The sequence below is a fragment of the Gracilinanus agilis genome, chromosome 4, assembly GCF_016433145.1.
Source record: "Gracilinanus agilis isolate LMUSP501 chromosome 4, AgileGrace, whole genome shotgun sequence".
In the NCBI taxonomy this organism is placed as follows: domain Eukaryota; kingdom Metazoa; phylum Chordata; class Mammalia; order Didelphimorphia; family Didelphidae; genus Gracilinanus; species Gracilinanus agilis.
Genome location: NC_058133.1, coordinates 67,849,616 through 67,973,945, shown reverse-complemented (window position 1 = coordinate 67,973,945; position 124,330 = coordinate 67,849,616). Strand labels below are relative to the sequence as shown.

Below are 124,330 nucleotides of genomic sequence, written 5' to 3'. Positions count from 1 at the left end.
CCGTGACGGCGGCGGCGGCGATGGCGGCCGCGGGGGCCCGGAGCTGAGAGGCGCTGCCGCTCGGACCGGCGCGGTGAGTGTGGAGGAGGTGGAGGCCGCCGCGGGCGAGGGAACAATGGGTACCGTGGCCGGCGAGCGCGGGGAGGCTCCTCTCTGGGCCTGGGCCTCCGCCGCTAGGCCTCAGGCCTCCGCCGGCCTCTAGTGGCTCCGCCGCCCAGGGAGGGAGGGAGGCCGCGGGCTGGGCCCCGCCCTACCCGCTGGCCGGGCGTCTGTGGGCCCACGGAGCCGAGGATGGAGTCCGGCACTCGACGGCTCCTTGACTGAATGACTGGTACTAAAAGAGAATGGGGGCTGCTCGGACCCGCTGGGGATGCCTGGCCCCCGAAATCCCCGCAGCCGCGGCGAATAGCCGTCGCCTCGCTCTGTCTGCGTTTGGCTCTCCCTCCTTCCCCGGGGTCCGCTGGAAGACCCCTGCTCCCCCACTCTCTCTCTCTCACACATATACATACATACATATTCGCTTCCCCGGCTTGAGCTTAGTTTGGGCCCGAAACTCGAAAGTATCGGATTGGGGAGACGGCGTTTTCTTTCACCGCATCCCCGCGTGGTGGAGAAGGGGATAGAGATTGGGGACGTCGGGCATCGCTGCTTTAGTTACATGCCTGAGTGCGGGCTCTCGGGGAGGTGACCGTGGCCTTGGGGGATCGGGCCCTCCTGGAGCCGCTCTACATTGTTTACGTCCTAAAATGACAGAGACCTGAAAGCAGCACGGTCACGTGTACAAAACAAAAAAGCCTTAGCCCCATTAAATACAATTTTTCATCTTTTAGATCCCTAATCACATGTGGCATAAGAAATGCTGTTAACCTCTGAAAAGAAAAAACAACAACCCTAATGAGTCTATTTCTCTAAGACACATGTGGTCTGATCCAAGAATACAACTGTTGCCCTCCTGGCTCCCAGTAGTCTGTTGTGATTTTGCTTTTCAGTACTTGGCCTAGAATTATTCAGTGCTGGCCTTTCTCTTACAGAGTTGATTTGAAATTTGACTGTTGGGTGGCTTGAGTAGGTAATTTTTTGTTTCTGACACAAAGGTATCATTATTAATTTCATTATCATTATTTGTAGTAATTTGCAAATAGAAAGGACAATATGACAGATTTTGCTCTATCAATCCTGAGGTGCTATTTTTCTAAAAATTCCATCTTACACCTGCCATTTCCACCACATCTATTTTTTTAGGGGCTCAGCCATTTTAATCTTTCTGGAGATAACAAAAAGGATCCTTCAGATAGTTCGTGCTTGGGGCTTGCTTGGGGCTTGCAAATGTAGGCAGTAATGTTAAAAAAAAGTATGAATTCATCAAAAAAAAAACATTAATCTAGCATTCTTCTACCCCCAGAGAGATGCTTGTTTCTGCCCTAAAAGCAAGATTTATATTGTTCTAACACCTTACTCATGTTGGATTTTATCTAACTTGGTTTGGACTCATGCCTCTTGTACACTAAAAAGTGGTAGCTAAAGGGCATTTTTAATTTTTTAAAGTAAAATCAGCATTTTAATTCCGTGTATATAGCATTTAGAAGAACTTAACGGTGAAGAATAATTCAATTTAGGTACTAGCATTTCAATTTTGGATTTAAAACTGAGCTTCCTAATTATGGTCTTGGGGGATTTAAAGTTGCCTTTTATTTTTTCATGGCCTAAATATTTCAATCAGTGCCTGTTAATGTTAGGTGGGTATTTTACATTTTCATTGAACATTTGTGTTTAGTTCCTGCTGTTATAAATAGGGTTTTCCATAGGAAATATATTCCTCTTTTTAAAAAGTGAGTATTTTCAATTTTCATTTCTAAATCTTATGTAGGCCAGTTTAAGGAGATTTAAAGGAAGTGGTAAGTTCTAATCAAATTTTCCACATAATCTATTTCAACTCAGTTGAAGTCTTAAAGACTGCATATGTGTCCATTTTCTTGTCATTTATTTTTTAGGTGAAGCTGGTGATTTAACTAGGTTTACAAATTTTGTCTACCCAGTCACAAAGAAGATTACAACTCCTTTGTAACTTCAAGTTTCAGTGACTTGGGATATTGAGAAATTAGGGTGCCATCTCTTGATGGGTGCCAGGCAGAACTTGAACTTGAACCCACATTTATCACTTGCAACAGCAACCAGTTAATTATCCACTATCTACTGTGGTGGCTCTCTGTTGTTAGAACAATTGTGTTTAGAAATATGCAAGATTAGTGTCATTTGGAAATAAAATTTTTAAAAATTGTGTTAATGGGATAATTTGCCTGATAAATAACAATGTTAGTCTATTATGGTAGGAATTTTATATTTCCCCTTAAATAAAAAAGTAATTATGACTAAAACTTTAGTACTACTGTCATATTGCCAATATATATACTAGTGCCAATAAACAAAAACATGATTTTTCTTAGCTAAATCAGATGAATTTAGACCTTTTAGAAGCCATAGGATACATCTATCTCAGTCCTATCTCCTCCAGTATTCTACAAGTCTGTTATTTGGAGGGGATGATGATTAAGAATTGTATTTCATGTATTTCAGTTCAGCTTTTACCCCTTCAAAGTGTTACATCCTAAAGTAATTAGAACATGGCTGGAAGGAACCCCAAAGGTCCTCTATGGGAAATTCATTTTAAAGATAAGGAAAACTGAGATACTGTGAGGTTATGTGATTTTCCCAAGGCTAATCATATAGCTTGTAAATATGTAAAGCAGGTATTCTGAATGATAGTCAAGCATCATAAAGGTATTCTTCTTTCCTATATTTTGTCTAGTTTCTTTTCTTCCACAATCTGTGGTCTACTTCTAGATTTTCTAATTTGGGACTAATTTTGTAGATAAACAAATCAAGAAAATACTTGATTTTTTTTGTGTCCACAAAAATGAAAGATGTGACCTCAATAAACAAATGTGATATCAATATATATTCTTATTATTGGGATTTTTCCAGTTTGCATTTTCTAATCACCAATAAACTTTCTCCATAGCTTAAATCAAATTTTCTTCTTTTCATGCTAATACTTCAGGTATTAGACACTTGTAGATGAAAATAATAGGAATAGGTTACCTGTACACAAGGTTATATTAGGGGCATATTCCTTGCTGAAAATTAATTTTGTAGGATTTGATAATTAAGTTTGCCAGTTCTTACCTGACTTTCCGAAGTGTCTAATCTATTGCTTTAAAGTTTTACTATGAAGTATTTTTGATAGATTTGCTAAAGTATATGGTATGTGTGTATTTAATATTTTTAAGCCTTTCAGGAAATGGAGTTTTGTAGTGAGACTCATATTTTACATATTTACTATAAAATTTACATGGTATTCATTTGTTATGTAGTTACTTGTGTGCTTTGGAAATGTTTAACTCTGCCATCAGGCTTTTTAAAAAGTTGTCGTAATCTCCAAGGTTGTTTGGGACTTCTAAAATGGAAGATGTGTAGCTCCCAAGATCTGCTTTTTCCTTAAGCTAATGGATTGTTCAAAAGGGTTTGTCTCATTTTTTATAAGATCCGTGAAGTTTAGTCACTTTTTAACAATTATGTTTGTGTCCCTTCCAAGTCGATGAGGGGGGTCCAACAAAATGATACTTTGACAAATGATAAGCCTCAGATCAGGGTACCATTTAACCAATCTGGTACTACATTCTGGTTTGCAAAGCCCTTTGCTTACAATGACTCTGTGAGGTCTTATCCCTATTTTACAGATGAAGAAGATGATGGGGGTTAAGTGATTATGAGCCATACTAAGTAACTGAGAGGTACATCATACTATATCATTCTGCCTCTAGTCAATGAAATGGGGCTTGTATCTTTAAGTTAGCTAATGTTGAATCAATTTAGGAGAAACTCTTAGAATAAGTCACTTCTTCAGTTTTTGTCTTACCCCTGTATCTGTACATGAGTTGACTTAACCCACAAGTATTTTAATTCTTGTAGGATTTCTAAGTATAATAATTTGTTAAAATAAGCTTTATCTAAAGTTTAGTTTCCTATCACCAATTATAGCATTTAGCTTTTATTATTTTAGTATATTCAAACCCAGGACTTAGGGTTTGAGTGTTTTGATTGCTCCCTAATTCACTCATGTCAATTTAGGTTTGATGTTTTACATTGTCTTTTTTTCCCTTGGTACATATGTTTGTTTTTTAAAGGCCTGGTCAAAAAATTGGTGAATGATAGAAGAAACCAAGAAATGGATTAGCTCCTATTTTCATTGTTTGATTAAAAAGGTCACATCTTTGTCATGTTAAAATAATTGTTTTGTATTATTCATTTTTAAAGGATGACTAACAAAAGTATTATAAAGTGACTAAACTTAGTAACATTCTTTTGATGTTTGTTAGCTTCTTAGCAATATATAGGTCTCATCAGTTTTGCCTGAAAGATTATTATCATCAGTATAAATATAATAATAATTTGAACTCCTGTGGTTTCTTTCATCTAAATATCTCAAAGTGCTAAACAAATAGCATTTCATTCTGATAGAATGAATATCTCTGAGACAAGAAGGACCCATTTAAAAATCTCTAGGTACCATCATTATGGAATTAGAGTAGAGACTGAAAGACTATTATTAGAACTGAAGAAAAAAATGCTGGTTTATAAGCATCTCAAAGACCACTTCAGAATTCTCTAGCCTCTTCTTTACTAGTGGTGTTAGGAGATAGACACTACTGTAGTATTCATTTTTTGTAGTAAAATTGTATTTTTTTTTTTTTCGGTTTTCTTATGGAACCAAGTTGAAACCTGTGGATAAAAAAAAAATTTTTTTTTTAATTTTATCTTAGTTTTTCCTAAAGAATCTCTTCAAATTTGGATCCTCGAACAGATTCATTGTTCTGTTTTGACATTTTTTAAGAAGTGGGGTGTTTAGTGCTTATTAAGTCTTCCTTTACCTACTTAGTGTTACAAAATACACTAGCACTATGCTTAATGAATAAGCAGCCAAGTGAGTCTTAGCTTGAAATTTATTTACTCTTTTTGTGACCTAGGGGGATAAGTTGCTTAATTTCAAGGCCTCGTGTTTCAACTGTAAAGAAAGGATTTGGATATAGTTTCCAAGGTCCCTTCCAATTCTTAACCTTAGTATTAACACTACTAACATTTATATGGCAATTTAAAGTTCCCAAAGCACTATACAAATATTTTCTTATTTAATCTTCACAACAACCCTGTGAGGTAAGTGCAGTTATTATCTTCAATTTACAATTGAGGAAACTAAGACACAGTTTAAATTGTAGCAGGGTCACACAGTTAAGGAGTGTCTAAGGTAGTCTTCGAACTCAGGTTTTCCTGACTATAGGCCCAGCACTGTGTGTATTGTGCTTCCTAGCTGCCTCATACTTTGTATATCATCTAAAGAAAAACAATGTGAATTTTGGTTCAAGATAACTTTCTGTTACCTGAAGATTATTTTTTTTTTAGCCCTTACCTTCCACTTTAGAATCAGTGCTGTATATTGGTTCCAAGGCAGAAGAGTGGTAAGGGCTAGGCACTAGGGGGTTCAGTTACTTGCCCAGGGTCACACAGATTTGAACCTGGGGCTTCCCATCTCTAGGGCCAGCTCTCAATGTACTGAGCTACCCAGCTGCCCCCCAAAGATATTTTTACAAGGTGTCTTAGTTACCACATCATCTTAGTCTTATGTTAATGTGTCATAGATTGTTAATAATAATAACTAGTATTTAAATAGCACTTTTAAGGTTTTTAAAGCACTTCATATATTCTCATTTGATTCTCATAACTCTGTGAAGATGGTACTATTTATAATTATCCTCTTTGAGAGAAGTTAAGTAACTTTCCTCCTGTTATACAATACAAATATCTGATGCAAGAGTTGAACTTGGGTCTTACCAACTCCAAATTCAGTGTGCCCTCAAAGAAATTTACTGCTAATAACTAGACTTTTTTTTTAAACCAGTGTATTTATGCCTTAAGGCTTCTTGTTTAGCAGAGACTTGTTCTTTAAGGATTGATTTTTTGAACTGAAATTTAAATTTTTTTTACTAACAAAATCATTTAAAAATTTCATTTTCAAATTCTCTCCCTCCCTCTAGTCTTTCCCCAACCCATTGAGAAATCAAGCAGTCCGATACATGTAAAGTCATAAAAAACGTTTCCATATTAGTCAGGTTGCCAAAAAAAAAAGGCAAGAAAAATAAAGTGAAAAAAATGTTTCAGTCTATGCTCGTAGTTCATCAGTTTTCTTTGGAGCTAGATAGCATTTTTCATCATGATGAAATTATCAAGTTGAACCTGTCTTATTGTTAGACTCCAGTTCACAGAAGTATCTAAGAAGTGTCTGTTTTGAATAAGGTAGTGAACACTGTGAGTCTTGTGCCTTCTGAGTGGAATAGTGAATGTAATCTATCACTTATCCCATCTAAAATCATATAAATCGGCTCTCATTAATATTAAGTTAAACTATGAACTCTTTCACCTCAGTAGTCTATTGTATTTTATAGTTTGGTTTTAAGCTACTTCCCCACCTTATTTCACATTACTTTCCTTCAGACACTTTCTATTCTAGCTGTACTGGAATACTTGTCTCATCTCCATCTTCCATGTTTCTTTTAGGTGGTACCTTTGGCTGGAATACATTCATTTCCTTCACACATGCTTTGAAGACAGTTCATGTGTCTCCCTGAAGCCTCTTCTAATTCTCATTCTGAAGGCAATTTGCTCTTTTTTCCCCCAATATTCTTAGTGTATTTTAAATGACTCTTTGCCCCTGCAATACCAAATAAGCTTCTTGAGGACTAGAACTGTTTGTTTGTTTTTTTGTTTTTGTATTCCCATTATTACTGTTTTCTACTATAGTACCTCACACATGGTTGGTGCTTGTTAAGTGCTTAAATTGAATTGGTGTTAGATTTATATTTATTTGTTAAGGACACCTAAGGAGCAATTTATTTTTGTCTAGTCCTATGATATCATTGTTTTAGGAAACTCTCAGTGATGAAACCATTTCTTTAATAGATTTTGCAGTTTGCAGTTTGAGAGAGTTGCCAGGGACATTGAATCCCAAAGTGACCTATCCAGAGTTAGCTAGTTTTTGAAAGAGATAGAACTTAAATCCTTGGCTTCCTGACTCAGAGGCCATCCCAAGTTGCCTTTGTAAGATTACATGAAATAAAAATTTTAATTCATGGTTCTGATAAAAGATTATCTTGTTTATTCATTTATTGTGGTGGTAATTTTTAAAATTTATTCTTTGACCCAGTTTTTGGAGACTCTAGATGGGTTGGGATCCTGTACCATTAGAGAAAGTCTGTCTATAGCAAATTAGATCTGTGATCTCATCAAATTATTGAAGCTTTGCAGTAATTAAAGAATGCTTCATTCAAATGGCTTCAATTCAGGAAACATTTATTAAGCATTCATTCTCCTTGGATTCTGGACTTTAAGGATATGAGACAAAAATGAAAGCATCTGCTCTCAATGAGCTTCCATTTTACCAGGCGGTGATAGTATATACAAAGATTCAAAGCATGTGCAAAGGAATTTCTGGGATTTGAAGGGGTGGGGTTAACTTCTAAGAGAATGAGAGAGACACATTTTAGGATTATCAATTTGGCAGCTTTGTGATCAGAGTACTCATCACATCTTTTTGATTTACCTCTTTCTTTTTTCTTTTTTTTTTTGTTTTTACTTCATTGAGTATTTATAAATGACTACTTTTACTCAAAAGTTAGCACACCAGATTCACATAATAGGGTTTAAAATAGGGTGATTGGATTTTCAGTTTTAAATAACCTTTCATTTAACTTGGAATAAAACCTCAAACCAGGAAATAAGGAGAAAAGGCTTTTAAATAGAGAGAATAGATGCTTTAAAAATATTTGAATTCAAGCTCATGTTAAAACTCACTGTAGAACCGTATTGGTATTTCCTCAGAGCTTATTTACCCATATGAATTACAAGTTTTTATCTGGTTCCTTAGCCCATCAAAGATTAGAGCAGCTGATTAGAAACCAGAACAGTGTACAATGATAGTTTATATTTCTGTAGTGAGTGCTTAAAGGTTACAAATCACTTTCATATTTCACCTGATGCTCACTGCTTTACACTAGAAAACTAAAAGTCACTTCTAAGCCATGATTTTACCATAGTCAAAGGTAGATTGTGGCAGAACCACTCCTCAAACCCAGATCTTGCTTATTCAAGTCAAGTGCTTTTGGGACATTGTATAATAGCAGTGTTTGTAGACTGTAAAATAATTGATATTAAAAAATACTCTTGTAAAGGAAAAGGTTCAGCCTTTTGTATTTCAGAAAGATAAGTATGTAATTCATGTTAGAAAGATTTCTACTTTAGTTGCTGATACCAGCTTTTAAAAAGTTTTAAAAATCAACCACACTACGGGAGGAGGGAGAAAGGAGGGGAGGGAAAGACTATGAATCATGTAATCTTGGAAAAATATTCTAAATTAATTAAATAAATTTAAAACAACAACAAAAAAAAATCAGCCACACTTATAACTTATTTGTTCTTTGGGGGATCTAAATAGCTGAGGCTTATACTGTACATATGTTTGCCTTTTTGTTAAAGAGTAATCTACTTCCACTCAATTTTTTGTCCCACCTCATAAACATTGAGACTTCTCTTGAAGTCTAATCTTTTGTACTCATCAATTCATATAGCTCAACTAACAAAACACTCAAATCAACAAGATATCCTCCTAAAATGTTACTCATTCTTTACCTTGCCTTTGTCACTTTGTAAAAATTTCCCCCCAGAAAATAAGCTTAGCAATTAGTAATACCTTTTTGTCAACTGAATTTGATATCCCATCAGTAGGCAATTGTTCAAGTTTAAGGCTGAATTTAAATCCTCTTTCAGACACTGTCACCTTGGACAAGTTGCTCTACCCTCAGTTTCCTCAACTGTAAAATATATATTAATAACACCTACCTTATAAGGTTGTTGTGAGGATCAAGAATCCTATTTAGTTATTATCATTATCGTTAGCCATATATTTTATTGGAGGAGTTATAAATTATTAGCACTTCATATAGGATAGCAAAAAAAATAGTAAACGTTTATTAAGTAATTGCTATGTGCCAGGCACGGCGATTTGCACTGGGTGTATAAAAAAGGCAAAAGACAGTACCAACCCTCAAGGAGCTTGCAATCAAAAGGAGATAGCATGTAAGCATATATACTAAGCAAACTATACACAGGTTAAATAGAAAGTAATGAAATAAGGCACTGATGTTATGAAGGGTATGGAGAAGGCTTCCTGTAAAAGATAAGAGTTTTAGTTTGGACTTAAAAGAAAAAAGCTAGGGAGTTCATGAGTTGGAATACAAGAGGGAGCATATTCTAGACATGGGCCCTGGCAACATGTAGATGCTTATTAATTTGGGAAGGGATAAAAAAAAGTAGTAGACAAAAGAGCAGTTATTAAATGTTTGCTGTGTGTTAGGGAACTGTGCTAAGCTCTGGATTTACTGATTCAAACCAGAAAGCTCCTGCCCTGAAGTATTTTACATTCTAATGGGGGAAAGAGGCTCCTTAAGAAGATGTGGGGAGGTTCACAGGAGCTAGACTCTGATAAGACAAAAGCTGTCAGAACTGAGGGACCTAGGACCAGAGTCCACGAAATAACTGAGGGGGTGGGGAGATCTTAATTCAGGAAGTAGTGACTGGAACCTTCTTGGGAACATTCATGTAATGGAGTCATTGGTGAATTTTAAGAACCAATGATCCTGAATACAGAGAAGCATAGGAAGATGTATTTATCAAGGTGAAGTAAGTAGAACCAAGAAGACAGTTTAATTGATTAAAATAATGTAAATAAAAGGAATAAAGAAGCAACTAAAACTGAATGCTATGAAATTATAAAGAGGAAGCTTGCTCTAAAGAAAAGCGGTGATGATACCTCCCAACGTCCTCTTTGTAGAGATGGATGACTTGAGAATGGAATATGCATATAATGTTAGACTTTTTCAGCATATTTATTAATCTTGCTGTACTAATGTTTTTTATAAGGGATTGTTATCTGGGATGTGGGGGAAAGGATGTAAAATTATATAAAATTTACTTTAAAATTTTTAGTAAAAAAAGATTCTTTCTGATTATATGCATCCATATTATTTCTTGTTCTCAGTCTACCACAAGTAATCTAAAGATGATAGATAATTTGTGTTTTATTAAATGTTAGGTCCTCCTGAAAATTATATTATTCTTGTATCCCTATTGCTGAGCAAAGGACCTGGCACATAATAGGAACTCAATACATGCTTGATCAATTAATTAATTAATCAATTAATTGTGGAATGATATTTTTCAACGTCTATGGATCTAATCATGTGCTTTTTTTTTATAGATTTTTATGTTGCTACTCTTTTGAAGAATTATTCTAGTATAACTACTGCTTGATCATGATGAATAATTCTCCCAATTAATTAATTAGTTGCATGCTACTAGCTAATATTTTATTTAGTGTTTTTGAATTTATTTATATTTATTATTGGAATTGGTCTGTTTCCATTTTACTGTTAATCTAATTTTAAAATCAATACTACCTTATTAAAAGGCATATACCCCCTTTTTTTAAAACTCTTTCTGTCTTAGTAACAACTTAGTAACAACTTTGATAAAAGTGAAGGGCTAGGCAAACAGGGTTTTTTGTCCAGGGTCCCACAGCTAGGAAATATTTGAGGGCAGATTTGAACCCAGGTCCTTCTGACTCCAGTCCTTGTCACTCTGTCCACTACTGTCATCAGAACGAATATATTCTGAATATGAGTATTTTCACAAAATCACACTTTTCATTCTAATAAAGATTTTTCTTATATTAGTTTTTGTAGATGGAAAATTATACTTATTCAGTATTAGAGATGAGTGGGATCTTAGATACGCTAGACAAACCCTTTCCTTCTTTAGTGTACAGTTAAATATTGCACACATTAGAGAATGAGTTTTTTCTTTCAAAGTTAAGTATCTGTCAGGTGAGAATAAAATTGGAATAATCTTTATAATATTTATGTTTTGTTACTTTTTTATTATTATTTTCTTATTCTTAACAGGACTTAAATGTTATTGTTTGGTCATTTTTTCATTGTGTCCAATTCTTCATGGACAATCCCAAAATCCATTTGGGATTTTCTTGGCAAAAATACTGGAGAGATTAATCATCTCCAGCTCATTTTATACATGAGGAAACCGATGACTTGCCCAGGGTCACAGAGAAGATAGTAAGTGTCTGAGGCCAAATTTAAACTTAGGAGTGTGAGTTTAGGCCCTCTACTGTGCTACCTTGCTGATCCCCACCTCTTACAGGAATTGATTCCTCCCCAATTGTTTATGTGATCTCTACATGCTGTTGTCTCCCCCTACCTCCACAAGCTACCAAAGGCCTTTTCTGTTTTGATCTTTCTGTTTCCAGGGCCTTTGCATAGTTAATTCTAAGAAAATAAAACAAATACTTGGCACATACCCCTCCCTAGAGTGCAGTTTGATACCCCGTTGTGCTTCATTGTTTACCAACTTATATTTGGGTTTTATTTAGGTATAGCATAAACTTTTGTCTTCATTTCCAAAGAAATTAGCACACAAATTAAGCCTTGTAGCATAGTTGCTTTGTGTTATTATTTTAAATATAAAGTGGGGGGGCGTGTCCTTTCAAGAGAAAATGTGAGATCTATTTTGGGGTCCTTAGGTTTCTGCTTAAATATGGCAATATTTTGGGTCCTAACTTGCTCTTAACGAAAGCATAGCTGACCCCAAAGCCAAAAAGGCCTGACTAGGTTCAAGTCCCATCGCTGATATATACTGTGTTCTTGGGCAAGTGGAGTAGCCTTGTAGTTCTTTAGGACAGAAATGTCAAACAGGCAATCTAGAGAGGGGCCTGATTAAAATGTTTTTGAGAAATATTTAACAAAACAAAATGTAACAAAATGTAGATGGTATTACATCTTAACATTTATGTCACTATGTGGTCTGTAGGAATCCTTATTTATGGATTAGTGAACCCCATTTTGATTTTACCTTGACATTCCTGCTGTAGTCCACTCTCTTAAAACTAGAAGTTACAGATTTCTCTCCATATAAATGCCAGCGATGATAAGAGGGCATTTTTTTTCTTGGAATTTCCTTATATTGGTGAAATCACAGATCTAGGCCTTAATCCCATTTTATAGTATATATGGGAATTTTGGGAGGGCATTGTGATATAAATTACATCAGGAATTTCATTTTCAGGGAAATTACCTCTTAATCTTAAAAGAATAGTAATATTTTTTAGAAATTTATATTTAAGTAGAGATTTATTTTTAACACATCTATTTGTGAGGTCAGATGCCAGATTGAAAAGGATTTAGAAGAGTAGAAGAGTGAGAGATGAATTGGAGGTACTTCATGTAGATAAATGACTTAAAGGAATTTATCTTGTAAAGACTGAAGAGATAGAGCAGTGATGGCAGACCTTTTAGAGACCGAGTATCCAAACTGCAGCCTACACGCCACATGTGAGCCACTCTCTTACTCCAGACAGGAGAGGGAAGAAGCACTCCCATTGGGCTGCTGGGGGAGGGAAGTGGGGAAGTGGGGCTGGTGATGGGAGAAATGTCCTCAGGTGCATGGAAAGGGGGAGGGAGCAGCCCCCTCTAGCACTTGTGCCATATAGGTTTACCAACACAGAAATCGAGTATGGTAGAAATAGAACACACTGTGCAGCATGTGATCTCACTATGTAGGACTAATCTACTTTCTTTTTTGATAATACCTTTCTTGAATCATATCTCTGCTGGTTCTTCTTTTACAGAGGTAATCGTTGGACATATGTGTTGCAGCCTATTTGTGCCCATCATGCCTTTTGGATCGTCTGCAACTTTGTGGTGTTGTAAAATTCATAATCATATAGCTTTACTGGGAAAACATGTATTAATGTTGAGTTTTGCACTTTAGGATTATAGAATTGGCACTGAAAGGGATCTTGAAAGTTTATCTGGACAATTTATTTTATAGTTGAACAAATCAAGAGACCTGAAATTTAAGCCACTTAAAATGGTAACTTAGTAGCAGAACCAGGAAGTTGGTCTCTGGTTCTCTGACTTTAGATCTTTGGCATTTGTAGCAAAACATTTCATCCTATAGCATTTTAACATTTACAGAAGGAGAAAACTCCTTGTGAAGTAGGTTGAAGAATTATGGTCTCTTATTTTACAAAATGAGAGTGAAAACTTTTCTGTTTCACCTTTCTTTTCATAAGACTTGGTTCTGTTCTTTAGGAACAAAAATTCATGTTTCTCAACATGTACAGTTTCTAGAATACCTGAGGAAGGACATGTTAAAATTTTTCTTGAGATTCTGGGATAATTTTATTAGCATTAGGAAAACATTTATTGATAATCAGATTAAAATTGAAAGTAATAGATCTATTATACAGTGAGGTAATAAATCATATAGGTTTTGCAGACATAGTTGCTTCTAGCCTAGCTATTTATTCCATGTCGAATTCCATCATGTGTTTAGTTACCTTTGATCACAAACTCCTTAGGTTCCTGGAAGGGCTGAAGTTACTTTTGAACTATTTGGATACAGTTCCAAAAACAGCAGAATACTTCCATGCCCTGAATACTCTAGAGAAGTATGTATACCACAGTTTGTTCTGTCATTACCTAGTCATTTCACCCACTTTTCTTTTTTAAAATTTATTTAGAATATTTTTCCATGGTTACATGATTCAGGATTTTTCCCACCCCTCTTCTCTCCCAGAGCTGACAAATAATTTTGCTGGGTTATACATGTATCATTGTTCAAAAACTATTTCCATGTTATTCATATTTGCAATAGAATGATCATTTAACATCAAAACCCCAATCACATCCCCATCAAACCACGTGATTGATCATGTTTTTCTTGTGTTTCTTCTCCCACAGTTCTTTCTCTGAATGTGGCTAGTTTTCTTTCTCATAGGTCCCTCAGAATTGTCTTGAGTCTTGCATTGCTGCTAGTACAGAATTCCATTACATTCAATTGTGCCACAGAGTATCAGTCTCTGTGTACAGTGTTCTTCTGGTTCTGCTCCTTTCACTCTGCATCAATTCTTGGAGGTCATTCCAGTTCACATGGAATTCCTGCAGTTTATTATTCCTTTCAGCACAGTAGTATTCCATCACCAGCAGATAGCACAATGTGTTCAGCCATTCCCCTCGTTTTCCAATTTTTTGTCACCACAAAGAGCACATCCACTTTTCTAACAGTTGTTTTCCAATTTTTAAAAAAAGCATTATTATGAAATTTTTTTTTTAATTTTTTTTTAAACCCTTGTACTTTTGGTGTATTGTCTCATAGGTGGAAGATTGGTAAGGGTGGGCAATGGGGGTCAAGTGACTTGCCCAGGGTCACACAGCTGGGAAGTGGCTGAGGCCGGATTTGAACCTAGGACCTCCTGTCTCTAGGCCTGACTCTCACTCCACTGAGCTACCCAGCTGCCCCCCTATTATGAAATTTTTATATGAGACCTTTTCCTCTATCATTAACCTCCATACATACACATACAAATACATTATGTCTAAAAATGATTGCTCTGGTCAGAACATATTTAGTTTAGTGACTTTTTTTTTGTTTAGGTTCAGAATTTAAAAACAATGTAAACACCATTCATATTTTCCTATATAGAGCAGAACATACAAAAATTGTATGTTGCTTTTTTTAAGTGTAAAATTACTTATGTTACCTTTTAAAACTTCCATGTTTTGTCTATACTGCATTTAAAAAAATTTAGTGACCTCTCCCCCCAGCATCTCCCTCTAGAACTTTCAAACTAAAAACCTACAGAAAGAAAGGGAAGGAACCAAGACCTTGTGACAAGTGATCATAGTTAAGCAAAAGCAGTCCACACAGTGGCCATGCCCAATATGTGTGTTTTTTTTGGCACTTGGGTCCATCACTCTGATGAGAGGTGGAGGAATATGGGTTTTCATAGTTCTCAGGAGACATGATTGTTTATTGCATTTGATAGAGGTGAAAGGGTTAGTTTTTTTGTTTTGCTTTTTACAATGTTGTCTTTGTACAAATTGTTTCTCTAATTTCCCTCACTTGATTCTGCATCAAATCAGTTAATATCCAGGATTCTGTGAGACTATTTCCTTCATCTTTTGTTATGGGGCAGTAATGTTTTATTACACTCATATACTCAATTTTGTCTAGTTATTTCCCAGTTGTCTAAGAGGTCGTCTAAAGCATTCTCTTAGATTCTAGTCCTTTAAGAAAAATTAAAAAGCCTTTTTATCTCCACTTTAAGTTTAGGAGGGTTTTTTGTTTTCATTGATGATTTATCTCCCTTTCCTTAGTCCCCTCCCCCCTTTAACTTTGTTTTCTGTGAGTTTTGATGTATTTCTATATTAAATTATGTAAGTGAGTTCAACCTTCCATTGTCTGTTTCAATTAAGAGGGCATTTCATCTGGTGTCAATGCCTCTCACTTCTCTCTTCATGTTAGAATGCTTTTTTTCATATACCCCAATTATGAGAAATAGTAAGTTCTACCTCCTTTCTATATGAGTGTATTCCTTTAATCTTCCCTTCTTTTTTTTCTTCATACAGCCCCTAACAATTGCTCAAATACTTTTTACCTTTCTAGGCTTCTTTGAATGTTAGTGTTTTTGTATTCCTACTTAGCACCATTCTTTTCATCAGAAATGCATGGAAGTCTTCTATTAAATGTTCAGTTTATTTCTTCTAAGATTATATTAGCCAGCGAAGGGTGAGTTATTCTTGATTGTGATCCTGTCTCTTGGATTATTATATTCCAAAATCTCTTGTGTTTTTTCTTAAATTTTTACCTTTTGTCTTAGAGTAAATACTGTGTATTGGTTCCAAGGCAGAAGAGTGGTAAGGGCTAGATACTTAGGGGTTCAGTGACTGGCTCAGCTAGGAAGTGTCTGAGGTCAGAGTCGAACCTAGGACCTCCCATCTCTAGGCCTGGCTCTCCACTGAGCCATCCAGCTGCCCCTCTCCCTCTCTCTCTCTCTCTCTCTCTCTCTCTCTTTTTCTCTCTCTTTTAAGTAGAAGTTGCCAGTTCTTGTGTAGTTGTAAATAGTTTCTTGGTACTTTAACTCTTTTTTTTAGATGCTTGCAACATTTTATTTTATGTGGGACCTTTATCAGAGTAGTTTGAAGGATGTCTTTTATTTTCAATGAATAGTTTCTCTTCTGACTTTGATTTTGTTCCAATCCAGTTTTACACAATTTAAAAAAGTTTGTTTTATCTTTTATGCTTACCTCTAACCCTCAATAAAGGGGGTTGGTTTACATGGTATTTGATGTCCTTTCCATCCCCAGATCCTTTGGATCTGTGGTATAGTCGAAATACTGGCAGAAACACTTGAAATATTTATTTAATTAAATAAAACAATCTTGGGTAGATGAGAATCCTGGTTTATTAAGCATTTTTGGTTCATTAAGATTTGTTCTTTGAGAAATTCCATGTGACCTGGAAAGTCCTCCAGGAATTGATGCAGAGTGAAAGGAGCAGAACCAGGAGAACATTGTACATAGAGACAGATACACTGGTAAAGTCGAATGTAATGGACTTCCGTACTAGCAGCAGTGCAATGATCCAGGACAATTCTGAGGGGCTTATGAGAAAGAACACTATCCACATCCAGAGAAAGAACTGTGGGAGCAGAAATGCAGAAGAAAAACATATGATCAAACATGTAGTTCGATAGGGATATGATTGGGGTTTTAATGTTAAAAGATCACTCTACTACAAATATGAACAATATAGAAATAGGTATTGAACAATGATACATGTATAACCCAATGGAGCTGCTTGTCAGCCCCGTGGGGGTGGTAAGGAGTGGGAAGGAATCATGAATCATGGAACCACAGAAAAACATTCTAAATAAATAAATAAAAAGGAAGTGGAAGATTTGACATGCTCTTTTCAAATGCTGATATTAATTAATCTATATTAAATCAAGAAGTTGGATTCCTTGCAAATTCTCTGTGTGAGAAGTAACTACAACCGACTTAACTATTCTAAACAATACAATGACCCAAGACATTTCTACAGGACTCACATAGAAAAATACTATCTATATACAGAGAATTCATGAACTAAGTGCAGATTGAAGCATACATTTTTCAGTTATTTTTCTTGGTTGGGCTCCCTCTCCCACCTTTTTTGGGGGGGCAATTTGGCTAATTCTGGAAACATGTTTTGAGTAACTTCACATAGATAAATAGTATATTTCTTGTTTCTCCACGGGGGTGGGGCAGGAGGGAAGGAAAGACTCAGAAACTCAAATTTTAAAAAAATAAAGCATAAATTAAAGTGATAACTGTGGCTATTAGTGTTTACAGCACCATAAAATGTATAAGCTTAAGTTAAAGATGATACCAGTTCTATGAAAGCTTCTTTATTGAGTGTCATTATCTCTGACTCAAAAGTTTATAATAGATAGCAGCAGAAAGCTTTTATGAGCACATGTATTGACTGAACTCTGGCTCTTTCCAGAAAGAAGGCTTAGACTTGAAGCTGAAATGGAAAAAAAAAAATTTATACTCTATAGCTAATAAAAATTTAAAAAATAAATCACATTGCTTACACATTTATCTGAGGGCACTCTTTGAATAATTTATTAGTTGATCCTATTCTGTGGTAGACTGGTTTGGGAATAGACAACTAAAGGATATTACTTTTTTCATGACAAAGTATTTTTAAATAGGTCACTTGGAGCTTATTTTTTAATTGTCTTATTTGCCTTTCATGGGGGATTTTTAGCTTTAATGAAACAAGGCAGTAATATGCCTGTATATTGTGTTGCACTATATAGTGTTGTACATTGTATATGTACCATATAGTGTTGCTAAAGAGAATGTATTTATTCTGACAAAATTTACTATTTAAGTTCCATTTTCTCACTGACATGAAAACCTATCTTTTGTATTAATAAAAACAAAAAATGAAAAACAGTAGTGGAAAGGATACAGACTGGGATTCAGGGAGCATAGGTTTTATAGAATCAAAGGACTGTCGACTACAGGTGGACATTTTAGACATTGTGTAGACCAGACCTTTCTTTTAAAGACACATTAAGAAATTTTTTGTCAGGCACTTGTTAAAGACATAGATATAGCTCAGAGTTTTGTTCTGAGACAGTACTGTAGAACATCATAGTGAATAATGAACATAGTCTGCTTCAGTGATGAGCATTTAAACATTTGGAGAACTGTTAAGTTAATAACTGGGGAAACTGGACTTTAGAGCTTATTTATTTATTTTATTTAGGCAAGTAAGATCAGGTCGTTTGTAGTAAAAACCCTATTGTTGAAACAAGAAAGATTAGGAAGAAGATTGAAAGGGGAAGAGAACAGGAAAAAAAAAAACCCAACAGGTTTCAGAACTGTGTCAAAGGAAGCCTGTAACATTTTCTGTGCTCACTTGTTGGGTATTGTTTGGCCTATGAGAGGCTGGACTGCTCTCTATTGCCACCTGCTGCTGAGAAGAATGAGGAGGAGAAACTACCCCCTCCCTTTGAATAATAAGGAGCCAAGAAATCAGGAAGAGGGCACCTCAAAGGGGCAGAGTTGTAAAGGCTTGTGCTAAGTCTAGGGTAAAGTCTGTTACTTTTTCCTAAAAGAATAATGCTACTTCAAGTGAAGGTGTGAAAGTAGAAAAGATGACTGTTGTTAGGGAATAATTTCAGCTAAAAAGAGAAGGAGATTCTCTGCCCAGTGAGGGTCACATTAGTCAGGGTTTCAACACAGAAGCTATGCCCAGTGAGGGACATTTATGGATGAAATTTCCTGTGACAGGAAGAGAGTTTTGAAGGCTATTGTTCAAGAGTTGTAAGTTTCCCTAGCTACATGTGTTCCCCATTTGTGCATTTATTAACCTAGAGCTTCCATGTATACCTTCTCTCCCCACTAATAGTGTTCATATAGTGAGAAAGTATAATTAAGGGCTATTGGTTGAATTTTATGTAATTTTTATACATTTACTTTGCATTACCAATAAACTAATTGGTTAAGTTTAATCAAGAATTAGTAGAGAAGCAGCTAGGTGGCTCAGTAGATAAAGAGCTAGGCCTAGAGATGGAAGGTCCTGGGTTCAAATCCAATCTCAGACATTTCCTGGCTGTATAACCCTGACAAAAATAGTTGCCTAGTCCTTATCATTCTTCTGCCTTGGAAGTAATACTTAATATAGAGTCTAAGACAGAAGATAACGTTTTGTTGTTTTTTTTTTAATAGTAGTTCATTTATAAATGGGAAATGTACCAGTGAGTCCTCAGGAGCTATAGTGTTGGTGAGAGTAACCACCAACAAAGATCCTAGGGTTCCCCCAGGACTCTGAGAATTAGAGTAGTATTGGCATGTGTACTGGGCCAACACCAATTGCTGCTCCATTCCTCCTCTTCCCAGTATCTCAGGACATTTTCCTCAAATCCCCCAGCATCACAAAGTGAGCACTTCCTCTCTCTGCTCTCTTGGCAGGGGGCTGGCTCCCAGGCAGCTTAAAGTTATACTTTGGGCACATGAACTTGAAAATATTCACCAATGCTGGTGTAGGGGATGTATTAAGATTGTAACAAGTTTTAGAAGCAAACGGTACCTATGTGGTTCTGATTCCAGGAATGGGGGTAGGTAGAGTGGCAGTAGTAATTCTTAATTTCTTTTTAATAATAAACAGCACTAAGTGCTTACTCCACCCTGCATTGTACTAAATGCTTTTGGGGACATGGTAGAGGAAGGCCTATATGGAGGGTCAGGTTCCATCTAGAGAGAAATGAAGAGATGAACCAAGGCAAATAGGCCCTTTTTCTTAAACTGGAAGTTCTGGGAGGAACAACTGGCTAATCAGAGGAAGTTGAACTAGATACGCCTCTTCTAGTTCTAAATCTATAATCCTAGGACCTAGCTTACCACCTTCTCAGATGATGCATCTCTGATTATATTTTACTCCTTTCACTGTTTTTGGTAAGATGTTTATTCAGTTTCCAAAATGTTTCTTATTTATTCTTTGAGTGATTCACAACCTGAACACTATGGAGATTGTGGTATATTATTTTGCCCCCTAGTGATAACAGCAACAGAATAATATTTTTTTTTTAAGCCTTCGCTCTTAAGAAAACTTTTGAAGTAATGAAAATAGCTGAGCAGTTTCCCAAATAGAACATTCAATCCTACCAGTTCTCTTGGCATCCATTTTGTATACGTGTGTTTCTTGAACATGCTATATATTTATGTATTTAAAATGTATATTTGTTGGAGGAACTGTGGTACCTCGACAAATCTGCTCTTTTTTGCTTTAAATAAATTTATTCAGTTTGATCTTTCATTTCTTGTTTATAGAACTAGTAGATTTATTAGAAATTAAAAAGTGTTGATTTGTCACATAGCAAAAATTTTCAATATGTTTGTTCTTTTAAGCCCTTACCTTCTTAGAATTAATACTATGTATTGATTCCAAGGCAGAAGAGAAGTAAGAGCTAAGCAATGGGAGTTAAGTGACTTGTCCAGGTTCACATAGCTAGAAAGTGTCTGAGGCCAGATTTGAACCTAGGACCTCTCGTCTCTAGGCCTGGCTCTCAATCCACTGACCCACCCAGCTATCCTCTCAATATATGTTTGAAGGGAAATTCCAAATCTTTTTCTTTCATGATTATTTGTCTTCTCATCTAGCATTGAAGCTTATCAAGGGAATTTTCTTTTGTATGCTTCCTTTGTAAGGATTATTGATTTTCTTTTGTATGTAGTATATTTAGTAAAGGTTTGTAACTTAGTCAAAATTAGGTAGGAAATTATGTTAGGCAACTCAGAGTTCACTTCTGAATTCTCGGTATTTCTTACTCATGTGCTTAAGTCTCTGTGAAACTAAGTTGAGATCTAAAGGTTAAGCTTTTGAATCTTAGCTCAATCTTCCCAAAGAAGCTATGTTCAAATTTAGTAATTCAAACTGATATATCTGTGTTTCCATTTGGTAGCTATGTGATGCAGGACCTAGAGTCAGAGGATGGCTTTGCATTCATATGTGGCCTCAAACACTGGCACCCTGATCAAGTCACTTAATCTCTCTGTGCCTCAGTTTCTTCATCTATTAAATGAAGATAATGAAAACTACTTATCTCTGAGTGTTCTTTTGAAGGTAAAATGAGATAATTATTAAGTGATAGTGATTTGCAAGTCTTCAATCATTATATAAATGCCACTTATATAAATGCCACATATAAATTGTTGTTCTTATTTCATATCCTCTCTTCAGCTTATTATAAAGTCTGTGACCTTAGACAAATCATATCATCTCTTTCCTCAGTTTCCTTGTCTATAAAATTAAGAGTTGAACCAGATGAACCTCTAAGGTCTCTTACAGTTCTAAATCAGTGACAAAAATGGTCATCATTGGTTTAACATTTAGGATTTTAAAAAAAATTATGCCTTTTATTTTTGCATCTCATTCATTATCTGAGTCAGTTCTCCTTTTCCCTACCCAGCACACCCTCCCATCTAACAGAGAGAGGAAAAAGGCAGTGAAACAGAGCCTTTTAAGTCAACATAAGTAGAATTAGCATCTAAATTTATCAACTCTTCAAGGGCAAGAACTTTGTATTTATTAATCTGTGTGGTATGTTTTTAGACAGTCTTGAGATAGCCATGCACCCCCATAGCTCTCTATCCTTAAACCATTTCCCCTCACTATGCCTTTTTACAGTAGTGCCGTGGGAAAAGTGATGATTGGGAGGAGATGACCTCAATTCAAATCCTTTAGCAAGTAAGTGACCATCTCTAAACCTTAGTTTCTTCATTTGTAAAAAAGGAGTTGGGACTAGATGGCTTCTAAGGCCCTTTCTACATCTAAAGTATTTATACTTTAGTCACATTACATTAAATGGCCCATCTTTCACCCTCTCCACTCATAGATTCCAGTATATCTTGTATTCCCATTCCCACCCCTGTAGTGCAAAAGTATATATGCTTATTATACCTCACCAGATGTACTTAGAATAACCTCTTAAGAGTTCTTTCCTAGGTTGTGTGGCTTCCCTCCTTGTTTCTAATTCTTCCTAATCCCACATTTTAAATTAATCTGAAGGCATATATCTAGTCACTTGATTAGAACCCTTCAGAATCTCCCAATTGCATACCACGTGAAGTTCAAAAGGCATGTGAAGTCCTGTTTTGTCTGCCTTTTCTCATAATATTCACCGTATGACTAAATTGGCCATTTGCTTCATCCCCAAATATGTCTTCTATTTTTTTGCCTCTGTGTTTTGGCTCATTCAGTTTTCCAGGCTTGGCATCCTCTTTCCTGGCATGTTTATTGAATAAATGGTAGATGATTCCATTTCCCCAGGTAATAATATTCAAATAAGGGTTGAAATGAAGATCGAAACTGGATTTCAGGGTTTGTTCTTTTTAAACAAAGCATATATTAAGTTTGACATGGTAGTAATAATTGCCATGTTTGTTTCATTTACTGAACTTCTGGGTATTTTTTAATATTTCATCAATCTCACTTTCCCTCCCCCATGGGAAGTTTTCCCTTGTAACAAGTCATCACTTAAAACAAATCAACATGTTACTGTTGCTGTATCTGAAAACCTGTTTCCTGTATGTGTGTGTTATATATACATGCAACCATATACATATATTATCACACACATCTACTATATGTCAAGTAGTATTCTAAGTATGTTACAGATATTTCACTTAATCCTCACAATAACTCTGAGAATTAGGTGCTGTTGAGGTTCTCATTTTATAGTTAAGAAAACTGAGGCAAGCAGAGGTTAAATGACTTGTCTAGGATCTCGCAGCTAGTAAGTGACTAGGTCTGAATTTGAAATCAGGTCCTCTTGACTCCAGATCCAGAGCACTTTATACCACTCACAACCTGGCTGTCTTTACCCAGAAGGCTTTGCATTGTCTTTTGAAGCTTGATGCAATCAGTATATTTTCTTTGACAAACATCTAGAGGACCGTTAACAAAGAAACTTCTAATTGTGCCTCCTCCTATCACAGGGATGTATATGAATACTTTCAGGGAGGTTAAGTCTAACTTTATGCTGGACAGGGTTATTTCTGTTGTTACATCTTCTGAGAACTCCTGAATGATCTTGATACTGTACTTGGAATGAAGCCACCTTTTTGTCAAAAAAGCCCAGATTCTATTAAGTTAAATAGTTTTTTTCACAATCAACAAAAAATAAACAATGAGATCTTATTCTATATCTTTTGGTTAGTTGTGAGATGATAAAGATGTAGTCCATTTTTAACCCTCCACTGCTTCTTCTTGTGCATAATGTTTATTATTTTATTCGAAGATATTTCATTTTCCCAATTACATGCAATGACAATTTTACTTATTTATTTTTATATAACAATGTTTATTTTGCCCACAATTTTCTTTTTTCTTTTAAATTTCTTTTATTTAATTAATTTTGATTATGTTTCCATGGTTACATGATTTCTGTTCTTTCCTTCTCCTCCCTCCCCCTTCCCATAGCCAATGTGCAATTCATTTGGGTTTTACATCGATCAAGGCCTATTTCCATATTAGTAATAACAATTTTAAACATAAATTTTCCAGACCCAAATTGTCTCTCTTCCTCCTTTCCCTCCCTCCTCTTGGAGATGGTAAGCAATTTGATCAGGGTTATAAATGTATTATCAGTGCATCATGATTATAAAAATGTATTTTCTTTATAAAATTTAAAGATTTGTCATTATTATATATAATCACAATTATCCATTTAATCTTTTCTGATCATCACTTTTTCTTGTATACATATATATGTGTACATTATATATGTATGTATATATGTTTATATACACACACACACATACATATACTATAATCCAAGTATCTTATTCCCTTCTCTAATTTGCTAAGTAAATAACCTTTTATTTTTAAGTCTGGTGTCCATTTGTGTCTTTCTGTGATACCTATCAATATCTATTCCTAAACCTAATTTCTTTCAGTTTGCTTTGCAGTTTTTTCAGTAGTTTTTGCCAACTTGAGAACTTCTTTCTCCAGTAGTTGAACAATGTGTTACTGTATTGAGTTTTCTTTTTGTTTTGTTTTGTTTATGTTCAACTTTTATAGTTAAGAAAACTGATCAACTTTTCTCATTTTTAACTAGTAATACAGTTTTGGTGATTAGTAATTTCTTCATAGTTTGGTATTATTAGTAACCTAAATCTGTAGCTTCCTTATTTTCCCATCACTACTATAAATATGTCCTTATTACTTCCTATTTGCATTCTAACCCAAATTTAAACCCATGTTGAACTATTTTATTCTTTTTATGTATCACTCTGTCATTCAAAAATCCCAAACAGTTTTTACCTGCAAATGATCTTTATTACTTAGATTGTTATTTAATATATTCGTGGTATTAGTTATAGTAGCCTGTGTATTATTAGATAAATACCCATTTTTTAGGATGTAGAACAGGAAAAATATACAATCTGAAAAATAAAAATATGAAACTATTTAAGTTTTAACCTTTGGTGTTAGGACTTATCTTAAAAAATAAAAATTTTTGACAGTTTTAGTGGATAGTATAACAGAACTCTTCCAAACTTTGCTATTAAATTTAGCTGTTTTGTTGTGTCCCTGGGGTCTATTTCCTTAAATGATGTGGTTAAAAAGGATGATCTTTTGAGTGTCTCTTCTTCAGTATTCTATGATTTTATGAAGGTACACATATATGAACAAGTTCAGACATGTATAAACATGATATAAAATACATAGACAAAATCCAGACTTCTAACGATGAAAATGGAATTTGTTGTTGAAATTTAAAAATACAGAACTGAAAAAAATTTGAGACTCAGTATAATCTTTTTTTTCCCTTTCCAGGTTATATTTCACACTATGTGCTGACTGTATTTACAGAAGATATTTAAAAAACAAACAAACTTTTTTTTTTTTGAAAGATTTTGATTCCAGTGGAATCTGTGCTTTAGATTTTTTGTGTTGTGAATTGTAACTACTTAAGCAATGCCTGTACAAGCTCCGCAATGGACGGATTTCCTCTCCTGCCCAATTTGCACTCAGACATTCGACGAAACGATCCGAAAGCCTATCAGCCTTGGCTGTGGCCACACTGTCTGCAAGATGTGCCTGAACAAGCTTCACCGCAAGGCGTGCCCCTTTGACCAGACCACTATTAACACCGACATAGAGCTCCTGCCTGTGAACTCGGCCTTGCTGCAATTAGTGGGTGCTCAGGTAAGAAGAGTCATTCATTGTTGTGGCATCCATTTCTTTCTCTGTGTTTTAAGGAAAAACTAGTGTATAAAAGTATACTTGAACAGGTACAGTTAAATTATGCACTGTACATTTGCTTTCATTTGAAGGATTAATCTTTAACATTATTCTATCCTAGTATTAATTTTTGTATAATAGTAACTACACACTGTAGAGTCCTTCTTCAGAGATCAGCCTCAGTCACTAAGATCACCAAGTCAGACCCAAAATAGACAAAGTTGTGTGCACTAGATGCAGTAGGAGAGTCAGTTGAATATAGGATGAAGTTTCAGAAGCAATAGCAACTGGTTGGTTACAGAAAAGAAAAGAACCCCCTAGAATCTTCTGCTTACAATGAGCAGCAAACCTCAGTTTGCAGCAGTTGAGACTCCTGGCTGACTTGGAGTCAGGAGCAATTGGGTTCACTTCCTAACTCAGATACTCATACATGTCCTGGGCAAGTTACTTCACTCCTCTGATCCTGAGGTTTCCTTAGATGAAAAATAGATTAATAGTACTTACCTTGGTATGAGCTTAAAATAATATGGAATGTAAGGCACTTAGCAACTAACATTTATAGAGCACTTTAAGATTTGCAATCATCATCATAGTTTATTTTTTTTTTAAATTTAGGGTCACCCAAAAGGCAGTGGGAGGAGAGGGGTATGTTTGAGTTGAGCAAGTTATATCACACCACAAGTCATGAAGAATTACACATCAAAATTGGGAAAAAGAATTATCAAAGAAATGTTTGTCACCCCAAAATCAAAGGATGGGCCATGCCTGTGCATAAGGGATAACAGTTAATCACTTGTATATATTGTCTACCATGCACCCGTCACTATGCAAGGCACTTGATACATGTAAGAATAAGTGATTCCTATTCTTAAGGACCTTATAGTTTAACTGGAGTGACAAATACACTAGTAAGCATGTACTGAATACATGTTAAAAAGGATTAGTAAATGTAATATAATTAATAAACATAAGCAGCTAGATGGCAGAGTAGATAGAGTACTGGATCTGGTATTAGGAAGACCTGAGTATGAATCCTGCCTCAGGCACTTAACTGTATTACTCTGGATAAGTCATTTAACCTTTATCTACCTCACTTTCCTCATTTGTAAAATGGAGATAATAAAAGCACCTGTGTCTCAGGTTGTTGTGAGGATAAAATGAGGTAGATGTAAAGCATTTTGCAAACCTTTGAGCATTCTATAAGTACTGATTTATCGTTTTAAATGCAAAAAAAAATGAAATGCCAACTATCCTGAGCTGCATTGAAAACATCCCATACCATTTATAATAAAAGTATTATAATGAAAATAAATGAGGTTTTACTTCACACTTATAAAATTGACAGAAATGATGAGAGGGATAGGAACTAGACCTAGAACATTGCAGAACCTGCTAAATGGAATCCATAATTACTATAAGAAGTTTAGCCAGTCTACACAAGAAAAAAACAAACGAGAACCTATTTTTCATATGGTTTGTAGTTGGATAAACAACCTTGCAAAACAGCAAAGTTCAAAGAGATCAAATAAAACTGGCAGGAATTTTTTTATACATTGAATAACGAAATTCTAATACCAGAAGATGGTGACAAGTTGGAATGATACACAAAATCTAAAAAGATGAAATTTAATAAAGTCCTATACTTTGTTTTAAAATTGCACAAGTCCCCTGAGAGCACAAAATTGTATAAGAGTTCAGAAGTTGGAGAAAGGGCTGGACACATCAAAGAAAATTTCATAAAGGAGACAACATTTGATCTGACCCTTGAATGCATGTTACAAATTTAAAAATCTGAGTTAAAGGGTATTTCATAAAGAAAGAAGAGTGAAAGTAGAGGGTTTATTTGGAGAAGGTAATGAGAAGCTGAAGTCAAAAAAAGAAACAGTTTTAAAAAGCTACTAACTTATTTACAAGGCATACTGTCAAGTAATAGCAATTTATAATAGTTGTTATCCTTATGGATGTTCACTTTGGAGAGGAAAAGAGTTACCTCAGAGAAATAAAAACAAGGCATATCCAGCTACAGTGAGTAGTTTGGGAAAGAAACATGAAAAAAAATGAAATATTTATGAGAAAGATACACTGGAAGAAAGTTAGTTTTAGAATAATGGAACCTCTCCAAAGGAAAAATGCTAGTATGAAAAAACTCTAAAAGAATATATTACCTCAAGAATATAAATTCTTATTCTTATTTAAGTGTCTATATAGCTCTGTTTTCCACCACACCTTCCATATAATGCATTCTTGATAAGTATTAATTATTAATTGGATAAATGTTACACAAGAGATGTCCTTTTTACCTTCTTTGTTTTAAATAAATTAGCACTATCAATGTTTAGCATTTATTTCTCCATGGAAGCAGGTGAGTGTTACCAACATCAGCAAGTGTGAAATTCACAGGATCAGATCAAGTCTGATGTCCTTGAAGTAGAATAGCAGTTCTAGAGCTCTATTGTTTTCTGGGCTTTTTGATGGGGAGAGGTTGAAGGGGTAAGGGAAAAGAAGAGAACAAACATTGATTAAGTGCCTGCTATGTGCCAGGCACTATATGAAGCCCTCTACAAATATGATCTCATTTGGTGAGACATATTTAAAATATAGATGCTGGTGGCAATATTCAGTAAAATAATTGACTTGAAAACAATGTGTAAATAAGAAAGATATAGGATAAATTGCAGATAATCATCAGCATTAAACAGTTTTTGGGAAATACTTAATTGTAAAAGGTAGAGCTTTAGCAGGGATTTGAAAAAAACCAGGAAGCAGATAGAAAATTTTAGTCATTAAAGATAATCTGTGGAAAATGCCTGGAGTTGGGAGATGAAATGTCTTGTTGCAATCAATAGAAAAAAATAATGGCAGGAGGCCAAGGTCACTGGCAGAAGTACATGGGGGTAGAGGGTGGTAAACTGTAAAAAGAATGGAAAGATAAAAAGGGACCGGGTATGAAGGGTTTTGAATGCTAGAGGAGAAAAGGAAATGAATCTGAGAGGTGTTAATGAAAGGTAAAATACATCTTGGCAACAGATTGGATATAGGGGTGAAAGAGTAGATTCAAGGATGGCACCTACGTTACCAGCCTAGATGACTAGGAAGAATGGTAGTGCCTTCCATAGTAATAGGGAAGGTAAGAGGAGAGGAAAGTTTTAGGGAAGGATTATGAGTTTAGTTTTGGACAGGTTGAGTTTTAAGATTTCAGTGGAGATGACCCCCCAGATTGTAGGTTTGTGCCAGGTTATCCCTCAGTATTTAGTTCTTTGTGATGCTTAATGTGAAAATTTTTCTAAGGAATATGACCTTGGAATTCAGAATGTATTTACAGAGGAAAGCACTAAGCCTTGTATTTTTTTAATTTAACCATGCAAGTGGGAGGGAGGGAGGGAGGGAGGGAATGAACATTTACATATGCCAGAGACTTTACTAAGTCCTTTACAAATACTGTCATTAGATTGTCACCACAACCTCAGGAAGTAGGTTCTGTTGTTAACCTTACTGTACAGTTAATGAAACTGAGGCAAATACAAGTGGAGTAATTTGCCTAGGGTCACAAAGCTAGTGTTTAGAGTTGAATATAAACTCAAGTCTTCCTGACACTAGGTCTAGTGGTCTATATCTGAATATAGAGTACTGCGCAAATAATTATTAAAATGTTGACAAAATAAAATTTAGGAAGTGAACAAATATAAAAAAGTAGATAAATGGCTTACATCTTTGTAAAACACTTTAATGTGAAGGGGGGAAAATTAGGGTTTGGTCAAGTTCATATTAAAAAGGGGTGCTCGCCAAGGAATTGAATAAATATCAATTCCTAAAATGATATTAATAATTTATAAAATATAGGAGAGAGTGAAAGTAGAAAGATGAGAAGAGGGTAGAGTAAGAATTTAGATTATGTATTCAAGTAAAGCATACTCCTGCAGGGCTCCAGAGGTATCAGCCAGAAAACCTAAAAGTCAGTTAACAACGGTTTTAGCCACAAGGGCTCTTCCCAATCAAGGGAGCCTCTGGAGGCTTCTACCTCCAGGGAAGCTAAGGTAGTCAGCCTTTTTAACTCACCACATGTAGTTCTAAGGGAGAGATTTAAGAATAGTCTCACTCAGGTCTCAGGTCCAGCAACTACCATCTCCAACTCGACCTCCAGCTCCAGGAAACGAATAAGAACTGCCTTACAGGAAGTTGTCACTCCCTTTTAAAGGCATTTCTTTTTCATCACTTCCTGTGTTCCTCCTAGTTTACGTGACCAATCACAACAGACATTTTGCTTAGGACTGACTGCCCAGGGGGCAGTCAATATATTCTGATTTGTCACCTGCTCTTGCACACATGGGTAACAGACTTCCCAACTTATGAATTAAGTGGTGATTTAATCTGTGATAATTCTTTGTTTCCATTTGAAACACTAGGACTCTATACATATTAATGTCATAAAGTTAAGAGAGTCACTAAAATAATATTTCTCCCTTTTCCTTTTTTTCAAATTTTTCCTCCACAATTAACTATGTAACCTTATTGTGATTTTTAATTATATTTTTATTTTTATTTAATTTATTTTTTTTTTAATTAAAATCTCTTTTGAAGTGACTATGCCCTAAATTCCACACATGGATCTTTTAGTGGAGGATATAATAGTAGTATGTGTATTTTAAGTGTTGTTTTTAGAAAAAAATGTTCTCTTGTTCCTCAAAAATTTCTCCCTTATTCCTACAGTGTTGGATGGTAGAAAGGCAAACAAATTGTGTATATCTGACATTGCAATGACACTTGAATGGATGGGAATTTTATTTACAGGTTTCTTCTGGGCCCAAGCTTTAAGAATAAAACAAACATTTCTGTCTCACCCCCTTTCATTAACATACTTATTTATTTTACACCCTTATTTTCCATCTTGGAACCAATATTGGTTCGCAGGCAGAAAAGTGATAAGGGCTATAGGCAATTGGAGTTAAGCTAGGAAATGTCTGAATCCATATTCAAACCCAGACCCTCCTGTGTCTAGGCCTGGTTCTCAATCCACTGAGCCACCTAGCTATCCACCATTAATATATTTATATTTCTTCTTAAACATACTCATAGTCAAAGGAACACTTATTCATTTGAACTTAAGGGCTTACTAAGTATCAAGCAGTATGCTAGGCTTTGGAGTATACAGTTGTAAAGAAGCACACAATTCTGCTGTCAAACTTATGTTCTAGTGGAGTGGATATGTAGTTACCTTCAGAATTAATAGAAAAAGAATAAATACAGTATAGTTCTAGAGAGAATGCTAGCCATGTGTTGGGGGTGTGGAAGGGTTGGAATCAGGAAAGGCTACAAGTAGAGAAGGCAGTGTTTTCAAGCAAAAGTGGGATTCCATGAAGAGAAGGTTAGAAGCAGTTGGGAACCACTAGATTTTACTTCATAGGGAAGTGACATCGTCAGACCCATGCTTGAAGAAAATCATTTTGGATTTGGCATAGAGAAAGCAGTGGCAAAGAACATTATTTGGAAGTCAGAAGTCCTGACTTTTAGTCTCCTCTCAATCACCATGTCCCTCTGGACAAGTCACTTTTATAACCTTTTTAAGGCCTCGTGGTCTTCATCTTGAAATGAGGTACCTAGATCATCTCTAAAATTTTTTTCCAATTAATTTTAAATCTCCCTAGAGTTATCAGGCTAAGTATTTATAATAACAAATAAAAGAATAAATTATTTACTAAGAATCTACTTGTGCGTAGAGCACTAGGAATACTATGGGAAATAGAAAAAATATATAACATGATGAGGATAAGATAACATTATAACATGAAGATAAGGTATCATTGAGGAACTTAAAATGAAATAAGGTTATAGAGTTATGGTGATGCCAGATTGTGAAGTATCATGGAAGCTACCTGTGTAAAAGAATTTAAATTCTAATGAGATATTTGAGCATAACTGAATATTTTGAGCAGAGAAGTGACACAATTAGATGCTTATATAAGAAAGATTTTATTGAAAGGGAGGATTGATTAGAAGAGAGAATGGAAGTTGGAAGACCTTTTATGGAGGCTGTTGTAATCCAGATTGGTAGTAATGAAATTCTACCCTAGTATGATGGCTCTGGGAATCAAGAGAAAAGGTTAGATTGTGAGGTGTTGTGGTCATGACTTGAAATGATAAAAATTTGGTAATTGGATTTAAGAAACAATGTAAAAAGTCTGATAATCCTAAGGTTATTAAAAAGTAGAAGGCCTTATGATTGATAGTGCAATACACAGGAACAAAGTAAGTGAGATAGTAAAATAGAGCTATTGTATGAAAATTATTATTTGTCATGTTAGCAATTTTATATGGATATAATGTTTTATATTGAAGTGATTTTTTTAGAAAGACTTATTTAGTATGTCAGTGGAGTTTCAGAATTTCTGTAGTTTTCCTAGACTTAAAACTTCTGAATCTTCTCTTACCTTTTCATGTTCTAGAGAGATGGATGAGAAAGCATTTATTAACCACACAATACACATTGAACACTGTGCAAAGTAATGGGGATAAAAAAGCAAAAGTGAGGCATTCCCTACTTTCAAAGAACATAAATTCTAATGAGAAAGATCGAAAAAGGTGGTGGTCAGGAAAGCATGGTTTTTTTTTTTTTAGGAAGTCAAAGGGTTGGTGGATATACAATGGGACAATTGATTTGATAAACTCATTTCAGAGGCACTGGTAGAATATCACTCTTCTTTTTTTCCTTTTAATATTATCATTTTTTAAAAAAAATTTAAAATCGGGGCAGCTGGGTAGCTCAGTGGATTGAGAGCCAGGCCTAGAGACGGGAGGTCCTAGGTTCAAATCCGGCCTCAGCCACTTCCCAGCTGTGTGACCCTGGGCAAGTCACTTGACCCCCATTGCCTACCCTTACCAATCTTCCACCTATAAAGTCAATACACAGAAGTTAAGGGTTTAAAATAAAAAAAAAAAATACAAAAAAAAAAAAATTTAAAATCCTCAATATTATGTATTGGTTCCAAGGCAGAAGAGTGGTAAGGGCTAGGCAGTGGGGGTTAAGTGACTTGCCCAGGCCCTAGCAAGTATTTGAGGTCTAATTTGAACCCAGAACCTCTCATCTCTAGGCCTGACTCTCAATCCACTGAGCTACCTAGCCGCCCCTAATATCACCACTTTTAAGAAGACTGATGATATGCATCTGAAATAGTAAGCTAATCCGTGTAGGTGGCATAGGAATATATATTAGGTAACATGTCTTGTTTGATGTGCAGGTTCCTGAGCAACAGCCCATTACTTTATGTAGTGGGGTAGAAGATACAAAACATTATGAGGAAGCAAAGAAATGTGTAGAAGAATTAGCATTGTATCTGAAACCACTCAGCAGTGCTAGAGGTAAGTCTTTTACAGTTAGTCAAATTCCTCTTAAATGGAAAGTAAAATGCATGGGAACTATCTTCATTTTCCAAATGATTTTACTAAAAGTCTTTAAAATTATGATCTTCTTTTGACCTTATTTTTATAAACTGAAATGAATTACACAAATAATCTTTTGAAAACATTAGTAGCCATAGATTTAACATTTCAATACTTTAGAGACCTTTTTTTGGATTTTGACCGTCATCTAGTGTGTTCAATAGCTCTAATTTTGTGTGAGGCAAGCCGTTACACTTTTAGATGTCTTTCTTGATGTCAAACTGAAAACTGCTATTCTGTAGCTTCTCTCCATTCCTCTTTATTCTATATACTGTGAGGCCAAGCAGACCTTTCATCTAGGTGCCTGAGGCAGGTAGATGATGCCGTATACTATATGAAACACTGGGCCTGAAGTAGGGAACACCTCAGTTCAAATATGGACTCTGATAAACCTTTAGGAGCTGTGTGGCCTTGGACACTTAATATCTGTTTGCCTCAGCTTCCTCAATTATAATAATTGATTGGATAATGGCTAATCTTGAGCTACAAGAAAAGATGACTATCAAGAATTCAAAGAAGCATGGGAATATTCATAGGAACTGATATTACACATAATATTCCACAATCATAATCTTCTTTTTCTATGAGGGTGGAGAGGATTCCATGAGAGGAACTTTTCTGCAAGACAAAGCTTGGTACTAACATTTGCACAGGGTTGAGTTGCATGTTTTTTGTTGTGTTTTTTTTTTTTCCATTGACAACACTGTAGTCATGCATATATTTTTCCTTTCATCACATTCTTATCAATCCATGTAAATCTTTGCATATTTCTTTAAATTCTTCCTATTTTTCTTTATGGCTCAGTAATGCTCCCTTATTCTTGTACCACAACGTTATGTTCATGTATAATAATTGTTTAACCATCCTTCAGTTATTGAGTATCTACTGTGTTTCTAGTTGTTTTTAACACTATAGTAGCAACAAAAATATTCTCCAAAAGCTCCAAAAGTATTTAAGCCACTCTTTCTATAACATCCTTAGGTGGGTACTTTAAAAAAAATGGACATTTTCATAGGCATACCTGAAATTGTGACTATTATGTGCATAATATTCTGTGTGTGCTATATATATATATATATATATATATATATATATATAATAAGTTAAACTTTTAAATTTCATATCCAGCCTACTTGTCTGAGATTCATTCTGGCCTTCTTTTCTTCCGTGCATTTTTTGTATATTCTTTTTTTTTTTTTTAAACCCTTGCACTTCGGTGTATTGTCTCATATATGTAGATTGGTAAGGGTGGGCAATGGGGGTCAAGTGACTTGCCCAGGGTCACACAGCTGGGAAGTGGCTGAGGCCGGGTTTGAACCTAGGACCTCCCGTCTCCAGGCCTGACTCTCACTCCACTGAGCTACCCAGCTGCCCCCTCTTCTGTGCATTTTCACTGATCTTCTTTCACCTCTTCTTCTCTCTCCCCCAAAATGGAAAAACAGGAAAAAATAAAGCTCACAAAGAGCCTTTAAAAGAATAAAAATAAAAACAACTTAAGTCAAGTAAAACAAATGTCCATTTTTGCATATCCAAAAAGTTTGTTATTTTTAATCTTGTGTCCATCATCTTTCTTTCAAATGTTTCATTATCAGTCCCATGAAAAAGTTTGCTACTATGAAAAAGAACTTCTATAAATATTTTTGTACTTATGGTTTCTTTTCCTTTTTAATCTTTTTGTGATAAAGGCCTAATGGTTATATCAATGAGTTATGAGATACCATTTAGTGGCTTTGGACAAACAGTCTTAGGATATAGATGTAACTCTTATCATTGAATTAAAATTAGGATCATTTTTGTGACTTACCATGTATTGTTAGCATGCTATAGTTTAGATTAATTTTTATATTGTTTCTTAAAGGAGTAGGTCTGAACAGCACCACTCAGAGTGTTCTGAGTCGCCCAATGCAGAGGAAATTGGTGACATTAGTCCACTGCCAGTTAGTGGAAGAAGAAGGTCGGATTCGTGCCATGAGGGCAGCTCGATCTTTAGGTGAAAGGACTGTCACAGAACTAATCCTCCAGCACCAGAATCCTCAACAGCTTTCCTCAAATCTTTGGGCAGCAGTCAGGGCCAGGGGCTGCCAGTTCCTTGGACCAGGTAAATAATGTAGAGAGAGATTATTTGTTTGTAGGCAACATTATTTCTACTAGTTCTTAGACTGTATAAAGGATTGCCAGTGACAGACAAATTTTCAGAGACACTTGTCTTAATATTTTACTGAGGAAATTATTCTATTAATTTGAATTTTGCAAAAAAAAACCTGACTTTTTGTCCTATTAAATACTAAAACTTTTCTCAAATTTTTAGTCAATTTGGATTGGTTTTGTTTACTATTTGTTACACACTTCTTTACTTTCTTAAACAATATATGCCAAATTGACATGTTTTAATTTCTCTTTAGTTACTTGGTGACATTTACTATATTGTTTTTAATGCTGATGTTAGTGAGGTCTTTAAAGCTTTTTGTCTCTGTAAAGAAACCACATATTGCTGTGGAATTATAGTTCTTTTGATGCCTCTCAGAAACATCATCTGTTACTTCTTACTACTCTTGCTTATCTACTTCTTTTTCAAAATGTACATATTTTAGTTTTTCTGTGAGGTGTTTATTACTCAGAGATCTTTAAAAAAGACGGCAGCGCAGCTTTTGTCCTGGTTACTGATTGTACTTAATTGTTCAGCCTCTTAAAACCTAATCCTTATATATGTGGTCGAATGTCATTTAAAAAACAGAATTAAAAATATCAACAATCTCTGATAAGCAGATGATATCACTTTGATGGCAGAAAGTGAAGAAGAATTAAGAAGCCTCTTAATTATGGCCAAAGAAGAGAGTGAAAAAGCTGACTTGAAGCTTAACATTAAAAAAAATTTAAGATCATGACATCTGATCCCATGCCATTTGCAGGGGCAGCTAGGGTTCAGTGAATTGAAACGAGCCAGGTCTAGAGACAGGAGCTCCTTGATTCAAATCTGGTCTTAGTCACTTCTAGCTGTATGACCCTAGGCAAGTTATTTAACCCCCATTGCCTAGCCCTTTCTGTTCTTCTGCCTTGGAACCAATACACTATTAATTCTAAGATGGAATGTAAGGGTTTTAAAAGGGTTTTTTAAAAAAAAAAACCAGACAGTTGCTTCTTGAAAGGAAAGCAATGGCAAATCTGGACAGCATAGTAAAAAAGACATCCCTTTGCTGTCAAAAGTCCATATTGTCAAAGCTGTAATTTTTCCAGTAGTAATGTATGACGGTGAGAGTTGGGCTATAGGGAAAATAGAGCACCAGAAAACTTATGCTTTCAAATTGTTCTGGAGAAGACTTGTGATAGTTCCTTGGAAAAAGATCAAATCAATCAGTGCTTAAAGAAATTGACTCTTGAATATTTATTGGAAGGACGAATACTGAAACTTAAATACTTTTGCTGCTTAATGAGAAAACAGGATTCATTGGAAAAGACTGTGATCTTAGGAAATATTGAAGGCAAAAGGAGAATGGAATGACAGAGGGTAAGAGGGATAGATAGATAGTGTCATGGAATATGATCTTAAACAAACTGGGGGAGAGAATCGGGCATAGAAGGGCCTGATGTGTTGTGGTCCATGGCATCACCAAGAGTTGGATACGCTGAATGACTAAGCAACAACAACAATTTAACAACATGTTTTAGATGTGAATTAATTTTGTTATTAATTTTTCCAAGGATGAGTTAGAAAAGATGAAATTTTTAACAGAAAACAAGGGTTCCATGGACAGCATCGCTACTGTTACCACCACCCTATTGTAACAAATAAAATTTATATACATATAAAGATATTAGGGTTTTATTTAAAGCCATATTGATAATTTAAAAAACCAGGTGCCTGCTAAGATCTAATTCAAATGCCCCTCCATGTTTTCCCCCTGGCTGCTTCATAGGAAAAGGGAAGTACCAATCCCAATCTCCCTATTTAAGCTTCTGTTTACATTGTCTTACTTTACCATGTAAGGACAGGAAGCCCATTGAATCATGGGAAATGTAGTTTATCACCACAAAACGAATACAGGAGTGAAAGAACCAACAAGGAGACAGAGTGAAATGACCTTCAAAAAAAAAAAAAAAAAAAGAAAACTCAAGAGGTAGGTAGTAGAGACCATAAGGGGAACTGAGATGAGAGGGGAGCAGAGCTAGCAGAATGCATAGCAGTGAGTGAAGAGCAAACCACACACCCCTCCCCGACACCCCCATCTGCTGTCCCAGGTTTTGAACTTAAGCCCTAGCTAAGTCAGACTCTGAGATCTTGCTGGGGACAAATAGTGGTCCAAGCCAACTCACAGCCCTTGAAATTTCAAACCTGTGAAGAAGTCCAGAATCCCTGCCCAGGGCACTCTGGACTGAAGGGGGCCTATCCGCGTGGGCCCAGAGTAAAGCCAAGAATCCCAATCTGTGCTTGGGATAAGGACATAATCCATGGTTTGGAATGAGGACACAATTCTCAGGGGGAACCTCCCCGGAGATCCTTTTACCCAAAATAAGTGTAGCGTTCCAGGACAGGGCAACCAAGGGTATGCCTGATTGAATTAAAAACACCTTGAGACCAAAAACTTGAGCCTAATCCTGGGCCTAGAATTTGATTAGCCTCTGACCTGATCAAGTTCAGACTGAGATCAAAAGCTTACTCTCAAGCCTGAGGAAAGTCTTTAAGCTATCAGCATCTCAAGGGTCATTTGAATCAGCAGGGGAAGGGGGCTGTCAGAGCTCTCAACCCCCAGACCATCTGGTAAACTTAGTAACAACCCTGAAAATAGCATCAAGGAAGGACTGAAGTTTAAGAGGGTATCCCAACTTCCCAGAAAACAAAGCCTACCTATAATTAGATAGGAATAATGAGCAAACAATAAAAAAAAACCTAACTCTAAAGAATTGTTTATGGAGACAAAGAGCAAGGTGCAGACATAGAAGGGAATAGTAAAAGCAAAGGAAACAAACACAAAGTCCAAAAGAAAAATATGGATTGAACAGAGTTTGGAAGAGCTCAAAAAATATTTCGAAAACCAATTAAGAGAGGTAGAGGAAAAATGGGGAAAAGAAATGAAAGTTCTTCAAGAAGAAAGAAAAGTAATGCAAAAAGAAATGGGCCAATTGAAAAAGGAGAACCAAAAACTGACAGGAAAACCAGGCCTTAAAAATCAGAATTGACCATCTAGAAACTAATGATTTCATGAGAAATCAAGAAACAATAAAGCAGAATCAAAGGAATGAAAAAACAGCAGAAAACATGAAATAACTTATTGAAAAAAACAACTGTCCTAGAAAATAGATCTAGAGACAATTTGAGAATTATTGGATTACCTGAAAGCCAAGATGAAGAAAAAATCTTGGATATCATATTACAAGAAATTATCAAAGATAACTGCCCAGAGATCCTTGAACAAGAAAATAAAATTGAAAGAATTCACAGATCACCTCCAGAAAGAATCCTCAATTGACAACTTCTAGGATGTAATAGCTGAATTCAAGAGCTAGCAAGCCAAGATAAAAATACTTCAAGCAACCAGAAACAAACCATTCAAATACCATGGAGCTACAATCAGGATCACTCAGGACCTAGCAGCTTCTACATTAAAGGATCATAAGGCATGAAATAAGATATTCAGAAAGGCAAAAGATTTGTGTTTACAACCCAGCATTACTTATCCAGCAAAACTGAGTGTATTCTTTCAGGGGAAAAAACGGTCATTCAATAAGATAGAAGATTTCTAAGCATTCCTGAGGAATAAGCCAGACCTAAACAAAAAATTTTAAGGCCAAATACGAGACACGAGAAGCCCAGAAAGGTAAATGAGAAAGAGAAAATTTAAGGGACTCATTAAGGTAAAAATGTTTATATGTCTACATGGAAAAAGGATTTTTGTAATTTTCAAAAATTACTCTCAGTAGTAAAGAAGATAGAAGGAATTTATTCAGAAAGAGGGTGGAAAAGTAAGCCGATTATGATAATATGACATGATAATATGTGATATGACATGTAAATGTGATGATATGGAATGACATGTATGCATGATATATAAATGACATGTAAAAATCAAGGGCTGAAAGATAAAAGGGAAGTGAAAAATAGAATGAGGTAAGTTATATAACATAATGAAGTGAGAAAAATCAACGCAGAGTGGATAAGGGTGGTGATGGACAATGCTTAAACTTTACTCTCATTGTAACTGACTCAGAGAGGGAAAACGAGTAGACTCAATGGGATATAGAATTCTGCCTATCCTACAGTGAAGTAGAAGGGGAACAAGACAAGGGAAATGGAAGGTAATTAAAAAGGGAGGGGAAACTGGGGAAGGTAACAAAAAAGCAAAATACTGATGAGGAGGAACAGAGTGAAAGGGAATAGAGAAGGATCTAAAGGGGATGATACTATGGAGGGCAATACACAGTAATCATAATGCTTAATGTGAATGGGATGAACTCACCCATTAAATGGAAGTGGATAGTAGAGTGGATTAAAAACCATAATCCTACTATTTATTGTTTACAAGAAACATTTGTGACAGGGCGACACACACAGATACAAGGTAAAAGACTAGAGCAGAATTTATTATGCACCATCTAAAGTAAAAAAGCAGGAGTAGTGATCATGATACCAGACAAAGCCAAAGTAGAAATTGATCTGATTAAAAAGGATAAGGAAGAAAATTACATTTTACTAAACATTTATGCAACAAATGATATAGCATCTAGATTTCTAAAGGAAAAATTGAAAGAGCTCGAGGAGGAAATAGATATTAAGATCATACTAGTGGGGAATTCAACCTTCCCCTTTCAGAACCAGATAAGCCAAAAAATAAATAAGAAGTAAGGGAAGTGAATGAAATGTTAGAAAAATTATAGTTAAGCAGTACATGGTACATATTCAAAGATTGACCATGTACCAGGGCATAGAAATATTGCAAACAGATGCAGAAATAATAAATGCCATTTTTTCAGATCATAATGCAGTACAAATTATAATTAACAAGGGTCCATGGAAAGGCAAATTTAAAATTAATTGGAAATTAAATAATCTAATTCTTCAAAACTTGTGGATCAAAGAAAAAATCATAGAAACAGTTACAGACCTCATTGAAGAGAATGGCAATCAGGTTATATCATACCAAAACCTAAACCTATGAGATATAGCCAAAGCAATGCTTAGGGGAAAATTTATATAACTGAATACCTGTAACAAGAAAATAGAGAGGAAGGAGGTCAATGAGTTGGGCTTGCAACTTAAAAAAATTAGAAGAACAAATTCAAAATCTCCAGATAAAACCTAAATTGGAAATCCTAAAAATTAAAGGAGAAATTTAAAAAATTGGAAATAAAAGAACTATCGAACTAGTAAATAAGACTAGGAGCTGGTACTTTGAAAAAACAAATAAAACAAATAAAAAAAACAAATATAATACTAGTCAATCTAATAAAAAAAGAAGAGAATCAAATTAACAGTATCAAAGATGAAAAGGGTGATCTCATCTCTAATGAAGAGGAAATTAAGGCAATTATTAATAACTATTTTATTCAATTACATGGCAATAAATGTGACAATCTAGGTGAAATGGGTGAATATTTACAAAAATATAAATTGCTTAGATTTACCGAAGAGGAAATAGAATACTTATATAATCCCATTTCAGAAAAAGAAATCGAACAAACCATCAAGGAACTTCCTAAGGAAAAATCTCCAGGGCCAGATGGATTCACAACTTAATTCTATCAAAATTTAAAGAACAACCAATCCTAATACTATGCAAACTATTTGACAAAATAAGCAAAGAAAGAGTTTTACTAAATTCCTTTTATGACACAAATTTGGTACTGATTCCAAAGCCAGGGAGACCAAAAACAGAAAAAGAAAACTACAGACCAATCTTCTTAATGAATATAGATGCAAAAATCTTAAATAGAATACTAGCAAAAAGACTCCAACAAATTATCACAAGGATTATTCACTTTGATCAGATGGGATTATACCAGGAATGCAAGGATAGCTTAATATTAGGAAAACCATCCACATAATTGACCATATCAATAATCAAACCAACAGAAATCACATGATTATCTCAATAAATGCAGGAAAAGGCTTTGACAAAATACAACACCCATTCCTATTGAAAACAGTAGAAAGTATAGGAATAAAAGGGCCATTCCTCAAAATTATAAACAGCATATATTTATTTGTTTATTTATTTTTAAAGCCCTTACCTTCCGTCTTGGAGTCAGTACTGTGTATTGGCTCCAGGGCTGAGGAGTGGTAAGGGCTAGGCAATGGGGGTTAAGTGACTTGCCCAGGGTCACATAGCTGGAAGTGTCTGATGTCAGATTTGAACCCGGGACCTCCCATCTCTAGGCCTGGCTCTCAATCCACTGAGCCACCCAGTTGCCCCCAACAGTATATATTTAAAACCATTAGCAAGTTATCATCTGCAATCAGGACAAGTTAGAAGCCTTCCCAATAAGATCAAGAGTGAAGCAAGGATGCCCATTATCTCCTCTATTACTTAATATTGTTCTAGAAACACTAGAAATAGCAAATAGAGAAGAAAAAGATATGGAGAGTATTCAAGTAGGCAACAAGGAAACTAAACTATTACTCTTTGCAGATGATATGATGGTCTACTTAAAGAACCCCAGAAAATCAACTAAAAGACTAGTGAAAATAATTAGCAACTTTAGGAAAGTTGCAGCGTACAAGATAAACCCACATAAATCATCAGCATTTCTACATATTTCCAACAAAACTCAGCAGCAGATGTTAGAGAAACTCCATTTAAAATCACTCTCTAGACAATATAACATATTTAGGAATCTTATTTGCTAAGACAAACCCAGGAATTATATATGAACACAACTACAAAACACTTTTCACACAATTAAAAATAAATTTAAACAATTGGAAAAACATTAATTGCTCCTTAATGACCCCAGCAAATTACTGTTCAATAAACCCAAAGATCCTAGCTTTTGGGACAAGAACATGCATGAAGAACCAGTAAGTGTAATCAGCAAAGGGTAGTTATGCAGCTAGGAAAACCAGGGGAAAACAGTGTCATAAAAACCTAGAGAACAGATGAAATCCAGCAGAAGGTGGTCAACACTGTCAAATGATACAGGCATATGAAGAAAGATGAGGATTGATAAGAGGACATGAGAGTTAGCAATTAAAGCCATCATTGGTATGTTTGGAGATAAGCTTCAGTTGAATGATGGGAGCCAGGGAAGGTTTAAAGAGAGTGAGAAGAGAGGAAATGGGAGTTAACAATTTTGTACAATTTTTTCAAGGAGGTTAGCTGAGAAAGGAAAAAACATAATAATACAATCATCTGATTTCTTTTATTTTCCCTCATTAATAAAGGCAAACAAACATACCTTCAGTTGACATTGACATGCATGACAATGAAAAAAATATTAGGTTTAGAGTCATAGGACTTAGCTTTAAATGCTACTTTTGAGTTTTACACCCTGTGTGACCTTGGGCAATTCTTAGCTACCTGTTCACAAAACTCTTGTTCTCTTGTCACCAATAATACATTCAGGTAAATAATTAGAAATAAGAGTATAATCTTTCTTCCTGTAGAAGATTCTTTTTTTGTAACTACTGGGCCATGCAAGTAAAATAATATTTCCTTTATTTCAGATCATTTCAAATTAATTAAGTTGGTTGGAGAAGTTATTTTAATTTAATTTTCTTCAGTGTAAATTCCAGATAATATGGCCATTATTATGATATAGGAAGACAGGGACCCTGAACTAATGAAAATAAGTGAACCCAGCCCTGAGAAACTGTTGCTTAGAAACAGGGAAGTGGAATCAGGTGATTTTTACTAAATCTGATCCAAAGAAGTAGAAATAAAAGTTGGGAGTATAAGATTCAACATGGCTTCATTGGATGGAATTGATTTAGGTACATATTAATTTGAGTTTTTTTCTTCGATCATAGTTCTTCCACTGCTTTTCCCATCTTAATTCTAATTGGAATCTCAGGTATGATTCTGCAAAGGTTATGATTATGTGTATAAACCTGCCCCTCCCTGCTGCTACCACTGGTCTTTGTATTCTTTTTTGTTTAATTTTAGAGTTTATGCATAGACAGTAGAATTGAATTTTTTTGCTAAAGAGTTTTGTCTCTAATATCCTTTTCTAATCTTATTATCCTATGACTTCCTATCTTAGGAAGAATTTTGTCCAAACTGAGAGGGAATGTGATACCAGTAGTTAACATCAAACCTAAGAACCTACAAGACTTTTCCTTTGACTACTCAGAATAAAATTTGATTTTTACCTGACTTCCAGCAATGCAGGAGGAAGCTCTAAAGCTGGTCTTACTGGCCTTAGAAGATGGATCTGCTTTGTCTCGGAAAGTCTTGGTTCTATTTGTGGTGCAAAGATTGGAGCCACGATTTCCTCAGGCCTCAAAAACCAGCATTGGACATGTTGTTCAGCTACTGTACAGAGCCTCCTGTTTCAAGGTACAAAACTGCTATAAATTTTGTGCCAAGGGTAAAGAAATATGTTCTCTTCCTGTCCACAGAAATGTTAAATGAATAAAACCTGCCTGAATGATCTTTGAAAAGTCTTCACTATTAGTGTGATTGTAGTAAAAATCAAAAATAGCACATTATTGTGTTATATTAAATATTAATCAAAATTGACCAAACTGGAGCTTAGACATTTTTTTTGCTGTATGCAAATTTTTATCTTGAAGATACTTGTTAAAATGGAATTTTAACCTATAGAAAATAAATAGTTCTTTTGATGTCATCCATCAGTTCTACTAAAAAGTAACTATATTTAAAAGTTTTCTTTGCGTGAGAAATTACAAAACAGACAAGATTTGTTGAATGTAGGTGGTGCTAGAATTTGAGATTCATCTTTTCAAGTTGTCAGAACTATGCCAAATACAATTCAGTTGGTAGAGTATATTAGAGTTTTAAGATTTGAGATGAATTAATTGTTATTATGAAAAAATGTCAACATGAATTTTCTTTTAAAACAAGATCAAATGATGGCACTTTGCAGACCCTCTAAAATGCTATAAAAGCCTGAATTTTTTTTGCTTAACAAAACTTGAAGATGATGATGAAAAACAAAGCTCTGGTAAACAAACACATTTATATAGTATATTCCCATACTGGCCAGATTCAGAAATATTAGTCCTCTTCTGAAATTTAGACCCCCATCTCTCTATCAAGAGATGGACTCACAATTATTATTATGTATTTACACATTGGCTATCTTTTTTACTCATTTGATTTTCAGGACAGTTCTTCTGTCTTCTCATCCATCACTAACTCTCCTTGAAATAGTTCTTTCCCTGGCACTTACTTTCTCTGACTATATTTATTCTTTTCTCCTATTGTAAGTTTTTATGAAACCATGACATTTGAAAACAAATTTCTTGATGGCACAAAGATGAATTTAATGTTTTCACTTTGAATTACAGCAGTCATAACTTGAATTTTGGCTTTATTACTTTAAATTTATACATTTTGTATGTGTGTGTGTGTATATATATATATGTATATATATATACATATGTATATATATATGTATGTATTGTAGCATAATTTAGCTTGTGTTTTGTTTTGTTTTTTCATTAAATTTGGGGTGGGGTGTGGATTGTTGCATGTCTCTTCTCAGGTGACAAAACGTGATGAGGATTCCTCCTTAATGCAATTGAAGGAGGAATTTAGGACATATGAAGCTCTTCGTCGGGAACATGACTCTCAGATCGTGCAGATTGCCATGGAGGCAGGCTTGCGCATTGCCCCAGACCAATGGTCTTCCCTTCTTTATGGAGACCAGTCACATAAATCTCATATGCAGTCCATTATTGACAAGGTAAAGGCTCTTTTTGTTCCTTATTATAGCTGACCTATATTTAAGCTTTCCTTATTTGGAAAGCAAAAAAACTCAAGATTTTGTAAGTTTTTAGTAATGTTTTTCTAAGGTAGACATTGTTTTTATGGACATACAATGATATTGACCAAATTTTATGTTTCCTGGTGTCTGTCATCTGTTCTCTCTGAGCTCATTCTGTTTTAATCTCTCTTTTCCTTTTTGAGTTTCATTATTCAGTTTTCCCAAACATTAAATAACTATAAAGAAGGAGCTTTCTGATTGGTGAATGGACATGGCTACTTCTGTCAAAATCTTCTCCCTGTCTTCCCATAACAGCTCTGACACAAATGTCCCAGTTCTGGAGTTAGCTCTTTGGAACATCAAGTAAACTTTTAGGGAATCTGAAAAGAATTTTCTTATTTTGCTTTCTGGTTTTATAATTGACTTTTTTATCTAAATAGATAATCTATCAGATGTGAGTTTATACTTGACGTTATTTCTTGAATTTTAGAAAGAAAAGACTTTGTCACATTAACTGCAGAAGGAAAAGATCCCATTTGGACTAGGGAGTAAAGTGTTAGGGAGTATTGTATTACACGGAATCTTATAATTTGTTCTTGTTACTTGTTTGCTTCATTGGTATTCTTTTGCGATTAGAAAGATTTTAGATTATGACTGCTTAATGCCATTAAATAAAAAGATCCAGTCACTTTCTCAAGATTAAATCTTTCTCCAGTAGCAGTAGTATGCATCACTACCTTAAAGGAAGAAGAGTGTTATGAATATCTCTTTAGTCTCCGTGTAACTGTGTGTGTATAAGAGATTTGAAGATAAAAACAAAGATGTTCAAACATAGATTTTAAAATGTATACACAATTATAAACTGGTATTACATTTTGGGGAAAATATTCTATATCAATTTTATCAAAATCATTCATCAAGCTCATTTGTGCCCACTACCTTTTTTTTATGTATATTTTTCTGAATTTTATTTCTGTCTTTTTTTATACAGAGTTCTATATGTAAATTGTTTTCTTTTATTCTGAATTGCTTCATACAAGTCTTCTTACATGTCTTCATATTTGTTATTTCTTGAAGTGCAACAATATTCCTTTGTATTTATATGCCACAATTTATTCATGTGAACACAATACTCCAGTGATTTGCTCTTACTATTTGATATTTGTAGAGGTTTTTTTCCCCTTTAAAAAATCCTTAGGGGGCAGCTAGGTGGCTCAAGTGAATTGAGAAACAGGCCCATAGATGGGAAGTCCTAGGTTTAAATCTGGCCTCAGATACTTACTAGCTGTGACAATACACAGTATACATGTGTATACAGATTCTAAAATGGAAGGTAGAGTTTTGTTTTTAATCCTTTACATATAATTGTGGTAGTGGTATCTGTTGGATCAAAAAGGGTGAAGATAGTTCTAAAGCTTGAATTTCATACTCCTGTTCAATAAATTCAAGTGTCTCCCTGTTAACTCTTGGATAAAACTGTTTGGCATTTAAAGTATATCCACTTCACTTTTTTCAAGTCTTATCAGATATTATTCCCCTAAATTCATTCTACAGTTCAGCCAAATTGGCCTTGTTCTTCCATCTAGAATATTCTGGGTGCCTTTGTATGCTGCCCCCATGACTGGAAGGCCTTCTTTCCTCTTCTCTACTTAACTAAAATCTCAAGATTTTTTCAAATGGCATTTCAGATACTACCTCCACATAACACTTTTCTTGATCCTTCTAGCTGCTAGTTCCTTCTAAATTACTTTGTATTTTATATTATGGATATTTTTGTGTGTATACATACTTACTGAAGGCAGAGCCTATTTTTTTACCTTTTGTATCCCCCTTACCTAGCACAGTGCTCAGCACATAGTAAGTGCTTAACAAAGACTTTTTTTTCTTGGTACATAATGCCATATTGCTTTTCCAGAAAGATTGCCTTTAGTTCACAACTCCTCCAATAGAATAACATACCTATTTCTTCACAGCCCCACCATTGGTTAATTTCATAATTTTTAACCTATGCCAATTTATATGGGTAATCAATACCATGTATTTGTTCAAGGCAGAAGAGTGGTTAAGGGACTAAGCAATTGGAATTAAGTCACTCACCCAGAGACATACATCTAGGAAGTATCTGAAGTCACATTTGAACTCAGGCCATCTCTAGGCCTAGCTTTCAGTCTACTGAACCACTTAGTTGCTCCTTCAGAAGTTGTTTTTAATGAAGATTTCTCTCATTATTAGAGAATTTAAATGATTTTATAGATAAGGATAATTCATTTCTTTTTGTGATCTCTGTCTTTTGACCATTTAGGGAAAGGTGGACTGTGTATTTAAATGAACTTCTGTAGAACTTGATGGATCAAAATTGTGATGAAATAAATCTTTCCCTCTAAGATAAAAAATGAAATGCAGCAAACCACAAAATTAAATGAATAAAAGATTTTCCTTTGGAAATGAGAAAGGTTATCTGGTCTCTGGGAAAGTTAATATTTATCTTTTTTTAAGTTGCAGACCCCAGCCTCATTTGCACAGAGCGTTCAGGAACTAACAATTGCTCTTCAGAGGACTGGTGACCCTGCAAACCTGAACCGCCTGCGACCTCATCTGGAGCTGTTAGCAAATATTGACCCTAGTCCAGGTAAACTCTCTTGGAATTAATAATAACAATAGCTAACCTTTATATGACTTACTATTTGCCAGGCACTGTGCCAAGCACATTATGTTTGTCTCTCTTGATATCTTCATAGCACTGGCAGGTAGGTCCTGTTATCCTCAGGTTACAGATAAGGGAATTGAGGCAAAGGTTAAGTGACTTCCCCAAGGTCATACTACTAGTAAGTATCTAAGGCTGAATTTGAACCTCAGATCTTTCTGACTCCAGGCCCAATACTCTATCTATTTTGCATTATTAATTTATTAAATTAAATAAAATCAATAAAATCTTTACATTTGTAGTAAGAGAAGCGAAAAAATATCATGGCTAATAGGACTTACACAGCATAACTTTATTATCTAGCATGCAAGCTTTTTTCATTTTAATATTTATTAATGTTACTAATGATCTCTTAGTTACAAATCCAGTGACCTTGACTTCTCTGTAGCCTTTGACATGCTCTCCTTGATATTGTCTTTTTCTAGTTTTTTGGGACACTTCTCTCTCCTGGTTTTCCACCAGCTCATCTGATTAGTCCTCTGTCTCTTTCCCTAAATCTTCATCTAGATCTTTTATTGTAGTTGTTCCGTTGGGTTCCCTCCTCAACCCCTTTCTCCCATTTTTATATTAATTCTCTTAATGATCTCATTAGCTCCCATGGATTTAATTACCATCTCCATGCCAATAATATTCAGATATACCTACCTTGACTCAGCCTCTCTTCTTACCTTCAGTCCCACATCTCCTCTTGTCTTTCAGACATCTCAAACTAGATGTTTAGTAGAGATATTAATCTCAACATATTCCTCCTGCCTTCCTAGTTAATGTAGAGCAACACCATCCTCCTAGTGCCTCAGGCTCACAAGCCTAGTGTCATCTTGGAATCCTCACTGTCTCTGATGCCCACCCCCCATATCCAAGTCATTGAAAGACTCGTATCTAGATTATTTCAATAACTTGCTGCTAGGTCTCCTAGCCTCAAGTCTCTCCCCACTGCAATCCATCCTTCATCAGGATTTTCCAAAAGATAGTATGTCTGATTCTCCCCTTAAACATACTCAGTAAATTCCTATTCCTTTTCGCTTCCTATTGCCTTCAGGATCAAATGAAAAATTCTCTGTTATTTGGCATTCAAAGTCCTTAACAACCTAGCTCCCTGCCGCCTACCTTTCCAATATTCTTGCACCCTATTTCCCAACACAAAAATGATGTTGCCCTCAGTAGAAGAAATACAGAAACTTAAAGAAAATTAAATTGAGTCACAATATTATTTCCATTTGTACATGTTGTGTTTGAGATGATGGTGGGATAGCCAGGTTGAAAAAACTAATAAGACAGTTCATGACTAGAACTCAAAAGAAAGGTGAGGGTTGGTTTGTAGATTTGCAGATTATCTTCTTGGAAATAATGTCTGAATCTCTCACAGCTAATGAGATTTTTGTGGAGAGAAAAGGGCCCATTATTGAACCTTGAGGAATAATTGGGTGAGAGAAAGAGCAAACGAGGTGGAGAAGGACCAGGTGAGACAAATAAAAAATCTGACTTCATCAATGATGTTATTTCCTATAGTGGTTCAACTCATTATTCATGCTTCCTTTCTCATCCTATGTCTGTCACCCTATAGATGTTTGATAGAAGAATCTATTTATCTAACATACTGAGGCCTTCCTTGAGGTTTTTATTCCTTAAACATTTAAGACCCTGAGAACTGGGAGGGACTTCACATACTATCTATTTAAATACATTCTTAAACAAGAATTTCTTCTTTGTCTCCGTATGGCTATATTTCAGGGTTTATTCTTAGCCGTCTTGTTTTTCTCTACCCTCATTTGATGACTTCATCATCTCTCATGGGTTCAGTTATCATCTATGTGTAGATGACTCCCAAAACTTATTTTTATTTATATATATATAATTTTAGCCTTCTACCCTTGAGTTCTCCAGTCTTACATCCTCAGCTGTCTATTGGATATTGCAGACCGGAAACCAAATAGCTAACAGTTTTTTAAATTTAACATATTTAAAACAGAACTCCTTATCTTTGTTCTTTTACCCTTTTCTCTCATGCTTCTTTTCAGGGTCCTGAGATTCACAACCCTATCATTTATCTTTGACTCTTTCACTAGATTCATTTATCTTATCTTGATACTTGTACATCTTCAACATCTCGAATCTGTGAAACCATGTTATTTCTGTACTGAATAAACTGTTAATGGCTCTTTAATACCTTTAAGATTAAATTTAAACTTCCTCATTTGTAAGTTTAGTGCCCTCACAGCCTGATTCCAACCTACTTTTACAATTTATAATTGAGCCATACTGGCCTCCTCGCTATTTTTTATATAGCATGCTTCATTTCCCATTTTGGCCTAGAGGAGCTTCCCTACCACTTCCTTCTCTAATTCCCCAGTTTTCTTGACTCAGATATTACCTAATTTTTGAAGTTATTTCTGTCCTCATAACTCCTCCCAAAATTGCCTTTTATTCACCTTTATTTGTTTTATGTATGTTGTTTCCTTGATTCAATAGTAATTTCTTGGGGTCAAGGACTGTTTTGTTTTTTTTATCTTTAAATTTCCTATATTTGGCATATAATAAATATTTAATAAATGCTTATTGAGAAGCACCTAATTAGTTCAGTGGATATAGAACCAGGCTTAGAGGTGGGAAGTCCTGTATTCAAAAATGACCTGAGACACTCCTAGCTGTAACCCCCCCAGCAAGTCACTTAATCCCAATTATCACTCTTCTGCCTTCAAACTTGATATTTGGTATTGATTTTAAGATGAAAGGTAAGGGTTAAAAAATGCTTATTGATTGATATCTAGCTTGCAAAAACAATATAAAAAACTCATATTTTTGTGGTATGCTATCAGTATTAAAAGACTTAAAATTTGTTATTCTCAATTAGAAATATTTTTGTTGACACTGTAAAAATAAAATTAGGGCAAGCAATGCAAGGCACAAGGAACAATAAAGAGACTCTTGTTATAGAAAATAACTTTTTTTAAAAATATATGTAAGGGTAAAAGGGTTTCTAATTCTAAGAGATTCTAACTCCACCCAAATAAACTCCCAAGTCCCACAAGGAACTGCTTCTCCTATGGTTCACAGGCTACACTAATCCTCCCTGATTTAACTAACCAAATTTATTCTATTCTAAATAAACCTAACCACTCTAACTCTTAACTTGGCCTTTAAGTTATAAAGATAACCAAGGCTAGCTGGTCGAGTCTCTACAAGAATCAAGTTAGGACTCTGAGTCTGTTAAGACCAGATTTTGTTTGGTCTTTTCAGAGTTTAACCAATCTATAAACAGTAACAGATAAATGAATAGTGTTTCCCAAGTTGGAAAAGAAAACACTAAACTCCTTCAGGTCTTTCACTCAGATAGAGAGGCAAAGATGTTACCTTCTCTAGCCCTGAGAGAGAAAGCAGCTGCGTGTGGCTCTGTTGACTGCCAGAAGCCCCTCCTAGAATGCCACACCCAGAGTGTAACTGTCATAGAAATAACTTATAACTGCCAACAGTTGAAATTAATACTCTTTCTCAGCTCTATTTGAAACTCCCATTGTTTTTCAAGCCAGCTTCTCTACTTCTTATCTTTAAACTAATAAAACAATGCTTATTTTCTAATATCATCCTTATAACACTAAACTTCCTCAGTTTCAGGAGCTGCATGCACAGTTAGCTAAAGAACCAAGTTAGTTGTTCTTCCTTTAGGAATAGAGAGTAGATGTGTGATCTTATTGGCATTGGGAACTCCCTCTACTACAGCAGGTCATCCCTCCTCTATGACCAGGTCTTATACAAACTGCCCATTATTGTTGTATTCTCAGCTCTTAGCCCAGTGCCTGGGCACCTAAGAAGCACTTATTAAGTGTTCTATCTGTCACTCCACACTACCTCTGTTATTGGTTTAGCTCAGCAAAATTAATCTGAAGAAAAAAATTAGCCCTTTCCCAAACTCAAACCAATTAGAAGTGAAAAGTTTTTGAAATTCTTGGAAAATGACTAGAATAAAGCAAATTCATGATTCATTCCAGGGGAGTGATTATCCCTCCATGTGCCAAGAATTCCTAGATGTTCTCATTGGTCTATGAACCTACTCATGTGTTGTTCATTAGCACCACCTGCAAAATCATCGTGATTCATTCTAAGTAAATGCACCCTTGGTAGGTTGTCTCAAGCCTCATGTTGTACATTTTAAAAATTAAATGAATATTATTTTATTATATTATTATGGCCCATAAAAGATGTATTTAATATTTTGGCTTTTCCATACTTGTTGGGTTTTGATGCTCTAATACATGATAAATGTTTTGAGAAGTTACCGTGCAGAGCTAAGGAAGTTTTATGTTGTTGTTTTGGAATAAATTTAGTATCAATATTAATTTATTGTTTATATTACCTTTCAGTCAAATGTAGTTGCCTTGCTTATCTCTTTCAATAACATTAATTTTTGCTATTCCTTTTTTGAAGAGGATGATTACTATTTCTGTATTTTGTTACTTCAGCTGATACATAATAGATAATACTCCTGCCCATGATTTTAACTCTTTGTATCTATTTCAAGTGTATTTCTTGAAATCATTGTAGGATTCTGATTTCTAATGAGTTTTGCTATCCATTTCCACTTTATGAGTGAATTTACCCCATTCATGGTTACAGTTTAGATATTCTTTTTTTCAAGTGTATGTATTTGCTATTGTGATTGATAAATTACAAATTAATTTTAGATATCAAACATATCTATGAGGGATGATGAAGTCTTTTTTTGTTATAAAGGGGTCCTTACAATTCTGATGGTCTTAAAGAAAGAACACTATCCACATTCAGAGGAAGAACTATGGGAGCAGAAACACAGAAGAGAAATAACTGCATGATCACATGGGTCGATGGGGCTATGATTGGGAATGTAGACTCTAAACGATCACCCTAGTGCAAATATTAATAATATTGAAAAAGGTCTTGATCAGTGACACATGTAAAACCCCAGTGGAATTGCTCATCAGATATGGGAGGGGGAGGGAGGGGAGTGGAGAGAAAGAACATGAATCCTATAGCCATGGGAAAATACTTTAAATTAATTATTTAAATAAAAATTTCCAAAAATAAAAAAGATAAAGGGGTCCTTATTCTGGAAAAGATTAAGAACTCATGAAATATTTAATTTACTCTTTGTTCTCTCTTCATAATCTCTCCATGTTGCATCAATGATTTCTTCATCTTTGGTTGAACCCTCTTCTGTATTGACCAAGTGACTGAATGAGAAACAGTTTCAGATTTGTTTATGTCTGTCACTGGCCTATAACAACTTGTTTATTTTGGCCTATCTAAACTAGACTAGTATGTGGTCTGGTATTTCTTTTGAAGTACACACCATACTTAGCAGATGGGTAGAGGGCGCTGGGCCAGGAGTCTAGAAATGTGAGTTCAAATCCAACTTCAGACACTTAAAAGTTGGGTCACTCTGCCAAGTCAGTTAATCTCTGTTTCCCTTAGTTTCTTCAGTTGTAAAATGGGGCTCATAATAGCACCTACCTTTCAGAGTTGTAATGAAGATCAAATGAGGTTATATTTATAAAAGGACCTGGCACTTGGTAGGCACTTAATAAATATTTATTGAATGCTTGTTCTGTCCACCTATCCATGTCATATATAATAATAAACAGAGGGGGCAGCTGGGTAGCTCAGTGGAGTGAGAGTCAGGCCTAGAGACAGGAGGTCCTAGGTTCAAACCTGGCCTCAGCCACTTCCCAGCTGTGTGACCCTGGGCAAGTCACTTGACCCCCATTGCCCACCCTTACCACTCTTCCACCTATGAGACAGTACACCGAAGTACAAGGGTTTAAAAAAAATAATAATAATAATAATAACAAACGGAGCCAGTTACCAATGTTAGGGATGGAGGGGAGATAGAGTCTATGAGGTGAGATACTCTCTTCTAGCTCTCTCCTCCTGCCAAATATACACTGAGACTTTGAGGGGGTGTCACCCCAAAACTGGGTAACCTGGATGGTCATGCTGCCCCACAGGAGTTAAGGGCGAGGTTTCCCTATAAGAGGAGGTATAGGTGACCCCAATCCAATTCTAAATGAGGGTGGGGTTCACACAAGCCTCCCCCGAGGTCAGTTAACTTCACAGCAGGTGGTCTGGCTCCAAGATGGAGGCAGCCAGACCAAGCGGTGATTCCCCTCCCCCTCGTCTCTCAGGTACTCTGAAACGCTGTCTGACTAATGAGTTTCTTTTATTCTTTGCAATTCAGGGGTTAGGTGAAAGGCAGAGGAATTTTGGGGTGCTCTCTTTATTTCTATGGGGTCCATCACTCAGGTGGGAACCTTTGGGGTTCCTGCTCCCAAAACATCTCCCCTTGCCACTTCTCCTTCAGTTTCTATTTCTATTTCTATCCTTTTCTATAATTGTAAGTTAGACCAGAAAGAGTCTCTCAGCAAGGTTGGGTAATGGGGAAGGCACCTAAGAGATCGCTCCCAAAATGGAGTCTAGAAACTTAGCTGACTGAGGTCTTGCTGGATGAGAAGCGATGGGGTGCTTTTGACCAGGGAATCAGGGTTTCAATGTTCAAAGAAAGATCCTCAGGAAGCCCTCAGGACTGGATTTGAGCTGGGATGTTGTCCTCCTCCTTCTCTCAGTCCTCCACCGGAAGTCCTTTCCCCCCTTCCTCCTCCAGAGAATTCCCCAGAATTCTTTCTGGTCTCAACTGTCAGTAACTGTCGCCAAGGGCCTTCTTCTGGCTCTTTTTTCCCATCCCCCATCCTTACACATATGAAAATCATCTAAATGAATTGAAGTTGTGTAGGCTGAGAAAGATAAGACTTAAGAGCTCTTCTCATGCTTGAAGGACTGTCATGTTGAAGGAGAGTTTGGACTTGTTCTGCAGAAGTGTAAGAAGCAGCACTTGGTAGAGAGGCAGATTTTGACTTGATTTGATGGAAAGCTTCACAATTTTAAAACTTCACATATTCACTGACCTGCCTCAAAAATGGAGTATCATCCAGAAGGGTCCTATTTAAATGTGATTTGAATTCTTTTCTAACTGAGAACCTGTGATTCAATAAAATACAACTTTTAGCTTATTTATATGGAATTTTTTTCTTTTATTATGAGAAAACTTTTTCTAAATATGGTTAATCAGATTTACCAAAGAAATGAATAGTTTATTTTCATTCAAAAAATTCAAAATGTTTTACTTTAGAATTCCTTTAAATAACATTTCCTTGGAAAGCTAAATTGGGAAGTGTGAGCTATGTAAGAAGATACCAGTCAAATATATATATATATTTTTAATGTATAAAAGCATCTCTTGTTGTGTTTAAAAGAAAGTATTTTGTTTATACCACAATTTGATTCATGAAGTACTTCTAAGAACACTGGAACTGCAAGGGGTACCAGTATACTTATTTTGCTTAAAAACTGCATTTTTTTTTTCAAACCAGTGATTTTCCTGAAAACAGAAGGGAAATATGCTTATGCTAATTCCTTGCTCCATAATTCTGCACAGGATGGAAAGCATCATCCATTTACTTTGGGACTGGACAGCAGCTTTTTAGTAGTTAAAAATTGTTTGATTATCTTTATAATTCATTTTTATTAATGTTTGTACAGCCTTGTAAAAACCTCTTGCTTTTTTCCCTTGTATTCTGTATAGATGCCCCTCCCCCAACCTGGGAACAGCTAGAAAATGGGTTGGTTGCTGTGCGCACAGTGGTGCATGGACTGGTTGATTATATTCAGAATCACAGCAAGAAAGGAACAGATCAGCAGCAGGTAAGATAGGAATGTTACTATAAGAAGTAAAATCACTAAAGTCATGGACACAAGAAATAAAAGTAGGTCAATACTTTGCGGAACTGAACCAGCAATAATTTTAAAAGTATCTTCTTTTCAAGAGATTGGCAAAAAATAAAAATTTAGTGTTTGTACAATTATACCTGTAAGCTGGGATCACACAGCCATCTAGAAAAATTGAAATACAAATTGCCCTGCTGACACCTTGTAGTAAAGTTCTGCCATGTAGAATGATATGAAGGTAAAGACTCTCACATTTAAAATTTGAGTTTATTCTCTTTGAGAAGAAAAGAAAATCTTAAACTTTCTTGACTGTATAGTGAATGCTATTATAGAATCCCAGGATCTGGTAATAAATAATGAAATGTAGCCTATTTCTTTTAGCTTTACACCAAAGACTGTTAATACTTGGAAGGATTTTTATAGATAATCTTTAATTTCCAAAGGTTAAGAATTATGAAGTATATAACTTTTCAACCTCCATCTTCACTTATGTAAGAGAACAACTATAATAGGGATTTTATATCCAAATCCTTGGTGATTTAATGAAGTACTATCTGATAAAACTTTGATGTTCTAATAGGTGTCATGTAGGTTTTAAAGGGCATTAAATATTGTATGGGATGGTTTTAGGGGAGATCACTTTCATTAAATGGTGTTTATTAAGGTTCCATAAGCTTTGGATATTATATTCAAACTAATTTAAATGTCATACTTATAATCTTATACTACAAAGACTTTACTGATATTAATTGATCTATGAAAAAATTGTGAGTTGTAAAGATCGGTGTAACAAAATGAAAAATGTGATATTGCTGCATTTTAATACTGAAGCATAAGAAATGCATAACACCATTATCTCCTGTTTTCTGTTTCTTCAAAGACAGAAATGCTTCTTAAGGCCCTTAAACTATGTATTATAACTGTAGGATCATCTGTTTAAATGCTTCACTGATTTATTGATTTATTTATTTTTGCTCCTTAGCCTCCTCAGCACAGCAAGTATAAAACTTACATGTGCCGAGACATGAAACAGAGAGGAGGGTGCCCCCGGGGGGCCAGCTGCACATTTGCACACTCACAGGATGAATTGGAAAAGTAGGTGTCCATCTTGTGGGAATTACTCCAGACTTTGTAATATCCCTGTTAACACAACATTGAGTTTCATTGGAACCCTTGCTTACCTTTGAAACTTAGGAAGTTAGCAGAAATTACAATAATAAATTATACCAGTATAATATATTATGTTCGTATAATGACTTAAAAGAATATTACTAAAATTTAAGAGCAACAATATAGTAAACAAATTTGGTGGAAGGGAAGGTTTGGAGAAAGGGTCAACTTTTTATTTAACTTTCTTGAATAATTCTTACACACAAAAATAGTGACAGTACTTTGGAAAACAATTATATACCTAAAAAGTGAGGGCTTTCCCCCCTCGTATTGGGCTAAATGAAAGAATAGATTTTTCTTTAGGTAGTAGTAGCATATATTTATATTTTTACATTTTTTAACTTCATTTCATAGATGAATGTCTAGTCTTAATATTTATTACCTTATAAAAATAAATGTTCATAGCATATTTTTCAGAAATATGGAAACCATTTGAGATAATTATATGTTACTTTGAAGAGGGGTTATTTCTAAATTTAAATGTATATCAAAAGAACCACTATTTTAAAATAAACTTCCCTTCAAAGTTTGGTAAAGGTTGCTATAGTAAAGGAGTTATATTTTTATCTATAATAAAGTTTAGACCCTATAATCTCAAGTCTACAACTTTTTCTGGCATGCTGTAACAAAAGGAAACTTCATTCTTTTTTCCCTTTCATGTTTCTCATTTCATAAATCTGTAAATAATCCACTTGTATTTTCTGATTACCATTGGAATGTTTCTTATTTAACAATAACAAAAAAAATTTCATCTTAAGTACATAGATGATATAATTCCCATTATATTAACAGTTATATTCTGCCACTTTCAAGTAATTGTACTTGTCCATTAAATTGGTTGGTAGTATTTTGTGTGCCTTTATGATATTTTTCCTCTGAAAATTTAATAAAAGTAGCTTCCTCGTTCAATTATTAAATATAATAGAGCAAAAATGTTATTTCAGAATCTATGTTGTGTGATTCCTTTCTTTTTTTCTTCCATTCCTCCAATATTCTCTATAAGGGGGTCAACAAAATGCTTCATAATAAAAAGAAAGATAAATAATAAAAGGAGTGATTCAGTAGACTACTCATAAAAAAAAAAAGTAGAATACAGTGACCATATAAACATTCAAAATGCTTCCACTTTAAGGAGTTTCTGACTTAAGTCAAAATATCCTTAATGAAACACTTTCATTCAATCAACAAACCTTGTGTTGAATAAATATGTAAAATTGAAGTATGTACATATTTTTACTTGTTCTCCTACATGCACATTCTTATAAATAAAATATATTTTCTGTTAGAATTCTTTAGTATAATTTCAAAAGCAGGGAGTCTAATCAGGTATTTGTTATAAGAAAGCTGATTGCTGGAAATTTTATGATAAGAATTGGAAGTTTTCCCTGTTGTGCCTGTGAAAACTGTTCCTTTTAGTTGGTGGTTTCACTTTTTTTTTATTTTCATTTTTTTTATTTTTTTGGTGTGTGATTTTGTTTTTCTGAAGATTTCGTAAAATGAACAAACGTCTGGTTCCCAGAAGACCCCTGAGTGCCTCCTTAGGCCAGCTCAATGAGGTGGGCCTACCTTCAGCAGCTATCCTTTCAGAAGAAGGGGCAGTGGACCTGCCCAGCAGAAAGCCTACTGCCCTGCCGAATGGGATTGTGTCAGCAGGGAACACAGTGACACAGCTGATCCCCCGAGGGACGGACTCCAGCTACGACTCTGGTCTGAAGCCAGGGAAGATTGATCACCTGAGCAGCAGTGCTCCTGGATCCCCTCCTGACCTGTACGAGCTTCCTAACTATTGATTGAGGTTTCCTGTGTGTAAACATATGGTTAAGGAACAGTAGATATTTTCTAATCTCAGGCTGCTTCATTAGTTCTCTTTTTTTTTTCCTGGTGGCTTTCATTTCTGAGCTAATGAATAAAAAAAGAAACCAGCATAGGAAAAAATAAGCCTTTTAATTTTTCTCATTTTATAGAGGGATAACAGGAATTATTACAAGCTATTTCCTAGAGTGTACAAAACTACTTTGTTTTAGCATATTGTTTGAGGGAGCTGCTTGAGACAACTTAATGTTCACGAACATTTTTTCTTTTCCCTTTTAGGCTGGAACCTGGACCCAAGAACATTTCTGCCTTACCTGTGACTCCTCATCCTGTACCCCCCAGGGGACCGACAGACCTGCCTTCCATGCCTGTTACCAAACCTCTTCCTATGGTACCACGAGGCTCCCAGCTATACTCAGCACAACAAGCAGATGTGTTTTATCAGGATCCTCGAGGGGCTGCTCCACCTTTTGAGCCAGCACCTTATCCACCAGGTAATAACTCATCCTTTATTTGTATAACCCATTTTCTCTTTTCTTAGAGTTTTGTAGCATTTCATGAGATAAGTAGATGAGATTTTTTAGACAAGTTACAGATAATAAAATTAACAAACAAGGATTCAGTGAGCTATACTCAATTCTACCAGTGATTGAGCTGGAGTTAAAACCCAAGATAATCTACTAAGCAATATTGTGCTGTTTTCTGTTATATGGAGTATTCATGTAGTCATACATAGTTCATGTAGTTAGAATTAACAAGTCACAGCAAGAGGGTAAGGAAAATTGACTCAAAAGACAATGAGATGATTGATAGATTATTCTGTCTTGAACTTAGTCTTTTAGCCAAAAAAAAATTAATAATGGACAATGTACTAAATAAGTAAAGCATATTCTTTATCTTTCAGTCAACCAAGTGTTCTTCTAAGTTCTTCTTTGTGTACATTTCCAGGATCATAGAATTGTCAGTCTAGACCTAAAGAGGAAGGGACCACTGAATTAATTTAATCCAAGCCCTTTGTTGAATAGATTATGAGTTGGACACCCTGAGTTAAGCATCTTGTCTAAGGTCATACAGAGAATCCAAAATCCCTTCTGTTTAAGGGAATCTGAAAAGTGGTTTGTTTTTTTTTGAGATGGACACAAGAGAACAACCCTTTGAAACTTCATATTCATGCTAGCCTGCACTCTCCACTTTGCTACAGATTCTTATGGTCACACATAGGGGCTTGATGTGTATTGATAGAATTCTAGGCGGATTAGCCCATCTTTTTGGATGGCACTCCCACTCAGGTCTCAGGGTGAATATTCACATGAGGCAAGGATCTCAGTTACTTCTCTGCAGACAAAGTGATGCCTCTGCCCCTGAACACATACAAAGGCTGTACCATTTGGTGGTGCTAAGGAGCATGCCCTTCCTGTCATCCCCAAGTTTGGACTTCAACCCTGTTCCTTACTAACTTTGTAACTCTGAGCAAGTTATGTGGCTTCTTCCAGACTGCCTCCTTATTTACAAAATTTGTGGGTTGATTTATATTATTTCTGAGACCTGTTCCAGCTTTAGTTCTGGGATCTAATGTTTTCATGCTGAAGGAATGATGAGCAGAAACATGGAAGGAGGAAACTGTAGGTCATTTTCAGAGAGTAGTTAGGTGTTCTCTTTAGCTCTAGTGGGATATATAGGAAGTTAAGGCTGAAAAGCCAGGTTGTAGCCATATTGAGAGACAGCTTAAATGCTCAGATGACGAGTTTGAGCTTAATTGAGCAGTCAGTGAGAACTCATTAAAGGTATTTCAGCAGAAGAATGAATTCAAAGCTTTTTAGGAATATCAGTTTGGCAGCAGTTTATGGGATGAGTTGGAGAAAAACAATGGAATTTCAATGGATTAGAAACAACATGAACAGTCCAACAGATTTGAACAATAATCTCCTCCACAATAAAATGACTACTAGGTCCTCTAGCCTTTGCTTAAAATGTTCTGTGAGGCAGAATCCACCATCTTCCAAGACGACCTCATTTGCTTTTGTATGGCTCTAATTACTGAGAAGTTTCCCCTACTTATCCCTGTCTTTGTCTTTGCTAAAAGTATTTCTCAAAATTGAACATAGGTAGTATTATAGATGTGGTCTGACAATAGAGCTTTCATTTCCCAGGCCTGGACCCTGTTCCTCTCTGTAGTCATTCAGCATCTTGGCTTTATAGGTTGCCATTGTATCCTGTTGATTTATCTCGATTCTTCAGTTCTCTGAGATCCTGAGGTCTTTTTTTACTTATAAAGTCAACTTTTGGAGCCCACATATGACATCTTTCATTTGTCCCTATTAATAAGTAAGTTACTTCTTAATAGAATTATTAGCCCAGTGTTCTAGCTGATCTGGCTCTTTTTGAATTCTGACTTCATCCTTCATTGTGTCAGCTAACTAACTTTCCCAGCTGAGACTTAGCTACTTTTGGAATATTTCATAAGACAGGGAGGGTGTGTTCAGTTTGCCTGCTTTAGTGAGTAGAATGTTGAATTTGAGTTAGACTCCATTTCAAAAACTCTTAAACACACAATAGCTATATGACAAGCATATCACTGAGCCACTGAGCAATTCACTTAACTTCCCTCTCCCTTAGATTTCTCCTTTGTAAGTAAAAATAACTCTCATCTCACAGGTATATGGTGAGTTTCATCAGATGGCTAATTCAGAATTACTTAGAAACAGTCTTAGAAACATTCTTCTTCATTGTATATATGCCTTGCCCAAAGTCACAGAGGTGGTATTTGAACTAATCAGAGTCTCTGATTCCAGAGCTTGTGTATTTTCCTCTCTATAGTCATAGTTTTAACTCTTCACAGAATCAGATAGCGTTAGGTATATTGCTTGTCTTATAAGAAAGGAAAATGTGTGTATGTGTATGCACACATTTACACACACACACATACACACCTAAGTGGTGTGAGTTACTATTGTTTCATAAATTGAATATAACAGATTTGGCAACTGATTGAACATAATGGCAGAGAGGAGGCCAAAGATACAGATAAGATTTCAAGCCTGAGTGCCTGACAAAAGAAAAGGTACTGTTAAGATATAGGCAAGTCTGAAAGAACTGAATTGTTGAAGGAAAATGTTGTTATTTTTGGGTGGGATTTGAAACATCTCAGAAAGATCTTATAAACATTAACTAACAGGATTTGAGAATGCTATAGAGCCATGATGGTGAATCTATGGCACATGTGTCAAAGAGGGCATGCAGAACATTCTCTGTGGGCATGCATGCCATCCCCTGCCAGAGTTCTTACTAGAAAGGTAGAGGGACTCCTGGGTGGAGCTGTTCTCCTCCCCCTCTCTACCATGCCTCCCCACCCCTTTGCCTAGTAGCCCAGTGAGAGTACTTGGTCGTTCCTTTCCCTGTGGGATAAGACAGGGGGCAGGGAGAGCACACGGTCTCTTAAGGTTTGCCATCACTGCTATAGAGTGTCAAGCCTAAAATAATTAGGGCTATGCTTTCGAATATAAAATGACTTCTGAGGGACAGTAAAGATAGTCCATTCTTAAGTCAGAATAGGCCAACGGAATTTTTACAGGGTACTATTGCCAACAACCATGAATTTCCTTGTTTGCTGCTTTTAAGATAATAGTACTGATACTTTTCAACTCCTTTTACTTCAGGTTATACCTTTTTTGGCTATTTGGGCAAAAACCCAATCTCATTAGTGTCAGAGTAGCCTATTTAGAACTTAGACCTATATCATTGTTACTGGCTCCTTCATCTTTACCCATTGTAAAGTTGGGTTACAGATGCTTTTTCTTACAGAATCTGTGAACTAGAGGTCATCACAAACCATCAGCCTGTTAATTATTTAGAACGAGACATTTTCCCCATCCCCTAGCACTAAGATCATAATTCAGTGGTGTCATACAGTGGGCTTCTCTACAACCTGATAGATCCATGGATAGCAGTGCAACGGCATCACTCCCACCCTGATGACTGGGCTACTACTGCCTCAACTATCGGCCCCTACAGGGTGAGGGACAGTTTTTAAAGAAGCCTAGGATACATAGTGAGAAGATAAGGCTAGCCCTTCCAGGGCTGTTTTTCCCCTTTGATGTCCCTCTGTCACATAGTTCTCACCTGGGACTGCAAGAAGCTATAGCATGCTCTTGGCCACATGTTGTTAAACCACTATAACAGGCGGACTAAACCAGAATGAGGATAACCAACAGGCCTTAAACCCATCAGTGAACTAGGAGGGTGTCTACCCCAGCCATATGTGAAGTCTTTGGAATAAAGGGCAGGCGAGAATTTATTCCAATGACCATGAAGGTGGTGGTGGAAGTGGATGCTTTGGAGCATTAGAGTTTGGTTAAGACATGGAAGGTACCCTGGTCATCCACTGTATCCTGCTTGCCACTGGTCTTTGATAACTTTGGAAGAGAGATTGGTACTGATGATTTTGTGCAATTCTGCCTTACTTAGAATCCATTTGTGCACAAATCAAAAGACAAGTTATTTTGATCCTCTTCAAATATGAAGGACAATAACCAACCAACAATGATCCTCTGATATTTATATAATTTCTAAACTTGTTTGATCATATACCACCATCAAAATGAGGTGTTGTGTTTTTTTTTGTGCTTAGATCCCTATTTATAAACTATATACATATCATTTATAATAAGTTATTTTAATTATACAAAAATGGAAAATTAAAAAAATGAGATAAATATGAAAAAATAATTTTAAATGAATCAATTATACATGAAACCTTTTTGTCCAGGTTAGAGGGAAGGGTGGAGCTGTTGGTGGGGAGATAAATATTCCCAACCTTTGCCCTCGGGGAGGAGCCTAACTGGCACAGCCCACACCGATATCAGGTTAGGGGAAAAGCAGCAGGAAGTTGGTAAATGGAAGCATGCTTGAAAGCTTTTCTACTGTTTTCAAGACTAACATTTTCTTCATACAACTTAATGGATTTTCTTACTACTACATTTGTTTTTATAATATAAAAAGTATAATACAAAATATTTTATAATACAAAAATTAATTATTTTTCTCTTGGTTGGTTAAAGAGATTTTTTTAAAAGTCTATTTCTCACTAGAAAATTTGTTTACAAGTATTGTTTTTGGTGCTCATTTTATACTTACAGGGATGTACTATACTCCAACCCCACAATGTGTCTCCCGCTTTGTCCGACCTCCACCATCTGCTCCTGAACCTGGTCCTCCATACTTGGATCATTATCCACCCTACCTCCAGGATCGTGTAGTAAATTCCCAGTATGGGACTCAGCCACAACAGTATCCAGCCATATATCCACCACATTATGATGGCCGTCGTGTCTATCCTACACAGTCTTATCCTCGAGAAGAGATTTTCCAGGAAAGCCCAGTACCCATTGAGATTCCACCTGCAGCTGTTTCACCTTATGTACCAGAGTCCAGAGAGAGATACCAGCAAATAGAGGGTTACTATCCAGTGGGTCCACATCCAAGTCAGATAAGACCATCATATATCAGAGTATGCTTATTTCTTAAAAATTATTAATGTAATTGATCAGTCTCTTAAAATTATTCTCCAGCCTTTTGAATAAGTAGCTAACACCATCCATCACCTAGGAATTTCTTCTACCTTTTGAAATATGTACAATTGCTCTATTTATACATTACTAGTTTTTTCTTTCATACTTTACTAATTTGGGATAATTTGTTATTAAAAATGAAAAAAATTAACATTAATTCTACTTTCTTAATTTCTCAACTTTTAAAAGATAAAAAATTTTCCACTTAATTGAAGTGTGAAAGCCATCTCATTGACTATAAGAAATCTAGCCTGGTTCTCTGAAGACTTAAGACAGATTTTTATTTATTTGTTTTAAATTTCGGATATTAAATTCATTAGATTATAGATTTAGAGCTGGGAGAGAGAACATTTAAAATTCATTTTTTCAAATGTTATAAAGTAAATGGACCAAAACTAGTGACTACTTAAATATACAATCAATATATTCAGTGGGGTTTTTTAAGTCATTTCTAAATTTTTTATTTCATTTCTAGGAGCCTTACAGCAGACTACCACCTCCCCCTCAGGCCCACCCTAGTCTAGATGAGCTGCATCGACGGCGAAAAGAGATCATGGCCCAGTTAGAAGAGAGAAAAGTCATCTCCCCACCTCCTTTTGCACCTTCACCAACTTTGCCCCATTCATTCCATCCAGAGGAAGTAAGCATTGTGGTTGAAATCTTTAGTGTGTATTTATTTGAAAGCAAAATCAGTAGATACCAAAATGACTAATGTTTTGATCTGTCATATGTTAAAATTAAATATAACCATTCAGATAATGAACAAGATGAAGTTAAGACTTATCCCACTTATAGAAGAAAAGTAACTATATATCTAGCTCTCTGTTTGGATTAATAAGGAATTAAAATATATAATTTTCCAAAAACATAGACTATGCAAATTAATCAGTAAGCTTAAAATATTTTATACATTTTCCCCCTCTAAATCCACATAACAGTTTTCCCCCTTAAAAACCACAACAGTTGGAGTCCAACTATGTAACACCCTTCTACAAAATTCGTTATAAAGCTGATCTATTGTTTCTGACTCTCCCCAAAGGAGGTTATGTGCTGAAGTACTGACATTCCAAGGAGCACTGCCTTCTGTAAACCAGCCTTCCTACTGAACATAAGATTAGTGTGTTTCTGTACAATTCGGCAATTATAATTATAGCTCAGTATTACATTTGTAGGCCTTAGTTATCAGCCTCATATGTCCAGAATAACCTTGAATCAAGGTTTTAAAAAAATCAGCATATTTCCAAATGATGGGGGGGGAGTAAAATCTTACCCCCAGGATCCCCTCAGGAACTGAGACACTAAAGGAAAAAATGCAAAGAACCTGAAGATGATGGCAAAATGTTAGTCTTGTTGTTGGAGTTTTTTTTTTAAGTGTCCAACTTTTTTATTCTTTCCCCTCCCTCTTTATTCTCTTCATGCCTCTTCCTACACAAAACACAGTAGAAAGAATAACACAGGATTAAAACTGCAGAGGCCATTGGTACAACACAGAGACAGCTAGGAAGACAGGCTTATTTACAAGAGGAAATAAATGCAGTATTCTCTAAGTGGTTTGTATATCAGACAACATTTCATAAAACTAATCATGCTTTGTGGTCTCCTTGACTATAGTAGTATTCTGTAAACAAAAGTTCACTGTTAAAACATAGATATCATTGCCCAGTTTTTATATCATTTAGGTGTTATAAATTCACAAAATTACATCATAGTTAATAAGAGTGTAGGTACTGTTTCTAAATATTCTTTAACATTTCACAGGGGGGCACCCCCCCCCTTACCATCTGTGGTTGAGAATTCTGGAAGCCTTTACTGCTTCTTCAGCTGCCCCCAGGGCCTGGGGTGAGTCCTCCACTTTGGCGCTCTAGATCCATTGTTTTAGGGTGAAAAATTACTTCACCCCATCTTTTTGTGGGATGTTTCTCCAGAATTCATTCTGAGGAGTTCCATCAGAATTTTTTGGAGGGTAACTTGGTAGAGATCATATGGGACCATGTACCTTCTCCACCATCTTGGTTTCATTATCTTTCTAGATTTTTATGATCTTCTTAAGGCACCAAACATTTTAAGTGTCTGTGATGTGCCAGGTACTGAGCTAAGCACCAGGGATACAAAGAGAGGCAAACACAGTCCCTACTCTCAGAGAACTCACAGCCTAATGGAAGAGGCAATTTACAAACAAACCACATGGAAGATAAACTTGAGATTGGCAACATGGAAAGGGCATCAGAACCGGAGGTGGGGCGGTTGGGGGGGTGGGGGTGGAAAAGGCCTTCTTTCAGGAGGTGGTGGGGTTTTATCCTGTCTTTGATGAAAGGTAAAGAGATGATGGGCAAGAGCCAGTGAAAATGCCCAGCCCTGAATGTTTCCTTATGAGAGGAACAACAAAAAGGCCAGTGTCTCTGGTACATGGAGGAGGGAGGAGAGGAAGGTGGTTTTTCTCCTCACCTGTCTTAACAAATTCTCCTCAGACCCATTTACAGACTTATTCACCCTCTGTGCTTTGAGTATCCTAGAGCTCTGCCCTGGGGCCTTCTCTATCCTCTTTCTTTGTGATCTTACTGTTTCTCCTAGTTTCGATTCTCAAATTAAACAGATGACTTTTAATTCTGCATAGCCAGTGTTCCTCTCCTCCCTGAACTTTTTGTCCCAGCTAGACCCTGAAGAGTCCATGGGTATTTCAGATTTAATACAACCAAAATAGAACTTGCTGGTATTTTTTTTTTCTTAAACCACCTGTGATTCTCTTCCACCCTTCCCTGAGAGCACTATCATTGGTCCAGTTGGCATCATCTCTGATACCTTCCCCTCTCCATCTAATCACCACCAAGTCTTGTCATTTTTGACTCCAGCATAACATATTTATTCCCGTCTTATTGCTCTAGTTCAGACCCTTGCCACTTTTTACCTGTACTCCAGCAGTGCCCCCTCCTCCCCAATCCATCCTCTGGTGTAAATATTCTTACCAGCAATGTATTGACTTAGGAATACACAGATTAGCTATATTTTATATTGAATTGTATTTTCACTTATTTTGTTAAATTTTGTAAAATTAAAATTACATTTTAATCTGGTTCTATTGCATGGACAACTCACTTGGCTTCTTTACCCAAATAACAGGGTGCACAGAGCTCTACCATGTCACTCTCTGCTCAACAAGCTTCACTGGCTCCTTGCATCTACTATTAAATAAAAATTTTGTTTGATTATTAGCCCCTTGTAATCTAAATCTAATCTTTCTGGGTCGATTGCATATTTTTCTCCCATAACTATATTTCCACATCCCCATCCTACCAATGTTCCTTACACACTGCCTTTGCAGAATAGACTCCTGTGATGTGCTTCATCTTTCTTTGTTTCCAGTGCCATGTCCTTTAGGTGCTTTCCCCCTCACTTAAAATTACTTTGGTTTTCTCATTTCTTGTCCACTTACATGTTGTTTTCCTTCAGTACAATGTCAGCTCCTTGTTAGAGACTTATTGAACTTCTTGTCTTGCTTTGTGCTGGGGACGGAATAGACATCTAGTAAATGTTTATTGAATTGAATTCTTTATGATAACCCGATTTTTAAAATGTATTAAGCAACTATTACATAAATGGCATAGCATTAGAAACCTTCAGCATACAAAAGGAAAAAGTTTTTTACTCTGGTCAAATGACTTAGCAGTCCGATTGGTTCAGGGACAATCAGCCCTCATTTTCTGGCTCCCAGAATTAGTATCCTTTTCACTGTATTCCTTGTTGTCTTCCAATATAGATAAAAGTTTGATCCTTCTTCAGAAAATATAAATCTTCTATTATTTGAGGCATCTAGGCAGTACCGTAGATAGAGCTGGAGTCTGGAAGATTCAGTTCAAATCCTTCATAGCTATGTGACCCTTGCTGTAACTGTAAAAGGAGAATAATAGTATTTACCTTCTCAGTATATTGTGAGAATAAAACGAGTTATGTGCAAAGCTGATCTTATTTGGAAAGCACTTTGCAAATTTAAAGCAGTGTCTCCTTGCTATCTGTTTTGTAAAGGGCTTCCCCAAGTCATCATGTGATTTACTAAAATAGACCATACCTCATGCCTTTGCTCCAAATGCTTCAGCTTATCCACCTATACATACACTCTCACTCTCTCTCTCTCTCTCTCTCTCTCTCTCTCTCTCTCTCTCTCTCTCTCGCCACAGGTACCTACTAAGTTCTTGGTGACTGATCAAGCTCACATTCTATTTTGAATAGTTTGGTATGATTTTTAAGAGACCTTAGATTGTCAAATGCTATTGGTTTACCAGTACAGTTTATCAAATTTGAGGTTTTTCATCCTTATTTGGGCAGATAAATAAGGTATTTTAACAACTTAGAAAAATTACATCAGATTAAAATGTGAGTTGTAAATATGTTTTTTTAAACAATAGGATGATTCTTTTCTGTTGTTTTTTGTTTTTTTTTAATGAGAAAGGTGGGGTTAAAATCTTCTTTAGCAGTTAAAATCAGTCATGAATTTTAACTCATAGTTTTTTGTTTATTTGAACTTCAAATACTTAGAATTTACAAGGATAAGGATAGTTTCATGACTTGTGCAAACAAACTAAAACCCTCTAATGTGAAGCAAGCCAGTATCTTGCTTCCAACAAAACAATTATTTGGAAATACCCTTGTTTCATCTTTGCCCTGATTACTCACAGAGGTGTGTCCTTCTCATTTACAGTATTTGGATGATGACTTGAAAGTTGCTGGGAAATACAAAGGGAATGATTACAGCCAGTATTCACCTTGGTCATGTGACACCATTGGCTCCTACATTGGGACCAAAGATGTAAAACCCAAAGATGCTGTGGCTGCAGGCAGTGTGGAGATGACGGTATGTATAGCAGCCCCAGACTTGCCTAAACACTTTACAGGGTCCCAAGCCTTGTCCTTTTAGCTGGCTCTGGCCTCAGCCCTGCCACACAGCCCTTCACTTGGCTGTAGTTTTTAAAGGGATGACAATATGGACCTATCTTTAGCATTTGCTGCCTAGAATCCAGAGTTTCTCCTCTGCCTGCTATTTTTCCACCAGCTACCAGCCTCTGTTAATCCTATTGGGGAAGAACATTGCTTCACATTTACTTTTAAGAGTAGCAAAGGTTAAAGCCATTGGGCTTAAATGACTTGCCTTGGGCATATAGCCAGGAAGTGTCTGATATAAAATTTGAACCCACGTCCTCTGAACTCTAGGCCTACTGTGCTGCCTAAATGCTTCACTTCTTTAGCTGCTCATTTCCTCAAAAGCTTGTTATATTCTGTTACTTCTTTGATTAAGACTCATATGTATTTTCTTCACTAAATCATAACCTTAATTTTTTAATAGTTCTGAAGAATAAATAGTATTAGTCCTATAGTTGATGTTGTGAGCAGTAGTAACCCATTAATTGCTATATTGCTTGGAACAATTTCCTTCTGATTTGCCTGTTTAGAAAGGCTGTAATTTGAAAAGAGAAATTAGATTTATTTTTTGTGGTTATAGGAGAAAAAATTCAGTGGATAAAAATTAGAAGGTAAATTTCAGACCAATATTAGGAATAACTTTCTAACAATTTGGGATTCTGAAAAAAATGAAAGTCAACAGAATTTAGATAGTGAGTTTCCAGTTATTTGAAAAGATGACGCTATCTGAACTCCTTGTTTGGAGTATTGTAGCAAGATTTATATAGCTTTTGGGCAGAGATGGTTCAAACTCAAATAGAGTTTGTTTATTCCTTATTCCTGCAGGCCTCTTGTTGGCCTAGAAAACCATAAATTAACGTTATGTGATGTGTTTTTATTCATTTTGTTAAACATTTCCCAATTACATTTTGACACCCCTGAAGGTAGAAAATTGAACTTGGTAACAGGCAAATTCTTTTCCAGCTTTCTTTTGAGATGTTTGTGTATGTGTGTGTGTGTGTACACATATATATCAAAAGAAAGCTGGAAAAGACTAATTTAGAAGACGAGGTTTGTTGAAGGGAGGGGTCTCTTTTGATCATGTGCTAGCATTAAATTTTTTATTTTATATATTGAATATGTGTGTGTATATATATGTTTTTAAAATTATTTTTAATATTAGCATATAGTCAAAATGGGAATAGAAAATTAGTCTGTACTTGTGTGGTGAAGAGGAAAGTGGAGATACAGATTTTAGGCAGTGACTTAGCTCTCCCAATACGGATAAGATGTGAGGTAGAGTTAGGCAGAAGATTACATTACAAAGGATAGATAGATCTTTGCATTTGTCCCCAAGCATTTATGAAGGTTTTAAGCCAGATCCTGAGGAAAGAGAGAAGAAAAAAGAGCATTTCCCCCTAGAGGAGTTTACCTTCTGTCAGGTAGGAAAACTCTTGCTGTGGGAGTGACTAGAAGGAAATATTACCTAGAAAACATAAATATTAATGAAAATGAGTCTTCCCTCCCCCTCTTTAAACTGGCCAGACAAGCATCATCCACCCTATCCTACCTTTTAAGCTCCTCCAGGCCAGAAATGTCATTCAAGGTTTAGCTCATAGGCTTTTCAATTTAATAATTTTAATTCAATTAAATTTAATAATTTCAATTTAATAAAGATTCCTGTGTCAAGTCTTGGAAAACATCCTAGCCAGTGGAAATTGTTCTAGATTGTTATTACAGTAAAAGTTCAAATTTGATCAGGAGCTCTCAAACTGGGGTCCATGGACCCCCACAGAGAAGGGCACAGATTTCAGAGAGACCATGAGCTTATTAAATTTAAGGCTCTTGATTTTCACCCATCTCTTAACTGAATTCTAGCATTTCTTTCAATTATAAATGGTAATAACAAACATTCTTATGAGATGATGCTTCACCAGACTACCGAAGGGAACATTGGCACAAAAATAGTTAAGAACCTTGGCCAAATTCATTCCTTATTCCCTAGCTAAAAACCTCTTCTGAAAAGTGAAGTGGTTTCATCACCTACTAGCCATCGGGACTCAGCTTTGTCCTCATTATCTATTTATCTTTAAAAAAAAATGATGTTTTCAAATGTACAAAATGCTGTGTGGCGTTAAAAATAAAACTATTTTGAAATATAGTTATCGAAATCTAAGATGAGCAATCTCATCAACCCTAAAATTAAGAAAACCTGGATTAAAGGAGTCTAGAAGGTCCTTTTCAGCTCTACAGTTCAGTAATTCTATGTTGAATTAAAGCAAAGAACACTTTAGAATCCTTTTACTCATCTTTCTAGCTTCATTATAGTATGTTTAGTCTTAAGGAGTTAAAGAATGTTATGGACTTAAGGAGGCGGTAGGCTTTCTTCTTTTGACTTGTGTCTTTTGATTTGTGTCTGTCAGAATGTGGACAGTAAAAGTGTGAGGGACCAGCGGCTAGAGCTTCAACGAAGGGCAGCAGAAACCAGTGATGATGACCTCATCCCATTTGGTGACCGCCCCACAGTTTCCCGGTTTGGTGCCATATCTCGAACTTCCAAGACTATGTATCAGGGTTCTGGCCCAATGCAGGCTCTGGCAGCTCAGGGAGCTTCCACCAAATCAATAAGCATTTCTGGTAAGAATGAATTTGCTGTGGGGCAGATGAAAATTTTTTGCCTTTTTCTTTTAGTATTGAATATTATTAGCTTTTCAATGTTTTGATTTATCTGATTTTCAGAAAACTTACTATACCTTTGGCGCTATCTAGGAAGTTAATTACTGTAGCTTACAGGAAAAGAAACCAATATGAATTGGATATTCTTTAAATAGCCCTCTTTCTCTTAAAGATTACAGTCCATATGGAGCTCATGGTGGCTGGGGTGGTTCTCCATATTCCCCTCATCAGACTATGCCTTCTCAGGGACACTTCACTGAAAGGTATGTCCGTCTGTCTGTCTGTATCTATGTCTGGAGGGGGAGATGGGGAGGTAATTGTTTTTCCTTTTCTCTTTTCTCTGTATATGTTGTAATAATAACTAACTTATTATTTATTCTTAGCATTTTTTCCTTTTACATTTTGAGTTCTAAATTCTCTCCCTCCTCCAACCTCTGGAAAGGCGATCAATATGTTATCAGTTATAATACATGTGAAATCATGCAAAGCATTTTCATATTAGCCATATTTTTTTAATCCAAAAAAATGCAAAAATTATTTCAATTTGCACTCAGAGTTCATCTGTTCTCTCTGTGGTTAGCATTTTTTCATCATATGTCTCAGATTCTTTTGTTGACTAGAATAGCTAAGTCTTTTATTTAATCATTACTACATTGCTGTTACCATGCACAACAATCTTCCAGTTCTTTTCATTTCCCTTTGCAATAGTGCCCAGAGGTCTTGCCTTGTTTTTTTTTCTGAAATCAAACCCCCTTGTCATTTCTTAAGCACAATACACTATCACAATTATATGCCATATAAGTAACTTGTTTAGCCATTTCCCAATTGATGAGCATCCCCTCATCTTCCAGTTCTTTGATACCAAAAAAAAGCCATTACAAATATTATTGTTCATATAGGACCTTTTCCTTTTTCTTTGTTCTCTTTGGGATATAGATCTAGTAGTGGTATTGCTAGGTCAAATATACATAAGAGTTCTTAAGTGAGTTTTCTTTTGCCCTTCAATTATACTGACCGCAATAGTTGAGCTTCAATTTCCTTTATGCTTTCATACCAAAGGGAGAGATTGTCCATGTCAGAAGTGGCCAGTCATGGGAAACCCTTACCCTCTGCTGAGAGAGAACAACTGAGACTAGAGCTGCAGCAGTTAAACCACCAGATTAACCAGCACACCCAGCTTCGAGGACTTGAGGTACTAGCCCAGACAGGATTTTGTTTTCTTTTGGCAAGAGACTTGAAAGGGACTTCAAGAGATTGAGAAAATCTTGACATACTACAGAGGCAAATTTTTGCGTGCCATATGCTAATTTGATAAAAGCTTCTGTGGAAAAAACCAACTTTATTAAAGTATTTAAAATGTATCTTAGAAAACTCAACTGAGAATTAAATTGCATATCTAAAAGACATTTTGGCATTAGAGCTGTGTGTACCTGTTAATAATCTAAAGTTTAAGAAGTATCTTAACTAGAAACAAATGCTCCTACCTTAATCATATTTATGCCATTCCACAAATATTCAAGCACCTATTCTATACAAAGTAATCTTTTTTTTTTTTTACAAAGTAATCTTTTTAAGAGCTGATTTGTATTCTTTTTCTCTGAACTTGCCACCATTTGTAATTAAATTAATTCCATAAGTAGTGATCTTTGAAAAATGGAAGGTCAAAACTTAATGACTATGCTCACTTTAATCTTCTTTATATATTCTGTATTCTAGACAATGGGTCCTTCTTCAGTCTTTATTGTCCTTAGTTATGTTCTCCCCTCAGATGATATTTACGTGTGTGTAAGTTCCTTGAAAAGCAGGGATTTTTTTTTTTTACTTTTTTATCAAGACCTATGCTTTTCCTATAGTAGGTGCTTAATAATTATTTGTTGAACTGAATTTTTAAAAATAGAATTAAGTTGTTAAATTTTTTTTTTTTAATTTTAAACCCTTAACTTCTGTGTATTGACTTATAGGTGGAAGATTGGTAAGGGTAGGCAATGGGGGTCAAGTGACTTGCCCAGGGTCACACAGCTGGGAAGTGTCTGAGGCCGGATTTGAACCTAGGACCTCCTGTCTCTAGGCCTGGATCTCAATCCACTGAGCTACCCAGCTGCCCCGTTAAATTTTTTTAAAAATTGAAATTTAAAAAAGCACAACCCTCTTCCAGACAAGTTTGTTATTTTATTTTGTAATTTTGATTGCAAGTTTATGAAAGGAATTTTGGATATCAAATGTAACAAATGGTGTTGATGGCATCCTTATGGGAAAATAGATTATTCAAGAATCATTAAATCTTGGTATGCTAAAATGATTACCCTTTGGTTATAATTTCACTTGTCTTCTAGAGAACACTATTTGATCACCAAGTGTAGATACTAAAGTACTACTTTTCTTTAGGAAAAATGATTGTATAGTGTTTTGGAGAGAAAATCATAACTAATTTAGTTTATTAGGGAAGAATTTTTGGAAATTTTTTCATTTTTAATTTCATGCCTTGCTTTCTGCTGTTCTGAGGTTTACCATTCATGGGATATGGGATATGTTTATATTTTGCATGTCTGCTTTTTTTGTGAGCATCTGAATTTTGGATTGTTTAAAATCCAAAATCACATGTGTGATCATCGTAATACTTCTGGGATCAAGCAGTGATACATCCTGAACTTTTAAAAGTTCAACCCTATGTAACAGCTAGGTAGCTCAGTAGATTGAAAGCCAGGCCTAGGGGACAGGAGGTCCTGGGTTCAAATCTGGCCTCAGACATATCCCAGCTGTGTGACCCTGGGCAAGTCACTTAACCTGCATTGCCTTTCCCTTACCACTCTTCTGCCTTGGAACCAAAAAGCAGTAGTGATTCTAAGTCAAAGTAAGAGTTAAAAAGGAAAAAAATTCAACCCTGGTTCCTCTCTAGGAAGGCATTTGTAGTATGTTTTTTGCTTAATTTACTTATATTCTGTCAGAATTTCTAGCCCTAGTTATCTAAAAGGAGGAATGCCAGTGCCATTTGTGACTGACTTTGCTTGATTCTAGTCATTTCAATCATCTTAGCCAAAGAGCATTGCCATTACATTAAGTAAACCCAATTGAAAGATTTATAGGCTGAGGAGCCCAGTAAAAAATTTTTAATAGTTCAGAATGGATATATACTTAGCAATATGCCCTATTTCAACAAAAAGAGAACAAGTCAACCTAAACATAGAATGTCTGAAGTCCCTGTTATTTCAAGAGTACTCAGCCAACAAGCTAGGCACTGTGCAAAGCATTGGGGGTACAAAATGAGGCAGAAACTCAGTGCCTTAAGACTATAGTACTTCATATTCTGTTTAAAGAAATGGACATTGCTTTATAATTGCATCATTTTTTATTGGAAGGATACTTAAATCATTTTCAACAGTAATTACCTGTTTGTTCAGTTGTTGTACATGGCAAGAGTGCTAAGTTGTATATCTGCTTGGCTTTGTGCATTTAGGCTGTTAGTAACAGGCTGCTGTTGCAGAGGGAGACGAACACTCTGGCAGGCCAGCCCCCTCCTCAGCCCCCACCACCACCCCCCAAGTGGCCTGGAATGGTTTCAAGTGAGCAGTTGAGCTTGGAACTACACCAGGTGGAGCGAGAAATTGGGAAGAGAACTCGGGAACTGAGCATGGTGAGTGAATTGAGTTATTGCCGTCATCAGAAATATATTGACAGTCATAGAAGGGAAGGGGGAAGAAAAACTTTTGCTACCCCTAGTATTACATTGAATTCATAAAATTTAGCTTTTTCTTGGATGTTCTTGTTTTGTTTGACTACATTCTTCTTTTGCTTCACATTTTGCATTAAGAAGAAATTCTACTGGAGACTCTTTGTTTATAAAGAAAATGTTTAAACTAGATTTCAAAATCTAAAGGCCAGGTTGGGAGGCATAAAGAGCCACTGTAGAAGTCTTGAATAAGAATAGATTAGGGTACATCTGATTTTGGTTTTGGAAATTGTTTATTTCAAAGCTAAATAAGAATAATATCTGGAATACTTGTGGTTGTATATCATCTCTGTTTTATATTTTGCCCATTAGCTTGGTTAATTGAGAGATGACCGTTTATTTCCTCTTCTTTCAAAGGAGAACCAGTCTTCTCTGGACATGAAAAACAAATTGGGTCCCAGTAAGCAAGCAGAAAATGGACAACCAGAACCACAAAACAAGGTTCCAGCTGAGGACCTTGCATTGACATTCAGGTAAAGAAGTAAGCATTCCTCTGGTTTTTGTAATTTTTGTAATGTTCCTTTGGTTTGTGTCAAAATTTAAGAGATATTTTAAATCTTGTCACTTGTCAGTTTGAATTCTAATAGTAACTTTGAATGTGCACTTTAAATGAAAAAAGAAAATTTAGCTTTCCTAACTCTTCTCCCTGAGGCATAGTAGTGATTTGACTAACCTAAACTTGGTGAAATATTCTGAGGTTTTATTCACTCCCAATCCCTCCTGACTTTCAAATGAATTATTAAGGACCTTACACCATGTTTATTTGTTTTAGTTTTAAAATGCCTTAATTCCTAACATCTTTGGATTTGAAAATAAGATTCAGCTTTAGGACTCCATGCTATGGAATAATGATGAGATGCTCTTTAGTAGTTAGAAAAAAATAATTTTATTTTAGACTTTAATATAATTTCTTAAAATGAATGAGTATGTCAAGAATATAAGTTTTAACAATAGAGAGTACAGATAATATTTTCTGTGTTTTTCAATGGAACTGGGAAGACTTTACTTTTATGACTTGATTACTTTGATCATTTCATAGCTAAATAATAATCATTTTTCTCATTCTCTCCTCATTTTGCCCTACTATCCTATCCTTCTGTCTGTAGCAGTGAAGTGCCGAATGGATCGACCTTATCACAAGAGAACATCAGCCTCCTGTCAAACAAGACCTCCTCTTTGACCCTGGCTGAGGATCCTGAAGGAGGAGGAGATAACAATGACTCTCAGAGGACAGGAGTCACGCCCAGCTCTGCTCCCTAACTTGAGAGGGGAGCTGCTTTCTTCTTCCCTCGTTTGGTTTGTGGGGTAGAAGGGCGCAAGAGTGGTGTTCATAACCTCCAGACCTTCTGCTCTGAGGGTGGCCAGAGAAACCCAGGCATAGCGGCAGGTTCGGAGACAGTGTGCACAAACACCACTACTGAGAACAAACCCTGCACATAGTTCACATTAATGCGTTTTTTAATTAAAAAAAATGAAAATTAGCAGTATCTGCAAGCAATTCAGATTAAATTTGTTTTTGTTCTGTGAATGAACTTTATTTTAATAACTTTGGACGCCTTGGATCCAGGGCTTTAAAAAAAAAAGAAGAAGAAGATATTATATATATACTCTGTTTGATTAATTGTATGATCTTAATGAAGTAGGTTTTTCTTTTATTTTGGTATTATTACATACCCAGTGTATACTTCTTACCCACATCCTTCTCTAACTTGCCTCTGTCTTCCCTCTCCCCCTCACTTTCCCCCAAACAAAAACCCAGACCAAAAAGCACCTGGACTTCTTGTGTGAATTTTAAGGTGCTTGAGAGGCAAATAATCAGTTACTGACTATAATGTCAGAAAATGTGCAGTAAACTTTCTTTTTATAAAGTGGGTTTTTTAAAAATGGCAATCAGTAATACCTTTTTTTTCCTTTGCTAAACATCTTGCCTTATTGTATCTATATTTCATTCCATTCATGTAGGCAAATCTTAGGTTCCCCCTCCCCCAGAAGTTAGCTATCATTAAAAGATTGAATTTTTAGCCTCATTGCTGCTATTACCAATACCAACTTTCTTCTTGATATGATTAGAATACTAATTCACCTTCCAAAACACTTAGCCAGGCTATAATGAAAGCAAGTTGTAGCATGTACAGAATATGCTGACTTTCTTCAGTTAACCAGGTCAGAGATTTTTGTTACAAATATTGAGGGTAATACCTAGACATTTGGAGCTCTGGTGTTGGGTTCTGAACTCCAGTTGAAATCATGGGGTACTCTGCACATCTTATGTGATAGAATGTATCACTTGGTCTTAACTGAAAATGAATTCAACTCCTAGTTCCCTTTTACATATCTTGGCTGTTTGGTTTGTCTTATTTTTTCTTTATGTGTTGAGAACACAACACCAGAGACGCTGAAAGCTCTTTGTTTTCAAGAAAGATGAAAGAAAACAAAACTGCCTGGCATTTGACTACAGTCTGAATGACCAACCATCTGTTTTTCTTCAGAATAGTTAGCAGAAGTAAGTAGTTAATACCTGAAAATCAGGTTCAGTGGACCTTCACTAATGAAGACTTTTTCTTGCTAGCCACTTAAAAGAACATTTAGTTATTGCTGCACATATTCTGATATTTTATATCTACCATGAGCCAAAGCCTCAAATCTAATGTTCAGTGGGGATAAACTGATATAAGTCACCCTTTCTTCCTGCCTATTACCCTCTCTTGGCCTGATTGTTTTGTTTTCTTTTCTGTATTAGACTACTAAATCAGAAAGCACTGGTTATGTAATAAGTTACTGCATTGCTTTGGTTGGGTAAAAGCAAGAGTTATTATTTTTCTTGTTTATTATTTTTTTTCTTAACCCTTAACTCCTGCTAAGGTCATAGCAACCTTGGGCTAAGCTTTTTGTCCATCATACTGTTAATTAAGGGGGGAGGGGGAAAGTGATACAGTCCTGCCATTGCCTACCAGTAGGAGAGTCCAAACAGAACACTCTTTTGAGTAGCAATTATTTAATTTGCCCAGTCAAGGCACCGCATTTATATACTATTTCACATTGAATTTGATTATGCCCTACAGACCTGGCTGGTCAAGGATTTGATATACACATATTGGCTTGGGATTCGAGCTTTCTTTTTTATTTAAATAAAAATTTATATATATATATATTATATATATACACATATACATAGTTATATCTGTATATATATTAAGTATGTTTTAAGGATTTTTTCGCATGAGCGCAGCTGTTGCGATCAAATGTCCGATTGGGAGGTAGAAGCACTGAACTTGAACAAAAACTAAATCTTTTTTCCAGTTATATCCACATTTTTCTTTTTTGCTCACTTGAAAATTCTGATTTTCTGACCTTTTGAACTTTGACTTCATAGTAGTTAAGCCCCTAAGTTGATTCTTCTTTTAATACCTATTTTCCATTGGGGAGAAGGAGATGTGCTTCTTTATCCCTGATGGATTCTCAAGGTTTCTATAGTTCATTTTTCTGTACAACCAAAAGGCAATGTGTAGATCTTTCATCAAAGAAGGATTTGGACAAATCCCTTTTCTCATTTGGACATGTTAGATAATTCCTTCATTTAAGAGGCAAGTTGATTAATTTTAAAGATATGATGCATTCCAATGGTAGAAGCAGCTCTATAGAAGTTTTAGGGACCTTGATTGTATAGCAGCGCAGAACAAAGGCAAAGATCCAAATGGAGGTTTCTTTGAGGGGGAAAAACAGTGGGTTCTACTGTTGGTTCAGCCCTCACTAGCTTATTTTTATCTTTTTTCTTCAGGGACATATTAAAATTTTTAGTGATACAAAAGATTTTTCCAACTAGGTTAAATTTACATAATATTTTCATCTATGTGAGTAAACCAAGAAATTATATTATTTGAACCTAAATTTGTAACCACCTTGTTTTTATTCTTAGATATGTAATTTTGAAAAAAAATAATCTCTTAAGTTATTGCATGTATTTACTGCTTCTGATTCCCTATTTCCGTATTTCAGAAAAAAACTTTTGGTAGGCAAGATGGTCATTAAAACAATACTTATAACTTGTTTACTCCAAATCCATCTACTTTTCCTCGTGATAGTTGTAATCACAATAAGAATATTCTTCTGTGTATAGCAGCAAAAGAAAATCCAGACCATCAGTATATGGTGGTTTCCCCGTCTTGTATCCAAGCTGCACTTTTACACAATATATCCTTGTTGTGATTAACTTGTCCAGGTGAAATGTCCTGTTTGGGCATGATGTACTTGGCTCTTACAAACTACTTTTTGTTAATATCTACAAAAGCTATTGAATTTTTTCTCTAACTTGCTTGGGTTAGTTTTAAATCTCTGGTTCTTTTCCCTATTTCCTTGGAGAAACTAGCAAGTTAAACCAGCAAAGTTAGAAATGTAGTTTACAAAGTTTACACTTTTAGAAAATTTAATTTCTTCTGAATACTACTTTATAGGCTCTTCCCATCATTGAGTTTCCTGGGAAATCTAAAAAACTCTGTAAATATTATTATACCTCCAATGTAAAGAACTATTGGTTGATACCATAGTTCTTAGAAAAAATAATTTCTTCTGCATATTGTTGTTTCTTCAGAATAGCAAAAACATTCATTTCCTGTTCTGTTTATGCAGTCAGGTTAATGGGAAGTTGGCTTACTGGTATGTACCAGAAAAGTAAAGTTTAAGGCATGACCTAATTGTATGGCCTTTTTGCCCAGCAGCTTTAGAAAAAGCTAGAGGCCTGATTAAAGGTGAGCATGTTAAGGGCAAGAGTTTAAAAGCATTGCTCTGTGATAATTCTCTTTTCAGCTAGCAGAATAAGGGTTTCTTTGTGGTAGAGGAGGTTAAGCTAAAAATCCTCCTTCAGGATTTTTCACAGGTGATCTGGAAGATGATTTTTAGAGCTGATTGCCCTTCTGAAGTATGCTGTTTATTTTACCTTAATATTTTTAAAGTAAATCCATCACTTATGATAAGTCTGTAGTTCCCTTATGTGCCTTCGAAGAGAATGAAATGACTGAGGGGTCATTCCTTGTGACCCTACTGGTTAAAGGGAGAGCTTGTCCTACAATGACCACATTTAGAGAAATGTTTGGCAGGGATACAATTCTGCCTCTAAAGGCCGGCCCTAGATATTTAGCCAGAGAGCAGGGAAGCACAGAGACATTTGACCTAATACTATGAGGGTGATTCCTTTTCTTCACCTTATCCATCCCCTGTTCCTTACTTGCTCTTTTCCACAATTTCTCATTTCATTTATCCCAAAAGACAGGAAATTTGTATGAGTCTCACTTGCCACTTTATAAATAATTCCATCACATCACAGAATAGGAATTCTAAAAACATTTTAAATTTTGCAGCACTGTGCTTAGATTTAACCCCAAAATTGTTCCTCAGCTGTCTGGTTTCTTTTATCAATTTCCCATTATGCTTATTCTCCTTGGCTCACCCACCACCCTCCCCAATCGTACAACAGTGACAGCTTGCTGCCTCAAAACAGAGCATTCAAATGAATTCGCTTAGCCAATAACTTCTGTGAAGTTGCCTTTTCTAATGGTGTTATTACTCAGTGATGCACAAATGTGGTATTGCCCTACTGGTAGGCAAACAAAGGTCTGATTAAGAATGGTAGCCTGCTATTTTCTTTAAAGGAGAGCCAAAGACTTGTGCTTTACTCTGTTTTGGTTTGGGGGAATTGGTAGCTTTTTTTTAATTGTGAAACCATTTAGTGTTTATGAGTTGACAGTACTGTGCAGACAGATGTGTCTAAAGTTAACTGCTAACGCCTTATAAAGTATAAAGATAGTGAAAAGTAATTTCTTTAAGCTGATTAGTCTCATTTTTTACAGTAACATGTTTTAAGAACCTCGTTGCTTTCATGACACGTCTTACATTTCTTTCTTTGTACTCTCTTCAGCCTCTTTAAACTTTGTATATAAAGGGAAAAGAGGCTAATATTGCAATCAAGTCACAGGACTCAACAAATTAATTATTGAACAATTCACTGATTAGAAATGGTGTTAAGACATCTAGCTAGTAAGCAAGGTACATTTGTATTGTATTTGGGAAAATTTCTTACAAGAACAAGAGGAGTTGTTAATATGTAGATCCTTTTTACCAAAGAGGATACAGTTAAACATTACTGATCCCTTAGTAGTGAAGGAAGGATCATTTAGTTTTTGAAAATATCTTATAAGGAACTTAAGACTATCACCTCTCTTCACTTTTTCATTTTTTTTAGGGAATCCATGTATAAAATCTTTTAAAGCGCCATTGAAAATTTTTTTATTGAAAGTAATAGCACTGTTGAATATTTAATTTAAACATCTCCCTCCCCAATTCTTCTAACCCCAGTAGCTTCTCCAGATAATTCTCAGTATGTCACCAAGTTATCTGTAGTGAACTATATTATCTTAGATTCCCAAGTGGAGAGAGAGAGAGAGAGAGAGAGAGAGAGAGAGAGAGAGAGAGAGAGAGAGTGTGAGTGAGTGTGAGAGTGAGTATGAGTCTTTGTCTGACCCTAAAACACATGTGTTTATTGGGGCAGAGCTGTCAGACTGAAGAATAATGTAAGCAGAACACCTGAGATATATAATATGATGCCTCTCATTATAGCATTACTTATCTCTAATAATCCAACCTTAATTTGCCTTCATTCATTTATTTCTTCCTGCTCTGCCATTGGCTAAATTCAATATCAGTATGATCATTTTTGTGTTCTCAGATAATTCTTCTATTTAAAAGTAGAGTGGCTCATCTTTCTTTTTAAACTCCAGCTTTGTATGTTGTAGAGAATTCTGCTGAAAAGACTTTTAAGTTTGTACTTTTTAGGTGTATTGGATTTAACACAAAGTATTCTTAAATCAGCTTTTTAGTCACTTCAGAAATATTTTTAATGGGGAATTTACATTTTTTTAGAAAGAACAGCTAACGTTGAATACTTAAACTTTAATCTTATAGATTTTATGTAATTACTAAAAAGCAAAGAAGTTTGTCCAATTAGGATCCATAGTTGGCTGTCACTAGTAATGGATGCTAAATAATAATATAAGCTCTTGCTTTGGTGATAAAGAATAAGAAAACTATCACTAAAAATACCAGGAGTAAGAACTATTTTCCAGTTAGGTAAACTTTTCTGTATTGTGCTGAACAAAGTGAGTAATAGCCTTTTGAAATCTTGTTATTAAAAGAGACAAGAGATCCATATCTCTTATTAGGCTAGTTGTTTATTTGTTTTAATAGTTATTTAAACTTTAGCACATCTTTATCTGCCCCTAGATTTTCATCCAAATAAAAAATTCCTTCCAGACCAAAAGCATTGGCACATCTTTTCCATTTTGTCTTCAATTCCCCTTACCACCATCATCTCCCTCTCCCTCTGTCACCACACACAACGCCCTCCCCTCCAAAAAAAAAGAAAAGAAAAAAATCTCTAGAGTAATAACACTTTCTTTGGACTAGAGGGAGAGGCTATAGTTTATCAAAAAGATCAGGTGTACAGAGATGAGTGTGCATTAAATGCAAAAAGATAAACCTGTGGAATATTTAATGTTTATTAAACATTTTATTGACTGAGTTCTTATAGTGAGTTCTCAGCCTGGTTGGAGGGTGGAAGAGGAAATCCCATCCTCAGCAGGCAAAGCTCATAAGTCTTTGGCATCCAAAAACAGTGTGCACTCAGTCGTCTTACAACTGGAAACTGTCCTATTGCCCTTCCTGATTTTGTACTTTAAAAACTATAGAGAGGCATGAGTTTGTTACCCGTAGCTCTTAGTAGTACAATACATTGGCTTGATCCCTCTGCTTTCATTTGACTTGTCATTCAAATAGTCCCTGAAACAGCCCCATAAAACTTCCTTTGTTTTCTGATTTAGGTGGTTTTGAATTTTCACTTTAGCTTGTGCATGCCCTATATTTTTCTTTATGCTCCTAAGGAACCTCCCAGGAAAAGACTACTCTCTTCCAAGTATATCATTGCCAACATTTTTGGTGCTTTTTTTTTCCTTCCCTTCTGATAACTGGAACTTCAAATAGTCAAAATTCTTTTTTTTTTCTTTCTTTCATTTTTTATTCATTAGTCCAGGTACATGGTCATTTTGCTTTTGGATAGATCTGTGGTTTGGAGGAAAGATAAGAATTCAAGAAGGAAGGGTTAAGGTGTAGTCATGGGATGCAATTTTTTAATTCTAGTTGTGAGGTTCTTTTTATGATACGTGTGGTTTCTTTCCCTCTTTTTGTCTTTTTATCTGACTATGGTTATTTGGTCTTTAGGCTCATACCAGTCTCCCGAGACATTCTGCAGTCATTATCACCTTTTTGGGTGGAGTTTTATTTTATTTTATTTTATGTTGTGGTTTTTAAAAAGTAACTTTTTAACATTGGTGCATATATGCTTGGGTTAGAGCTCATGTAATTTACCAATCGTATTGATTGTATGTGATTGTGCCCTGCAGAGGTATATTTAACAAAGCAAAAATAAATAGTCTAGGTTAATAAAGGAGACCATGAGATTTGAGTCAGGTTATGAGTGACTTCATAAAATCACTTAGAATTTTGGACAAGTGAAAATTCATATCTACTGTTCTAAACAATGTTAAAAATCATTTGTTTATCTTTGTAGTAGGATTCCCTCTCCCCTTTTTCCTGTGCCTCAGCTTCCTACTCTCTTCCTAACTTACCTCTTTAAAAAATGTTTTGCATTGAGCCTTACAGCAATAGCCAATGAAGAAATTGCTAAATTTTCTAAATGATGATTATATTTCTTCTCAAGTTTCAAACCCCCCAAAAGTGAGTGTAACTGAAATTTTGCATGAAATGTTACAATCTGTGAACCTATATTGAAATCCATTAGAATTTGAGGAAATTGAAATTGGATATAATGGTTATCTCCAAAAACTCCTTTTGAAATAGGAGAAAGAAAAATACTATTTGAAATAGATTGGTTGTTGTTTTTTTCCCTTTACTATTTTCTATTCCTTTTGTTTACTTTTTTTCCCCCCAAAGCCTTTTTAAACATTATGTGAGGTAGAAAGGAAGAAACAGTAGTTACGGATGCAAAGGATAGCAAGCAGCAACTAACTGGGTCTCAAAGAGTGTATATTTCATTTGTTAGAAATTTTTTCAGAGGTACAGAGCCAATTTTTTTCAAGTTTTTGTTAGGGGGAAATTGTGTGCATGTTGTTCATATAAAAGATGCCACTTTTCTTCCCTCTCTCCCATCCCCTGACTCAGCCTCATGTTGCTCCTATATAGTGTTTAAGGCTCCTATATGAGTTGCAGATAAGAAAATTTATTTTAACAATGTGGAAGGGAGGTGATTCACCTTTTGGTTTGTAAATATGTGAAAGTGTCTTCAAGGTCTTATCTGCTTTCTGTCAGCATTTATATTAAATGATAAATTAATGAAAAAATGTGTAGTCTTTTTTTTTTTGTTGGAGATGGGGTAAATGTGCTTACATTACTTTTTTCTAATATTGGGAAATCTTTCCAAAGCTGCTCATTCTGCACTTTGGCCCTAGTATTTCTAAAAACAGGAGGATCACCACAAATCTGAATCTTTGCATGTAAAATCACAAACAGGCAACTACAGACTCATATGTATGTAATAAGCTAATAGCACAGAAATTTACATATGTTGGTTGTCCCACATTTTCAGGGACCAGGGGAAGCATCCCTATCCTGCTTTGTGGAGGCAAGCCAACCATGCAGTGTACTGAAGTGCTAGAATTCCTTGGGATGGACGTATTGAGTTTGAAGGCAATAGGACAACTAGCACACAATATATTGTGCAGAGTATTAGTTTACAGACTTAGCATCAAGAGAAGATGACTTCCTGGGGTATTCAGGCAAATGTACAGAAACAGTAAGATAAAAAGTCTTCTACCCTGAAGATTATAGGATTGACAGATGAAGAAACTGAGGCTGGAAAGAGGTCAGATGATTTGCTAAAGGTTGCACAGTTGATATGTTTTAGAATTGGAATATGAAGCATCTACCTACCTAAAAAGATCTCTTCTACCTAACCTCATAACAGTTCACCTTGAGAAATATTTAGTAAGTGTTTGCTGTTTGCTAGGCACTACAGCTGGGGAGGAGTGGAGAGTCCCAGCTTAAGTAACGTACATTCTAAAGGCCATAACAGTCACAAGATGTCATGGAGCAGCACTTGGCCACAGATGGGGATTCAAAGGAGAAGGGAAAGTCAGGACACAAGTATTTCAAAGCTGGATAACGGGAAGCATTATATGCTGGGGACGAGGAAAGGAAGGTGAGATATGAAGATAGGAACTCTTGTCAACTTTGAGATTCGAATGAGGCATCCAGGTGAAGATGAAGTTCACAAGAGAGATGAGGACCAACTATGGATTGACTTATACTACATAGAAATGGTAATATAACTCTTGCAGATGAGATCCCCATAGGTGAGAGAATTTGGCACCTAAGTCTGTTTTCAAGAGCTGTAAATACAACCCAAACACAAAAGGAAATTCTCACTATAGCTATAGCATGTTATTCAGACTTGGCTTCTCAAAGAGGTGAAACCTGACACCTAGAGATAACCCTATTCCATTTTTTGAATTATTCTATCCTGACATAAAGCTCAAATTTGCATCTTTACAATTTCCTGACCATTCCTGGTTCTGTGTCTAAAACAAGTCCAATTCCTCTTTATGACAGCCTTATAAATACTATTAGCTATCATGTTTCCCCTCAGTCTTCTCAACAAATTTCAAGAAACAACCACATTTATTAAAATCAGTACAACACAAATATAGAAAGAATCCACTGTAACCACTGGGGGGGGGGGGGGGAGGAAATAGTCCCAGGGATGTCATAACCAAAAAACAGATCTCCAAAGTCAAAGGAAAAATCCTGTTGGACCTCTAATGGGAACCATAGCCCAGATCATGCAAGACTTGGACCTGGAGTCTGGTCAGTTTAAATCTACCCCCTTAGGTATTAACTAGCTGTGTGATCTTGGGCTAGTCATTTAACCATTAGGTCTACCTCAGTTTCTTAAGCTAATGTAAGGCTAATAATAGCACTTATCTCCTAGAATTGTAGTGAGGATTAAATAAGAAAGTAGTTAAGCACAACAAAAAATACAGGCTTACAATTACAAAAATTGTAGGTAATTGTATGGGGTGGGGGGTAGACTTAATAGAAAGTGATTTTTCAGAGTACAGAAAGGTAATTTTAAGCAGTTGATAGTGTTTTGTATGATTTAAAACTAATGTTCTGAGGGTTGGGGTAGAGAAGCAAGTTGCCCTTCAGAACTTCAAAGAGAATTGGGATTGAAGGAGTTAAATGAGAAAAGGAGAGCCTGAGTATGAGTTGGTTCTGCTCTGCAGAGCTGAAGGAGAGTGAAAGGAATAATCCTGGTGTATTAAAAGGAAACAGGAAAATGGGATGAGAGTGGGTGGTCAACCAAAACTCATTTTTATCTGAAATGGACACACACACACACACACACACACACACACACACACACTTTTATACCAAACTGACAAGCAAGGATGATGTAGGAGTGGCAGGTAGGGGATGGGTTAAGAGGGAGGAATCGTACCTGGAGGGAAGAGCCACAAACAAAACAAACCTTCTGATCCCGAAACAGGGTGATGGTGGAAGAAAGGCCAAAAAACTAGAATCTATGAGTGCCTGCCAATGGGAAGCTAGCTGGATAAAATGTGATATGTGAACAAATGAGACTATAGCTCCAAGAAAAATGAAACAATTTAAAAGCATTCTGTGTAGTCCGAACTGATGCAGAGTGGAGACAATTAGAACTTAGATGAGAACAGCGACTTGGCCGGACAAATGAATGGTCAGCCATGTGTCCAGAGGACCTATTATGACAAGTGATGAACTTTTGGACATGGCCTCTAAATTTTGTGGTCCATTATTGCAGTTTCTTCTTTTTAGCAGTCAAAACAAAGCTAATGATTCTAATGTGTAATAGTTTTCCAAATACTTGGAAACAGCTTTCCTGTGCCTCCTGGGCCAGTTCCAGGCTAACATCCTCAGGTCATTCAACTAATGCCCTCAGGATATGGACTCAAGGCCTTTCAGCATAGCCATCCTCCTAGATACTGTCCATTTTGTTAGTGGCTTCCTTAAATGGTGGTACCCAGAACCGAGCACAGTACTCCAGAGGTGACATTTGAGCTACTGAGCTAGAGTTGGAGTTGGCAAGACCTGGATTTGAATCTTGCCTCACACACCAACTATGTGACAAATCTGTAAAATATGGACAAAAACAGCACCTCTTTTGGCAGTTCCGACAAAGGTTGAATGAGATGATATATGTAAAGTATATTACAAACCTCAAAGCTCATATAAATATAGCCTGAATGGGTTCTAGGCAGCCCCTGCCGACAGAAGAAGTGAAAAGACAGGGTGTGCCCAATAATGGAAAATCTATGACCATAAATATATATGGCGACTTGACCATATGGATAACAGTGGTGACAGTCTTGTTTTAGAACACTTTGGGTTTCACTTCTGGGTACCACATTAAGGCAGGCTTTGACAAACTAGGGAGCACTGAAAAGAAAGCATCCACAATGGCTAGCTCAAGCTCTATGAGGATCAGCTGAAGGACCTGGGGAGGTTTATCCTGGAGGAGACCTAAGGGAGGATATCATTCAGCTGAAGGGATGTCACGTGGAAGAGGGAAAGGGCTTGTTCTGTTTGGCCTCCGAGGGCAGAACTAGGAGCAAAAGGGTGGCAGAGAGGGAGAGAGTTCCATCTAAAGGGAAATGTCTCTAAAAGTCAGCTCCCAAAAGAGAATGGGGTCACTTTCAAAGGTAATAAGTTCCCCTTCATTGGAGGTCTTTAAGCAACGATTGGATAGTCATTTGTAGGACATGGAGGGGGAAAACCACACAGAGGTATTGGTTTAGACTAGACAGACTTTGAAATAACCTTCAACTCAGACTGTGAGTGCAACTTCCTGGCTATTCCCCTATTCTGGAAAGAGGCAGTAAAAAGATATATCTCTACAAAGTAATCATCCTCTTCCTTCCTCAAGAGGTCCTGCTATAAGAGTTACATTTTAATTGAAATTAGGTGAATAATAGGAGACTTCTTTCTAGGACTATTGTTTCCAGTCCTGGGTGTTTTGCCAAATTGGTATCAAAGACTTAATCTGTTAGTTACTCAGTAACTCCATGGAGAACTCATATCCCTGTTTGCATTCTGCCAAGGTCTTGCACTTCAATCAGTTTAAAACAAAACAAAAAACCCAGAACATCCCGGAACTAAAGTTAGCAAATATTTATTAAGCCCCTACTAAGTGCCAGATATTGTGCTAACTGTTGGGGATACAAAGTCAAAATTGAAGCAAAAGAGCCTTCTGCTATAATATTGAATAATCAAGAATATCAAGGGAAATAATGAAAAAAAAATGTGAAGGAAGGGGGCCTAGCAGTACCAGACATTAAACTATACTACAAAGCAGCAGTCATCAAAACTGTATGGTACTGGCTAAGAGACAGAAGGGAGGATCAGTGGAATAGACTTGGGGTAAATGACGTCAGCAAGACAGTGTACAATAAACCCAAAGAGACTGACTTTTGGGACATGAATCCACTATTTGACAAAAACTGCTGGGAAATTTGGAAAACAATATGGGAGAGATTAGGTTTAGATCAACATCTCACACCCTACACCAAGATAAATTCAGAATGGGTGAATGACCTGAATATAAAGAGGGAAACTATAAATAAGTTAAGTGAACACAGAATAGTATACTTGTCAGATCTCTGGAAAAAGAAAGATTTTAAAACCAAACAAGAGTTAGAGAAAATTACAAAATGTAAATTAAATAGGTTTTGATTATATTAAACTAAAAAGCTTTTGTGCAAACAAAAACAATGTAGTCAAAATTAGAAGGGAAACAACAAATTGGGAAAAAATCTTTATAACAAAAAAACTCTGATGGGTCTAATTACTCAAATATACAAGGAGCTAAATCAATTTATAAAAAATCAAGCCATTCCCCAATTGATAAATGGGCAAGAGACATGAATAGGCAATTCTCAGGTAAAGAAATCAAAAGTATCAATAAGCACATGAGAAAGTGTTCTAAATCTCTAATAATTAGAGAAATGCAAATCAAAACAACTCTGAGGTATCACCTCACACCTAGCAGATTGGCTAAAATGAAAGAAGGGGAGAGTAATGAATGCTGGAGGGGATGTGGCAAAATTGGGACATTAATGCATTGCTGGTGGAGTTGTGAACTGATCCAACCATTCTGGATGGCAATTTGGAATCATGCTCAAAGGGCTATAAAAGAATGCCTGCCCTTTGATCCAGCCATACCATTGTTGGGTTTGTACCCCAAAGAGATCATAAATAAACAGACTTGTATGAAAATATTTATAGCGGTGCTTTTTGTGGTGGCAAAAAACTGGAAAAGGAGGGGATGCCCTTCAATTGGGGAATGGCTGAACAAACTGTGGTATATGCTGGTGATGGAATACTATTGTGCTCAAAGGAATAATAAACTGGAGGAATTCCATGTGAACTGGAAAGACCTCCAGGAACTGATGCAGAGCAAAAGAAGTAGAGCCAGAAGAACATTGTACACAGAGACTGATACACTGTGGTAAAATCGAATGTAATAGACTTCTGTACCAGCAGAAAGCAATGACACAAGACAGCTCTGAGGGATTTATGGTAAAGATGCTACCCACATTCAGAGGACGGACTGCAGGAGAGGAAACATATAAGAAAAACAACTGCTTGAACGCATGGGTCGGGGTGGACATGATTGGGGATGTGGACTCGAAACCACCACACCAATGCAACTATCAACAATTTGGAAATAGGTCTTGATCAAGGACACATGATAAAACCAGTGAAAATGGGTGTTGGCATGGGGGGAATGCGGGGGGTGAAGGGGAAAGTAGGAGCATGAATCATATAACCATGTTAAAAACAAATATTAATAAATGTTAAAAAAATAAATATTGAATAATGAGAAAATCCAGCAAATATTATATAAGAGTTTGCTATATGCAATGCACTGTTCTGGACACATAGTGAAATACAGAAATAAATAATACTTTATTCCCTGCCCTCAGAGAGTTCTATTTAGTAGAAAAGATAGATGTCCATAATAAGGATATAAAATAGAATTTGATAAATACATGAGAGTTTTTCAAAAGACTGTAAGAGGGCCAAGAAGAAAAAACTTTCTTTAGGGTATGGAGATCAGAAATAAGTTTCTTGGAGGAGATAATATTTAAGCTGGGTCTTGGAGCACAAGTAGATGGGATATTATTGCATAGTGAGAAATGACAAGCATGAGAAATCCATAACTTGAGAAGATTTGTATGAACTAATGATGCAAAACAAAATAAAAAGACCCAAGAGAACAATATATCCAATGACTACAAAAATGAAGAGATCACCAACAAACTGCTGAACCCTGAGAATGGGAAAAACTAGTTAAGTCCTCTGCAAGGGACAAAATTTGCCACCTTATCCCAGCAGGAAAGTAAGAGGATCCCAGGGCAAAATGTTGTATACCTTGTCAGACAAAGTTTCTGTACCGGATATTTGTTGCTTCATTGGTTTCCATTGTCACAAGAGGGGCTTCCATTTCAAGAATAATGTAATGTATTGATAACAAGTTATTATTAATTTTTTTTAAGAAATAGGGAAACTTTTAAATGGATATGAGAGAGAAAGGACATTCAGACATAGAGAACACGTTCCATTCATTTTTACCCTGCTTGATATCAAACAGTAATAATAAAACTACTAAGTGAATTTGCTTTGCTTTTTTTTTAAAGGAAAAAGGGAAAACTAAGCTTCTATTCTAGGCTTTAAAGCTGAATTTTGTCAAGTCCCCCTTCCATTTCTGTTCCCAGAAACATACTTGCCATATACTCTGGGAAGAAAGGGAATTAATTTCCTTTCTATCTTCATCCACTAAATCCCACGAGTTTGAGCACAGGTTATACCCACTATGTACACCCCACCTATCCCATCTGCCTGTGTTTTTGCATCACTCCTTGACTCCTGGGCAAATCTGTTTACTTCAGCCCAGATTGAAGCTCCCATCTCAGGACAATTTCCTGGCATCTCATGCCTTTTGGTCTTGGTGGACTTTCTCCTTCCCATCCTCCACCCCCCACAAGGCAATGAAAGAAGGAGAACTGAAATGAGAAGTGATGGATGAGAGGAAGGAACGCACCTAATGATGCAATCTGGCCAAGTTATTTACGACCTTTTTTTCAACATATGAGCTATTTAACCAGGGAAAAGCAAAGACCTCTAACACAAGTTCTACTCAGAAATGTGGTTTTTTACTCTTTTTTTTTTTTTAATTTCTAAACTATCTTTTTATTCTCAACAAAAGATGAAAAAGAAAGTGTTTTTGGGCAGAGATGGCTCCGACTTTCTCTAGGCCCAAATGAACTTTAAAACTTCTCTACTGATTAAACAACTGTTCAGCTTTATTCTTTGCTTAACCCTTAAGGGTTGGTCATCAACCTTTGACCTGGCTCTATGGGCCACCCCCAACGTCAGGGAATGTCAGCCTATGTAAAGGGAATAAATCCATGCCCAAGAATACATCAGTCTCCATTTTCTCAGGTCCGAAGAGGATGTTAGGCGCAATGCTTTTTCCTGGAAAAGGATCTGGAGATGGTGGAGGAAGGTAAGAGGAATCTCTGAACATTTCTCAGGGGAATATTCTGACTTCTGAACAACAGGCCTCAAGAGAGGCCCACTTTGCTAGGATCAAGGGATCGACTCATTTTATATATACCAAAGGCCTTTTTAGAAGGTAGGATCCTAAAAAAACCTTATCTTGGAAAAATAAAAAAAAAAAATTTAAAGCCTTTTCATAGAATTCCTAAATAGATACAATAGGATCATAGATGTAGACCTGGAAGAGATCCCAAAGGCCCCTCATTTATAACTAAGGGATAGCATAGAGGTTATTTTCTTTCTTTTTTAATTTAATTTTTTTTTTACCAATTACATGTAATAACAAATTTCCATATAATGTTTTCTGAAGTTATAGGATCCAAATTATCTCCCTTCCTCTTTCCTGGAGCTGGCAAGCAATTCAATCTGGGTTTTACATGTATTATCACAAAACCTATTTCCATATTATTCAGTTTTATAAGTGAATAATCTTATAAAACCAAACCCCCAAATAAACAAGTGATAAATTACATGCTTTCATCTGCATTCCAATTCCAACAGTTCCTTCTCTGGAGGTGGATAGCATTCTTTGTCATAAGTCCTTCAGAAGGGTCTAGAGATCATTTTCATGGAGGAAATCACTACCACTAGAATATTCTGTTTGAGAAGGTGCAAATCTGGCAAGATTTATTCCAATTTACTTCCTCTTCTGTCCTCTTTGGTTTTATGGTTGTTTAGTCGTTCAGTCACGTCCAGCTTTTTTCTTGGCAAAAATAATGGAATAGTTTGCCGTTTCCTTCTCAGGCTCATTTTACAGATGAAAAAACTAAGGCAAATTAGAATTAAGGCACTTGCCCAGACTCACATAGCTAGTTAGTGTCTGAGGCCAGATTCGAACTCGGGGAAAATGAGAGTCTCCATGACTCCAGGCCCAGCACCCTACCTTCTCCCAGTTCCTGATGCTTTTTCCTTCTCTGCTTGTTTGGAGACTCTCAGAGCATTTGGATGGCCCTTTGGCCCTCCAGAATTCCATACCAGTCCTGCCTTCTTTTGTGGTGCCCTTTCTACAAAATCTCCAATCTGAAGACCCCAATCAGAGTACTCTTCTCATTAAAATTGCCAACCCAAAGGAATCTCTAATTATTGGAGAGCGTACTGTACTAGAATCAAGATGAATATCTTGTATCCACTTCTGAAAGGTTGGATGCTTTGTATAATGTTTGCATGCCTTCTGTAGACTCCCTACCCTCTGGAGGGGTTCCAAGGCAGGGGAGGCTGGGGCACTTTGGAGGTAGGATAAATCGGTGGCCTGAATTTTCAACGAGTCTTCCTTCCAAAGACTTCAGTGCATTTTCACATATATGGCACCACTGCTAAGAAAATACCTCTTGGATTATAGTGGTCCCGGAGATTTCTGTTTAGACAGATTCCACAGTGGTGTGTCCTACCAAGACCTTTTTGAGGCAAGAAATGAGAAGTTATTATAGTATTCTAGGTAGAGAAACTGAGGTACAGAACGTCTTGGCCTCTGTACGTCGTACAACGAGCTGGAGTCAGAGCCAGTAGCATTGATTCCTCAAGCTAGAACACCATCAGTGAGACTACCTGTCCTGTGATTCTGACTTTGTTCCACTCTCTGATGACAGCAAGGAAGGCCATTTTCTTTTCTCTCTCAATTTTCCTGTGTTTTCTTCTTCAGTTTTCCAAGATCATTTGGCAATCCGGTGATCAGTGCTCTGCGCTGAAGGCCTCTGTGTGGGGCTTTTTCGGGGTCCCTGGGAAGTTGGTAGCCCCGAGTAAGCAGACAGATAGTTGTTGGGTGGGGGGGAGACTCCAGTTTAATACTTTAACTTTAAGAAGTTAGAATGGTCCAAAGTTTAATACTTTAATAAGTTAAAATGGTCCAAAGGAGCGGCTGGTTGGTACATTATTAAATGAAATAAAGTATGTGGAATGCTTAAAGCATTATGCAAATGTTAGATGTTTTTATTATTATTAAGAGCCCAAAAGGCCCTGCTCACAAGTACTCAAGGTGGTCTGAGAGTCCTTTTCAGATGTGATTCAACAGGCTGACAAGTTTTCTGTTTCTCATCTGAGATGGCTGAATCTTGGGCTGCAGAACCAGCAACAAAGGAGGAAGATGCTGCTGGGTTAAAGAGTTGTAAAAAGGCTATTTAGAGAAAAGGAAGTGTGAGGCCAACAGAGCCAGGCCTCTGCTGGTCCAGCCTGGCACCCTGGATTGGTAGAGGGAAGCTTGACTTTTGTGATTTATTCTGGGTGTACCATTTGACTTTAAATTTCCACTTTCCCACCTTTCCCATCCTAGCTGTGCTGGGATCAAGAGCAAATAGAAAGGAGAAAGAATCAAGAGATATTAGAGTTATGAGGGACCTTAGAGATCATCTTGAACAATCTCCCTCTTACCTACAGCATCACTGACCATGAGCTTGGACCCTTCTCTGATGAGAGAACTCACAAAACATGGGATTCTGTTTTTGGGGGCAGCTCCAATTGAGCAGAACAATGTCACTTTTTAACTTCTACTTTTGCTCCTCTTCTTGCTCTCTGGAACCAAGCAGAACAAGTTCTAGTCCTTCTTTCACATGAAAATCTTTCTAGTAATTGAAGGAAATGAATCCTCATCCTCTTTTCCCTCTCGAAGGCTTTCTCAAGACTAAAGATTCCAGTTTTCTTTAATGGTTCAAAGTTTATATGACAAAGTTTCTACATTCCTTACCATTCAGGTCCCCTTCCAATGAACACGCTTCATAGTTTGTCCATATCTCCCTTAAAATATGGCACCCTGAATGGAATGCATTTCCAGTTTACTGGCCTAAATGCCTTGAGGGCCCAGTATATAGCTCAGTGTTTGGCAGAAGGTAGGAATGTTATAAATGCTTATTGACTTGAGGATAGTGAGCCTTTTTTTAAAAAACTAGTTCTTCCAACTTCACCCTGGCCAAAAGTGGAACTCCTAGGCTGATTGCACTATTATCTGTATGGGAACTTTGACCTGGGTCAAATTGTTCTTCCTTATGCAACTTGATCCCTCCTCTCATCCCCCAAGAGATCACCCCATTCATGCCAAATTTAGTGGGAACGCAAGATTGGCAGAGCCCATTATATAGCCCAGAACCCAAGAGCTCAAGAGGTCTTCAAGGTTTAGTCTCCCAGGCTACACTACCAAGACCAGCAGATCTAGATGCTTCCCCCCTCCATCTGTGGTTTCATTAATGTAAGGAACTCCTGAAGAGGAAATTCTCTTCACCAAGGCAGATTCACGACAGTCCTGGGGCATCGCGAAGTTTCCAATTGCCCAGGATCACCCAGCTGGTATATGTCAGGTCTTCCTGGCTCAGAGGCTCTCTAATCACTATCTAATCACTAATCTCTAAGCACACTCTACAATTTATTTCAACATTTATGAAGGACCTACTATGTGTCAGGTCAGGTCAGCTAGGTGGCATAGTGGGCTTGGAATCCAGAAGTCTCATCTTCCTGAGTTCAAATCTAGCCTTAGACACTTAATAGCTGTATGACCTATCTGGTTTTCCTCAGTTTCCTAATCTACAAAATGAGCTACAAAAGAAAATCACAAACAACTCCAGTATCTTTGCCAAGAAAATTCCCAAATGGAGTCAAGGAGAGTCAGACATGACTGAAAGGACTGAGCAACTAAAATGTGTCAAGCACTGGGTTAAGTCCTGGAGGTTCAAATAAGAAAAAGACAGAAAGTCCCTGCCCTCAAGGAGCTTAATCTCTAATTGGGGGAGACAATGTACAAAAGGAAGCTGAAAAGTAGGAGATTGTGGAATCTGGGTACTAGATTCTGTTAATGCAATTTAAGATGTCAGCCTTTCTCAACAGTAAGGAAACCTAGTTGGCTCATCTTGAGCTTGCAATCTTCTAAAATCCCTAGGTTCTCTTCCCTTGCACCCTAGTTTAGCCATGTATGCTCCATCCTGGACTTGTGTATTTTCTAAAAATCCTACAGAGGGGCAGGTAGGTAGTACAGTGGATAGTCAGATCTAGAGATGGGAAGTCCTAGGTTCAAATCTGGCCTCAGACATTTCCTAGCTATGTGACCCTGGGCAAGTCACTTCATTCCCATTGCCCAGCCCTTACCCAACTCTTCTTCTTTGGAACCAATACACAGTATTGATTCTAAAACAGAAGGCAAGGGTTTTATAAAGCAAAACAAAACCTACAGAACTTTACATCTGTCTTCTTAAGGTTTGGGGGGGGGGGTCCTCCCTTAGCACTTTTCTGATTCCTCAAAACATTTCCAGGCTTTAGCTATGCCATTCTTTGATCACTTCTGCTTCTATCCTGTTCTGTATCTAGTTCATGGTTATGTTAAAAACCTAAGCTCCCTGGTGTTATAAGTTAACTGCCTTTTACACTGGAGAGTTTCTGTTTCCTTAGATGTCCCCTCTTTTTCTGCCTGTTCAGGCTCCTTGAAAGCTACATACCAATACTACAACTGAAGGGTTTGTATCATGAGAATTTTCATTCCTGAGGCTCCCCAAGTCATCAATCGACCAACCAACACTTATTAAGCCCTACTGTGTGCCAGGCACTGTACTAAGCACTGGGGTACAAAAAGAGGCAAAAGACAGACCCTAAGGAGTTCATGGGCTTATGAGTAAAATTTCTTTTCTAGAATCTGAAACTAGGAAATCCATTTTTCTTTTAACTTTTTGCTCTGGCGGGGAGGAGAGTTGGGCAGATGAAATAGGGGTGGAAGATTTGTTGTGCTTACCCCATTCTGCATTCCTTCTCTTCTAGCTGTAGTTATATTTTCTTCCCAGGAGTGTCCCTTGTAGATTTAGTTTGGGATCCATCTAGTTTTGTTGTTTTCAGTTGTTTCTGACCCTTTATGACCCCATTGGGGTTTTCTTGGCAAAGATACTGGAGTGGTTTGCCATCTCCTTTTCCAGCCCCTTTGACAGATAAGGAAATTGAGGCAAAGTTAAATGAATTCCCAGCCAGGGTCACTCAGCTAGTAAGTGTCTGAGGCCAGATTTGAACTCAGGAAAGTGAAGCTTTCTAACTCCAAGCCGGACACTCTATCTACTCTGCCACCCGGATGCCCTTACCATTGAAGAACAGAGTCAATGCTCAATTTATTTAAAAAAAAAATGCTCCTAGACAGGAGGTCCTAGGTTCAAATCTGGCCTCAGACACTTCCCAGCTGTGTGACCCTGGGCAAGTCACTTGATCCCCATTGCCTACCCTTACCAATCTTCCACCTATAGGTCAATACACAGAAGTTAAGGGTTTAAAAAATTAAAAAAAAAATGCTCCTGACATGTCCTGCTTCTTGGCTTGTTGAGGGCTCCGTCCTTTCAGAAGATATCAAGATTTATGCCTTTTTTCCTCCCCTGGTGGGTAAAGGTTTGAGCAGTAAAGACAGACTGTTCCTGGCAGTATAGACCGAATCCTCCAAGCAGAGACTCCTTTCCAAACCCTTGGCCTCAGAATGCCATTAGATCAAAGGCACCCCATTTGCTATGAGAATTAGGAAAGTGTGAGCTCAAGCATCTTCTTGGGTCAGGAAAACTATTGACTGGGTGAAATAATTTTGGTCTAGATTCTAGACTCTAGACTCTCCTCAAAGGTTCCAAATCCCAGATCCTAGGACTAGCCCATTCTGAACAGCAAAATAAATAAATAAATAAAATCATGGCAGAGAGGATTCACCCAGAAACATTCTGGTTCCCCACAAAATAGAAGGACTTGGGGGCCCCTCCCAATTGGCCCAGTTGTTAGTCCCCTTCTCTCCTACCCCGATCACTGTGTATTTTTCTTTTGTATAAACCTTATATTAATTTTATTTATGCCCTCTGAGTTATAGTAAAATGTGAGCTTCTTAAGGGAATGGACTGACTCATTTTTATTTGTAGTTCCAATATCTGAGCCCATTTTGTTCAGTTGTTTTCAGTCACATCCAACTCTTTGTGACTGACCCCTTGGAACATACTGTCCAGGGAGATTTCCCGGCAGAGATACTGGAGCAGTTCGTCATTTCCTTCTCCAATGAATTAAGGCAAACAGAGGTTGGGTGACTTTCCAGCAGAGCTGATAAGGATTTGAGCTCAGGCCTTCCCAACCCCAGTCTTGGCTCTCTCTCCTCTCAGCCATCGAACTGACTCTGTACATAAATCCTTAACAAATTGCTACTTATTTTATTGATTGAATCGGGAAGGCAGGAGACCTCTCGGGAGATATACTGGAAGCACCCTTCGATCTGCCTATTTTCATCAGAATGTGTTTTGCAAGTGGTTCAACCTCTGATCTGTGCTCTCCTGGCTTTTGATGATTTTGGCTTTAGACCAAGAATAGAGGGCTAGTTATTATAATATTATATTATTATTAATTTTATTTACAGTGATCCCTCACCTATCATGGGCGTTAGATTCCAGAGACGCCCTTGTTAGGTAAAAATTTGCAAAGTAACGGCGTTATATTTATTTTATTATTTATAACCCTTTTAAGGCTTTATAAATCCTTCCCACTCTCCTATAAACTTTTCCCACACTCATTAATCTTTCCCACACTCTTATAAACACTTCATATACTCTTAAACACTTTCTACCCTTTTAAACCTACATAATTTTAACAAAATCCCACAATATAGTGAAAACTCTATGATAGATTTTTTCTTTAAAACCTACAATAGTGAAGTCAGGATAAGTGAACCACAATATAGTGAAGGATGACTATATTAATATTATATATTATCATATAGACTATCTTCTTTCTCTGTCCACTCAAATACATTCACATACTTCTGCCAGGGTAATTATTCCTTCACACAGAACCACGAAACAAAGGGGTCGTTTGGTCCAGTTTCCTAGGGTGGCCAGGCATCCTCACCATCGCACTTGTCACGGTATGATGGTCCGGGTTCTGTTTAAACAACTCCAGTACCAGGGAACACTTTGCCCCATGAGACAGTCTATCGGTGAAAAGTGTGATGATTCCCTGGTTTAAATCAAGATATAACCCTTTGGAATTTCCATTCATTATTTCTAGTCTTGTTCTATTCCTTGAGCAACATAAAACAACTCCCTTCCCTCTTCTACATGAAAGAATTTTAGTTATTTGAAGACTGTTCTTGAAGGGGAAAGTAAAAACAAGAATCATGTAACCATGGAAAATTTTCCTAAAAAAATAAAATATTTAAAAAGACTGTTCGGATGTCTTCTTTTAATCTACTCTTTTTCTAGACTAATCCCCCCCCCTCAATTCCGTTAATCAGTCTTCATTTAATACGGTTCCCAGACCCTGCTGTGTGTATGCTGTCTTTGTCCGTGTCCTTGAAATGGATTAGCTCTAACTACTTGGATCAGTTGGGTGGTTCGGTGGCTAGAGCACGGGACCTGGAATCAGGAGTTCAAATCTCTGCCTCAGACACATAATAGTTGTGTGACCTTGGACAGTTATTTAGTTTGCCTCAGCCTCAGTTTCTTCATCTGTAAAATGGCGATAATAGCATACTTTCTTCATAGGATTGTTGGGAGAATCAAATGAGATGATCTCTGTTCGGTACTTTGCAAAAAAAAAAAAGTGCTACGTAAATGCTAGTTATTGTGGTTATTATTAGACCTGGAAATAATATTCCAGAAGGGACTTGCCCAGTACACAGTAAACTTAAATATCTTGATCTGGATGCTTTAATACAGCAGTTTTCAAAGTATATTTTTATAATGATAATAAGATATTTGAATATTTAATATGATAAGTATCCAAAGACAGAACCTACATAAACAAAAGCTCTTTGGGAATCCTTAATAATAATAATCCTTAATAATAATTAATAATAAAATTTTTAAGACCATAAAGGATACTTTTTAATAAATGTATTAAATGAAGACTGATTAACAGAACTGAGAGAAGATTAGTCTTAGACCCTGGGCAAGTCATTTAACCCCAGTTATCTAGCTCTTGCCACTCTTCTCTCTTAGAATTGATACTAAGGCAGTTGGTAAGGGTTTTTCATTTTTTTTTTTTTATGTAAAGGAGTCTTAAGACCCAGAAGTTTGAGAACCATTATTATGATAGAATCAAAGAATCTCAAAAAGCAGAAAGGGACCTCAAAAGTCATTTAGTCCAACCTACCCCTCAACAAGAATTCCTTCTCTCAGTATTCCTGAAGAGCGACTGTGCCATGTTTGCTCGAAGATCTTGAGTGAGAGGGACCCCACTGACCATTCCATTTTTAGGTAACTCTAATTATTAGGATGTTTCTCCTAACAATGAACCTAAATTATGGCAGTAAGTTTGCACAGTAGACTTGGAATGAGTTCAAAAATCCATCCTTGGACACTAGTTGTCAACCCTGAGCAAGTCACGAAATCTCTGTCTGCCTCTGTTTCTTTACCTGTAAAATGGAGATCATAATAGCATTTGCCTTTCTGGGTTATCATCAGGAACATATCAAGTACTTTGCAAACCTTCAGGTGTTATATAAATGTTCCTGATTGTTATTATTATTTTATTTGCCTCTGGTTGTAATTCTGCTTTTCAGGCCAAACCAAACATTCCTCTTTCCACTTCACAGCTCTTGGAATCCTAGAAGCCATCTGTCACCTCCCATGAGTCCTTTCTTATCCTGTTCCTTCTGTGGCATAATCTTGAGATCTTTTCTTATCCTGATTGTCCTCTTCTGGACCCTCTCCAGTTTGTCAGAACTCTCCTTAAAATGGGATTTCCGGAATGAAACACGTCTGTGTGGTCTGATCAGAGCAAAGTACAGCCACACTGTCAGCTCTCTAGTTAGCCTTGGATTACATTAGCTTTTTGGCTGCCCTGTCAGTCCCGAGTACATAAGTATTCATAAATTTAACCCCTATTGCCTAGCCCTTATTTCTCTTCTGCCTTTGAACCAATATTTAGTATCAATTCCAAGACAAAAGGTAAGAGTTACTATAAAGGAATAATAACAAAATAAAATTTTTAAAAAAGAATCAGTGAAATCTACCTTTTGTAAGAAGACTTTCCTGGTCTGGGCATTTTCTCTGGCTGTTGTTCCTGCCTACAGTTCTCTCCATTTTCATTTCTGCCTCCTGGCTTTGCTGCCTTCCTTCAAGTCTCAGTTGAAATTTCAACTTCTACGAGGAATTTTTCCAATTCCCTTCAATGCTAGTGCCTTCCCTCCAAGAACCGTCTCAGCCTCAGTCTAGATCAGTCTAGACTCAGCCCCGTCTAGATCTTATTTGTTCAGTCATTTGTATGTTGTCTCCCTCATTGGACTATGAGCTCTTTGGAGGCAGGGATGGTATTTTACTTTATTTTGATCACCCCCTTGGTATAGTGCCTGGCACCCACTTAATAAATGTTTACTGAACCGCCATCTTTAAACTCTTGGAGTTCCAAGGAGGAGTCATTTCCTCCTTAGAGATGTCGCACTGTCTGTTCTGTAAAAGAAAACAGAGTTAATGGGCTTTTATTGGTTCTTTCCTCTTGCCTTTTCCATCTTCCAAGGACAGAGAAATCATGTACCATTGCAAATATTCCTGATAATGGGGATCTAGAATGGCCTTTCTCTCATTTTTATGGAACTCCCCCAAGATACAGCTTCTTTGCCTTGTGGACTGCTCATTTGAGTTTACAGGATCTACTGGGAAGGGAAAGGTGGGTTAGGATCACCTGTCTGGAGAAAAAAAATTAGGTTTTCTGATTATAAAAGCTTGGGACAACTAGGTGGCTCCATGGATAGAGCAACAGCCTAAAGACTGGAGGTCTTGGGTTCAAATCTGGCCTCAGATTCTCCCTGGCTTTGTGGCCCTAGGCAAGTCCCTTAACTCCCATTGCTTAGCCCTTAATACTCTTCTGCCTTGAAACCAAGACACAGTATTAATTTTAAGACAGAAGGTAAGGGTTAAAAAAATGGCAGTGAAGAGCAACTATATGCCAGCCTTCTCATCTGTATAGAGCCTTTATTGGATAATCCACATACATACTAGAGGCATTCTTGAAGGAAAGAGGAAAAACTAGACAGGCTTTCACAAATGATTTTCTATCATATCTTTATAATCACATCATTGACTTGAAAGATATAGAACTGGAGTGCCAAATTAACTGTATGTAGAGATCACTCTGGGCAGCATACTGGCTAAAAATACCCGTGTGTGTATATTTCTATTTTTTAATTAATTAATTTTCTTAAGAATTTCCCAATTACATTTTTTTTTTAAACCTTTACCTTCTGTCTAATGCTCTAGACTGTCTAGGCAGAAGAGTGGTAAGGGTGTGCAATGGGGGTCAAGTGACTTGCCCAGGGTCACACAACTGGGAAGTGTCTGAGGCCAGATTTGAACCTAGGACCTCCCGTCTCTAGGCCTGGCTCTCAATCCACTGAGCTACCCAGCTGCCCCCTCCCAATTACATTTTGATTTGTTTTGAGCCAAATGTTGTGGACCAAAAATTGTCTACTGGCTTGGATGTGTGACAGTTGACGGTAGAGCCTCCAAAATCCCATTGTACTTATTGCTGAAAGGAAGGGAACAAGCATTTTACTTAAGTGCCTCTTATGTGCCAGGCATGGTGCTAAGTGATTTATAAATATCTCCTTTGGTCCTCACAGCAACCCATGGAAGGAGGTGCTATTATTATCTCCATTTTGCAGCTGATGAAACTGAGGCAATCGGAGGTGGTGACTTGCCTTAGCCAGGAAGTATCTGAGGCCAGATTTGGATTCAATGAAGATAAGTCTTCCTGACTTGCAGGGCCAGAACTCTATCCACTGTACTGCCTAGATCTGCCTGTCGAACTAGGAATAGTCAATAAAAGCCAGAGTATCCTCAGGTTCAGAAAAAGTCTATTCTTTTGATTGCCTTGTTCTGATACAGATTCAAATCCAGGATTATAAATCACTATCTAATTGACACTTAGAAGTTCCTTATAACTATTATTTAAGTAGGGGCAACTAGCAGGCACAGTAGATAGAGCACTAGACTTGGAGTCAATAAAACCTGAGTTCAAATCTGGCCTCAGATACTTACTAGCTGTGTGGCTCTGGGTAAGTCACTTACCCCAGTGTGCCTCAGTTTCCTCACCTATAAAATGAGCTGGAGAAGGAAATGGCCAACCACTCTAATATCTTTGCCAAGAAAATCCTAAATTGGGTCACAAAGAGTCAGATAGGACTGAAAAGGAACTGAACAACAATCGCTTAACTCTTTGTGTTGATCCCGTGTCCCCAGAGCCCAAATCAGCACCACCCCCCATAAAAATAAACAATAAAAAAACTAAACTCCTCCCCAAATACACCCCTCAGGAGCTATGGGAAGGCTGGGTCTATGAAACCCATTTTGCTGCCAGTGGAATGGGAATAAAGTTGAACAAAAACAAAAACTAAATGAAGAAAAGCCAAGTCATTCCCTCACATCCTCTGGGACTACATTCTTGCTTTTATTGCATAAATCAGTTAGCTGCAATGGCCTGAATTTTTGGCCGACACAAAACCTTGCAATCTTGCCCACATCTATCTTGGACAATTGCTGTGGAGAAGAAGATGAAAGCTGCTCTTCTGACTTTAAAAAATTCTGCATTGCTTTTTAACAACCCTCAAAGTCTCCTAGAAACAAAGGCTTGTCTTTTTAACATCAATATTCTTCCAGGGGTCTCAAAGGCTACAAGTCAGGAATAGCACCATCCATGAAAAACTGAAGGCCAATCAAGGGGCAATGGGGCATGGCATGGTGGGCATGGTTAAGCTACAGCAGATTAGTCATCATGAATTTCATGAGAGGAGTGGTGTAAAAGGCTATTTATTATCAGAGAAACAAAAGTGGAAAAGGAGGTGCACTGGTCATGTAATGACAATGAGGAATAACTAGCTTCACTAACATGCCCATGATATCAAGAGATACAAAGGAGAATTGCTGGGCAGGTGGTGACTGTCCTGTAGAGGGCAGGAGCAAGAGGTATGGGTGAGTTTGAAGTGTTGGAAGGAGTATTCCTATAGATGAAGTCACAAGTCCATCAATTATCAAAGTACTGACAACCCGGAGAGTGTCTGGTAGAAGATGACCAAGATGGTGAGGGAACTAGGGACCATATCATAGAAGGGTTGGTTGGAGGAAATGGGGATATTTATTCTAGAGAAGACTTGGGGGTGACTTGATGATTAAAAAGTAAAGTGAGCTGCCCAGGACCCAGTGGGTTTGCCATTACTAGAGATTCTTTGAGTGAAGGCTAGAAGACCAGTTGTTGGAATCATGGTGGAGGAGATTCCTGCTCTGGTAGCGGTTGGTTCTAGGACTCAGAGCTGGAAGGAACCCAAGAGATATTTTATAGTTGTGTGGGAGAAGGACATTAAGAAACTAAGTTTCTTTTCAATTCTGAAATTTTTTTATTTCTATAATACGTTATCCTTTGGACAGAAAGATGCTATTCAACCAACAATTGGGGAAGTACCTTGAGTTTTGTTTTTTTTTAAAGCATTACCTTCCATTTTATTTATTTTTTGTTTTTTTATTTTTTTTTAAACCCTTGTACTTCGGTGTATTGTCTCATAGGTGGAAGATTGGTAAGGGTGGGCAATGGGGGTCAAGTGACTTGCCCAGGGTCACACAGCTGGGAAGTGGCTGAGGCCGGGTTTGAACCTAGGACCTCCTGTCTCTAGGCCTGACTCTCACTCCACTGAGCTACCCAGCTGCCCCATACCTTCCATTTTAGAATCAATACTGTGTATTGGTTTTAAGGCAGAAGAATAGTAAGGGCTAGGCTAGGAGTTAAGTAACTTGCCCAGGGTCACAGCTAGGAAGTATCTGAGGTCAGATTTGAACCCAAGACCTCCTATTCTAGGTCTGGCTCTCTATCCACTGAGTCACCAAGCTGCCCTGACCCACTCCCTTGAATTTTTGTAGTTATTCAAGCAGTGGAGATTAGTTTCTCTTAATCTAGCCATACTCTTACCTGTGTGCCCTTGTAACCACTGGCACACACCTGAGCTTGAATCAGAGCTATCATCTCTGTCTAAATGAGAAAATGGTGACTAGTTCTTACCCTTAAAAGATGCCTTATTCATCTGAGGGCAGGGACTATCTTTTGCTTATTTTTGTATCCTCAAGCATTTGGTATAGTACCCGCCACATAATAGGAGTTTCATAAATATTTATCAATAGAATGCTTAAGGGAGAGGCCTGAGAAAGAAGAAAGAGCCACCCCCTAATTTATTCAGTACACCAAAGACAAAAAAAAATCTGGTTTGCCTGGTGAGGCAAGATTGAATTCTCTTATCTTCCACAAGGATGTTAATTTAGCAAGGATGAGAAAGGAGGTACTTTGGTTCATCAAAATTAGGCAAAAGAGTGGCCATTTTTGCTAATAAGTCATGATGAAATATACTTAATACTAAATTATCCTTACCATAAAATAATCTTGGATCAGTTGAAGAAACTGGGCTTGGAGAAAGGGGAGCCCTGAGAGCCCTGTTCAAGGACCTGAAAGGCTCTCATGTCTAAGTCTAGGATTCTAGGATTAAATTTGTTCTTTTTGGTCCCAGAGGACAGAACAAGGAGAGATTTGTAGAAGGGACAGATTTCTGGTGATGTATGTAAGGAAATACTTCCTAATCATGGGTTCCCCATCGTTGGGGCTGGATGACCTCTTGCATGGGATATTGTAGAAAGGGTTAATGGTCAAGAGTTTAAACTACAATACCTGACCTCTGGTGTCCTTTTCAAGCCTGAGATTTTGTCATTCTGATTCTGTGATTGATTATTCAGAAGTTACCTTTTACGTACCTTAGCATAACCATCATGGTACCCTTCATATAGAAATGACAAATAATTAATGTAGCTTCAGTTCAGGTTCAAAGAATGCCCAATAAAGCTGTTTTTGCTAAGTGTCAAATATAAGTCTGTGCAGCTCTCTGCGGTTGATGCCTGCACCATTCCATATTCCAAACTCTTTTAGGGTTTGGAGAAGCAAAGAATGAGACCGACTCTATCTCCCTCATAATAACATTTATATGGTACTAGTGGATAAAGGATAGAGTGCCGGACCTGCTGTCAGAAAGATTTCCTCCTCCTGAGTTCAAGTCCAGTCTCAGACTCTTACTAACTAACTATGTGACACTGGGCTAGTCTTTTTGGCTGCCAAAGTGATTTTCTTAAGCCACAGGACTAAATCATCTTTCTACTCAATAAATCCCAATATTACTTCACAGATCAACTACACAAAATCCTCTTTCTGGAATTCAAAGAGCTTCAGGGCATGATTCAACTTCCCTTTCTAGCCTTATTCTGTATGAGGCAAGGGAGTATCCCTTCCCAATCATCAGCCTAAAGAAACTAAGTTTTAGGTGATGGAGTAGATAAGAGTTCAGGACTTGTAGTTAGCAAGTCATTCAATCAACTCTTCATGACCCCATTTGGGGTTTTCATGGCAAAGATACGGGAATGGTCTGCCATTTCTTTCTCCAGCTCAATTTACAGATGGGGAAATTTAGGCAAACAGGATTAAGGGACTTGCCCAAGACCATATAGCAAAGTAAGTGCCTGAGGCTGCATTTGAACTCAGGTCTTCCCGACTCTGCACTCTATCCACTGTGTCACCTAGTTGCACTAGTAGTTAGTAAGATCGGAATTTTACCACCTCAGTTACTTATTAGCCATATGATCCTGGGCGAGTAACTTAACCTGGCTCAGCTTCAGTTTCCTCATCTGTAAATTGAGGATAATAATAACCCTACCTCACTGGGTCATTATGAAGATCAATCAAGATAACATATTTGAAGCATTTTTATAACCCTTCCGTGCTACTTAAATGCTATTTATTATTATTTTTCCTTCGCATCTTTATATGAGCCTTGAAGGCAGAGCCCCCTTCACCTCTGCCTGATAGAATTTCAAGTTCTTTCAAGACTTAGTTCTGCAGTCACTTGACACTGGAAGCTTATTCTTAGTCCGAAATTACATCATACGTATGTTTTGTTGGCTTTTCTGTACGTAAGCTTTTTCTCCTTAATGGAATATAAGCTCCTTAGGAGTAGAAATTGTTTTGTTTTTGTCATTGTGTCCCAAGCTCCTTGCAGAATATCCAACAAATAACTAGTGTTGAATAAATACTTGCTGACTGAATAAATGAATGGACCCGGTGAGCCATCTACTTCCGGATAACTCTCCAGGGAATCCATGTTCTTTCTGAAATGTCAGAACTTCAGAAATGCTCTGATTCGGGCAGTGAAGGCAGAATGGTTGCTTCCCTTATACTGGATACCTTCTTCCTCTTTGCTAGGTGCCTGAGATACAAAAGTAGTGACGGGGATACAAAAAGCTATAGTGTAGACCTTATTCTCAAGAAGCTTGCAAATGAGAACCAGGAAAACATTGTATACAGTAACAACAATACTGTGGAATGATTAAATATACTCTCAACAACACAAAGATCCAGGATGATTCCAATGGACTTGGGACAAAAAATACTATCAACATCTGGAGGAAGAACTGCTGGAGTCAGAATGCAGATGAAAGCATGGAATGTTTCACATGTTTATTTGGGCATATCTTTGGGGGTTTGGATTTTATAAGGTAAATTATTGGCTTACAAAAATGAATAATATGGAAAAATGTTTTGTGTGATGATACATGTATGAACCAGATTGAATTGCTGGCCAGATCTGGGAGGAAAGGAGGGGGAGAAACAATTTAGATCATACATCAGAACACTTAGGTGGAAATTTGTTATTACCTGTAATTGATAAAAAAAGAAAAAATACAAAAATAAATAAATAAGAAGCTTGCAAATGAATGTGGGAGAAAGGTGAATAGGGAACTCTGATACCACACAGGGTGATAAAGGATGAGTCCAGACAAAATCTGAGGAAGAAAAAAAAAACTTTTACTGGGCAGAGGAAGCTGGTGGGGGAAGACTTCATAGTAGGAAGAAGAGGAGGAGGCATCTTGGGCTTGGGAGGGACAGACTTTAATAGACAGAGTTGGGGCTGGAGGAGGAGAGGAGATTCCATCCCAGGCACAAGGGATAGTAATGAGAAAAAGCATTTAGGAAAGGGAAGAAAGAGAAGTGAGATTAAAAGTAATAAGCTTTGGTTAGAACAAAGAGTACATAGGAAGAGATTAGGATGAGACAAGGCTGGAAAAGTCAGAGGTGTGCTCTGGAGAGCCTTGAATGTCAGGATCACTTTGGGGTTCATTCAGCTGGCAATGGGAAATCACTGAAGGGTTTTTAGTAGAGAGGTGAAAAATACCTCTAAGCAGATCATTAATAATGTTATGTAGGTAGCAGAGAGATGAGTGGGTTGGATAAAGGAGAGGCAGGAAGTCCTATCATCTAGGCAGCTATTACAGGTTGTCAGTGAGGATATTTATGGGATGAAATTGAGTCTCTTTGGCTTGCTTGACTTTCTTTTGTGCCTCCTTTTAGGAAGCTGTGTCTTCTTTCCTTGCTTCTCATTGGCTTCTGGGGCTGTGTGGCCTCTCACTGGAACCCTGTGGGTGATATCTGCACTGCCAAGCCCAGGGACATTCCAGTGAATCCCATGTGCATTTACCGACACCCAGAGAAGAAGCCATCAGAAGATGAGGGCTCAGAGCCCAAGAAAGTCCCAGAGTTGACCAATCCACGAGTGTGGGAACTATCTGAGGCCAACTCCCGCTTTGCCACAGAGTTCTACAAGCAGCTGGCAGGTTCCAAAGACAACAATGACAACATCTTCATGTCACCTCTCAGTATCTCCACGGCTTTCGCCATGACCAAGCTGGGTGCTTGCAACAATACACTCAAGCAGCTCATGGAGGTAACCAAAAAGCTCCACTTGGAACTGCAGGCTTGGACCAGGAGCCCATGATCACCAGTGGCTCCCCCCACCCCCACCCCCCGGGGCTTTCTTTAATGTTCTTGCATACTTTAAGCACTCTAGGGAAGCCTTCTACTGAAGGGAACAAAATGGTGGATCTTTTTGCAAAAGAAACCCTTTTGTGAAGCAAATGGCCCCATTTTTTTGGTTTTGTCAGCTAGTGTTTCTTAAAATGGGGCAGCTCTCTTCTACTGCCCTTCTCGAACTAAAATCGTGGAGAAGAGCTGGATGCATGAAGTTCAGGAAAGTCAAGAGATTCCTCTGAGATAGGGTGATGTGGTGAGAGCATTGGGTTCAGTCATTGCTTCTGTCCCTATACCTATCACCTTATGCTTTTTTGTGACTTTGGTGTCCTGGGTAGAAAGACAAAATCAAACAATAATAACAACAAATCATAATCTCTGACTTTGAGTAGTTTTCATTCTATTGTTGGGGAAAGCATGGAAACAGATATCTAGATTTGAGGAAGAAGAAACATTCATAGAGAAAGGGGTCAAGAAGAAAGGCTTCTAGGGGCAGCTAAGTGGTTCAGTGGATAGAGAGCCAGGTCCAGAGATGGGAGGTCCTGGGTTCAGGATAATTCCTAGCTGTGTGACCCTAAACAAGTCACTTAACCCCCATTGCATAGCCCTTACTGCTCTTCTTAGAACTGATGCTCAGTATCTTAGATAAATATCTACTAAATATGAATTATAAGACAGAAGAGAAGACTTTAAAAAAAGAAGAAAAGCTTCCTATAGGTCAGAGGTTCTTAACCTGAGTTCCGTGAACTTTTTTGGGGAGGAGGAGAGGGGGTAATATTTTGATAAGTGTGTTTCAGTATAATTGGTTTTGTTGGTACCTATAGATTTCATTTTATGTATTTAAAAACCTTATTTTGAGCAGTGGTCTATAGGCTTTACCAGACTGGCAAGGGGACCTATGATACAAGCAAGGTTAAGAACACTTGCCTTGGGTGATGGCCCAAGAGTTGCACCCAGAAGAAAGTTAGGGAACCAAAACAAATTTAATCAAATCCAACAAGAATTTTTAAGTGCCTACTAAGTAGACAATGTAGCGTTAGACATTGAGGAGAGAAATATTTCTTATTTAGTCTACAAAAGGCAGAACCATCTCCTCTTTTATCTATATATTCATTAATTCATCTATTTATTTATTTATGATGTTCATATTTTTATATTGAATTCCAAATTTCCTCCTACCTTCTAGACCCTCTCTCATCCATTGAAAAGGCAATATAATATCAATTATACATGTAAAGTCGTGCAAAACATATTTCTATATTAGCTATGTTGCAAAAAAAAGTAAGAAAAAAAGAAAGTGAAAAATATATGCTTTAGAATGCACTCAAAGCCCATCATTTCTCTCTTTAGAAGTTAGAAAACATTTTTCATCATTGGATTTTTGGAACTGTCTTGGATCAATGAATTGGTCAGAGTAGCTAAATCTTCCATAGATGATCATTCTTACAATATTGTTGTACAATGTTCTCCTGGTTCTGCTCACTTCATTCTGTATCAGTTCACATAAGTCTTTCCAAGTTTTTCTGAAACTACCCTGCTCATCATTTCTCATGGCACAATAGTATTCCATCATAATCATATATGATGACTTGTTCAGCCATTCCCCAATTGATGGGCATCCTCTCGATCTTTGACACCACAAAAAGCTGCTATAAGTATCTTTGTGCATTTACGTCCTTTCCTCTTTTATTTTATCACTTTGGGATATAGACCTAGTAGTGATATGGCTGGGTCAAAGGGTATGCATAGTTTTAGAGCCTTTTGGGCAATTGTTCTCCAGAATGGTTGGACCAGTTCACAACTCCACAACAGTGCACCATTGTCCCAATTTTTCCAAAACCTCTCAAGTGCTTCTCATTTTTTCTATCAGAGTTAGTTAATCTGATGGGTGTGAGGTGGTACCTGAGTTATTTTAATTGGCATTTCTCTTAATACTGTGTATTGGTTCTAAGGCAGCAGAGCAGTAAGGGCTAGGCTATGGAGGTTAAGTGATTTGCCCAGGGTCACACAGGTAGAAAAGTATCTGAGGTCAGATTTGAACCCAGGACCTCCAGTCTCTAGGTCTGACTCTCAATCCATTCAAGGGACTATTGATAGCTTTGATTTCTTCTTTTGAAAACTGCCTGTTCATATCCTTTGACCGTTATATCAACTGGGGTTTGGCTTGTTATTTTCATAAATCTGGCTCAGTTCTCTATATATTTGAGAAATGGGGAATGCCTCCTCTTGAAAAAATTTCTTCATCCATTCTTTGAACATATCCCTAAACTTGAGTCCCTTTTGGCAGTTTTTAGGAGGACTTCTTTTCCTGAAAGGGAGGATCTAGTACCCAGAGCACGATGGGAATAAAGGCTTGGTACATACCTTTATTTATATTTTGAATGTTCACCAAACATGGGAACCTAAATAGAGAAGACTTGGGCCCTCTGGGAGTAGCTGATTCAACTCTTTACTTCAAAAAAGATTGAAGCTTTGAAAATTCCAGGGGCCACATTGCCTTCTCCATGTCCCTCTATAAATAGCACTTAAATTATTATTGGACTTTAAAATGTTCCAAGTCTTTAATGAAGTTCAGTGTCTCTATTCTACTCAGCAAGATCATAGATATATCTGGAAGAGGAAGGAGAATCCTGAAATACTGGTTCCCAAACAAGCCTCTTTTCTCCTGCAGGGGTGAGCCTGGGTTGTATATGCTTGCTTTTGAGGTGTCTGTGAGTATATGTGGTTATGTGTGTGTGGCATGGCATGGTTTGGAGAGGCAACTTGGTGGAATGTCTTAGAAAAGGGCTCCTTCGACATGAAAACTTGGAGCCAAGGCTTTGGGTTGGGCCATCCAAGAATAGTATGAAGAAGATCACACAAAGACTCCTCCATCCCTTCCACCAAAACAGACAAACAAAACCACCAAAGTAGCTTATCTATGATGGAGAAAGTGGATTAAAAGAAAGACCGGAAGCCATAGCAGTTTAAGGGTGAAGATAAAGATCATAGCAATGTGGGGTTGAAAGCTAGTTTATTTGAGTCAGTGTTGGTTGTATGTATATGAACCTCCTGTCTTTTTAGTCTTGACCAGCTGGAAAAGTGTCTACCTTCCCTCTTGCTTTCTAGCCCAGCTACCTGTTAATCAGTGCCTCAAATCCAGTTGCCCCAAGTGACAGATGGTCAATATATAACTGGTAAAAAGAGAGTTGCCCCTTGTTTCCCATTAGAATCCAAAATAACAAAAGTTAGAAGAGTTGGCTGTATCTTCCCACTTCAGAAGCAAAGCACATAATTTCATTTGGGAAGAGTCATTAAGGAAGAAAAGGCAATATGTGAATGAGCGAGGCTTGAATAATTAATGGCTTTGGCTATAGTCCCACCATATTGATTCAGATCTTCCATTTATTTTTTTAAAAACCCATGCCTTCCATCTGAGAATTGGTTTGAAGGCAGATGAGCAGTAAGGGCTAGGCAGTGGTGCTAAGTGACTTGCCCAGGGTTACACAGCTAGGAAGTTGTCTGAGGCCAGATTTGAACCCATATTCATTTTTAAAGGAAGAGTCAGAAGTCTTCCTAACACAAAGATTCAACTATAGGAGAAGCAGTATGATCTTGGTGGAACATCATGTGCTGAACTAGCGGGGGTGCTGAAAAGATTTGAGTTCCAAACCTGAGCATCTAAACTTGAGTTCCATGAACTTAAAATTAAAAAAAAATTTTTTTAATATATTTCAGTATAGTTGGCATCCTTTATAATCTTATTTTTATTTCATGTACTTTCATGTATTTTTATGTATTTATTTTATGAATTTAATACTTATTAATCACATAACTTTATTTTATAAATTAAAAACATTATCCATTGGCTTCACCAAAATGCCACAGTGGCACAATAATAGCCAAGAACCATTGGATTAGATAAACGATGAGATCTCTTCCAGCTCTAAATCTATGTTCAATGAACTCTCCACTGTCTCTTAACATTTCTGCTTGGTTTCTTCAGGTGTTCAAGTTTGATACGATCTCAGAGAAAACATCAGATCAGGTCCACTTCTTCTTTGCCAAGCTGAATTGCCGGCTTTATCGAAAGGCTAATAAATCCTCTGAACTGGTGGCAGCCAATCGCCTCTTTGGAGAAAAATCACTCACTTTCAACGAGACCTACCAGGATATCAGTGAGGCAGTGTATGGAGCCAAGCTTCAGCCTCTGGACTTCAAGGTGAGTTGGAGGGGTGCCATTCTTTACATTAACAAACTCCCCAAAGCAGTGGGAAGGTCTTCATAAGCAAGTGCTCTTGGAATTGCTCCCCTGCAAATTTAGTGCTCTATCTTCAAACAAATCGGACCTGGAATAGACGGAGAACAAGAAGGCTGGCCTCCTTAGAAGAGTCATTAGAAGGACTAATTCTTAGATTTTGCCAATTTGTATCTTTCTCCTCTTAGCTAAGTTTCTTGTTTGGGTCCTAATTAGGTGGAGAAATTTATTGTCATTTGGGTTTGAAAGTACAGTAGCTTCCCTAAAAGATCCTATATAAAAGGATAGCTCTTTTCATTGATTACCAAAGTTCAAATACATATTCTGGGTAGTTGGGTTTTTTTTTATTATTATTTTATTTAGAAGTTTGAGGAAAAAAATTTTGAGTCCTCTGTCTAAAAATCATTTCTTCTAGCTCCCAAAAGGCACATAGCACTGTATTACCTACTATAAGACAGGCATAGATTGGACTGGAAGCAATTCATGAGCTCAAGGAATATGCAGGAGAATGGACAAGTGACACACTATACATGTTGTATAAAGAAAAGAATGGACAAAAAAAAAAAGGGAAGCATTGATACCTATATTTCATTTCTGTTCTGTTTTCAGGAAAACCCAGAGCTGTCAAGAGGGATCATTAATGATTGGGTTGCAAACAAGACAGAAGGGCTCATCACTGACGTCCTTCCTCAGAATGCTATCACTGACCTTACCGTCTTGGTGCTGGTTAACACTATTTACTTCAAGGTACCTAAAAAGCTAGATGCTCAAGAAATCCAGAGCTCTGTAAGATTAAAAATTAACATCCAATATCTCCAAGTATTATATTTAATAAGATTTATTAATAATAACTAAAATAAAAAGCTAGAGCAAAAAGGGTGCTAACCCAGCTGTGGTTGTGAGGGAAGAGGCAGAGATATATAAACATTATGTAAGGACGCAAACGTGGGGACGAAGGGAAAGGGATGCTGGGAGATGAAGTCCAAGGGTACAAGATTTCTAATTATACAGCTCTAATTCTCTCTGCACTGTCTTCTTTATTCATGAACGTACCACTATTGAATTTCAATACATTTCTTGATCTAATATGTGCAAGGCACTCTTCTAGGACCAATGGGGGAATAGAAAGATGAATCACATAACAGTTCCTATCTACTAGGAGAGCAGAAAAATCATCAGACAAATAACTGGAATTCGGGACAGAATGTAAAAATGTCTTCAGAGAGGTACCAACAAAGGGCCATTCGAGTCTTCCCAGAGATGGGTGTGATTCTCTCAAAGTGGGGAATCAAGGAACACTTCACTGAAGAGTTGGCGTCAAACACAACGGCAGAAAAAGATGGTGGAACATCTCAGTAGGCATGCTGGCTGAACCATGCCTGGGGCTGGAGGGCCACTAAAGCTCTTGAAGTGTGAAGGAGTTTGTGCCAGTGGAGGGCATATTCCTGCCAGGGAAATCTTCAGTTTTTCAGGATGCCAAGGTAATAAAGATAGAGGTCCTTTCTAGCTCTGGAAGTTATTTCAAGAACTCCTCCTGTGTTGGCACGTAGGATTGTGCCTGCCTGCTCCGGCTCTCTTCGATGGAATTGGTAGACCCCCAGCCTAGAAATCTTTAAGGATGGGAACCATTGTTCCAGTGGACTGATCCTGCGCTGATCCATTGAGAGACAAGAAAAGGAGGGCATCAGTCAGGCAGCCAATGGATGGGGCATGATGGTGGTGCTGAAACGAAAGCTGGTCAGAGGAATCCTGGAAGTACCCCTAGAGCATCTGGCACATTGTGCACCAGATCAACCGCGGGGAAGATCTCCATGTGGCTGCCCTCCGATGGGCCAAAGCCATCCACCAAGGCAGAAGCCAGTTGGAATGGAGAACACAGGAGTGTGTGTCCCCTTTCCTATCTCTCCCTCCAGTATTGGCCACTTAGGAGGGAAAAGAACAGAGGCAACATAGTGCATTTGATAGAGTGCTGGCTTTCGGCAGGAAGGCTACCTCAGACATAAAGGCTGTGATCGTGGGCAAGTAATTTAGCCTGTATCCCAGGCAATCATGCTCTAAAATTATAAGTTGCTGAACAGTTGCCTCCTCTGGCATATAGTAGGTGCAATGTTTGTTGGCTAACTGCCTGCGGGTTTCCTAATTGGAAATGCTCTATACCAATGAAATCACAAGCTTAGCCCTAAGTAAATAAATGATGATTTTTAAGTAATGAATGACTTTGCAAACAACACAATGACTAAATGCAAACCACCAACCCTTAGCATTGCTGAGTTCATGACAAGTCCAGAAAGTCAGCCATTCAAAGGTAATAGATGCTTGGAAAGATGGAGGTTCCAAATATCTGGGTGTCACAAATCTCCTCATTATACTTAGTCTATTATAGGCTACAAAAATCACCTGACCTTTCTACTTTGAAGAAACATAAAATCCTCTAAGGGTTTTGTAAATCATCTGGTCCAACCCTATCACTTAAATATATATATATATATGTATATATATAAAATTTATTTCATAATTTTTTCCCAATTACATGTAAAACATTTTTAACAATCATTTTTTAAAATTGTGGGTTCCAAATTCTCTTCCTCCTGCCTCCTTCCACCTCTTGAAAAGGCAAGTAATTTAATATTGGTTATACATATGAAGTCATGTAAAACATTTCCATATTAATCATGTTGCAAAACAGAGACAAAAAAAAACAAACAAGAAAAATAAAGGTTAAAAAAATATGCTTTATTCTGCAGGGAGAGTTCATCAGTTCTCTCTGAAGGTGGATACCACTTTTCATTGTGGATCCTTTGGAATTATCTTGGATCATTGTCTTGATCAGAATAGCTTAAGCCATTCACAGTTGATGAACATACAATATTGCTGTTACTGTGTATAAAGTTCTTCTGGTTCTGTTCATTTCACTTTGCATCAGTTCATATGTCTTCCCAGGTTTTTTCAGAAACCACCCTGCTCATCATTCTTTATATTACAATTTATAGTACTTTATGGTACAATAGTATTCCATCTCAATCATACACAACTTGTTTAACCATTCTCCAACTGATGAGTATCTTCTCAAATTCCTATTCTTTGCCACCACAAAAAAATGGCTATAAATATTTTTTTATGTTCCTCCTCCTTTTTACTTGATCACTTTGGGATTTAGACCTAAAGATGGTATTTCTGGGTCAAAGGGTACATATAGTTTGATAGCTCTTTGGTTATAGTTTCACATTATTCTCCAGAATAGTTGGACTAGTTCATAATTCCACCAAGATTGCATTAGTGTCTTAATTGTTCCACATCCCCTTCCAGCACTTGTCATTTTCCTTTTTTGTCATGGTAGCTAATGTCAGAATTCTTTTAATCTTCATTTATAGAATCAATAGTGATTTAAAGTATTTTTTTCATGTAATTATTAATAGCTTTGATTTCTTCTTCTAAAAAAAAAGTCTGTTCATATCCTTTGACTGTTATCAACTAGGGAACGACTTGTGTTTTTATAAATTTTGTTCAGTTCCCTATATATTTGAGAAATAAAGCCTTTCTCAGAGAAATTTGCTATAAACATTTTCTCCCCAGTTTCTTGGTTTCCTTCTAATTTTGGTTTAATTTGTTTTGCTTGTATAAACTTTTTTAAATTTCATGTCATAAAAACAATAAATTTCCATGCTCCCCCTAATTTATTTATATCACCCTTTATGTCTAAGTCATTCACCCATTTTGACCTCATCCCCCTCATTTTAAGGAAACTGATGCCCAGGACCATTAATGACTTGTTCAAGGTCACGCAATTATGGAGGTCTGAGTTAGGATAAAGATAAACAGAGAGAGTAAGAGAGATTGGAGTAAAAAAGAGAGAGGAGAGATAGGGACAGAAAGAAGAGGAGGGAGTAGGGTTGGGCATTCATTAAACACTATGTGCCAGGCACTTTGCTAAACACTAAGGATACAAAGAAAAACAAAACAGTTCCTGCCCTCAAGGAGCTTATATTCTTTTTGTTTATTAATATTTTATTTTCTTCCCCAATTACATGAAAAAAACCCCAATTTTTAACCTTCATTTTCTTTAAATCGAATTCTCCCCTTTTCTCCCCTTCCCAGAGATGGCAAGCAATCTGTTATAGATTTTACATGTGTAATAGTATAAAACATCTTTCCAAATTAAAAGGAGTTTATAGTCTAATAAAGACAACATTTAAAGGGAAGAGAAGCTGACAGATCATAGTGTGATTTGGAAATAGTGGTCCTCCAGAAAGTGAAGTAGAGACCTAATTCTAAGCAAGAACTAAAAACCCACCCAAGTCTTCTGACTCCAGACCTAGTGACAGGCAGTTAGGTGGTACCGGAGATATTGCGATATGTGGGTTTTATGCTTTTCTGGGAGAGGAGGCTCAGTGCTGACCCTTCCCTCCGACTCTGGCATTCTGTAGGGCTTCCAGAAGCACTGACATTCCCCGGTTAGTTAGCTTCTAGGGGAGGAAGATGGAAATTCCAGGGGAGGAAAGAGAGGGCTTCCATCTCTAAGGGGCCGGCTTTGTGTTTTATCTGGGAGTCGAGCTTTCTTCCTTGTCATCCCCCCAGGGTCTGTGGAAGTCCCAGTTTATCCCAGGGAACACCAACAAGGAGCTGTTCTACAAGGCGGATGGCGAGCAGTGCTCGGTGTCCATGATGTACCAGGAGAACAAGTTCCGCTACCGCTCACTGAAGGGGAGCAGCCAGGTGGAGGTGCTTGAACTGCCCTACAAAGGGGACGACATCACCATGGTGCTGATCCTGCCCAGGCCTGAGAAACCTCTGGAGAAGGTAGAAAGGGACCTGACGCTGGACTTGCTCCGGGAGTGGCTGGAGAGCCTGGAGGAGACTTTCCTGTCGGTTCACGTGCCTCGGTTCCGAATTGAGGACAACTTCAGCGTGAAAGAGAACCTGATGCAGATGGGTCTGGATGATCTCTTCAGCCCAGAGAAGGCCCACCTGCCAGGTGAGGCGAATACACATTTGTCTTCTTTCCTTTCCCCAAAGATGGGTCTGAGGAGGAGACGGGAATGAAAGGAGGGGTTGGAGACTGGATGTTGGAGAGAATTCTGGTTCCGAAGAGAAAGCGAGGGAAGCATTATTGAAATGCTTTTCCTCTTGACTTTCCAAGGCATGTGATAGCTACAAATCACGGAAAGGGAAATGGAAATGGACACACTTGGGTGTTCTGTTTTATCTTTTTTAGAATCTTTCCTTCTGTTTTAGAATCAATACTGGGGGTCCAAGGCAGTAGAGGGCTAAGGGCTAGGGGGTAGGCAATGGGATTAAGTAACCTGCCCAGGGGTCATCCAGCTAGGAAGCCCCTGAAGCCAGATTTGAACCCAGGAGCTCCAATCTCTCAATCCACTGAGCCCCCTAGCTGCCTCCCAGCCTTAGTTTTTTTGTTTTTTTTTGTAGGCAATGGGGGTCATGACTTCTGAATCTGTTTGAGAATTTGTGTTGCCCTATGATTGATGTAGTTTTATAAAAATTTATTCCTCCAATATATCTTTTTAGATGGAAGGAAACAAGTATTTGTTAAATATTTATTATGGGCTGAGTGTTGTGTCCAGTGCTTTATAAATATTTTCATTTGATCCTCCCAACAGCCCTGGGAGGTAAGTGCTTTTCTTATCGTCATTTTACAGATATGAAAAATGAGGCAGACAGAGGTTAAGTGACTTGTCCAGGCTCACTTAACAAGTAAGTGTCTAAGGCCACATGTGAAATCAGGTCTTCTCCACTCCAGGTTCAGCTTTATCTATTGGACCACCCAGCTATCTCAAGGGAATGGTGATTAAATTTACTCTTAAAATCAAATACTTGGGGCAGCTAATGTGGTTCAAGGGTTGAGAGTTAGACCTGGAGTCAGGACTTGGATTCAGATATGATCTTAGATACTTCCTGGCTGTGTGACCCCAAGCAAATCACTGAACCCCAATTGCCTAGTTCATAGTAGTCTTTTGCCTTGGAATTGATACTTAGTATTGATTCTAAGATCAAATTTGAGTTTTTTTAAAAAATCATCTAAATAGATCGCAAACAACTTCCTAACAAAGAGGTGATGGACTCAAATATATATGTAATCATTATATATTATTATTATTGTATGTATTGTATATTATTATTGTATATATTACATATATATATATTTTGGACATGGCTGACATGGAAATTTGTTTTGCTTGACCACAAGTATTGATAACAAAGGCTTTTTTCCCTTCCTTTTTCAATATTTTTGGGTGAGGCAGCTAGAGGCAGAAGAGGTAGGTTTTAGTTCATTGAAAGAAAAACTTTAATTAAAAAAATAAAGACACAAAATGGTAAAGAAATAAAGTGATGGTGAACTGGAAGAATAAAACTACAAAATTACCAAATCACACCTAGAATGCCGCACATTATGAGGCAGATCCAGGAGTCCTAATGATCTCAACAATCGTGTGCTTTTCCATTTTTCTTTCTGGGATTTGTGTGACTACAGCTTTCTTCGGAATGCCTGGGGAAGGGCATTTTCAGATCAAGCAGGGCTTTAATTGTATCTGGTAACCTGTCGATTGCTGTCCCTTCCATTTACAGAGGGGATGGTGGGTGTTGTAGAGTCTGGGTTACTCAAGATGATAAAGCACCTTCATAGGTGATAAGGCTTTGCTTTCATCTATTTATCTTATTTTTTAAGAAATACAGCTTTTGTTCCATCCTGGATTTGTAAGCACAACTTTTAAGTTCATTTGAGCTAGTGTGAATGACTTCACACTCTGGAAAATCATCTTTCAAGTGTGATGATAACGCTGAGTGGGAGGGCTGGGTTTCACTTAGTTCCATAAGCCTTGGAAGTGCCTACGACATTTTTTAAAACACTGACCCTCTTTAACTTGAGGGGGCTCTCTCTGGTGAGCAAAAGGCTCTTTTGTCTCAAGATATGCTTGCTTCTCTTGCTTCTTTTCAGGGATCATCACAGGAAACCAGGGAACGGGAAACCTTTTTGTGTCGGATGCATTTCATAAGGCATTCCTCGAGGTCAGTAGATCTCTCTGTCCACTTCCTTCTTCTCTCACTGGGCTTTATTCTCACTGTACCCAGCCACAATCTGTAACTCTGCAGTACCTGTCCGGTGGGTTGCTCTGGCTGTAGGCAGATGGCAAGTGAGTCTTTAGCCATCATGACCAGCATCGTCTCGCCTGAGCAGAGCTGTGACGGCTGAGAGCATCTCTTTGTCCCCAAATCAGCAGCTCCTCCTTTCCTTTCCAAGGGCCACTGAAAGCCCCCAGAACTGCCCTCCCTGACAGTGTCTGATGCAATGTATCTCCTTCCACCGTCCCTATGTCTTTGATCCAAAGTCTTGATGTCTTGATAGGGTACCTACGATTTATATTTTGGCCTTCCTGAGCAATTTACTTGGCCTCTTAACAGGGAGCTTCAAGGGCCAAATGGGTGAATGATGTGCACATTTCAGGCAGTGTTGAGTGAGGTAGGGTAGATATTTTCCTTGGGGTGGTGGGGTTAAATGCTGCTCAGATACCAACATAGTGGCAACTACTCATTCCTTCTCTACAGAGGGCTGACCCTAATAATCATTCAAAAATTAGGCTATCTCCCAGGCCTAGAGACAGGAGGTCCTAGGTTCAAATCCAGTCTCAGACACTTCCCAGCTGTGTGACCCTGGGCAAGTCACTTGACCCCCATTGCCTACCCTTACCAATCTTCCACCTATAAGTCAATACACAAAAAAGTTAAGGGTTTAAAATTTAAAAAAAAAAATAGGCTATCTCATGTAAAACCCAGTTGAATTGCTTGTTGACTATGGGAGTGGGGAGAGGGAAAGAATAGGAATCATGGAACCATGGAAAGATATTCTAAATTAATTAAATAAATGAATGAAAAACAAGAACAAAAATTTAAAAAAATTTAAAAAAATTAAGGCTATCAGCCCCCCAAATGTGCAACCCTTAAAATAATGGCTTTTAACCATTGGGATGCAACAAAAATCGAATGATGATGCTTTCATTCTACAAATTAAGTTTAACTAGAGGCAGGGAATCCTTTTGATTATCAGTTATTTACAAGTTGCTGACAGAGACCAAGTTCTGAACACAGAAGGAGAAGGAGTGATGGATCTCTTATCTTTTCAACACCATGAAAAATAAAATGACATTTCCGTTCAGGCAGTCTTCCACTCAAAAGCAATGGTGTGCGATTATGTTGCAACCCACTCTGACAGATCCTGTTCAAAGTCCAAAAAACATGTTCTGCTAGCGCTTTTCCCCCTCCATCTCGAATTAACTTGTACTTATTTCATATCAATCAATCAATCAATTGGCATTTGAGTGTTTTTTTATGTGCTAGGCACTGGATGATCTTAAACCACTGAGTCATCTTTAAGCACAAGCTTATGTAGTAGTGAATATGGAGAGGGAAGGGAGTGTGTTTTCCTTAATTCAGCTGATGTAGTAAGTATGTAAAGTACTGGGTAGCATTTTTATAAACTTAAGAAAAACTCGAGAGGATTCCTTTTTATGAGATGAAGAGAGAAGGCTTCCTTGTGTCTCTTGACATCCATATTTTGGATATAGAGCAGGGCCCTGTGTCTGCGGGGGATGAATTCCAAGTCCTACAGCCGATGGCTGCAACTGCAGATGGGTGACCCCCACATGTAGAAGAGCTCTCTCCCCTCTTCTTGGCGCTCTGCAGCCTCCCACCCCCCAAAAGTGAAAAAGTAGAAGCAGAAGGGATTTCTGCCTGGGCAGACTGCTGGAGCTTGGCACCAGACCTCCAGTACTTTGTGGTTAACTATGGGTAACTGAAATGGGAGAAAGTGGAACTGTGGATGAGGGGGCCCTACTGGGTTGTCTTCTCCCCTAATAGAACATAAACTCCCTGAGGGCCAGGGCTGTTACAGTCTTGTCTCTGCCTCTCCCTCACCTAGAACAGTGTCTGGCACATAGCAGGTGCTCAATAAATGTCTGTTGTTGACGGATACCGAAAGCCACCAGGACCATAAATTTTGACTTGTTGTCTACACCGCAGTCCAAATGGGAAGTGGTTCTTCAGCTTTTCAAAGCCAAATGCCTTACTTTTGGTGCCCTCTAATTAGTTCATTGTTCCCTCAGCTCAAATGAGGGATTATACTACATTTGTATTATTGTAAGCTTTTGTGTCAAAGCGTGTTGACTTGGATTTTGAATGGACCCAAGAGACTTTATGACTGAAAAAGGCTCATCTAAGTCATTCGGGTCAGTGTACTCATAAGTAGGCCAGACATCGTTGTGGGAAGCCGAAGGTACTAGAAGTAAAATTTAAACAAAAGGTTCCTGTCCTCGGGAAACTTATAGTTTAGTCTTTTTTTCTGGCCGAACATTTTAAATTTGTCTCACTGAGCTGACTCGGTTCTCCATGAGGAATTTTGTTCTCACTGTGAGCAGAAGCTGAAGGGGCTCTAAATGGATGCTCATAATTCTGTTCCTGGGATTACAGAAACTTGAACAATGCTGAGCTGGCAGATTTTTCAAGGTCAGCAAATGAATGAGGTTCTCTCAATGACTTCCCCAGACATGAAGTTCTTGTGAGCTGCCGCCAGTAGGGTTTCTGAGCCAACCCTGGACCAGGCTGGCTTTTCAAGAGCATTGTAGAGGATTAGTTCTAGGACCCACAGGGCTCTGGGGCCACACGTGACATAGACTAAATTAGTTCTCTGGTCTCTTCCAGTGATATTCCAAAGCCCCTGAGGGGTGCAGAATAGTCCACCTACGAACAGAATTCCGTGAATATGAGGCACCATGTTGCATTTTGTTTTCCTAATGTTTATCCTTGCAACAAGCTGTGGCAAAGAAGTGTGAATTGACTGAGCTGTAGGGCAACCTACAAGGGCATTCCAACTGCAAAGAGCAGAGTTCCATTTGGAAAAGGACCAAAGAACTTGCTCAAATGGCATAAATTGAATTTTGGGGCACAAGCAAAACTTTTTTTTAGAGAAATGCACTCTAATGGGTCACCTCTAGAAATTTCATCAGCATCCAGCAGGGTAGGCCATGTGTGACTCCCTCTTCTCCAGGGTCTCACATCCTGTGTGGGTGCTTGGCAGATGATGGCCCTGTGGCCCCCGACCCAAAATGCTGGTTTACTCTGATGGCTTTGAATCCAATTCTTCCCACAGGAGCTGGTACAACATAAAAGCAGGGTACTGACAGAACTTAGGGGTGCACCCAGCCACTGATGTATGGCACTCTTGGGTTAGGCTGAAATTTCTGGACCTGGGGATAGTTGGATTGCCTCGCCCAGAGGGAGCACTTAAATTAATGAAGAAAAGGTGTATTTTTAACCAAGCTTAGCTTTTTTGCACCAGAAGGGCAGGGGTACTTCTGTAATGAATGCAGTTATGCTCATTCATCTAGTTTCACCTGCGTGAACCAAATGGACGTCCTGATGGGAAACACAGCAGCATTTTGAAAGAATGGAAATGGCCAGCCAGGAAGGCCTGTTGCATGCTCATGTGGGGTTTCTTCTTCAAGAGAACACTGTGGGTCAGTTAACGTGTCATCTTTTCTCTCCATCTAATGGCAGGTAAATGAAGAAGGCAGTGAAGCTGCTGCAAGCACTGCAGTTGTGATTTCTGGACGCTCACTCAACTTTAACAGGGTGACCTTCAAGGCCAACAGGCCTTTCCTGGTGCTTATCAGGGAAGTTGCTCTCAATACTATCATTTTCATGGGCAGAGTATCCAACCCTTGTGTGAACTAAGGTGCGCCTGCTCTTTTGTACCTCTTTCTACTGTAGTTTGTGGATGCAAGTAAATAAAACATTGACTATTCCCATTTTTGATTACTTGTGAACATTTCATCCCCAAAGACCACTGAGAAGAGGAGGGAAAAACTGTCTACTACTAGTGGGGTTCCTGCAAAGGGAGGCATTCACTTGTTCGCTGGCCAGCAGAATCATCTGGAGTTGAGAAAGTACAGCTGAAAGGTTATGCTGCCTTCCTTTGAAGACTTTAGACAAGGCCAATGACAGGGGACCCATGAAGTCAAAACATTTATACCACATATCAAAATCTAAAATCATTTAAAATAAAGTCAGTCTCCACATAACAAAAAAAAGGGGTCAGATGGATAAGAGTATTAAACCATTTAATTCTCAAACCACTCACATGCATAATGTTCTTTTACACAGTGTTAAAATAAAGAGGAAAATGCATTTTCTTTATACAAACAGAATTTCAAGTATACATTTATAGAATTTTCAAAGATTCCTAACCAAGTTGCTAAGTTTTCATTCACATTGTTCTTAAAGCTGTTCAACGAGAAAGCTTTTGCTAAACTGCTTTAAATACGTTAATATAGTTCTGTATCTTCACCTTTTCTTTGTTTCCCCTTGCCCCAAACCCAGTCTTCTGCCCACCCTTGTGCCCTCCCCCCACAACACTGCTCCTGGGGCTACCCTCCAGGAGACATGCAGCCCCACCAAAAACTATTTTCCTGTGATCTGGGAAGAGACGAGTCTAAGGGAAGAGAGTTGCAAAAACTTGTAAAAGAATCTAAAGGAATAATTCTGATATCTAGAAGTAACTGAGCAGGACCACACCTTGATCATTTGGTTCTTCAGTGTGAACACTAACTCTTCAAATCAAAAGGACCTCAACAATCACTCCCCACAAACGTTAAATAGAAGTTAATACAGTTGGAAACTTTCCTAACTGTGAAAATAAT

The 124,330-nt window shown here is 37.1% G+C and overlaps 2 protein-coding genes across 6 annotated transcripts; both read left to right on the top strand.

Annotated features, from left to right (window-relative positions):
* Window positions 1-24,897: 24,897 nt before the first annotated feature.
* RC3H1 (ring finger and CCCH-type domains 1) lies at window positions 24,898-76,678 on the top strand. Of its 4 annotated transcripts, none has more exons than XM_044676314.1 (19): window positions 24,898-25,227; window positions 32,496-32,616; window positions 34,556-34,795; window positions 43,009-43,184; window positions 44,356-44,556; window positions 47,074-47,206; window positions 54,891-55,009; window positions 56,016-56,128; window positions 57,690-57,971; window positions 58,295-58,509; window positions 63,151-63,521; window positions 64,058-64,222; window positions 68,276-68,428; window positions 70,896-71,109; window positions 71,321-71,411; window positions 72,208-72,340; window positions 74,630-74,779; window positions 75,233-75,348; window positions 75,985-76,678. In XM_044676314.1, exons 1-19 carry the CDS (start codon window positions 24,997-24,999, stop codon window positions 76,133-76,135), a joined length of 3,375 nt encoding a protein of 1,124 aa, XP_044532249.1. In that variant the 5' UTR covers window positions 24,898-24,996; the 3' UTR covers window positions 76,136-76,678. The 4 variants fall into 4 exon arrangements, with proteins under 4 accessions (XP_044532249.1, XP_044532248.1, XP_044532246.1 ...); XM_044676313.1 differs by having other exon boundaries at window positions 75,982-76,678; XM_044676311.1 differs by having other exon boundaries at window positions 74,603-74,779.
* Window positions 76,679-91,448: 14,770 nt separating this feature from the next.
* On the top strand, window positions 91,449-123,439 carry SERPINC1 (serpin family C member 1). 2 transcript variants are annotated; one of them, XM_044676399.1, is made up of 7 exons: window positions 91,449-91,541; window positions 107,933-108,305; window positions 112,374-112,589; window positions 113,235-113,351; window positions 117,201-117,597; window positions 119,578-119,648; window positions 123,189-123,439. In XM_044676399.1, exons 1-7 carry the CDS (start codon window positions 91,489-91,491, stop codon window positions 123,363-123,365), a joined length of 1,404 nt encoding a protein of 467 aa, XP_044532334.1. In that variant the 5' UTR covers window positions 91,449-91,488; the 3' UTR covers window positions 123,366-123,439. The 2 variants fall into 2 exon arrangements, with proteins under 2 accessions (XP_044532334.1, XP_044532335.1); XM_044676400.1 differs by lacking the exon at window positions 91,449-91,541 and having other exon boundaries at window positions 107,057-108,305; window positions 113,235-113,372.
* The last annotated feature ends 891 nt before the right edge of the window (window positions 123,440-124,330 follow it).

Coding starts and splice junctions, on each gene's coding strand:
- RC3H1 (XM_044676310.1), top strand. CDS start 24,997: ATGCCTGTACAAGCTCCGCAATGGACGGATTTCCTCTCCTGCCCAATT. Junction 55,010..56,015: donor AAGGAACAGATCAGCAGCAG/GTAAGATAGGAA, acceptor TTTGCTCCTTAG/CCTCCTCAGCACAGCAAGTA. Junction 72,341..74,602: donor CCCAGCTTCGAGGACTTGAG/GTACTAGCCCAG, acceptor TTGTGCATTTAG/GCTGTTAGTAACAGGCTGCT.
- SERPINC1 (XM_044676399.1), top strand. CDS start 91,489: ATGTTAGGCGCAATGCTTTTTCCTGGAAAAGGATCTGGAGATGGTGGA. Junction 91,542..107,932: donor TCTGGAGATGGTGGAGGAAG/GTAAGAGGAATC, acceptor GCCTCCTTTTAG/GAAGCTGTGTCTTCTTTCCT. Junction 119,649..123,188: donor TTCATAAGGCATTCCTCGAG/GTCAGTAGATCT, acceptor ATCTAATGGCAG/GTAAATGAAGAAGGCAGTGA.